Source organism: Xenopus laevis, chromosome 3S, assembly GCF_017654675.1.
Source record: "Xenopus laevis strain J_2021 chromosome 3S, Xenopus_laevis_v10.1, whole genome shotgun sequence".
In the NCBI taxonomy this organism is placed as follows: Eukaryota; Metazoa; Chordata; class Amphibia; order Anura; family Pipidae; genus Xenopus; species Xenopus laevis.
The window spans coordinates 7,257,501-7,375,777 of record NC_054376.1 but is presented as its reverse complement, the minus strand read 5'-3'; the positions used below and the strand labels follow the sequence as shown (position 1 = coordinate 7,375,777).

The 118,277-nt window shown below is 40.8% G+C and overlaps 3 protein-coding genes across 6 annotated transcripts in view; 2 read left to right on the top strand and 1 right to left on the bottom strand.

Annotated features, from left to right (window-relative positions):
- Positions 1–27,409: 27,409 nt before the first annotated feature.
- Positions 27,410–39,983, bottom strand: ikbip.S (IKBKB interacting protein S homeolog). 3 transcript variants are annotated; one of them, NM_001095227.1, is given in 4 exon segments: positions 27,410–28,176; positions 36,586–36,703; positions 39,152–39,384; positions 39,522–39,618. In NM_001095227.1, coding segments are annotated over 3 exon segments (1,074 nt in total). In that variant the 5' UTR covers positions 39,373–39,384; positions 39,522–39,618; the 3' UTR covers positions 27,410–27,441.
- A 125-nt stretch (positions 39,984–40,108) lies between these two features.
- Positions 40,109–92,845, top strand: polr3b.S (polymerase (RNA) III (DNA directed) polypeptide B S homeolog). The gene is made up of 28 exons (XM_018254857.2): positions 40,109–40,316; positions 42,783–42,815; positions 45,038–45,094; positions 47,085–47,149; positions 48,975–49,050; positions 49,809–49,909; positions 51,098–51,189; positions 52,770–52,887; positions 54,118–54,226; positions 57,678–57,800; positions 58,740–58,862; positions 60,585–60,719; positions 61,907–62,068; positions 63,231–63,431; positions 63,714–63,876; positions 67,884–68,037; positions 70,829–70,903; positions 73,671–73,769; positions 74,758–74,885; positions 77,968–78,177; positions 81,844–82,002; positions 83,028–83,145; positions 83,893–84,035; positions 87,076–87,179; positions 89,176–89,342; positions 89,863–89,976; positions 90,615–90,788; positions 92,381–92,845. The coding sequence occupies exons 1-28, from the start codon at positions 40,245–40,247 to the stop codon at positions 92,508–92,510; spliced, it is 3,405 nt and encodes a 1,134-aa protein (XP_018110346.1). The 5' UTR covers positions 40,109–40,244; the 3' UTR covers positions 92,511–92,845.
- Positions 92,846–96,774: 3,929 nt separating this feature from the next.
- rfx4.S (regulatory factor X4 S homeolog) overlaps positions 96,775–118,277 on the top strand; it is a 59,511-nt gene continuing 38,008 nt past the window's right edge. Inside the window, exons 1-4 of one of the 2 annotated variants that reach the window (XM_018254855.2) lie at positions 96,775–98,024; positions 107,030–107,116; positions 108,448–108,508; positions 110,936–111,059. In XM_018254855.2, the coding sequence (XP_018110344.1) occupies positions 97,802–98,024; positions 107,030–107,116; positions 108,448–108,508; positions 110,936–111,059 (495 nt within the window). In that variant the 5' untranslated portion in view covers positions 96,775–97,801. The remainder of the gene's footprint in view (positions 98,025–107,029; positions 107,117–108,447; positions 108,509–110,935; positions 111,060–118,277) is intronic. The other variant, XM_018254854.2, reaches the window with a different exon arrangement.

Below are 118,277 nucleotides of genomic sequence, written 5' to 3'. Positions count from 1 at the left end.
AATGATTATTTTTTTTATAAAAAATGGCTTAGGCGTCTTTCTTTTAATTTGATTGTATTTTGTAATTTACATTTTTTGCATTTTTACCATTTATGCAGATTCCAAAAACATTAGAAATGTTTCTTAAAGGACCAGTAACATCAAAAAATTGGACATTTTTTTTTAAGTATACATAGAAAAAAAAACACCAAGACAAATGAAACTTTAAAATCGCAAAGCCTTTATTAAGAAAAGGCGACGATCCATCATGCGGCGCTTGATTTCTCCTCCCTGGCTATCTCCTATAAGGAAGGCAGGGAGGAGAAATCGAATGCCGCACGATGGATCGCCCGAGGAGCAGAGTTTCGGTAAGTTATTTCTTGATAAAGACTTTTGCGATTTTAAAGTTTAATTTGTCTTGGTGTTTGTTTTTTCTATGTATTCTAACGAATTTTTTTTAAAAATTTTTACTGGTCCTTCAAATGCATTCCTCTAGGGAAAAAAAAAGTCACCTGAAATTGACTTTGGAAAAAACAAAGCCCTGCATATCTTTTCCCACCAGCTATTTACATTTTATCGTGAGCTACTAATCTCCTTGCGTGACAGTATGTAGAACTTGTCTCACCTGATTCTGCTGACTCATTTTTTGTAGTGCAGTAGGTAGTACAGGTGTGGGATCCGTTATCCAGAAACCCGGTATCCAGGAAGCTCCAAATTACAGAAACGCTGGCTCCGACTATAATTAAATAATCCAAATTCTTAAAAATGATTTCCTTTTTCTGTGTAATAATAAAACAGTGCCTTGTACTTGATCCCAACTAAGATATAATTAATCCTTATTGGAAGCAGAACCAGCCTATTGGGTTTATTTAATGTTTACATGATTTTCTAGTAGACTTAGGGGGTTATTTACTAAACTCCGAATGCAAACATCCCGAAAAATTCGTTATTTTTTTTTTTAAATAAAATCTGACTTTTAAAAAAAAATCACAAATTTTTTGGAATTTGTAAACCTTAAGGATGGAAAAGTCAGAATCTGAAAATCCGGCGTCTCAGACCTGTCGAGGTTGCATATAAGTCAATGGGTGAAGTCCCAATGATGTTTTGATGTGCGCTAGGTTTTTGGAAATACCCCGAAGTTTCCTGAGTTTTCAGGTGAAAAATCCCGAAAAAATCTTGAAAATCGGAAGAAAAAAATCATAAAAATCTGATTTCTTTTCACAATTTTTTTGGATTTTTCTTTTTTCCGCAAACAAAATTTTCGGGAATGTGTATTAATAAATAAGCCCAAAAACCCTGTGCGGATTTGGTCAGAATTTTTTTCAGAAAATATTGAGATAAATTCGGATAAATAACCCCCTTTAATGTATGAAGATCCAAATTACAGAAAGATGTGTTATCCGGGAAACCCCAGGTCCTGACCATTCTGGATAACAGGTCCCATATCTGTGTTATCAAACATATTTTTGAAAAAGCGAAATCCTATTCCACAGCACTGTACAACAGAAACAGATAGATAGATATACATTCCCAATAAGAATTATTCCTAGCAGTGCTACAATAGTCATCTCATTGTATATTTTGTCCATTTTTTTCTTGCCATTATTACACTGTATTGAAACTGCTGTTTGAGGTTGTTCGGAGCTAGAATATAATACGATATCTTGGGTGATGATTGTATTGGAAAAATGAAAATAAATTTTAATTTAAGAAAAATACAGTTTCCCCAACCTTAACTTTCCCCAGGATATTCTCCTATTTAATTAAATGTCACAGTCAAATGACTGCACAAATAATTTCCATTAAACAAGCAACTGTTTGAACATGACACACATTCCATGTGTTAGGATTTCATCATTGCTTGGCAAGGTATAATCTTGGCACCAGATATGGGTGCACCAGGGTGAGACAGATGGACACACAGATCTGACTCTGCACTGCCAAACTGTCACCTTGCAATGGCATTGGGAGGGCATTATCTAACAACTGTCAACTTTCCAGAGGTGATGTCATACACCCGGCGCAACTGCTGAGGCCCATCAGGTTCATTTACTGAATATTAAAGTAAATACCTGACTATATTTTTTAATTATTAATCTCCACTTCAACTGGTTGAGAACGTTGCTACTCCATCATGGCTTGCCTAAATGTTGCTGGATTACAACTCCAAGCATACACAAGGATTAAACTATGCTGGTTACAATAGTCCTTCAACATTAAAGATAATTTATTTATAATCTGACTGTAAATGTTATCCCTTCTTTGCGGGACTACAACTTCTAATATTGTCTGGCTGAATCTGGTGGGTCATGCAGGTTTGGCTGGGGCAATACATTTTTAGTTGGTTGCAGGCAGGTGGTGGGTCTGATTTAGGGTTGCCATCTGTCCGGATTTCACCCAGACAGCTTGGTTTTTGGAAGCTGAAGCTGATTGACGTCATCTGCTCTGCCCCTTACATCACTAGTCTGCCCCCGACATCATCTGCCCCCCAATGTCATCCACATGCCCCCGCCCCTTTTCCCCGATTGGAAAAGGTGGCAACCCTAGTCTGACTCTGTCTACTGCCTGCCCCACCCTCAACATCAATGGACCCAGTGTCAGACTGGAATGCCAAGGGCCCACCAGAAAACCTTAGATTGTGGGCCCACCAGAAAACCTCTTAGACCATGGGCCCACCAGAAAACCTTATAACGTGGGCTCAACAGAAAACCTTAGACCATGGGTCCACCAGAAAACCTTAAACCGTGGGTCCACCAGAAAACCTTAGACCATGGGCCCAACAGAACACCTTAGAGACCATGGGCCCACCAGAAAACTTTAGATTGTGGGCCCACCAGAAAACCTTAGACCGTGGTTCCACCAGAAAACCTTAGACCATGGGCCCAACAGAACACCTTAGAGACCATGGGCCCACCAGAAAACCTTAGACCATGGGCCCACTTTCCAAACTATTATTTCTCCTCTCTTCACTCAACCTCTTTATTCTCATGGTCCTTTATATCTACTTACTATATTATTCCATTATTAAGCATTTTTTTCCCATAAAGAAATAGGGAATGACCATGAAATAGGCTATATGGTTAGAAGCAAAAGGGCCCACTGGTATCCTGGTGGGCCAGTCCGACATTGAATGGACTCCCATTCCTCCATCTGCCATTCCTTTTTGATATTCTTGTAGGTTGACGTCAGACAGGGCAGGGCCAGTGTGTATATGTAAGTAAAGGACAGGTTTGGCTTGGGTGCAGGCCAACTTTTTGTGAACCTATTAATGCCTAGAATTTTGTAACATATTATCGAGGGTGAAAGCATGTAGTACATAAAGCATGTAGAACCTGTAGTGAAGCAACCATAAATAATTTGCCCTTGCTTTGCAGCATCCCACTCAAAGAACCTTCCAATGACAATCAGTAATATCATTAAGCCAAACCTACATAGTAATCTTTCTTATGTTTGATCACAGCATGATGGCTGACATTGTTGGAATTCAAAATCTTATTGGACCATCCTGACTTATCTGTAATAAGGGAAAGTATATCCTCCAAGAAGATCAATTTAGTAAAGCACATTGAAGTAGTAGATTTGTATGGAGGGTTTTCCATGTATAATACAATTATTGTTTTTAGTTGTTTTTATCTACATTGTTTAACTACAATCATTCAGCCATTCCCATGTAAAAATGCCACAAATTATAACCTGATTGCTAAATGTCCTCTACACACTATCATTACATCCCAATGTAATGGGATTAATGTGTGCAATCATCATACTAATTACGGGTAGACACAAATTCATTTGGTTGCTCAGTGGTGAGGGAATAGTGAACTAATGCAAACTGCCAGCTTGCACAGCACCTACTGGCATATTCGTTGCTTGACATCACTATCGGCCAATCAGAATGCTTGCTCCCTGCAGAGAGGACAGCAGAAGGATTGTCTGTGAGAGTAGAACTCATGTTGGAGGGATGATGGCATTCCCCACAGGAGAGGTATTACTTCATATATTGGAGAACTGCAGGAGTCATGTGGAGTCTCTGAAGTTGAGCTGAGATATAGTAACCGCTATGATGATTTTCATACATGATTTAAAACACTATGTCTACAGGGACACTCTATAATTAAACGGCTACAGCACACTGAAAGTTAGCCCTTTAAAGGAGAACTAAAGCCTAACTAAAGAAGTAGCTAGAAATGTTGTACATTATGTTTTGTGCTTCTGTACCAGCTCAAGGCAACCACAGTCCTTAAAGGACCAGTAACATCAATTTTTTTTTTTTTTTTTTTTAAAAATCGTTAGCATACTTACGAAAAAAAAAAAACACCAAGACAAATGAAACTTTAAAATCGCACAGCCTTTATTAAGAAATAACTTACCGAAACTCCGCTTCCACTCCTCTTCAGGGAGACTATCAGCTTGCCACGCTTGATTTCTCCTCCCTTGCTATCTCCTATAAGGAAGGCAGGGAGGAGAAATCGAGCACCGCATGATGGATCGCTCGATCGCTTTCTGAAGAGGAGCGCAAGCGGAGTTTCTGTAAGTTATTTTTTAAAGAACCCATAACATAAATTTTTTTTTTTTAAAAAAACATTTTTTCTGCATAACGAAGAAAAAAACACCAAGACACATTTAACTTTAAATTTGCGAAGTCTTTATTAAGAAATAAATTACCAATATTCTGCTTGTGCTCCTCTTCAGAAAAGGCGAAAGGGCAACAATTCATCGTGCGGTTCTCTATTTCTCCTCCCTGGCTATCTCCTATACAAGGCAGGGAGGAGAAATCAAGCGCCGCTTAGGAAAACAATTAGAAACCTTTCTCAAATCTTGCCTAAGCAGAAGAACATCAGAGCAGCCTCTTTCTTTCTCCTGACAACTTCCTTGACTACTTGGTGGTCAGACGGGTCAGAAACTGACCATCAGGTGGTGTGCTGTTAATATGAATGAATTTTGTTCCAACAGCGCCACCTGCTGGTCAGTTTCTGACCAGTCTGACCACCAAGTAGTCAAGGAAGTTGTCAGGGGAAAGAAAGAGGCTGCTCTGATGTTCTTCTGCTTAGGAAAACAATTAGAAACCTTTCTCAAATCTTTCCTAAGCAGAAGAACATCACAACAGCCTCTTTCTTTCTCCTGACAACTTCCTTGACTACTTGGTGGTCAGACTGGTCAGAAACTGACCAGCAGGTGGCGCTGTTGGTAAAAAATTCATTCATATTAACAGCACATGTATCCCTTAATATCTTGGAATAAAAAGAAAATAAATAATGAATGTAAATGACAAAAGGGCTTAGAATAACACTCTCATAAATTTTCCATTCACTTATTTTAAAGGTTTACTTATCCTTTAATAAATCCTGAATTTTTAGAGCTTTTTAGAAATATAGGAAAACCACACATTTTTCGTGATTTGTGGGAAAAAATTGCAATTCGATGGTGAGTAGATGGAGCCCTTCCTGAAGTCCCTTTTTGCTACATGGTTACAAGAGTTACTTCCTACCTGGAATATATAAAGGGGGCTCATGGTTCTCTCTACTGAAAAACAATGACACTGCCCGCAGCCTCGTTCTGCTATATAGTTAGAAAGAATGACTTCCTATTTGTACCTGAAATATATAAATCAGCAACTAGCCTTCCGCATCTGACCTACATTTCCCAGAGCATTGCATTTTATTAGCAGTAGATGAAATGTGCATCTATACATCATAATGTTACTCCATAAAACAAAAGGTGTTAGAGAGTAGTGTTTCCAAAATTGTCAGTTTCTTTCCGCCTTACATGATAAATCCCAAGAAAAATGTGTTGAAAAAAAGGTGTTCTTTTTGTGGTAGCTTTCACCATAAGCTAAAGAAAGGGATTTTGAGTACCTATTGCAATAAAACCCAATGACAGAATTGGCTATAGGCAAATTGGGGGAATGAGTTACGGCAGGTTCTCACCTGGAGCCTCAAAGTGACTGTGTAACCCTTCCACTCTTATACCAGGGATTATAATGTAACTACAGATGCCTAGCGATATCCTTTATTTAGATAACAGTGGCATAACTACAGGTATGAGATCCGTTATCCGGAAACCCATTATCCAGTAAGCTCCAAATTACGGAAAGGCCGTCTCCAGTAGCGATCCTAGAGGGGGCGGGCCCTGATGCGTGACGTGCAGCCGGGCCCGCCCCCCTCCGTTCGGCCACATTTGGCCATATTTGTCAGTGGCGCACGGACTGCCGGGGGGCCCTGAGGGGGTGCGGGCCCTGGCCTGCTCGCACCCCCTGCTCCCCCGGTAGTTCCGCCACTGGCCGTCTCCCATAGACCCATTTTATCCAAATAACCCAAATTTTTAAAAATGATTTTCTTTTTTCTCTGTAATAATAAAACAATAGCTTGTACTTTATCCCAACTAAGATATAATTAATCCTTATTGGAAGCAGAACCAGCCTATTGGGTTTATTTGGAGGCACATTTATCAAGGGTCGAATTTTGAATTCATGCTAGTTTTTTAAAACTCCCATAAATTCTAAATTCGAATGTATTAAAAAAAATCGAATTTTTCACCGTTTGGACTGATTGAATCGACCGGAAAACTCAAATGGAATTCTAAATACTCGATTAGAAAAAAAACTGGAATGTCAGGAAGGCTGCAAACATCACCAATTTGATCCCTGGACCTCTCCCATTGACATATACAGCAATTCCTGCGCTTCTCTTCAAAAACGACAACAGGGCGACGATCCATTGTGCGGCGCTCGATTTCTCCTCAATGCCTTCTATATGAGATAGCCAGGGAGGAGAAATTGAGCGCTGCAGGATGGATTGTCGCCCTGTTGCCGTTTTTGAAGAGGAGCGCAAGCAGAGAATCGGTAAGTAATTTCTTAATAAAAGCTTTGTGAATTAAAAGTGAAAACTGTCTTGGTGTTATTTTTTCGTTAAAAATAATCTTTTTTTAAAGATTTATGTTACTGGTCCTTTAAAGGACCAGCAACATCAAAATTTTTCTTTTAAAAATTTCTTTGTATATAAAATGGCGTGTGGTACAGGTATGAGACCTGTTATACAGAATGCTCAGGACTTGGTGCTTTCCAGATAACGGATCTTTCTGTAATTTGGATCTTCATACCTTAAGTCTACTAGAAAATCATGTAAACATTAAGGGGCAGATTTATTAAAGGACCAGTAACGTCAACATTTTTAAAAAAAAAAAAATTGTCTGTATATAACGGGAAAAAAACTACCAAGACATATTTAACTTTAAAATTGCAAAGTCGTTATTAAAAAATAACTTACCGAAACTCTGCTTGCGCTCCTCTTCAGAAAAGGCGACAGGGCGACGGCCCATCGTGCGGCACTTTATTTCTCCTCCCTGCCTTTTATAGGAGATAGCCAAAGAGGAGAAATCGAGCGCCGCACAATGGATCGTCAACCTATCGCCTTTTCTGAAGAGGAGCGCAAGCGGAGTTTCGGTAAGTTATTTTTTAATACTTTGCGATTTTAAAGTCAAATATGTCTTGGTGGGTTTTTTTTATCGTTATTTACAAACAAATTTAAAGAAAAAAAAAAAAAAAATGTTGGCGTTACTGGTCTCATACCTGTACTACACGCCAGCCAACTAGATAAAGAGTTAAGAAGGGCTCGGCACACATCAGTCTCCACCTCATAGATAGGGTTGCCACCTTTTCTGGAAAAAAATACCGCCCTTCTTATATATTTATCTTTTTTCCCTATGAATAACATTGGGATCAGTCATCATTTTTAACGGCCAGGCCGGTAAAATACCAGCCAGGTAGCAACCCTACTTGTAGCTAGAGTTGCCATCCGGCTGGTATTTTACTGGCCTAGCCGGTAAAACACCTGCCAAGGCCGAGGCCGGTATTACAAATTTACCGGCAATGCAGTTGCCGGTTATTTGTAATACCCTTTAAAAAAAGCCCTTGGCCTGCCCCCAATTCGCACAGAACTTACCTTTTTTCCAGCGCTGTGGACCGCCCCCTTTTTGTGCCCGCCCCCCAGATCTTTTTCAGTAAAGGTGGCAACCCTACTTGTAGCCCACCATTGGCAACTGCCCACCTACTTGCCCTCATGTCCTATCATGCAGCAAACCTCCCAAAATGACCTAGCCACTATTGTAGCCGGGACATAAACATATATGTGGGTTCCATGCAATGCAAAGAGACTCATCAATGGTGAATCTATTTGTACTTTCTGCACTTGCCTCCTGTTAATGGCCCAGGCAGACAGACAGATTGCTCATAATGGCCTCGCACACAGAGGCAAAACTATATCCGTCAAGACTTTTACTTGTATTGTAAATATGTCACAAGAACGAACAAGCTGTTCAGTCAGGCAAAAAGCACCTAATTGCTCCGGTGCCTTGGGCAACATCTCCGTTAAGTCCACAAATATCTGCTAATACAATCGCAAGGTCTTCCTTTCATTCCATGTCACAAAGAAGGGTGGTACGACATTAACATCTGAACAGAAAGCATTCCTCGGGCATTGTAACCCACACGTAAAGTTATCTGTAATGCACCCAGTGTAGAAATGCATCCGTCATCGACAACATACGGAGCTTATTAAGGGACAATGACATTGAAATGATGATGGTTATGGTGTGTTAATTTGTTAGCCACCCTGTTGTGAATACAGTTTTTTTACTTTTTGGGGCAGTGCCCTTCCTCTATGAAAATGCAGGAGCCTGAGATATTTCCCTCTGAATGTCATGGCACCACCTTCATTGCTTTAAAGCATAAGTAAACCATTAAAATCAGTGAATGTAGAATTGATGAGACTGTTACTTTAAGCCCTTTTGTCATTTACATTCATTATTTATTTTCTTTTTATTCCAAGATATTAAGGGATACATGTGCTGTTAATATGAATGAATTTTGTTCCAACAGCGCCACCTGCTGGTCAGTTTCTGACCAGTCTGACCACCAAGTAGTCAGGGAAGTTGTCAGGAGAAAGAAAGAGGCTGCTCTGATGTTCTTCTGCTTAGGAAAATAATTAGAAACCTTTCTCAAATCTTTCCTAAGCAGAAGAACATCAGAGCAGCCTCTTTCTTTCTCCTGACAACTTCCTTGACTACTTGGTGGTCAGACTGATCAGAAACTGACCAGCAGGTGGCGCTGTTGTAACAAAATTCATTTATATGAACAGCACATGTATCCCCTAATATCTTGGAATAAAAAGAAAATAAAAAATGAATGTAAATGACAAAAGTGCTTAGAATAACACTCTCATCAATTTTACATTCACTTATTTTAAAGGTTTACTTATCCTTATATTATTATACGCTAAATGGCAGTGTGTTGGGAGTTTCCTTAAATGAGAAGGATCTTGGGGGTTTTTGGAGATAACAAGTTGTCTATTTCTGGGCAGTGTCATTCTGTGGCTACTAAAGAAAATAAAGTTCTGTCTTGTATAAAAAAGGGCATTAACTCAAGGGATGAAAATATAATTTTGCCTCTTTATAGGGCCCTGGTAGTGATGTGCGGGTCAGCCCGATACCCACGGGACCCGCAGGTCGGGCAGGTTAGGGCCGACCTCGCACCCCCCTTACAATTCCGACTTCCAGGTTCATCTTTTATAGACGCATGCCTGCTAGCCCCGCCCATTTTTTTTACAGCATCGGCGGTGTGGGGCGGTGCAGGTCTATAAAAGGAACCAGGAAGTCGGGCTCAGGGAGGGAGGGAGGGAGGGCAGATATCGGGCGGGTTCTGGAGCAATTTTATAGAATAGGGTAAGAGACTGCATTCACATTCCTAATATATTGTAAGATCTTCCGGTCAGGGACCTCATACCAACTGCATAATAAAATACCTAGGGCTTATTTATAAAGACTGGGCAAATTTGAGCATGGACAGTAATCCCCAGTAACCAGTCAGTAACTGACTTTTTTCCAGCCAGTTACAAGTAGAACAATGAAAGCAAACATTTAATTGGTTGCCAGGGGTGCAAATTTGCCCAGTCTTTATAAATGACCCCAAGTGTTTCTAATAACTGAACTCTGTGTTTACCACTTGTAAAGTACCATACATTTTATTGATGTTACTATATACAGTAGTGATGAGAGAATCTGTCCTGTTTCGCTTAGCTGAAAATTGTACAAAACTGCAGAAAAAATCACGAAACACACTGAAGTCAACGAGCAACAATTTTTTCTCACTTGAAATGCATTAAAATCAATGGCTGTTTTTCTTGCGGATACTTTTTTGTCTCTGCTACTGTTTTGATTCAGCGTCTTTGCATTAAAGTCAATGGGAGCTTTTTCTGCCTGGCGAAAAAAAGTGATTATCAATAATATACAGTAAATAAATACAATACTGTATAATAAATACTGTGGGGAAGGGGGGAAGGGTCTACAAGAAGTAATTAGCCCAATGATTTGGTCACAGTAGCAGAGACAATATACAAAACCATTTATTATCCTCTTCACTTTCCCGTGATAAGGCAGAGACGGCTAAGGAGAGGCAAATTCCTGAAGCTTTAGTGATTAAATCCTACATTTCCTCTTGCTACTCTGAACAAAATGTAGTTAGGGATCATTGGATATAATATTGAGTTGGATGCCCTTCTAGTACTGGTAGGACATACATTCAAGATATTCAAGGGACCTAGCACTATTGGGGCCTGCAGGCACTGGTGGTGTACAGGGCCAGTACTAGGGGTAAGCAGAAGAGGCAGCGTTGGGCAGCTACTTCTAAAATCTACTTCTAAAATTGTCTTTTGCCTACCCCTAGTCTGCACGGAACCCCTCAGTCTTACTCCCTTTCTATCCCTCTGTCACCCACCCCTCCGTTGTTCTCCCTTCCCTCTTGTCACCCTCCCCTCCATCACTCACCCCTCCCTTCCTCCCCTCCGTTGCTCACCCCTCCCTCTCCTCCCCTCCATCGGTCCCCCCTTTGGCGGTCATACCTCCCTCTCCTCCATCAATCACCCCTACCCTCCATCACTCTCCCTCCCTTCCATTGCTCACCCCTCCCTCCCCTCCATCACTCTACCCTCCGTTGCTCTCCCATTCGTCAATCTCCCCTCCGTCCCTCCTCTCCACTCAGTCATTCACCCCTCCCTCCCCTCCGTCGCTCTCCCCTGCCCTTCATTGGTCTCCCCTCCATTGATCACCCCTCCTCGCTCTCCGCTCCCTCCTTTCCCCTCTGTCGCTCTCCCTCCCTCCACTCCCCTGCCCTCCCTCACTCACCCCTCCCTACCTCTCCCTCCTTCCACTCCCCTCCCTCACTCACCCCTTCCTCTCCTCCATCAAAGAAACAGTATGTAGCCTATTTTAGGGTAACTAAAGAAAGAGGAGGAGGAGGAGATGAACTATAGTTATGCCATCAATCGAAGAGATAAAGGCAATTGCAGGGCATACAGGATAGGGGTAATCCTATCCTTTATATAGTGCCGACATGTTACAAGGTGCTAAACAGAAAGGTTCATTGTGAAAATATCACCTGGTGGTTCAGTGGGGGACACCCACCGCATCTGCTTCTTCACGTGTCCAAGCTCAAATGACACCTGCTTGCGACACTTCCGAGTTTGACGCAAACTCTGCATCTTACGTCATCGCTGTTGGTGCGAAATTGAAATATTTAAAGGCGCCATTTACCTTTTCATGTTGACCAATGTAAACTGGGTGCGTTTTCTAAGTTTTGATATCCGGTTTTGATCCTTGCCTGTCCCTGACTTGTCTATCTGCTATCTGAAACTGACCACTGCCTGTTTGACTATTCTTCGGATCCTGATTTGGTTCTGCACTACTGCTCTGTGTGTTAAACATTGGCCTGTGACTCCGACCTTGCTTCTGTTATCTGATTTGGTACCACATTGCCCGTTTGGTTTGACCCGGCCTGTTTCTTGTCTACGCTGACTGCTCCCCTGTCCCTCTTGTACACATTAGGGTCCCGTGCTTGCCCAGAACTCTCTCCTTGGTTCTCCCACATTAAGACCTGGCGGCATCTGAGTAGTGGAGGGCTCTACCCGAAGCCAAAGGTGACTGCTATAGGCAGAAGAGTGTGCCGATGTTGTTCTTCTTCTTAGGAAAGATTTGAGAAAGGTTTCTCATTGTTTTCCTAAGCAGAAGAACATCAGAGCAGCCTCTTTCTTTCTCCTGACAACTTCCTTGACTACTTGGTGGTCAGACTGGTCAGAAACTGACCAGCAGGTGGCGCTGTTGGAACAAAATTCATTCATATTAACAGCACATGTATCCCTTAATATCTTGGAATAAAAAGAAAATAAATAATGAATGTACATCGCAAAAGAGCTTAGAATAGTACTCTCATCAATTGTACATTGACTTATTTTAAAGGTTTACTTATCCTTTGGAAATAGGTGAGAAGCAGTCGAGTGTAGAGTTTCTGGAGGGATAGGCATGCTGTAACACTCACACTTATCTGTTCTCTGCTGGAAATTCTATCTGGAGAAGACAAAGTTAAGGACTCTGAAATTATATTCTCGTTTCCTACACAGAAACACATGGATGTACAGTAAAATATGATACTCTCATTAAGGGATTAGAACTGACATTAGGTAAGAACAGCAAATTAAAGTAGTGGTGGAAGATATGCAATGAAATAGGATTTTAATTACGAGGGATCAGCAGTGGTAAATCTGAAAATTGCTTCCATGTGGGAATAAAAACAATGGTGTGTGTAGAAATGATAAAGTGATAAGTTGTCGCTAACAATCCAGAGAAGCCTCTGTTTCACTGGCACATAATTAAGGGGATCTAAACTAAACCATAAAGCCGTCCATTGGTTCTCTTCAGAAGTTGACAAAAAACATGGCAAACAATTCACCAATTTAACTGAGCAAAACCGTAAATTATACTGATCCCCGGCATTGTATCAGATAACTTGCTCTTATCTTACATAAAGAGATTATTGTGCTATTTTGACATTGTGATATTACATTGGAATCAAACGTTGAGGGAGAACAGACTTGCTCAGTGCTAAGAAAACAGTATTAAAGGCTTCCAACCCCAAATGCAGAAACAAAGAACATGGGGGCAGATTTAGTAAAGGTAGACGTGAAGATTTTCCTTCATTAGGGTTGCCACCCGGCCGGTATTTTACCGGCCTAGCCGGTAAAACACCTGCCATGGCCGGTATTACAAATTTACCGGCAATGTAGCTGCCGGTAAATTTGTAATACCCTTAAAAAGACCCCCTTGGCCAGCCCCAAATCACTTGTAAAACTTACCTTGTCCTTCGGTTCTTGTCCTGGCCGCGCCGTGGCCCGCCCCTTTGCGGCATAACCCCACCCCCTTTGATGTCACACCACGCCCCCTTTTTGTACCCACCCCCACCAGCCGGAATTTTTTTTGGGAAAATGTGGCAACCCTATCCTTCATATCGGAAAAACGATCGTTTGGTACCATCTCCCGACCTGCACTAACCATTCAGATCATATAAAGTACGGTAGTAAAAGAACAGATCAGACAGCAATCGTATGAAAGTTTATGTCCGACAAAAGCTGGTGACAGTCTCCCACTGATATCATCGGCAATACATGCAGAGAAATTATCGGCAGCCGACAGAAATCTTTTAACCTGTCCGATCGACCAAACGACCGATCGTCAAGGCACAGGAAATGTTGGGACTCTCCACACGCGGCCCAAAAATTAAATTTTTGCATCTATGGCCAGCTTCAGGTGGCCATGGATGTAGAGATCCGCTCATTTGGCGATGTCACCAAACGAGCGGATCTCTCCCTGATGTGCCCACATTGAAGTCGGCAATATCGTGGTGATTCGATCATGGGCCCTAGGGCCTCAGACGGCAGCTCCCCAGAAGTTACCAGGTGTGGCAAAAAGCCGATCCTTGTAATTTTAAGAGCCGAATTTCCAGTTATTAAACCGGAAATTCGCAGAGAGTGCAATTTTGCTCTCTGCGCTAGCGAAGCGGCCTCCACTCATCCCCCGTCAGTGATTGTAAGTTAAGTGCGACGGGCGGGGGGGGGGGGGGGGCAGTGTCGGACTGGCCCTTCGGGACATAGGGAAAAAACGCGGTGGCCCCATTTTTTGGGGCGCAACGCCACGTCTGTGCATGCGCACCGAATGATGTTGTTTCCATGTGTGCGTGGCCCAGTCCAGGCACGCACGCCGAGTGCACCTTCGCATCACAGTACAGAGGGGGGCCCTGGACAGCAGTCCCCGTGGGCCCCCTAGTCCCTCCTTGGGGGGGCGGCATTTCGGATGTCGCATCAGGCAGCATAATAACCTGAAATGCCCCTGCCTAGGGCCCAACGATCAGATCATAATGCATCCGATACGGGCGGTCAGATTGCGGGCCGCATACTCACACAGATGCTGCCGTTTTAACCCGCCCGATCAAGAAAGCGATCGGGGAAGCCCGGCGGATGGCCCCACACACGGGCCAATAACCTGCCGACCTGAGGTGAAGTGGCCGTCGCTAACGAAAATTTGCCAGAAATCACATCCGCAGGGACATCACCAATGTACTAACAGGCGTAGAGAACAATTCGCTAGCAAAATAGACCATCACTAGTGCAGTTTTGCACCCTACCACCAGGCGCATTTTGCTCAGGCGAATGATCGTTACTCTGCAAATTCAAGAGTTTTACAAAACGTTACCTCTTTCGCCAGAGTTTACTTCGCCACGTTAGCCCTTCGAATTGATAGGATGAAGTGACATCATTTCCTGTTTGCTGGAAACTCAGAAAAGTTCTAAAAATCGCTGGCGGTTTTTCAAATTTTAAAGCCGGATTGCCTTCAAAAGTTCTAACTATTAAAGATTTATGTGTTAAATATTTTTTTAACCAATTTGAGGGGCATGTCACATTTGTTTTAGGGTGGGCTCATGTCTAGGACATTAGAGGATCTCTTTTGTTTTTATTTTGTTTCCTTGGACATGTGTAATAATAAGTGGCCACTTCAAGCATTTGCACCAACATCTCTAATAAATACATATATATGACCTATATGTACCCGCCCTATTTAAATTGACCTAAGCGTAAGAGTACTAATGAAGTTTTGCTAGGCAGAAACGAACGTTAGCGAAAGTTCCCAATGAAATGCTCGCACAGACGAATTAACGCTAGAAAACTTCGCCATCGTTCAGCTGCTGAGACGCAACTTCGCATTTTAGTGAATTATCGTAGTGGTAGCGAATTTGCGTCTGGCTCAGTGGTGCAAAGTGTGACGATAATTTGCCCTTTAGAGAATTTGCCCAATGGAGTCAGATTTACACAGATCAACTAGGATTCTCATTGGAGGATTATTTTGCACTTTAATGTAGCCATGGGCCCTGAAAAGTTGGGTAAATTATTTCTTGAGCAATATTGTTTTAAAATTGCTGATCTACACCTCCCTTCATGCTTTTTTGTTGTTGTTGATAATATGTTAAAGGATGGAACTGCAGAAAGGATGGAACTGCTTTCTGGCAGGCTGTTGTTTCTCCTACTTAATGTAACCGAATGTGTCGCAGTGGGACCTGGATTTTACTATTGAGTGCTGTTCTTAGATCTACCAGGCAGCTGTTATCTTGTGTTAAGGAGCTGCTATCTGGTTATCTTCCCATTGTTCTGTTATTAGGCTGCTAGGGGGGGAAAGGGAGGGGGTGATATCACTCTAACTTGCAGTACAACAGTAAAGAGTGATTGAAGTTTATCAGAGCACAAGTCACATGACTTGGGGCAGCTGGGAAATTGACAATATGTCTAGCCCCATGTCAGATTTCAAAATTGAATATAAAAAAATCTGTTTGCTCTTTTGAGAAATGGATTTCAGTGCAGAATTCTGCTGGAGCAGCACTATTAACTGATTCATTTTGAAAAAATTTTTTTTTCCCATGACAGTATCCCTTTAACTTTACAAAGACTACAGGTATGGGATCCATTATCTGGAAACCCGATATCCAGAAAGTTCTGAATTAGAAAAAGGCCATTTCCCAAACATTCCATTTTATCCAAATAATCCACTATTTCCCCTTTTCTGTGTAATAATAAAACAGTAGCTTGTACTGGATCCCAACTAAGATATAATTAATCCTTATTGGAAGCAGAACCAGCCTATTGGGTTGATTTAATGTTTATATGATTTTCTAGTAGACTTGAGGTATGATCCAAATTAGAGAAAGATCTGTTAACCAGAAAGCAGGCTCCATACCTCTAACCAGAAAAAAAATTCTCATTCTGCCTTTATAGTTTATACTTTTTTACCAGGGAATTGAGCAGATACAAACGTTTGAAAGACAACAAAACTCGAAGGCCTTTCTCTTGCCTTATCACGTTGGTGCCCTCGGGAGTGGTCTCTCTCTCTCTTCTTGGCCTTTCTCCTAACAATGCCTTGTAGGTGCCAAATGGAAATAAATAAGGTTTGTTCGCTATCTTCTAGTTTCTTCTCTCAAACTTTTCGCATTACCCATCTGTTACTCCGGGCCTTATCAGAGGGACACCTTAAAATGCATCACAAAATTACAATTTAAATGAACTGGAAGACAATGTTCCCTTTCATGTGCAGGGCAGGCTCCATTAACAGCGAGCGTAACAACAGCAGCCATGGTGTCTGCACAAGCAAAGACAGATCTCCTGAGAATTTTAAGCACCAGCATGTTACAATGAAGATGATTGAAAGGCAGAAGATGTTCCTACATACCAAAATAAGTACAGATTTAACTATCCCAGGTATATTATTATGAGATTTCCCTCTTGTGCCTAGAAGGTAAAGTCCAGTGGAGGGAAGGTTACTTACTGTCAGGATCTTTTTGTAATTTAAATGTCATAATTACTGATATCCCATACCAGTCTTCACTTATTTTGCTGAGGTCTCTACATGTAAGGCCAATCATCAGCTAAAATAAACATTATTACTAGTTATTAGATAAAGATGAGCTAATCGTTTCATTAATGGAAGTAATTATAACCCCAGCTGCAGGCCAAGATATATTTGTTAGGTTTTATATGTATTATACAGGGAATAACGTACCTTCTATAGTAAAATATAAGGATCATATAAGTTACTTTCATATATAGGTAGTGATGGGCGAATAAATTTGTGGGAAATTTCAACGTTCAGCCGACGGCGAATTAATTTGCGAAACTGCTATGAAAATTCGCCAGGGGGAAATTCACCAGCGTAAATTAATTTTGTACGCGCATAGGAAGAGTCGCTCACGTCAAAACCGTTGCACGTCAACCGTATTTGGACGCCCATTGACTTTAACACCGGCGTTAAAATTGACGCAGGCGTCAAAATTAGCGTTTCGCTAATTTTTGGCGAAACAAAATAGGAGAAATTCGCCCATTACTATATATAGGTCATGGAACTTCAAAGTACTGGCATCATGTAGTATAATATTATGTAGTAAACGTATAAAATAAGCGAGTGTCAAATTGATGAGAGTGTTACATTCAATTTACATTCATTATTTATTTATTTTTTTAAGATATTAAAGGGATTCTGTTATGAATTTTATGGTGTCGATTTTATTTTTAAATGACGCTGTTTACACTGCAAATAATTCACTCTACAATATTAAATTTAATTCCTGAACCAGCAAGTGTATTTAGTTGTAATATTGGTGTGTAGGTGCATCTCAGGCAGCTGTTATGTTGTGTTAGGGAGCTGCTATCTGGTTATCTTCCCATTGTTCTGTTGTTTGGCTGCTGGGGGGGGGGGAGGGAGGGGGGTGATATCACTCCAAATTGCAGTAGAGCAGTAAAGAGTGACTGAAGTTTATCAGAGCACAAGTCACATGACTGGGGGCAGCTGGGAGACAGACAATAGGTCTAGCCCCATGTAAGATTTCAAAATGAAATATAAAAAAATCTGTGGACATACATAGCATTGTGGGTAAAGGCACACTGGGCAATTCGGGGAGATTTAGTCGCCTGGCGACTAATCGCCTCGTCTTTGCGACGACCAATCTCCCCGAACACCTTCCCTCTGTCTTGCACCAGCTATAATGAAAAGTCGCTTGCGGCAAGGCACATGCGACGCTTCGTATTCCGAAGTTGCCTCACTTGCTTTTTTGCCAAAGGTCAGTGACCAAAGGCATGTGTAAAGACCACTGCAAACTTATTGCTGCACATAGCACTGCACCCAAAATGTCCATCTCTGTTTGCAACAGTTTTTCCTTTAAAATCAGGCATTCTTAATAAAATGGCTATTACCATATACTGAAATGCTGTTAAAGGGGAAGTAAAGTCTAAAATAGAATAAGGCTAGAAATGCTGTATTTTGTATACTAAACGTAAACATGAACCTACTGCACCACAAGTCTAATTAAACAAATGATTTATGCTTTCAAAGTTGGCCACAGGGGGTCACCATCTTGTAACTTTGTTATACATCTTTCAAGACCAAGACTGTGCACATGCTCATTGTGGTCTGGGCTGCTTAGGGATTGTTATAAATTATCAAAACAGCACAAGTCAAATAATATCTGCCAGAAGCCGATACAGCAAGACTGATTAATAATCAGAATATACAGACTGCACTGGGTCCTGTGTTGTCATGTAATCTAATGTGATTGATTTTATAGTTTTTGTATTGTTTAATACAAACATTCTCCAACTCTGCAGAACCATTGGCTGTAGTAAAATAATCCTCCAAATAGACAGTTTATATGTTTAAATCTGGCTCCATGATCTTTGTCCCTGCAGCTGGAGTTGGAAACAGTAAAGGGGATTTAAATGCCAAAATAAAATCCAATACAAATCTCTACACAGTCACCGACTGCTCTACAGGGAAACAAACAAAGCTGCTTGAGTTCTGCGTGGCTGGGAAGTAAGGCGGGGGCTCCCCCTGCTGTTCATAAGTATGATTGTTTCCCTGCAGAGCAGTTAGGGACCGTCTGACAATTCCTATCCACAGCAGTTAATGAACGGAGAATTTCACTGCGTACAGTCAGGTTTCTTATAAAAACGGTACACATTTTTTAATTAAAGTATATTGGAGATAGGTTTCTTTTTCATTAAAGAAAGTAAAAATTTGATTTTATTTTTTTGCCTTTACATGCCCTTTAACTGCGAGTATAAACTATTGGTGACCTTTTCTATACTGTGTCCGTACATGAATTTTTTAAAACACAGTGCGGGAAACTGTTCACACATTGTGTCAACTAAGCCAATTTGGTGGTGTCCTGCCAAACTCCGGAAGATTCTTTGCCTATGACTCTGTGTATGAAATGAATCACACAGGTGTGGCTCAATAAACTGCAGCAATCCGCTCTTCTTTTAACAGTTTCTTACTTTAATTTATTTTAGCAAGGCCGTGCATAGACTACACCAGTTGGGACGCTATCTTTATAATCACATGTTGATGGTTACAGGAACAGTGATATTTAATATGCATTAGGGTTCATTTATAGTCACTAGGTTAAATAGTTAGAACAGGTGCCCCAGGGGTAGGCAGAATAGGCACCTTCCTAAAGAGTCCTGCATCAGGTTGGGTACCCGCAGAATAGCCGGAAAGTGGTCAGGTTTCAGGCAAAAAGTCCCCAATTCCTTGGCTGTGTGGGCAGTCCATAGGTAACCTGGCTGCATACCTAACCCAGTTTGACCACCAAGTAGCCAAGGAAGTTGTCAGGAGAAAGAAAGAGGCTGCTCTGCTGTTCGTCTGCTTAGGAAAGATGCGAGAAAGGTTTCTAATTGTTTTCCTAAGCAGAAGAACATCAGAGCAGCCTCTTTCTTTCCTGACAACTTCCTTGACTACTTGGTGGTCAGAAACTGACCAGCAGGTGGCGCTGTTGGAACAAAATTCATTCATATTAACAGCACAGGGTTCATTTATAGTCACTAGGTTAAATAGTTAAAACAGGTGCTCCAGGGGTAGGCAGAATAGGCACCTTCCTATAGAGTCCTGCATCAGGTTGGGTACCCGCAGAATAGCCGGAAAGTGGTCGGGTTTCAGGCAAAAAGTCCCCGATTCCGCAGGTAACCTGGCTGCATACCTAACCCAGTCTGACCACCAAGTAGTCAAGGAAGTTGTCAGGAGAAAGAAAGAGGCTGCTCTGCTGTTCTTCTGCTTAGGAAAGATGTGAGAAATGTTTCTAATTGTTTTCCTAAGCAGAAGAACATCAGAGCAGCCTCTTTCTTTCTCCCGACAACTTCCTTGACTAATTGGTGGTCAGACTGGTCAGAAACTGACCAGCAGGTGGCGCTGTTGGAACAAAATTCATTCATATTAACAGCACACACTGTATATCCTTTAATATCTTGGGGAAAAAAAGAAAAAATTAATGACAAAAGTGCTTAGAATAGCACTCATCAATTTTACATTCACTTGTTTTAAAGGTTTACTTATCCTTTAAACATAGAATGGAAATAAAAACAAGCCAATAATAAAAGACACATTCTGATTAAATTATTATAGAATCAAACAAAGGTTGCCTCTGGTACTTTTCATTACTATTATTTCCTCTGTTTTGCTGTTGGTGACTGTTCTAATCAGCAGTTGTGCTCTGCTCCATTGTCTCGGTGTTTATTTAAGACAGAGTGGTATGCAAATTCCCTACATGTTATTTACATAGGTCCACCAGTTTGTATGCTATATCATTTTGCACCTGGCAACAGGTTCTTTTTTTTTCTTAGTCTTCCAAATGGTAAAGAGGTTGGACAGGTTTTCTCTGCATCACCGAACTTGCAAACCTTTCATCATTGCACGTTAGTCTTGCAAAAGCCTTAAAATGGTTTACTTGGCTGGATACATTTTATGTGCACCGAATAATGTTGGTTCGTTGATCGGAGAAGCAGGAAAATGTCATCAGCCCATGCACCATATTTGCATCCACAGATAATGAAGTGTTGTTCTGATTTAAGCTGTTGGAATGAAATAATACAAATTTGGCCATACCATGTTTGACCCATTGTACAGCAGCCAATCCTTCAGGTTATATATATTATATGACTGCTTTAACATTGACTTTCACTAAAATCATTATTGCTCTCCCTATGGTAGTATAAAGGATAAGTAAAGGTTTAAAATAAGTGAATGCAAAATCGACGAGGGTGCTATTCTAAGCACTTTTGTCATTTACATTCATTATATATTTTCTTTTGATTCCAAGTTATTAAGATTAAGGGATACATGTGCTGTTAATTTGAATGAATTTTGTTCCAACAGCGCCACCTGCTGGTCAGTTTCTGATCAGTCTGACCACCAAGTAGTCAAGGAAGTTGTCAGGAGAAAGAAAGAGGCTGCTCTGATGTTCTTCTGCTTAGGAAAACAATTAGAAACCTTTCTCAAATCTTTCATAAGCAGAAGAACATCAGAGCAGCCTCTTCCTTGACTACTTGGTGGTCAGACTGGTCAGAAACTGACCAGCAGGTGGCGCTGTTGGAAAAAAATTCATTCATATTAACAGCACATGTATCCCTTAATATCTTGGAATAAAAAGAAAATAAATAATGAATGTAAATGACAAAAGTGTTTGGAATAGCACTCTCATAAATTTTACATACACTTATTAAAAGGTTTACTTATCCTTTAATACTGTTTAGGGCAAGGGCACACGGGCAGATTCGGAGAGATTTAGTCGCCTGGCGACTAATTGCTTCTTCTTTGGGGCGACAATCTCCCCGAACTGCCTTCCCGCTGGCTATAATAGGAAAACCCCAGCGCAATGGCACTCGCGGCGCTTCGATTTCTAAAGTCGTCCGAAGTTGCCTCACGAGGAAACTTTGGGCAACTTCGGAATTCGAAGCCCCGCGAGTGCATTGTCGCAGGCGATTTTTCATTTTTAGCATTTTGGTTTGGGGGGATTGTCGCCACGAAGAAGAGGCGATTAGTCGCCAGGCGACTAAATCTCCCCGAATCTGCCCGTATGCCCTTAAATGAATTTCTAGTAGACATAGTAACAAGTATGATGATCCAAATTACAGAAAGATCCATTATCTGGAAAACCCCCAAGTCCGAGCATTCTGGATAACAGGTCCCATACCTGTATTTTTTTTTTAGTAGCAGCGCCACTTTGATGTACTGAAACACTTCCCAATATATACAGGGAAGGGGTTAATTAAGTGAGCCAGTTTAGTGAAATACAATGAGCTGTGTTGACTTTAGCATAGCTGTGGTTAAAATAAGGTATACACACATAGGCCTTTCTATGGGTGGGATTTAGCAGTAGGCTTTAGAAGAAGGTGATGAAGTGAAAGCTTTTAGCTAGTGAAGGCTTGGAATGGACTTGTCATCTCGTTGCCCCTGAAACAATACAAAGTGCAGCTACTCATTAAAAGTTGGCAGAGCTCACCTGTTTGGCAGAGCCAGGCTCTTTGAGGGGTTATTTCACGGGAGTCCAACATGTCTCTGCAAAACTCTCTTTGCCCTCCTTATAAAGAGATCATTCATGACAAGTCAAGCAACTCCAAAACCTCACGACAGAACAGAACTCGTCCCACGGACAGGCAGGGCATTATTCTACCGCTCAAAAACAAATCCAGACGGAATTATACAGGATGAGTATTAAAACCTCCTTAAGAGGGCAGTGAAAAGATTGTTTAGCAAAAGAACGTCAGGCCTGAATACAGGTAAGAGCCATAGAAGCAGAAACAATTCAAAGCTCGACGTTTGATATCAAGTCTGGCACTTGAAAAATGATCCTATACCGAAGGGGCATCAACTCAACACAACAATACAAAAGATCGGTGCACTGCAGCCTAACAGGTATGGGACCTGTTATCCAGAAAGCTCGGGCCCTTGGTTTTTTCTGGATAAGGGGTCTTTCTGTAATTTGGATCACCATACTTTGTCTGCTATAAATATTTTAAACATTAAATAAACCCAATGGGCTGGTGAAATACAGGTATGGGACCTGTTAGCCAGAATGCTCGGGACCTGGGGATTTCCGGATAACAGATCTTTCTGTAATTTGGATCTTCGTACCTTACATCTACTAGAAAATCATATAAACATTAAATAAACCCAATAGGCTGGATTTGATTCCAATAAGGATTGATTATATCTTAGTTGGGATCAAGTCCAAGCTACTGTTTTATTATAACAGAGTAATGAAATAGAGGTATGGGACCTGTTAGCCAGAATGCTCGGGACCTGGGGATTTCCGGATAACAGATCTTTCCGTAATTTGGATCTTCGTACCTTACATCTACTAGAAAATCATATAAGCATTAAATAAACCCAATAGGCTGGATTTGCTTCCAATAAGGATTAATACCTTCGTTTGGATCAAGTGCAAGCTACTGTTTTATTATTACAGAGAAGAATTTTAAAAAATTTAGATTATTTGGATAAAATGGAGTCTATGGAAGATGGACATTCCGTAATATGGAGCTTTCTGGATAATGGGTTTTTGGATAACGCATCCCATACCTGTAATTTTAAAACAATATGAATTATTTGATTAAAATGGAGATGGCCTGTATGACAGGTTACCCCCTGCACCCCCTATCCTGCACCCGCTTTCACCTTTCCGGGGGGGGGGGTCAAGGATGCTACAGCACTAGAATAGCTGAATGTATGGCTTTTTTTGCCACCCCTGGGAACTGGTGGGGCGCTGCCGCTTAAGGCAAGTTCAACTTGTCCACTGGGGTTTCCAGATGACGGATCCAATACCTGTACATGCTTAAAATAAGGAACAGAGGTGCATCCAGGAAAAAATTACATTATTAAACATTAAATTACTAACAACCTGCACTAAGATTGCAGACATGATGTAATAAAAAATATACAGTAAAAGGCTATAATCTTAATTATAGCCAAATATCAATATTTGAGGACTTGGATAAAATCATTTAAAACAAATGCATATATGTTCCCCCATAAATATATATATATATATATATATATATATATATATATATATATATATATATATATAGCCATGACTAGTGATGTCATCAGTTATAAACAGCAATGATGTAATTTCTGTCACATGACTCACTAAAACTTGTGTATTATAATAAATAAAGTACCCCTTGTTCAAAAATATATTATTATATTATATATTAGAAGTGACCTCAGAGTTCCATAACCTGTATAAAAGCTGCTTAGGAAATATATTAAAATCTTTCCTAAGCAGAAGAACATCAGAGCAGCCTCTTTCTTTCTCCTGACAACTTCCTTGACTACTTGGTGGTCAGACTGATCAGAAACTGACCAGCAGGTGGCGCTGTTGGAACAAAATTCATTCATATTGACAGCACATGTATCCCTTAATATCTTGGAATAAAAAGAAAATAAATAATGAATGTAAATGACAAAAGTGCTTAGAATAGCACCCTCATCAATTTTACATTCACTTATTTTAAAGGTTAACTTATCCTTGCTAGCCCTTGTTTTGTAAAGCAGTGAAACGGAACAAGTTTAGCAAGCACTTTCTTAAGCCCTTCATGTCCTCTTCTCAGCAATCTTCTAACAATTGCAACTGAAGCCGACATGGACCTTGCTTGAACCATACATGATCAGTGTTGTGACTGCCAGAAAGATGACCGGAAGGGGTGCAAGATGGCACCCGCCAACACCGTTCCGCTACACTACTAAGTTTTAGGGTTTGGGAGGAACGAATCTGGACTGGGTCCCAGTGACTCATACGGGCTTCTTTCTCCTTTAATACTTATTTCCAAATGTATATCAGTTTCTTTTTAGTGATGTGCAGGTTGACCTAAAACTTGTGGTGACCGGTGCATTGACCAACATTTGGGCGGGTTAGGTTTGAAATTTGGCCAACTGTTGCAGGTTAGGTGTTGGGTGTGTGTCAGACTGGGGACGTATTGTACATTCCTCCATTACTCTCGAAGTTTTCTTGTCTTGAAACCACAGATGAACACAGAAGTAGCAGGTATGAGTTGTCCCAACATTTTGTGGGTTAGGGTTGGGTGCGGGTTGAGTTTTTCTGACCTGCACATCACATATTCCTCCCTGCAGAATCGTTGCTACCGGCCACAATATAATGGGGGAAATGGTCAGTGACATAAAAGGTGTGGGTTGATGATGTAAGTGGGCAGGGTCCAATAGAGAAAGGGTAAGTTGGCCAAAATGGAAGCAAACTCTACTGTGCTACTTTATAGAACAAAGTAACAAAAATGCCCACATTTATAGGGTTCCTAAATTGTGTGGTCCAGGAGTTCTCTGGAGGAGGACAATTCTAAAGTTCTTTGTATGTCAGACAAGTTATAACTGGAAACTAAATTGAGAACCTCCACCAAATGATGTATTTAAATCTAGAAGGAATGTCAATCAGAGCTGATGGCATGCCTCAGGGTCACACAACAAAACGTAAGGACACGTAAGAAAGAATGGGGGAACTGTAGCATCAGTAATTACAGTACTTACAAGGTATGTCAATTATTATGTCAAGGTATTATCAAACTGAAATAACATTTCAAAATTAGTTACAGCATGTGATATAGCAAATGGCAACGTACAAATAATATCTACAAACCTTGTATGATGCAAAAAGGAGTTTCCAACTTTACAGATTGTCAGGAGAACGTCATCACTCAAGGCCAACGAAAAGCTCATAAAAACTGAGTGTGTTCAGTGTGTTTACCATGTGAAACAATAGAGATATTATGGTTAATCTCTAGTAGGGATGCACCAAATCCAGGATTCGGTGCGGGATTCGGACTTTTTCAGTAAGGTTTCGGATTCAGCCAAATCCTTGTGCCTGGACGAACAGAATTTGCATTAGGGGTGGGTAGGGAAATCATGTGACATTTTGTCACAAAAAAGGATTTTTTTCCCACTTTTTCCATTCCTGCCCCTAATTTGCATATGCAAATTAGGATTTGGTTCAGTATTCGGCTGAATCTTTCACCAAGGATTCGGATGAATCCCTAATCGCTAGTTCATCAAGCACAGAGCTAATCACAATTTCAATATTCATCTAAAATTCAGATCAATTAAAATTTTCGATGGGGGTCATAAAAACGTGACCTTGTAGTTATGCCGTTTTTGGTTCACATATTACAAAGGACTGTGCATGCAATACCTGTGTCTGATGCACTGTCAGGTCAACCAAAATATAACAAAAAAAGGGTAATTTAATGTGAGGCCGCCACTAAAAAAAGAGGCAGGGTAAAGCCCTTTATAGATTTTCACTGAAGCACAAGGTCACTTGCTGTTCCCTGGACTGGTTCTTCATTGTATGATAGGAAATAACAACTCCTAGAAATCCCAGAACTCCTTTTTTTTCATGTAACTATAGAAGGATGACTTTAAGGGGCAGATTTATTTATTTTTTATGGTCAAGACTCTCAAAATCGAATTGTGAATTATCCAAACTCTAGTTTTAATTTAAATTTCACACTCTGGACCTTTAAGAGCGCGAAAGAGACTATTCAACACCTAAAAGCTGGCGTGTCAATGGGAGAGGTCCAGGGACCAATGTTAGTAGCCTTCCTGACATTTGAGGGTTTTTTTCAGGGGAAAAAATTGAATTTGATTCTAATTCGAGTCGGCAAAATTTGTGCGAGTTTGAGATATTCAATTTTTTTTATTAAATTGAATTTCGAGTATATTCACATTTAATAAGAGTTTTAAAAAACTGAATTTGAAATTTGCCCTTTAATAAATGCACCTCTAGAAGTGAAACGCTTGTTGTAAACAAAGGGGCTTTAGTATTAAAGGAGAACTAATTCCTAAAAATGTATGTGGCTAAAAATGGCATATTTTATATAGTGAACTTATTGCACGAGGCTAAAGTTTGAGCTTGTCAATAGCAGCAATGATCCAGGACTTCAAATTTGTCACAGGGGGTCACCATCTTGGAAAGTGTCTGTGACACTCACATGCTCAGTGGGCTCTGATTGGCTGTTGAGAAGCTAAGCTTAGGGCTCGTCACTAATTATCCAGCAGAAAATGAGCTTCCCTGGCTGTAATATAAGCTGATGCTACAGGTTTGCTGATTATTCAATTCTGATGCTAATTGCACTGGTTTCTGTGCTGCCATGTAGTAACTATGTGTATTAATTACTAATCAGCCTGATATTGTGACATTTCTATTCTATGTGTACTGTATATTGTGAGTGGGTCCCTAAGCTCAGTAAGTGACAGCAGCACAGAGCATGTGCAGTGAATCAGCAGAAAAGAAGATGGGGAGCTACTGGGGCATCTTTGGAGACACAGATCTTTACTGCTAAAGGGCTGTGGTTGCCTTTGGCTAGTACAGAAGTATAGTATATCTTGTACAATGTTTCTAGCTACTTCTTTAGTTAGGCTTTAGTTCTCCTTTAATGGGACTAAATGAAGGAGCAGTATCCAAAAAGTCTAAAAAGGCCTATGTCATACTTTGGATGAGATTCAAGTGGAGCAGGGAACGTAGGCCAAATAAAGCATCATGGCCCAAGATTTTTATGGAAAAAACCGAAGTTAAAATGTGAATTTAAGCCCAATCACACTAAGGGCGCAAGTGATCACCTTATGGAGAGCTGGAGCTCCATCTGCAGCAGACAAAATGACATCAACCTTACGAAGGAAAAAAAATAGCTTTTTCAAATGCAGCAATATAAAAATATAGGTTTCGACTTGACCATTGAACTTTGCCCATAATGTTTATTTCCATGTCTATGAATGACCTATTTTATCACTTAAATCTAAAATGTCAGATTTAATCTGAGTTAGGTTGTATAATTTGTCATTTAACAGAGTGATGTCTCTTTCGCGGCTCAATAAATCAGCCGCCAGGCGGCCAATTCTCGAAGACAGTTCGTTAATCATGTTATCTAAATTCTGAAAGTCCTTTCTCAGCGTGAACACTTTTGGTTTTAAATCAGTGGCAAAATTTACAGCTTTCATGACTTTGAGTCGATCACTTTCCAAATTTAAGAGGCGTTCAGAGTTTCCACTGAAATTCTCTCGGAGTTGGGAGAGTTTTTCTTTCATCAGATCTATACGGTCGGAGTTTCTCGAGACGGAGCTCTTCAACGAAGAGATACGGTCTATGCTACCGGCTAACATGCCACCAATGCTCTCCACGGTTTTCTTCTCTACTTTGGCTAGTTTCTCTTCCAGTTCTTGGACTGATTCCATCAATAACTGAACATCGGACTCCAGACCAGATATTCTCCGTACATCCGTCTTAACTGCTCCAATCTTCATGGATACTTCCTTAGAAATGGTGGCAGTGCTGTGTTCTATCTGAGCCACAGCCTCTTGGAGAGTAGTTACATTCCCTTCAAGCTGATGTCTCTTGCCTGAATTAAGGCTGGACCACTTTTCAATGTTTTCAATATCAATTTTTAATTGTTTCACAATTTGAAGGTCTCCCAGATTCTTCACGGTTTCTTCGGTATGTTTCAGCTAGAGAGTGACAAATGAACCATAAATTATTATTAGGAAATACCAGTTGAGTTAGTACCTGAAAACGAGGTAAAGAGTTTGTTAGGTGTCCAGTATAACACTAGGGATAAACAACTGAGATATCTGAGAACTATCCAGAATAAGTCTATATTAGTTCCATAGTTTTGCTGCAATCTAGAAAGTATCCATTGTCGCTGGGCATCAAATTTCTACATTACCCTTATGAAGACCTCACATCCTATTGTGAGGTTTGTAGTATGGACTGCAAGACAAGTACACAAATAGACCACCATTAAATGAATTGCCAAAAAAACGGCATCAGCTTTGCATTGCTTTATATTGTAACGATGGAAATGCGGTTTACCTGCAGAATGGTGTTATAAGGCTTCAGTGGACTGACTCTCCAACTCACAGAGAGTCATGCACTTGATCTTATATTTTGCCACCCTTCCAACCTTACTAAGGGTGGCCATACACGGAGAGATCCGCTCATTTGGCGACATCTCTCCCCGATATACCCACCTTGAGGTGGGTGATATCGCGCTGATATGATCATGGGCCCTAGGGCCCAACGATCAGATCATAATGAAGGGTAACGGGCGGACGGATCATGGGATTGCATCAATGAACAGATGCGGCCGTGATCCAACGGGATTTTTAGTCCTGCCCGATCGACATCTGGCCGACTTTCAGCCAGATATCGAACAGGGAAGCCCGTCAGAGGGCTCGGTCTGTCTGCAGGTTTTATTGGGGTCTGTCCGCAGGTTTTATTGGCCCGTGTTTGGCCACCTTAACAATCCCTTCCCCCTATCTGACCATCACCCACTTTTCACACTTTTACCTGCACTATCACAACCATCTCTCTCCACCCACACAAGCTAATTTGATCCATCATCAGTAGTGGCACAGCCAATCTCTCATTTTAAGAACCTCTTCTGTCCGAATATTGCAGCTTCTCTCAACAACGACCCCCTTTCAACAGCTCGAGTCCCTTGCTCCTTCTTCCACCTGTCACAGTCGACCAGCTAAACCCAAACTCTGGCACACTAGTTTAACTCAGTACCTTAGAAGATGTAGATCAGCTGAACAATGCAATTTAAGTTTATGTTCTCCTGCTACAATCAAGCTCTATCAATAGCTGAAGAGAAGTGCTTCTCTTCTTTAATCTCCTCTCTATCATCTAAACAGAATGACTGTTCACAACATTTAATTCACTACTATGCCCCATCCGCACCCGTGACCCATTAATGTAACTGCCCGAGATCTTGCTCATTTCTAAAAAGAACAACTCAATCTCATTAGACTGAGCATACCATCTAACAACAAACTCCAATTTATTTTGCAGTCAACTCACATCCACTTTGCACTCCTTCACCCCCACAACACTAGGGCAACCTGCTCAAAGCCCCTGAACCCATACCCTCTTACCTCCTTATCCAATCTCTGGTTATGCCATTAATAACATTGGTACAAACCAGTGCTTAACATTCACTCTCTTCTCCCACAGAATGCGCCAGTGAAACAACAACTACAGGGCACCATGAGGAGTTTCTGAGACTTGAGAATGTCAGTTCATTGATCACTGTCCCTGATGCTTTTTGGGTACAAGCATGGTATCCATTATCCAGAAACCCGTTATCCAGAAAGCTGTGAATTATGGAAATGCCATTTCCCATAGACTTAATTTTATCCAAATAATTAAATTTTTTTCAATTTCCCTTTTTCTGTGTAATAATAAAACAGTAGCTTGTACTTGATCCCAACTAAGATATAATTAATCTTAGTAGGAAGCAAAACCAGCCTAATGGGTTCATTTAATGTTAACTTTTCTACTGTACTGATCCAAATTACAGAAAGAAAGAGGCTGCTCTGATGTTCTTCTGCTTAGGAAAGATTTGAGAAAGGTTTCATATTGTTATCCTAAGCAGAAGAACATCAGAGCAGCCTCTTTCTTTCTCCTGACAACTTCCTTGACTACTTGGTGGTCAGACTGGTCAGAAACTGACCAGCAGGTGGCGCTGTTGGAACAAAATTCATTCATATTAACAGCACATGTATCCCTTAATATCTTGGACTAAAAAGAAAATAAATTATGAATGTAAAGGACAAAAGTGCTTAGAATAGCACCCTCATCAATTTTACATTCACTTAATTTAAAGGTTTACTTATCCTTTAAACTTTATTATGAGGACCTGGAGCACTTATTCTTGCCCTGTTTGATGGGAGAACTCAGAAGAGGGAGCTGGAGCTGAGGGTAAGTGACTTGTGTTTGGACTTTGGGTGATGAACAGTAGAGGGTTCAGGGTGGAGATATGTAATTGTGAAGGTAGAGAGAGAGAGAGAGAGAGAGAGAGAGAGAGAGAGAGAGAGAGAGAGAGAGAGAGAGAGGTTCCCAAGTGACATGTATTTAACAAGCAACCTCAGAACAACCATTATAAGTGTCAGATTATGTAGAGAATTTGGAAAGCTGCCATCTTTTATTTGTGTTGTGATTAAAACATCAACATTCTTAGAAAACAAATATCCTCATCAGTCTATAAATATTGATATGTGCCAACTCTTTTGGTTTAAACTCTTTGTGTAGAAGCTACCTGTACGTAAAAATATATGTATTAACAGGAATAATAGGAGTGCACTAAATACATCAATCACCGATGAATATTGGTTTTAAGAGTTCCAAAAAATTAAGTCTGCTTATTGGCCGGCTCCGTTTCTTTTTCTTCTTCTATTAGCAAAGTGTGGTCTGGATCAGAAGGTTCTATGTATGCCTTTTCCTTCAGATGACCTATATCGTTCTGCATTTTCAGAATACTGTTGTCTATCTGAATCCTTTCCAGGGTGTTCTGGATCTCCAGTATTTCAGAGATAGTTTTGAGCAAATTGTCCTCTGTGTTGAAAACCTGGACGGTCAGGTCGTTCGTCTTCTTGTCGAGTTCCACCATCTCGTTGGACACCTTTAGAAGAGTGCGGATTGCCTTCTCAATTGTTGGTAAATTATTAATGCATTCTTCGACTTTGGGTTTGAGCTCAGCTAGGTTCTGCTGAACTTCAAGGTGAACGTCGGTCAAATCACTCTGCTCCTTTTCCAAGCTCTCTATGGCTTTGGTGTTCCAGTCCAGGGTCTCCTCAACACGAACAAACTCATTCTCTTCCTGATTCTTCACAGTACGTGTGTTTCTTAGGGTACTGTCCTCTAAATCTCCCATCCTCTCTTTGAGGAGTTTCAGGGACTGTTCAGCAGAATTGATCTTTGTGTTGATCTGGCTATGGAGTGACTTTGCTTTAGATTTCAACATGCCCGTATCCAGGGTTATTTCGTCCAGGCTTTTCCTCCACGTATCGGTCACGTTCTGGAACCTCGCATTTATGTTCTGCATCTTCGCCGACAAACTTACGTCGTTGTTTTGGATGTCATCTACTTCTCTTTGAAGAGCAGCCATTTGAAGCTGTAAGTGGCTCACTACAGAGGAGGACGATGAGGCCTCAGCAAGGATATCTTCTGTAGACACAAGCTGTATGTTTAACACAAAAAATGCCCATGTACTTAATTAACGGACGAAAGTAAATAAACAAAAACATTTTAGTGCCACACAGATCTCCAAGCGGTTACAATCAAGTGAACCAGTTTCTCAGTCTTTAATTATTGTGGACATTTCTGGCAGCCACACACTAACAATATTATTAATTGTTGAAAACAGTATTAGAATAAGCAAGGTAGGTGATTTTTTGCGAGTGAAAAAAAAATGTAATAGTTCATGCACTGGAGGCAATGGGTAGTGATGACTCGATAGTGGGGAAGTGATGTCACATGGGGCAATGATGTTGGTGAGACTGGGGTAGGGAGCTGTGTGTTTGAAAAGTGGGGATGGAACGTTTCGGGGGTCGAACAGTTCAGGGAAGCAGGCGGTATTAAAAATTTATGGCAAGTACATTTGCCATTAAATTTGTTACCGGGCCCCAGCCCTAATTTGTTATTTACTGGATGGTCTTGTGAAACACTAGTGGCAACCACTGTCCTTACCTTAAAGGGATACTGTCATAGGAAAATGTGTTTTTTTTCAAAATGCATCAGTTAAAGGAGATTGCAATCTTAAAGTAAAAAAAACCCAACCCCCCTATCCTACATAGACCCCCCCCCAAGCCTAGCTGGTATCCCTAAATCTTTACTTACCCCTCGGTGCAGATTCTGTCCAGCAGAGTTCATGGGCAACATCTTCAGCCGCTTCGGTAATCGGGTCTTCACCGGCGCTTCTGCAATTTCCGTGACTTTTGGCGAATGCGCAGTTGTAGTGAAACAGAAAATTGCTCCAACTGCGCATACGCCAATACGGCACTTACTTCCCGAAGATTACTGAAGAGATGAAGATGGCTGCCGTGAACTCCGTTGGACAGAATCTCCCTTCCCCCCCCCTCCAGCAGCCCATTAGCAGAACAATGGGAAGGTAACCAGATAACAGCTCCCTGGTAGATATAGTAACAGCACTCAATAGTAAAAATCCATGTCCCACTGCGACTCCTTCAGTTACATTGAGTAGGAGAAACAACAGCCTGCCAGAAAGCAGTTCCATCCTAAAGTGCTGGCTCTTTCTGAAAGCACATGACCAGGCAAAATGACCTAAGATGCACCTACACACCAATATTACAACTAAAGAAAATACACCTGTTAGGTTAGGAATTAGGAATGAATTATTTGCAGTGTAAACAGTGTAATTAAGAAATAAAAATGACACAATAAAAATCATGACAGAAGCCCTTGTGTGTTATAGGTGCTTCTTTTTGGAAGATTAACTACACTGTGTACCGGGTTGTCCCACACCTTTCCCAAGTGTGCTTTTCAAAAAGCCAATCCTTTTTGGGTTCTCCAATCAGAACCTTGTACCCAAACAGAAACACATGGGAAATGTGACAATGGACAGTGCTGTTTATTGGTAGATTAAAAGAAGAAGAACATTTTGGAGATCATAAAGCTCTAAACATGGCTTTTCGTTCTGTTTATTATAGAATGTGTAATGGACGAAACAGTTAACCCTACTGGTTTCTAAATATTCCCTCGGGTGGTGCGGAGATTCACTGACCTCAGTAGCTGGGACGTCTATTTCATGTATCCTCCATTCTCACGTCATCACACATACCCACACATGCACACACACAATGCCCAAATGCCTTATTATGACGAGTACCCCATAATTAATTCGGTTACACAGCTTTCACAGCGTGGAGATATTTTTAATAACTGTCAAGCAGAAAGAGAAGGAAAAAAAATACAGATATGGTAATTTATTATACTTTGGTCACTCACTGCTTAAATTATTGAATAATATATTGATGTATAGGTATTACAAATAATGGACGTTAAATGGGAACTATAGTGAAAATGTAATATAAGCTTCATTATACTGAAACAAGAAACTTTCTAAATACAATCAATTAAAAATTCTGTACCGTTTCTGAAATAATCAAGTTTATGTTCACTATCCCTCTCTCTCAGCATCTGTTTCTATTGATTCTGTCTTCATTCAGGAGTTGGGTGTCAGATAGTCACTGACAGTTAGATCCAATATATCTTATAGGGGGGCTTCTTTTCCTAGCAGATGAATTAGAGCTCAATTAAATAACGGATTCCAGTACAAACAAAATCTAACAAAATAACTGCCTTTTGCACAAATTCTGCATGTAGAGAGACATGATGTCTGGTGAGTTTAATAGAGTGAGCTCGAATACATCTTCTAGGCAAAAGGAGCCCCCCTATAAGATATATTGGATCTAACTGTCAATCAATATCTGACACCCAACTGCTGCATGAAGAGAGAATAAAGAGAAACAGATGCTGAGAGAGCGATAGTGAAGATAAACTTGATTATTTCATAAAAGATGCAAAATGTTTAATTGATTGTATTTAGAATGTGAATAATAATTACATTAAGTCAGGTCCTGTGCAGATCAGGGACAGGGGAAAGAAAGAGCAAGACACATAAGCAACTAAAGCACATTACAGAAGTACGTGAGAGCACAATGGGGAAAAAAATTATCAGGAGAAAAATGCTGCTCTGATGTTCTTCTGCTTAGGAAAATAATTAGAAACCTTTCTCAAATCTTTCCTAAGCAGAAGAACATCAGAGCAGCCTCTTTCTTTCTCCTGACAACTTCCTTGACTACTTGGTGGTCAGACTGGTCAGAAACTGACCATCAGGTGGCGCTGTTGGAACAAAATCCATTCATATTAACAGCACATGTATCCCTTAATATCTTGGAATAAAAAGAAAATAAATAATGAATGTAAATTACAAACGTGTGTAAAATAGCTCTCTCATCAATTTTACATTTGCTTATTTTAAAAGTTTAATTTTCCTTAAAGAAAAAAATGGAATATCTTAAACTCTGATTAATTTTACGGACCCGAAAACTCATACCGAATTCGACCAAAATGGATTTGAGATTTTTCAACGAAAAAAACTCGAATGTCAGGAAGGCTACAAAAATCTTCTAATTGGTCACTGGACCTCTGCCACTGACTTATGCATTATTTCGGCAGGTTTTAGGTGGTGAATAGTCAAATTTAAAGGGCCAGAGTATGATAGATCTCGAAATTCTAATTCTAATTTTTTTAAAAAAAACTCAAATCGAGTTTGGATAATTCCCTAGTCAAATTTGAAAGTTTTTAACCATAAAAAAAAATTCAAAAATTTGACTTTGAATTTTCAATTCAACCCTCAATATATCTACCCCTTAGCATTAATAATAGAATTCAGAAGAAATAGAGTGGCCTAAGAGTGCTCTCTACTGACCAAAAAGTGAATTATTCATAGAACTGTAAGGAGCTGTGGAAGATCTGTTACAGAGTTTATGATATCTCTACCAGGACCCAGTTACAGTTGTCTAAAGTTTTGTGTCAAACAAAGTGCGTCAGCGGGAGAAACTAAAGGAGGTCAATCTTTTACCACTAAGAAATCATCAGTTCTCGTTCATAGTTTAGTTATTTTCATGCTTTAAAGGAACGGTTCAGTGTAAAAATAAAAACTGGGTAAATAGATAGGCTGTGCAAAATAGTAAGTGATTACTCACCACGAAAAAGAAGAGGCCCCGGGGACCGGAAAAACAAAAATTCTTTGGAGCAGGCACTCAATAAAGGCAAATCTTCCACCAGGCAATTGGTTCAGAGTGAAAAAATAGTTTATTGTGTCCACAGCCTTAAGCGTTTCGTGTTATGATTAGCTATGATTTAGTGTTTGTAACACAAAACGCGTAAGGACACAATAAACTATTGCCCACTCCAAAGAATTTTCAGTTAGCCAAAAATGTAATGTATAAAGGCTGGAGTGACTAGATGTGTAACAGATCAGAACAGAACACTACTTCCTGCTTTTTAGGGCATCTATTGCCCCAGTTTCCCCCCCAGGTGCAAACCACAGTTCAGGCATACTGGGTCACATATCTCAAAGGGATCTGTGCTGGCTGAGAATGGTAACTATACCCCAAAATGAATACTTGAGCAACAGATAGTTTTTATCAAATTAAGTGGCATATTAAGGAATCTTACCAAACTGTTATATATATTTAAGTAAATATTGCCCTTTTACATCTCTTGCCTTGAACCACCATTTTGTGATGGTCTGTGTGCTGCCTCAGAGATCACCTGACCATAAATACTGCAGCTCTAACTGTAACAGGAGGAGATCACCTGACCAGAAACAATGCAGCTTTAACTGTTACAGGAGGAGATCACCTGACCAGAAATACTGCAGCTTTAACTAACAGGAAGAGATCACCTGACCAGAAACACTTCAGTTCTAAATGTAACAGGAGGAGATCACCTGACCAGAAATACTGCAGCTCTAACTGTAACAGGAAGAGATCACTTGACCAGAAATACTGCAGCTCTAACTGTAACAGGAAGAGATCACCTGACCAGAAATACTGCAGCTCTAACTGTAACAGGAAGAGATCACCTGACCAGAAATACTGCAGCTCTAAATGTAACAGGAGGAGATCACCTGACCAGAAATACTGCAGCTCTAACTGGAAGAGATCACCTGACCAGAAATACAGCAGCTTTAACTGTAACAGGAAGAAGTGTAAAAATAAAACACAGAACTCGGTCTGTTAATTGGCTCATGTGACCTAACAAGTATAGATTGTTTGTGTGCAAAGTGAATCGTATGATCCCAGGGGGTTGCCCTTATCTTTTAAAATGGCAGTTTTTAGGATTTCCCAATGGCACATACTACTAAAAAAGTATATTATTATGAAAATGTTTTATTTACATGAAGCAGCATTTTACATATGAGCTGTTTTATGCAATATCTTTTTATAGAGACCTACATTGTTTGAGGGGGCATAGTTTTCCTTTAAGCAAGTAGTTGCCGGAAACATTAACAAGCATGAATTTTTTGGGGAAAATTATATAAATACCTTTCCAAACATGGCGTTGACTTGGCCTTCTAACTCTGACACAACTTCTGATTTTTTCTCAAGAATCTGATATTTTTCTTCCATCACTGCAAACTTCTGGGACTGCTGAAATACAAGCCTGGAACAAACACAAAGCATCATGTTAAGCAACGCTGTATAGTTATGTAGCACTTTAATGGGGAGTCAGAGACTTGTTACACTCATAGTACTCCTTCCCAGCATGACTGTGGCCTAGACTATACAAGGCTCTTCACATTTATTCTTCCACTCTTCTACAGTGAGTACTTGGATGGAACTTACCGCTACCCACCCTTTTATAACATCATGAATTATCCGGCTTGCTAGTACTTACTGGGTTCTATTCCCACAGGACATTAATGCCTTTCCTGAAGGATCTTAGCCCAGAGAAACCAATAGGGACCATTCAGGATAAATCATATGGAACATAGGGATTTGGTTAACCACTGCCCCTCTCCACTCCACTCACAGTTTCTGAAAAATAATCCATCACCTGACTTGAGTACAGTGGCCCAGGTAATTATAATTCAGATCAATCACATGATGTCCAAATGCCTTTATGTAAGACAACAGGGGTAATTAACAGAGGCACTTGTGAACCTACGAAAAGCTACACTCTTTTCCTAGAAAAATCCAGCATAAAGGAACAGTAACACCAAAAAAATAAGGTGTATTAAAGAACTTAAAATATAATGTACTGTTGTCCCACACAGGTAAAAGTTTCCTTTAGAAAGACTACTATAATTTATATGATTAGTCTGCTTTGTACTCATGGGGGCAGCCATTTAAGCTTAAAAAAAGAGAAAGGGCACACGCTACTTAGAAGATAACAGAGAAGCTCTGTAAAGGAATACAATTTTATACAACAGAGTGCATCTTTTATCTAGTTTGTATTCTATGCCTTTTCTCATTTTTTTAAATTGAATGGCTGCCCCCATGGCTACACAGCAGCTTGTTTATATAAACTATAGTAGTACTTATCTGTTATCTACTGTGTATCCTGTGCTTGAATGGCTGCCCCCATGGCTACACAGCAGCTTGTTTATATAAACTATAGTAGTACTTATCTGTTATCTACTGTGTATCCTGTGCTTGAATGGCTGCCCCCATGGCTACACAGCAGCTTGTTTATATAAACTATAGTAGTACATATCTGTTATCTACTGTGTATCCTGTGCTTGAATGGCTGCCCCATGGCTACACAGCAGCTTGTTTATATAAACTATAGTAGTACTTATCTGTTATCTACTGTGTATCCTGTGCTTGAATGGCTGCCCCCATGGCTACACAGCAGCTTGTTTATATAAACTATAGTAGTACTTATCTGTTATCTACTGTGTATCCTGTGCTTGAATGGCTGCCCCATGGCTACACAGCAGCTTGTTTATAAAAACTATAGTAGTACTTATCTGTTATCTACTGTGTATCCTGTGCTTGAATGGCTGCCCCATGGCTACACAGCAGCTTGTTTATAAAAACTATAGTAGTACTTATCTGTTATCTACTGTGTATCCTGTGCTTGAATGGCTGCCCCCATGGCTACACAGCAGCTTGCTTATATAAACTATAGTAGTACGTATCTGTTATCTACTGTGTATCCTGTGCTTGAATGGCTGCCCCCATGGCTACACAGCAGCTTGTTTATATAAACTATAGTAGTACTTATCTGTTATCTACTGTGTATCCTGTGCTTGAATGGCTGCCCCCATGGCTACACAGCAGCTTGTTTATATAAACTATAGTAGTACTTATCTGTTATCTACTGTGTATCCTGTGCTTGAATGGCTGCCCCATGGCTACACAGCAGCTTGTTTATAAAAACTATAGTAGTACTTATCTGTTATCTACTGTGTATCCTGTGCTTGAATGGCTGCCCCCATGGCTACACAACAGCTTGTTTATATAAACTATAGTAGTACTTATCTGTTATCTACTGTGTATCCTGTGCTTGAATGGCTGCCCCCATGGCTACACAGCAGCTTGCTTATATAAACTATAGTAGTACGTATCTGTTATCTACTGTGTATCCTGTGCTTGAATGGCTGCCCCCATGGCTACACAGCAGCTTGTTTATATAAACTATAGTAGTACTTATCTGTTATCTACTGTGTATCCTGTGCTAGAATGGCTGCCCCCATGGCTACACAGCAGCTTGTTTATATAAACTATAGTAGTACTTATCTATACAAACTATATCTATAGGAACTATAGTAGTACTATGATGTTCTTTTCCTTATTGAAATCACATGTGCAGGGAATTGTGGGGTTTGGAGGATGCAGGCTGAGGACAGATGGCTGTTGATACAAAGTAACAGTAGTCAGACAGCTCAGCAAAGTAGTCAGACAGATCAGCAGGAGAGCAGGGGGCTAGGCTTAGGGAACTGTCAGAAACCAATAAAAATCATGAAAAGTCTGCATCTTTTTTAATTGATGTATATTGCAAAGTTGCTTGAAATTATGTTTACTTTTCAAAAAGCTTAAGTTATGTTTGTGTGGAGTCCCCCTTTAAAAAAAGTGAAGAAGAAAACAAAATACAGTTTTATATTACCATGAAAGGGAGGCGCAGATGGCTAAGCAGAGTAAACACAGCACCGTCCTGGGCTCCGGGCACAGAGATCCGCGTCCAGCCTCCACCAGTGGCCCAGCCTTGACTTTCCCTTTAAGCTCATCCTGCTGCAACTGGTGTCCTGATGTCTGGCTACAGCCCGGAGAACTTCTCAGCTCCTTAGACGAGGCGCCTTTCTTCCGCTGCTTCACTTCATTAGACATTGTGACATTAACCTGTTAAGAAAGAAATAAAGAGCCTAAGTTGTTACATCTTATACATCTCAGTACATTATTAGTCTCATGCAATTAATAAGATATAAAGCCAAGCTGTTGGTTAGTGAAGTTTTTTTTTTTTTTTTAGCAGAGATTACCTGAACTTCCAACTATTCTAAAGCAAAACCCCCAGGAGCCCTGTCTCATTGAAAGCCTCTCCCTGTGTATGTGGCAACAGCTTCGAATTGAACATCCAATCAGCATCAGCAGCTGGGGGAACTAGGAAAGACCCTGCCTACGGGAGCCTGAAGGGACAAACTAAATCCTTCTCACACTGCCCACACACGACTTTACAAACGTAATATTTGTTTTTTTCCAACCAATAAACGTAATAAACTAATTGGGCTCCTCACCACAATTGACTCTGTAGTTATTGCTGAACTTTTGGTGTATAGTTACTACAGACTCGCGTCCTTGGGGAGCTGGCATAAGGTAACATTTCTAATTATTTACAAAAACAAAAAAAACAACGCGGTCCAGGTCTCTCTGCGTAACATCATTGGCTATTAATACAGAGATTTCTAGAATCTATTCTATTGGAAGAAAAGACGACTTAAAATACTTTGCCCACATCCACGATGGCCGCCGCACCGTCATATTTTCATGGACACGTGCGTAAAGGCATCGGCGATTGAATAAGGATTACGAAATTGCACGTCACCCACTTCAAAGATGGCCGCCGCGTCCTCACGTTTCAAGGGCTCATGCGCTGAGGTGCCAAAGTAAACGGAACGCTTGCGCGTAAGGGGTTTTTTTCCCCAGCCGGACGGATTTCAATGCTGCACTCTTTTACATGCGTGCTGGTGGGTTATTAGAGAGGCATGGATGTGTTAGCTGAGGAGTTTGGGCACCTGAGCCAGGAGGAACTCATTTCCCCCGTGGATACAGTGCAGGTGAGACTGGCAAGGGACTTCTTTTGCTTCTATTCAGCCCTTTCTTCATTGTGATCCATTTGAGTTTCCTCATTATCATTATAATCTAAACACCCTGCCAAATGAACATATTGGTGACCTGGTAACATAATCTTATATTAAAAAGGGAAGTCTGTTTTTGTTTTTTTTAAACTCTCTGCACTGCTGGTTCTGACTCCTGAAACAAAGTAGCAGAGACCAGCTGGAGGAGGAGCTACTTTGTTTCAGGAGTCAGAAGCAGGAGTGCATCAAAGAGCAGACACATCCAGCTGTTAACGTCAGTTCCATTTGCAGTATTTTTTTGGGAGGACTCTCTCAGCGATTCCATGTTTCAGATACAAAGATTGACCCTTGGAGTCAGGGTGGTCAGGTGTAATTTTCAAAGTCAGCTACAAAACTAGCCAAGAGGCACTTCAGAAGTAGCCCAAACACAGCACAATATGTGCAGTTATAAAAAAGTCTAAAAAATAAACGAATATATGTGAAAATGTCACTTTCGCAAATTTTTCCATGAAGCAAAATGGGACAGATTCGTCAGTCGCCAGGGACGTAACTACAGAGCGGGGCCCAGGCGGTATAGGGGCCCCATCAGGCTCTAATTCATATACAATTGCAATAAATATTGGTAAAATAGTTCAATTTTGGTGGCCAGCAGATTTGTGCCCTAAAACTGTCTGAAATTGAGGAAAGTCCCCGGAAAATGAGAGAATGCTTTTGGTACGGAACAGAGCCCAAAGTCTGGTAACTCCCGACTTCTACACAAGTCAGTCCCATTGCATGCTGGGTACTGTGTCTTACATTAAACTTGGCAGTTGGTAAATTGTTTTAGGAGAAGGAAACCCTTTCGGCGCAATAGAAAGAAAGATGAGGAATAAAAAGTTGCCATAACTATACATTTGCCGCCTTACAGAGCATTTTTTGTTTTAGACGGGGGTCAGTGTCTGGAAAGAGTCAGAAGAAGAAGGCAAATAATTCAATAAACATTTACCAGCCAAAGTATTCCCTTGCCCTAATGTGCCAAGTCTGTGTCACCCAATGAATGTTGGGTAATGAAGTGTTTGTTTAAAGTAGAAGGAAACACTTTCGGCGCAAACCCCCCCCCCCCACGGGCAAATGCTTCTAAGTTGCTACTTACCCCTCGGCGCAGGTCCTCTCCCGTGGAGTTCGCAGACGGCATCTTCTCCAGTGTGGTCTTCTTCTTGGATTCCCCGGCGTTTGAGAGCTGGACCGGCAAATGCATGCGCCCCCCAAACGCCGGGGAATCCAGGAAGAAGACCGCACGGGAGAAGATGCCGTCTGCAAACTCCACGGTCTGACACTTTAACTCTTCTAAACTGATACATTTAGTTGATACATTTGTTATCTTGGTCCCTGCTGAGCAGAATCCCCGAGTTTCATTAAAGGCAACTGTTAAAATTGATGCAATAGTTGCTAATGTTCCACAGATACTGCTGATAAATGTATCAACTAATTGAATCAACTCAATGTAGCAAATAGTAACAGTTCAGAATCTGCTCCTGGATCACTGAGGTGCCAGACTGAAACGCTACAGAACATTAAACTTTAAACTTCAATTTTGGGAAAATTAAAAAGTAAAATATGGAAAGTAAATTGGAAAAACAACTGAACTGAAAAAAAGTGTTTGGAAGGTGAACAACCCCTTTAAATAACTCGAAAATCAAAAGTAATAAGAAATGAAAACTATTGAGACCATTGTCTCAGAATGTCACTCTCTACATCATACTAAAAGCTCATTTAAAGGATAAGTAAATCTTTAAAACAAGTGAATGTAAAATTGATGAGAGTGCTATTCTAAGCACTTTTGTCATTTACATTCATTATTTATTTTCTTTTAATTCCAAGATATTAAGGGATACATGTGCTGTTAATGTGGTCAGAAACTGGTCAGTTTCTGACCAGTCTGACCACCAAGTAGTCAAGGAAGTTGTCAGGAGAAAGAAAGAGGCTGCTCTGATGTTCTTCTACTTAGGAAAGATTTGAGAAAGGTTTCTAATTGTTTTCCTAAACAGAAGAACATCAGAGCAGCCTCTTTCTTTCTCCTGACAACTTCCTTGACTACTTGGTGGTCAGACTGGTCAGAAACTGACCAGCAGGTGGTGCTGTTGGAACAAAATTCATTCATATTAACAGCACATGTATCCCTTAATATCTTAGAATAAAAAGAAAATAAATAATGAATGTAAATGACAAAAGAGCTTACAATAGCACTCTCATCAATTTTACATTCACTTATTTTAAAGGTTTACTTATCCTTTAAAGGTGAACAACCACTTTAAATGCTGTCAACTGACCACATGCTTTGCTAGCCGGCAAAAGTGTTAAATATACATTTATACAACAATACAGAGCAGAAGTTATAAATGGACACAAATGATCTTTAGTGCAGATCAATTTTAAATTAACCCTAAAAATGTATTTGTTTTGCAGGAAAAATGGAAACTGCTTCCAGCCTTCCTAAAGGTATGCTTCAAGTATTTCTTTATATTTTCATAACCAATTCATAGAACGGAAGGAAAAGGAAAGGTGAAGAATCGCTAAACTCAGCGTAAAGGGCTTTTCTTCACTAAGAAACACAGTGACCCAGTATATTATTCTAATGACCCGTGCTGTGTGTGTGAGTAGTAGTAGGGCAAGTTTGCTTTTACTTCACTGCACATGTGCAGAGCCCTGGGCAGCCACAAAATAACCCTGGGATTGGAGGTAAAATAGTGGAGCTCTCTAGAACAGTATCCTGAACCTGGATCTGAGATTAGCACGAGGGCTGCCTAACCAGGTGCATGAGAACCTTGCCTCATGAGACACTTCCCCAGAGGTTACCATGGATGTCAAAAAGCTGCGCCTGGAAACTTTAATGGAGAACTAAACCCTAAAAATAAACATAGCTAAAAATGCCATTTTTTATAATGAACTTATTGCACGAGGCTAAAGTTTGAGCTTGTCAATAGCAGCAATGATCCAGGACTTCAAACTTGTCACAGGGGGTCACCATCTTGGAAAGTGTCTGTGACACTCACATGCTCAGTGGGCTCTGATTGGCTGTTGAGAAGCTAAGCTTAGGGCTCGTCACTAATTATCCAGCAGAAAATGAGCTTCCCTGGCTGTAATATAAGCTGATGCTACAGGTTTGCTGATTATTAAATTCTGATGCTAATTGCACTGGTTTCTGTGCTGCCATGTAGTAATTATGTGTATTAATTACTAATCAGCCTTATATTGTGACATTTCTATTCTATGTGTACTGTATATTGTGAGTGGGTCCCTAAGCTCAGTAAGTGACAGCAGCACAGAGCATGTGCAGTGAATCAGCAGAAAAGAAGATGGGGAGCTACTGGGGCATCTTTGGAGACACAGATCTTTACTGCTAAAGGGCTGTGGTTGCCTTGGGCTGGTACAGAAGCACAAAACATCATGTACAACATTTCTAACTACTTCTTTAGTTAGGCTTTAGTTCTCTTTAAGAGCTGGATTTCTAGTTATTAAACCATAAATTTGGCTTTTCTGGCGCAGAAAGCGAAATTTGCTCTCTGCACCCCCCTGGACCCCCGTTGGTGATGTAAAGGTAAACGCGAACGACAGCTTCCTAGATTCCTAGCCAGTGGCTCATGAGTAACATGTTGCTCCCCTACCCCTTGGATGTTGCTCCAAGTGGCCTCAGAACAGGTGTTTATTTTTGAATTCCAGGCTTGGAGGCAAGTTTTAGTTGCATAAAAACCAGGTGTACTGTCAAACAGAGTCTCCTGCAGGCTGTGTAACAATGTACCATGGTGGTCTAGTGGGAGGGGGTCGGCGGGGACGCCCGCCGCAAGCTGTGTCATCTTCTTCCTGAATTGTGAACACTAAGGACACACGCGGCGCGCAATGGCGCGAAGTTTGAAAATATTTAAAGGGCTATTATACAGTTTCTCACTGCCTGTTATAGGATCTGTTCCTCGTGACTTTCCTGGTGCTTCTGTGATCTGATATCTGTTGTGACCCCTGCCTGTTTTTGGACAATTCTGACTTTTGTAATCCTGACCCTGCCTCGTAACCGACTCTTCTATTCCTTATCCCTCCTGATTGATCTCCTGGTTTGACCTTTGGCTGTCTGACTCCGCTTGTACTCTGCCAGTCCTGACCCGGCCTGTTTTGACTTTGCTTTCTGTCCAGGCCTTATACTGCGACCTTCTGCCCAAAAGACTTCTGCTTTACCTACGAGCCCCGTTGCTCGTTCAGAACCCTTCCATTGGCTCCTCTCTTAATAAGACCTGGCGGCATCTGATTAGCCGAGGACTCCTCCCGAAGTGAAAGGCGGCTGTTAAAAGCGGAAGCAAGAGCCGAGAACAGGGTGCTTAGCATTGGTTCTGAATTTAGGGTGCCGACCATGACAGGCTGCCAGTCCACATAGGAGCTCCCAATAGCCAATCACAGCCCATAATTGGTATCCCCATGAACTTTTTTCACGCTTGTGTTGCTTCCCAACTTTTTTTTTATACATTTTGAATGTGGCTCATGGGTTAAAAAAAAAAAAAGGTTGGGAATCCCTGCCCTAAGTCATGACTGCATGTCTGACAAAAAGGAGGTAAACTTCTTTGTGTAGTTGAAAAAAGGGATGAAGACCAAATCATTACTGCAATCACAGAATGTATTTTTTTTGTAACCTGTTTCTGAAGAGTATGGCTTATTATCTTCTGTTCTTCTTTCAGGTGAAAGGCCTTGTAAAGCAGCACATCGACTCCTTCAACTATTTCATCAACGATGAAGTAAGTACTTTTGTTTTGGGCATATTTGTCATTTATGTGCAATCAGACGGCTTTCAGCATGTTAACAATAGCCAACGGACGTGTGATATTGTCCCCAGTCAAGAAATTAACCTATGGGAGATGTCTGCAACTTGAGTTTTTTTTTTATTTATTTATTTATTTTTTTGAATGAAACGCCCAGTCTGTACAGTTGTACTTATAAGACAGAGATAGTGTTAGTTTCAGCCAAGTTCAGTGAGCTATGTAGGTCTCCAGTTGGGACATTTACAGGTTTGTTGAAATAATATCTTGGGTTTAAAGGGATACTGCATTGGAAAAACATGTTTTTTTTCAAAATGCATCAGTTAATAGTGCTGCTCCAGCAGACTTCTGCACTGTAATCCGTTTTTCAAAAGAGCAAACAGATTTTTTTATATTTAATTTTGAAATCTGACATGGAGCTAGACATATTGTCAGTTTCACAGTTGCCCTCAGTCATGTTACTTGTGCTCTGATAAACTTCAGTCACTCTTTACTGCTGTACTGCAAGTTGGAGTGATATCACCCCTCCCTTCCCTCCCAGCAGCCCATCAGCAGCACAATGGGAAAGTAACCAGATAACAACTGCCTGGTAGATCTAAGAACATCACTCCATAATAACAATCCATTTCCCACTGCGACTCCTTCAGTTACATTGAGTAGGAGAAACAACAGCCTGCCAAAAAGCAGTTCCATCCTAAAGTGCTGGCTGTTTCTGAAAGCACATGACCAGGCAAAATGACCTGAGATGCACCTACACACCAATATTATAATTAAAAAATAAATTTGTCGGCTTAGGAATGAAATGTTACATGGTAGAGTGAATTATTTGCAGTGTAAACAGTTCTATTTAGAAATAAAAACTACATCATAAAAATCATGACAGAATCCCTTTAATGTAAGAGGCAGACGGGTGAGGAATATTTCAGTGTCTCTTGCAATTTGCTAAGCTTGAGATCTGTAGCCACCTATAGTACCAGACATTTTTGGAATCTAGACGAGGCAGAAACACTCAACTGCTTCTAGAAAGATTTAGAACTTAAAGGGATACTGTCATGGGAAAAAAATTTTTTTCAAAATGAATCAGTTAATAGTGCTGCTCCAGCAGAATTCTGCACTGAATCCATTTCTCAAAAGAGCAAACAGATTTTTTTTATATTCAATTTTGAAATCTGACATGGGGCTAGACATATTGTCAATTTCCCAGCTGCCCCAAGTCATGTGACTTGTGCTCGGATAAACTTCAATCACTCTTTACTGCTGTACTGCAAGTTGGAGTGATATCACCCCCTCCCTTTTCCCCCCCAGCAGCCAAACAAAAGAACAATGGGAAGGTAACCAGATAGCAGCTCCCTAACACAAGATAACAGCTGCCTGGTAGATCTAAGAACAACACTCAATAGTAAAAACCCATGTCTCACTGAGACACATTCAGTTACATTGAAAAGGAAAAACAGCAGCCTGCCAGAAAGCATTTCTCTCCTAAAGTGCAGGCACAAGTCACATGACTGGGGGCAACTGGGAAATTGACAAAATGTCTAGCCCCATGTCAGATTTCAAAATTGAATATAAAAAAATCTGTTTGCTCTTTTGAGAAATGGATTTCAGTGCAGAATTCTGCTGGAGTAGCACTATTAACTGATGCGATTTGAAAAAAAACATGTTTTCCCATGACCATATCCCTTTAAGTATATTCTCATCTTTCGGACACATTGAGATGCATGACCGTGACAATAAGTTCAGTTTGCCTGCGGTATCAGAAATATCCTTCCTCACATATTTAATGTTTAACCTTTTAATGAACATCCTACTAAAGAATGTGTAGTTTCCAAACAACAACATTTTCTCATGTCAGACAGATATACTTCGTACAACCTTTACATTTTGCCTGTTTTCACGATGGTTTGTTCTCATATAGTCAGGGCCTGATGATGTATTCTGCTTTTAACCGCCTTTCGTTTTGTCTCTCCAGATTAAGAAAATAATGAAAGCGAATGAAAAAGTAACGAGTGATGCCGACCCAATGTGGTACCTGAAGTAAGTTCTTTTTCTGGGTTTAAAACTAAAAGGAAAAAAACGGCAAACAAAATGAAAAATTGGTTTTCTTGTTCCAAGTCTGCATATTTACAATGGATATACCTGCCTGTTTCTTTATGTTCATCTATATTACAGGTTTCCCAAATTGTCGGGTTTTCAAATGGCAATGGTTTTTCACCCTCTAATGGATTACGTTTGCCTTTGAGGTCCAACCTTTGGTCTTAGACCTTATGGCTCACAGCAGCTATGAAACCATTGGTGTATTCGTTATTCAGCCGCACTTTCAAGAATATCCAGGACAGAAAAGGGGTTCGCCCCAGATATCGCTTTAAATGCCTCCTAAAGGTGGCCATACACGGGCCGATAAAAGCTGCCGACAGACCGAGTCGGCAGCTTATTGGCCCGTGTATGGGGGCCCCCGACGGGCTTCCCCGATCGAGATCTGGCCGAAAGTCGGCCAGATCTCGATCGGATGGGACTAAAAATCCCGTCAGATCGCGGCCGCATCTGTTCGTTGATGTGGTCCCGCGATCCGCCCGTTCACGTTCGCTAGGATCCGATCGTTGGGCCCTAGGGCCCACGATCGGATCAGCCTGATATTGCCCACCTCAAGGTGGGCATATCGGAGGGAGATCCGCTCGTTTGGCGACATCGCCAAATGAGCGGATCTCTCCATGTATGGGCACCTTTAGTTGGGTTTCTAGGAATGTCTAGTTATTCTCTCCTGCACCTTACTGATCTCAGAGCTCAATCTTGCTGGCATTTAAAGGGGTGGTTCACCTTTCACGGCAACCTGTTGGATAAAAATGTTATCCCCAACCAAAGGTGCGGGCTAACAGAACCTGCATTCTGATTGGAGATAACGGTATTTTTCTTTTTAAAAAAAATGCCCCCTGCCAGCGCTAGGCTACCCGTACCGGGCGAGCAGCCATGTCTGGTCACTCACATCTATAAATGAAAAGCTGCCCCAAATTGCTCATTATGCACATGTGAGTGACACAACATGGCTGAGCTCCCTCCCGGTGCGGGTAACCTAGCGCTGGCGGGGGGGCATTTTTCTTTACAGAAAAATACGGTTATCCCCAACCGGAATGTGGGCTCCATTAGCTTGCACCTTTGGTTGGGGATAACATTTTTACCCAACAGGTGCCCCTTAAGGTACCTTTTATTATGTTAGAGAATGACCAATTCTAAGCAATGTTTCAATTAGCCTTCATTATTTCCTTTTTTTATAGTTTTTGAATTATTTGCCGCCTTCTGACTCTTTCCAGCTTTCAAATGGCGGCCACTGTTAAAAACAAATGCTCTGTAAGGCTACAAATGTATTGTTATTGCTACTTTTTATTACTGATCTTTCTATTCAGACCTTTCCTATTCATATTCCAGTCTCTCTCAGTGCATTTAAGTGTAATGAAACGTGTAGCTGTGTGTGATCTTTGGGTAATCCAGTCGCAACTAGGGTTGCCACCTGACCGGTATTTTAGCGGCTTGGCCGGTAAAAATGATGGCTGACCCCAATGTTGTTAATAGGGAAAAAAGATAAATATACAGGAAGGCCGATACTTTTTTCCAGAAAAGGTGGCAACCCTAGTCGCAAGTGACACTTTTGCAAAGCGCTATGTATATTATTGACCAAAGCCCTTGGGAGCCATGGCTTTCCGGACCGGGTAGAAAAAAAAAAATAATTGAAAGCCACAAAAACCTGCCCCTTTACAAAGGCAAACACTTGGGAGACCCAAAGAATTGGTAAAATTCAGTTCTCCTATTTAGAAAGTAATTGTTGGACGGTAATAGTTCACACCAAATTTTCCTTTTATATATTCAGGTACCTCAATATTTATGTGGGTCTTCCTGATGTTGAAGAAAGTTTTAATGTGACACGTCCTGTGTCTCCTCATGAGGTAACCATAATCCTGTTTTGTTTTTGTTTTCATTAATGTGTGGGGATTTATGTGCTGGGAGGGAAGCGACTGACCCATTGAGAGTCTCCTTAAAGGAGAACTAAGCCCTAAAAATGAATGTGGCTAAAAATGCCATATTTTATATAGTGAACTTATTGCACGAGGCTAAAGTTTGAGCTTGTCAATAGCAGCAATGATCCAGGACTTCAAACTTGTCACAGGGGGTCACCATCTTGGAAAGTGTCTGTGACACTCACATGCTCAGTGGGCTCTGATTGGCTGTTGAGAAGCTAAGTTTAGGGCTCGTCACTAATTATCCAGCAGAAAATGAGCTTCCCTGGCTGTAATATAAGCTGATGCTACAGGTTTGCTGATTATTCAATTCTGATGCTAATTGCACTGGTTTCTGTGCTGCCATGTAGTAATTATGTGTATTAATTACTAATCAGCCTTATATTGTGACATTTCTATTCTATGTGTACTGTATATTGTGAGTGGGTCCCTAAGCTCAGTAAGTGACAGCAGCACAGAGCATGTGCAGTGAATCAGCAGAAAAGAAGATGGGGAGCTACTGGGGCATCTTTGGTGACACAGATCTTTACTGCTAAAGGGCTGTGGTTGCCTTGGGCTGGTACAGAAGCACAAAACATCATGTACAACATTTCAGCTACTTTAGTTAAGCTTTAGTTCTCCTATAAGACAATCTATGTGACTTTGTGTGCCTCTGCTCTTAGATTGGTCTATGTTTTTCCATTTAGTGCCGACTCAGAGATATGACCTACTCAGCACCAATTACAGTTGACATAGAGTACACAAGAGGCAGCCAAAGAATCATTCGAAATGCATTACCTATTGGCAGGTAAAATGACCCTCCTTTGTGCAGTATTTGCATTTGTCCATCTGATGTGGGCCTGTCCAAACTGTAGCCTTCCTTTCTGTTATCTCAGCTATATTGCCATGTACTCCTTCAGGTCTGATTCTTAAAGGAACAATAACACCAAACAATGAAAGTGTGTTAAAGGAATGACAATATAATGTACTATTGGCCTGCACTGGTAACTCTGGTGTGTTTACTTCTGAAATACAAATATACTTTATATATACAAGCTGCTGTGTAGCCATGGGGGAAGCCATTCAAGCACAGGATACACAGTAGATAACAGAGAAGTACTACTATAGTTTATATAAACAAGCTGCTGTGTAGCCATGGGGGCAGCCATTCAAGCACAGGATACACAGTAGATAACAGAGAAGTACTACTATAGTTTATATAAACAAGCTGCTTTGTAGCCATGGGGCAGTCATTCAAGCACAGGATACACAGTAGATAACTGAGAAGTACTACTATAGTTTATATAAACAAGCTGCTGTGTAGCCATGGGGGCAGCAATTCAAGCACAGGATACAGAGTAGATAACAGATAAGTACTACTATAGTTTATATAAACAAGCTGCTGTGTAGCCATGGGGGCAGCCATTCAAGCACAGGGTACACAGTAGATAACAGATAAGTACTACTATAGTTTATATAAACAAGCTGCTGTGTAGCCATGGGGGCAGCCATTCAAGCACAGGATACACAGTAGATAACAGGTTCTGAAGAATCCCATTGTAAACTTCAGAGCTTATCTGTTATCTGCTTTGTGTCCTGTGCCTTTTCAGTCTTGAATGCCTGCCCCCATGGTTACACACTTTTGTATTTGGGAATCCTTCATATAGTCTCCTTTTCATATATATATTTATATATATATATATATATATATATATATATATATATATATATATATATATATATATATATATATATATATATATATATATATATATATATATATATATATATATATATTTTATTTATATATATATATATATATATATATATATATATATATATATATATATATATATATATATATATATATATATATATATATATATATATATATATATATATATATATGGTCTAAAGTTGAAGAAAACAACCTGTAAATAAGGGTCTTGTGGGAAGAATACTGATTTACTGCTTTTTACTCCCCCTCTCCTGGCAGAATGCCTATCATGCTGCGTAGCTCGAACTGTGTCCTTACTGGAAAGACCCCGGCTGAGTTTGCAAAGCTAAACGAATGTCCGCTTGATCCAGGTAAGCATGGAATATCTTTATACAGGCGCCTTCTCTTGAATCTCACTACTGAATTTTCCAGGACATGTCTAGTACACAACTTAGCTTTTTGTGAGCTATAGGACTGGCCTGAAAGTGAGATCTTTGAAGGCTGTGAAACTCATTGTATGCACAGGACTTTCACTTCTGCTTGTTATAACTTTGCTATAAAGGTGGTCATACATAGGCCAAGCAGTGCAGTACATTGTCTGATCATCCCATGGGTTCAGCGGACAGATACTGTATGATTGTCCTTTGTACTTTATGTTCCTTCTGTTAAATCTGATTCAGTTGTGAAGAAAAGCTGTAATTAGACAGGTCATCCTCTCTATTCACCAGGATCACAGAACTATCTGTCAGAAGCCCCCTCCCCCCAACTGCCTTCACTAGAATCCTGTGCGAAACCAATTTTTGAAACCCAGAACCCAAATTCTTACCTGCTTGTACCCTCTACCCCACCCGCAAGTACATTATCCGCAACCCCACCCGCTGACCATAAAATAACAGGAAGTGCTGTCACTGTTAACCGGAAGTGACATCATCATTAGAAGTGGGCGTAATTAGAACATACGTAAAAGAGTAAAACTCTCTTATTGAGAAGACCTGCAACCCAGCCCACAAACCTGCAGAACCGCCGACCTGCGTCTATCCCCACACCTGAAAGTTTTTCCTGCAGGTTACCCGATTTTTTTTGCAGATAACCTGCGGGTACCCAACCAGCTGCAAGACTCTAGCTTGCACACCCAAATAGCCAGGCAGTATGGGTAAAGGATAAGTACACCTTTAAAATAAGTGAATGTAAAATTGATGAGAGTGCTATTCTAAGCACTTTTGTCTTTTACTTTCATTATTTATTTTCTTTTTATTCCGAGATATTAAGGGATACATGTGCTGTTAATATGACTGAATTTTGTTCCGACAGCGCCACCTGCTGGTCAGTTTCTGACCAGTCTGACCACCAAGTAGTCAAGGAAGTTGTCAGGAGAAAGAAAGAGGCTGCTCTGATGTTCTTCTGCTTAGGAAAGGTTTGAGAGAGGTTTCGAATTGTTTTCCTAAGGAGAAGAACATCAGAGCAGCCTCTTTCTTTCTCCTGACAACTTCCTTGACTACTTGGTGGTCAGACTGGTCAGAAACTGACCAGCAGGTGACGCTGTTGGAACAAAATTCATTTATATTAACAGCACATGTATCCTTTAATATCTCGAAATAAAAAGAAAATAAAAAATGAATGTAAATGGCAAAAGAGCTTAGAATAACACATTCATTTTACATTCACTTATTTCTGAGGTTTACTTATCCTTTAAAGGGGACGTTCACCCTACATTTAACTTTCAGATATTGCATAATTTGCCTCCTGCTTGGGTCTTACCTCTTGCATTTAATTGTTTGCAAAATGCTAAAATGTAATCATAATGTGAAACACCAAGCTGTTTGTCAGCTTCTGATATGTTTTGATCATTTGCTATAAAATAAAGTGATAAGATCTCCCCTCATATACAGCAAGGGTATATTAACAACCTATAAGAAAAAATTACTAGTTTGTTTCCTGCTATTTTCTATAGGTGGTTACTTCATTGTTAAAGGACAAGAGAAGGTAATTCTCATTCAGGAGCAGCTTTCCAAAAACAGGATCATTGTGGAAGCAGACAGAAAAGGAACTGTTGGGGCTTCTGTTACCAGGTAAACACACACACACACACACACACACACACACACACACTGCAGAACAATTCACAACTCGGTGATAAAATTATTGCATTGCAATGTCAATATAATTATATTAATGTGGGATTGTATCACATATCGTTGGTGCTCTCCAGTTTACAAGATTGATTTCATTTAACACCAAATCCAACCTCCTTTTGATTCTTAGGGGGAGTAGGTGTAGGTATGTAGTCTGATTCACCCTCCCAATTAAAGGAACAGTAACATCAAAAAATTAAAGTGTCCTAAAGTAACAAAAATATAATGTACTGTTGTGCTGCACTGGTAAAACTGCTTCAGAAACGCAACTATAGTTTATATAAACAAGCTGCTGTGTAGCCATGGGGGCAGCCATTCAAGCACAGGATACACAGTAGATAACAGATAAGTACTACTATAGTTTATATAAACAAGCTGCTGTGTAGCCATGGGGGCAGCCATTCAAGCACAGGATACACAGTAGATAACAGATAAGTACTACTATAGTTTATATAAACAAGCTGCTGTGTAGCCATGGGGGCAGCCATTCAAGCACAGGATACACAGTAGATAAGATACATACTACTATAGTTTATATAAACAAGCTGCTGTGTAGCCATGGGGCAGCCATTCAAGCACAGGATACACAGTAGATAACAGATAAGTACTACTATAGTTTATATAAACAAGCTGCTGTGTAGCCATGGGGGCAGCCATTCAAGCACAGGATACACAGTAGATAACATATAAGTACTACTATAGTTTATATAAACAAGCTGCTGTGTAGCCATGGGGGCAGCCATTCAAGCACAGGATACACAGTAGATAACAGATAAGTACTACTATAGTTGATATAAACAAGCTGCTATGTAGCCATGGGGGCAGCCATTCAAAGCTGAAAAAGGAGAAAAGGCACAGGCTACACAGCAGATAACAGAAAAGCTCTGTAGTATACAATGGGAATTTCTGTTATCTACTGTGTATCCTGTGCTTGAATGGCTGCCCCCATGGCTACACAGCAGCTTGTCTTCCTGCATGAAGATGGGGAGGGGGCAATGATAAAATAATGATCCACTAGCACTTTACAATACAAATATAGATTATAACATAAGTCTCTTTGGGCAGAGCATATTTTCAGTACAAGGCCAGTTAAATTGGCTCATGTTCATTGCAGGTGTTTCTTGTGATGCTCGTCTCTACTCTACAGAAAATGTTTTTGTCTTACAGCTCTACCCACGAGAAGAAAAGTCGAACTAACCTGGTTGTAAAGCAGGGAAGGTTTTACCTGAAGCATAATACCTTAACAGAAGATATCCCGATAGCCATCATTTTTAAGGTTCGTTATGTGAAAAGGCAGGCAGAAGCAGCCAGTAAGAAATAAAGAGCATTTCACTACACAGAACTGTTAAATTAAACTATAAATTAAACCAAGTTCAGCTTAAAGGAGAAGGAAAGGTCTTTTTAGGTGGGGGTGCACCCCCAAGTGATCTCATGTACTTACCTGAAACCCCGGGCCGGTGCTGCTATCAGAAGAAAACTGCACCGGCCCAGGATTCTTTCAGCAAGCACCACGGAGCAATTTTATTTTTGCTTCTTCTTATTTTCTTGCGGCTGCGCAGTAATGCAAACAGGCAAACTTTAATGAAAAAGTTGGCTATTTCGTTCTTCTGTGCATGCGTCTGCCCCGGGAAATTTGAAGATAGAAGAAGCCTGAAGACGATCGCACTGTGGTGCTCGCTTTAAGAATCCTGGCCCGGTGCAGTTTTCTTCTGATAGGAGCACCAGGGTTTCAGTACATGTGATCACTTGGGGGTGCCTAACTTTTGGCACTCTTAATTAAAAGACCTTTCCTTCTCTTTCAATTCTACAGCAATCAGAAATTTTTTAGGTCAATTGACAATTTGTTGCTCCAATTGGTTTTAGACCTACTCAAATTTTTAACTGTTTGGTTTGGGTCGTGTGGGTGTGGTTTAGAGACCATTTGCTCTATTCAATTCCTCTGGTTCTTCAATACTTAATTTCTAATTTTGTTCCAACAGCGCCACCTGCTGGTCAGTTTCTGACCAGTCTGACCACCAAGTAGTCAAGGAAGTTGTCAGGAGAAAGAAAGAGGCTGCTCTGATGTTCTTCTGCTTTGGAAAACAATTAGAAACCTTTCTCAAATCTTTCCTAAGCAGAAGAACATCAGAGCAGCCTCTTTCTTTCTCCTGACAACTTCCTTGACTACTTGGTGGCCAGACTGGTCAGAAACTGACCAGCAGGTGGCGCTGTTGGAACAAAATTCATTCATATTAACAGCACATGTATTCCTTAATATCTTGGAACAAAAAGAAAAGAAATAATGAATGTAAATGACAAAAGTGCTTAGAATAGCCCTCTCATCAATTTTACATTCACTTATTTTAAAGGTTTCCTTACCCTTTAACTATTCTATGAATTTGAGCACATTGGTTAAATAATTTATCCTAATCATCGGTCACATAATAGAAAATCTTAGTTAATAAATTGTATTCACAATTTTTTTTTTAGTAGTTTATTGATATTTATTGTACTGCACTTTAATCTTGTTACTATTCAAGCCAGTATGAATTTTGAATGAATTTATATTAGGGATGCACCGAATCGGTTTCGGTTTCGGATTCGGTTCGGGATTCGGCCTTTTTCAGCAGGATTCTGCTGAATCCTTCTGTCCAGCCAATCTGAATCCTATTTTGCTTATGAAAATTAGGGGCAGGGAGGAAAATCGTGTGACCTTTTTGTCACAAAACAAGGAAGTAAAAAATGTTTCCCCTTCCCATCCCTAATTTGCATATGCAAATGAGGATTCAGATTGGGTTCGGTATTCGGTCGAATCTTTCGCAAAGGATTCAGGGGTTCGGCCAATTCCAAATTAGTGGATTCGGTGCATCCCTAATTTATATAGAAGACTATTGTATCCTAATTAATTAATCACGTTCTAAACAATTGATCGATCCTTTTAGTTAATTAAATTATTGACCGGATTAATTGCGCTGCACTTTAGGCTGATACTCTGATTCGTGAGATTTTTTTTTTAAAAGTCTTTTGGTATATAGATAAGTTGTACACTTTGTCAAGCACTGAGTGGTGAGAAACTATTTTCTAAGTGACCTTTGTTACCTGATATGTTGGCTACAACCGGGGTTCTTTTTGCTTAAAAAACATTTTCAATTATTTTGGTAATGTTTATTGTGCCACTAGATGGCAGCAGAAGCTGACTGTATATTAGAGCAGGAGCTATAGCAGTGATCCTTAACCAGGGGCTCCTGAGCATCGTTGCTCAACAAATCATTAGAAGCTGCTCCCAGTGGAGATTATTTTTGATTTCCAGGCGAGTTTGTAGTTCATATAAATCAGATGTACTGCCAAACAGAGCCCCCCATGGGCTGCCAGCTCACATAGGGATCAATCCCAGCCCTTATTTGGCACCCCAAGGACTGGTTTATGCTTGTGTTGCTCCTCAACTCTCTTTACATTTGAATGAGGCTCAGGGTTAAAAAGATTGGGGACCCCTAAGCTAGAGTTTGTAGACCTGCAATATCCTCATGCTTAGCCTTTAGCTGCAGCAGCTTTCTCTCTACAAACAGAACCATATGTTTGTGTGTATTTAAAGGGATCCTGTCATCGGAAAATATGTTTTTTTCAAAACGCATCAGTTAATAGTGCTACTCCAGCAGAATTCTGCACTGAAATCCATTTCTCAAAAGAGTCAACAGATTTTTTTATATTCAATTTTGAAATCTGACATGGGGCTAGACATTTTGTCAATTTCCCAGCTGCCCCTGGTCATGTGACTGATCATTCAGCCGCCGATCAGAAGGAATACCAGTGATTTCACTGCAGCCTTTATTTCTTTCTTTGTACGTGCTCCCTGCACCTCATACATTCCTTTTCCAATTAGTATTGCTGCTCATTGTTATGAACTGTTAGGTACTCGACAGAGAGGGGAAAAAAATCCACTAAAATGTGCCCTTGATCTGGGTATGGCAGCTTCTTGTGATGAAAAGTTATCATTGAGCCCATATGCTAGCACTTACTGTTTTGTCGTGTGTTTAGTTTAGAGGGAGTGAGGTTTTTATTCAAATATTTTTTATTGACCTGTAACTTTGTCTTGTCAGTTACTCAAAAACACCAACATATAAATTATAATGTATTCGTTTTGATAAATAACAAGGATTTTAGAAGTCACTGAAGGGTTCTGTGACCATATAAAGGCACAAGGCTGCAGGCTGAGTTATACAGGGAACTCTGAGTATCACTCATGTATTATAAGGGATAATGTACCCCCTACTGTAAATGATAAGGATATTAGAAGTCACTGAGGGGTTCTGTGACCATATAAAGGCACAAGGCTGCAGGCTGAGTTATACAGGGAACTCTGAGTATCACTCATGTATTATAAGGGATAATGTACCCCCTACTGTAAATGATAAGGATATTAGAAGTCACTGAGGGGTTGTTCTGTGACCATATAAAGGCACAAGGCTGCAGGCTGAGTTATACAGGGAACTCTGAGTATCACTCGTATTATAAGGGATAATGTAACAAACGGGAGGGGGGGTGGGGGGTTTGCGCCGACTAGGTTTCCTTCCCCTTTAAGCCTATAAACTTGAAAAAGCAGAGTTTTTTTTCACAATTGTATTAGATGGATTTTTTTACATTCGGATTTAGTCATAATTAAGCAAAGATAAAGATAGTTTCTTAAAGATCTGTCCGTTTGTGAACTGAAAAGAGTCCTAATGTCCTATCTTTCCTTTCTTTCCTTATAGGCAATGGGTGTAGAGAGCGACCAGGAGATTGTGCAGATGATAGGTACAGAGGAACATGTGATCGCTGTGTTTGCACCCAGCTTGGAGGAGTGTCAGAAGGCTCAGATATTCTCACAGATGCAGGTGTGTCTGGGTAATATTAACAATACATCCAATAATGCCTCTATTATACACGGCTTGGATTGTGCCCAAAATCATGACTTATATTTATCAGGAGGCGAATCCTTGGGGAGAAAAACAGTTATAGTGCTTTTTATATTGAGCCTGACACAGAATAAAGTTTATACTGCAATTTTTGTCTTTCTTGCCTCGTTTGAAGTGATAGAGCTTCACAGAACCTGACTGGCTGAATATTACATGTGGTTTAACGGGCCGATAAAAGCTTCTAACAGACAGTCAGCAGCTCATTGGACCGTGTATGGGGCCCTCAGACGGGCTTCCCCGATTGACATCTGGCAGAAAGTCGACCAGATGTTGATTGGACAGGACTAAAAATCCTGTTGGATCGCGGCTGCATCTGTTCGCTGATGCGGTCCCGCGATCCGACCGCCCGTTACCCTTCGTTATTATCCGATCGTTGAACCCTAGGGCCACAATCGGATCAGCCCGATATCGCCCGCCATATCGGGGAAAGATCCGCTCGTTTGGCAACATCACTAAACGAGCGGATCTCTCCGTGTTTGGCCACCTTTAGTCAAAGCTTTACAAGCCTGATCCTAATTTTTCTGTTGTGTGTATTACAGCATATCAGTTTGAAAATTCACATTGTAAAGGAAAACTAGAACTAAACACAGACTTATTTATGATAAAAGCATAACAAAAGCACAGCCCAGTATTAAATACACTGAGCTGCGTGTGCTTAACTGGTCACCCTGACTCCATAGTGGTCTGTGCACTTGTACAATGTATATTTCGTCTGGCTTCTCTTCTATGTTTTAAACAGAACAGCATCTAGGATTTCTTTTTATATAGGATAGGGTCCAATTCTAATCCAAATAGGCATACTGGTATAGCAAATGAAAGGGCGATTTCATTTGATGTGATTCTTCCCAATCTGTGCAGGCATTAAAGTTTATTGGCAATAAAGTGCGCAGGCAGCGCATGTGGGGTAGCAGCGGCCCTAAGAAATCCAAAGTCGATGAAGCTCGAGAGCTGTTGGCGTCCACCATCTTGACTCATGTCCCAGTAAGTAGTTTGTGTGTATAGATAGATAGATAGATAGATAGATAGATAGATAGATAGATAGATATTTGTGGTAGAATGACCAAAGAAATGTGTAAAAAGGTGAGATTTGCCTTTAATTTCTCCTCAATAATAGATGAACACTACAGGGGAGATGTTATTAACAGAGAATAGTCTCTCTACTTAAAGGAGAAGGAAAGTCGTCTTGCACTTAGGGCTTCCAAATGTTAGGCACCCCCAAGTGATTGTATTGACTTACCTGATACCCCGGGACGGTGCTCCTATCAGCAGAAAACTGCACCGGCCTGGGGTTATACCAGTCAGCACCACGGAGCCATCCTCTTCCGTCTAACATTTGGTACCCACAAGTGCAAGAAGACTTTCCTTCTCCTTTAAAAGATATTTCTGTCTGGCCCTGGAAGCTGTAGTGTTCTGGAAGCAACTGACAATCCATTCCAGTGGTCCAGTTCGCATGTTGGAGCTTATTTTATACAGGAAGGCTGTCCTGTGGAAAAGGATTTAATCACAGTTAAAGGAACCGTAACACCAAAAATGAAAGTGTTTTAAAGTAATAAAAATAACATGAATATTCCAGAGTGTGGAAACCAACCTGTATGGTAATAAACCCAGTGTGGGGAAAAAGTCTTTGTTCATCAGTGTTTTAACAGCACACATTCAGTGTTCCTGTATTGCAGTGACTTTATGTTGGAATCGTTTTCCTAAATAAACTAGGGATGCACCGAATCCACTATTAGGGATTCGGCCGATACCTTGGTGAAAGATTAGGTCGAATAAGAACCAAATAGTAATCCTAATTTGCATATACAAATTAGGGTCAGGAAAGGAAAAAAGTGGAAAAGTGATGAAAAGACGTGATTTCCCTACTGCCCCTCATTTACATATGCAAATTAGTATTCCGGTTCGGCAAGGCACAGTCCTGGCTGAATCCTGGATTCGGTGCATCCCTAAAATAAACCTGTGTTTTTGCCTGAAGACGCTGTGTCCCTGGATTTTTTTGAGATTTCTGCATTAAGTGTCTCCAGATAGGGAATCCCATACATTTTGCAGCACTTACGTGTGTTTTTCCATCTTGTTCCTTCTCTTGTTACTTGTCCTTTGATGGCAGCTGCACCCTCCTAAGGGCAGAGACACACGTGGAGATTCGGGGATATTTAGTTGCCTGGCGACAAAAAGCCTCTTCTTCGGGGCAACTAATCTCCCTGAACTGCCTTCCCGCCGGCTAGAATCGAAATCGATGGCGGGATGGCACTCTGATCGCTTTGTTTTCCGAAGTTGCCTCACAAGGAAACTTCGGGCGACTTAGGAAAACGAAGCACTCAGAATGCCATCTCACCGCCGATTTTGATTCTAGCTGGCTGGAAGCATTGCGGGGAGATTCGTTTTCCCCAGAAGATGAGGCGATTTCTCGCTGGGCGACTAATATCCCCGAATCGCAGCATGCGTCTGTCCTAAAGCAGCATTCCCAGGAGACGTTATATGGCCACATCACTTCTCAATGACTTTTAGTGTCCTTATAATAAACAGAAGGGTGACTGGGTCCATTGGTTTAAACAAATTATAATACAGGATTGAATTCCTGTAGGGAGTGGGGGTGTCTGTATCCCAAATACTTATTTCCCAATAATTTATTTACAGATCTGTAGACCTGAAAAGTTTAATTTGCAGAAGCTTGTAAATCACCCATGCGTATATCTATAATTATAGGTGAAAGAATTCCACTTCCGGGCAAAGTGTTTCTACACTGCTGTAATGGTGCGGCGGGTGATACTCGCTCAAGGGGCAAACAAAGTAGATGACAGAGATTACTATGGAAACAAAAGACTGGAACTGGCAGGACAGGTAGGTGATTTGTATTCATACAGAGTTATACATGCAGGGTGAATAGGGTCACAGTACACAAAGGGGTTATTTATTAAAGACCGAATGCCAAAAACTCTTAATGATTCAAATCTTTTTTTATACTATAAAATCTGAATTTTTAATGGGAAATTTTTTTTAATTATTTGAGATTTATTATGCACCGAGGATGCAAAAAGTCAGTCCGAAAAGACTCCATCTTCAACCTGTCGAGGTTCTGTAGAAATCAATATCAATATAAATATACAGAGAAGGAATGTTCTGGGCACACAATAAGCTATACCCTCATACTGTACTGTCTAAGGGAATCAATATGGCACCTCCTCCTCCCATATGTATAAATACAAATATACAGAGAAGGAATGTTCTGGGCACACAATAAGCTATACCCTCATACTGTACTGTCTAAGGGAATCTATATGGCACCTCCTCCTCCCATATGTATAAATACAAATATACAGAGAAGGAATGTTCTGGGCACACAATAAGCTATACCCTCATACTGTACTGTCTAAGGGAAACAATATGGCATCTCCCTCCTCCCATATGTATAAATACAAATATACAGAGAAGGAATGTTCTGGGCACACAATAAGCTATACACTCATTATGCATTATATAAGGATAACCACAATGCACCACAAAATATGGATTTCTTGCACTATTACGTACAGGTATGGGATCTGTTATCCAGAATGCTCGGACCTGGGGTTTTCCAGATAAGTGATCTTTCTGTAATTTGAATCACCATGCCTTGTGTACAAAAAATAAGTTGGATATTAAAGGGGTTGTTCACCTTTGAGATAACTTTTAGTATGATGTAGAGAGGGATATTCTGAGACAATTTGCAATTGGTTTTTATTTTTTATTATTTCTGTTTTTTGAGTTATTTAGCTTTTTATTCAGCAGCTCTCCAATTTGCATCTTAAGCATTCTGGTTGTTTTGCCTCCAGTAAGGACTAGTTTTATCATAGTTGGGATAAAGTACAAGGTACTGTTTTATTATAGAGAAAATGGAAATCATTTTTAAATGATTATTATAGAGTTTATGGGAGATGGCTTTCCTGTAATTCGGAGCTGGATAACTGGCTTCCGGATAACAGATCAGACATGTAATGTATATGTAATGTAAAATAACCACTTAATAATTCAATGCTTTATCTTTTTAGCTGCTTTCCTTGCTTTTTGAGGATTTATTCAAGAAGTTTAACTCTGAGATGAAAAAGATTGCAGACCAAGTCATCCCCAAGCAGAGGGCAGCGCAGTTTGATGTGGTGAAACACATGCGCCAAGACCAGATAACCAACGGCATGGTAAATGCCATCTCATCGGTAAGTAACTTGATTCAGTTGGGACAAGGGATGTAGTGTATAACAGTTATGCTATTCTGACCAGTCTGACCACCAAGTAGTCAAGGAAGTTGTCAGGAGAAAGAAAGAGGCTGCTCTGATGTTCTTCTGCTTAGGAAAGATTTGAGAAAGGTTTCTAATTGTTTTCCTAAGCAGAAGAACATCAGAGCAGCCTCTTTCTTTCTCCTGACAACTTCCTTGACTACTTGCTGGTCAGACTGGTCAGAAACTGACCAGCAGGTGGCGCTGTTGGAACAAAATTCATTCATATTAACAGCACATGTATCCCTTAAAGGGATACTGTCATGGGAAATTTTTTTTTTTTTTCAAAACTCATCAGTTAATTGTGCTACTCCAGCAGAATTCTGCACTGAAATCCATTTCTCAAAAGAGCAAACAGATTTTTTTATATTCAATTTTGAAATCTGACATGGGGCTAGACATATTGTCAATTTCCCGGCTGCCCCCCAGTCATGTGACTTGTGCCTGCACTTTAGGAGAGAAATGCTTTCTGGCAGGCTGCTGTTTTTCCTTCTCAATGTAACTGAATGTGTCTCAGTGGGACATGGGTATTGAATGTTGTTCTTAGATCTACCAGGCAGCTGTTATCTTGTGTTAGGGAGCTGCTATCTGGTTACCTTCCCATTGTTCTTTTGTTTGGCTGCTGGGGGAAAAAAGGGAGCGGGGTGATATCACTCTAACTTGCAGTAAAGAGTGATTGAAGTTCATCAGAACACAAGTCACATGACTTGGGGCAGCTGGGAAATTGACAATATGTCTCGCTCCATGTCAGATTTCAAAATTGAATATAAAAAAAATCTGTTCGCTCTTTTGAGAAATGGATTTCAGTGCAGAATTCTGCTGGAGCAGCACTATTAACTGATTCGTTTTGAAAAAAAAAATTTCCCACGACAGTATCCCTTTAATATCTTGGAATAAAAAGAAAATAAATAATGAATGTAAATGACAAAAGTGCTTAGACTAACACTCTCATCAATTTTACATTCACTTGTTTTAAAGATTTACCTTTAAATTCTTTTATAAAGCTGTTATGGGTGAAACAATTTTTGGATGTGGTGGTTTTTATAACGGGGGAAATCGGCTCCGTGTTATTAAACGTGTGTCTATTTTTGGTTTTCTTCAGGGCAACTGGTCGCTAAAAAGGTTCAAAATGGACCGCCAAGGTGTGACGCAAGTGCTGTCGCGCTTATCGTACATTGCTGCGCTGGGCATGATGACCAGGATTTCCTCTCAATTTGAAAAAACGAGAAAAGTGAGCGGCCCCCGATCTTTGCAGCCGTCCCAGTGGGGTATGCTATGCCCTTCTGATACTCCTGAAGGAGAGGTGAGTAATGGATATAGTGGTAGTCGGTAGATAAAGTGCGTGCCGTACACTGTGAGATTCAATCTCGTATGGTTTGAACGCACTGATCCAGGACTGCATCATGGTGCAAATGCAACAGTTTTTTTGGCCAGTTGATTTGGCATGTCCTCGCGAGGTCCCCATACTCAGGCCAATAGGCTGCCAGTCCAAAAAGGGCCAATTCATTTTTTTGTCATGAAATTTGGGAGGGTTCTGTCTAATAAATGCATAGAGAAACCTTGTGTGCTACTCTCTGTGTCGCAGGCCTGTGGTTTGGTGAAGAATCTGGCACTGATGACTCACATCACCACTGATATGGAGGATGGCCCTATTATCAAACTGGCTGCTAATCTTGGGGTGGAGGATGTGAACCTGCTTTGTGGAGAGGAACTGTCCTATCCCAATGTCTTTATGGTCTTCCTAAATGGTGAGCTGCCTTCATTTGAACCAAGCCTTTCATATGTATACACATTCATGATACACCTATGTTTAAATAGTGAACAAGTTACTGTTAAAAATAAGGATAAACCGAGGAGTTCCTTGACCATATAAAGGCACGAGCCGGCCCGGACTGGCAATCTGTGGGTTCTGGCAAATGCCAGAGGGGCTGCTGCATGGTTCCATAGAAAGTTACCATAGAGTGGGCTGGTAGGAGGCTGTTGGGGCTGGTAGGGGGCACGAGGCCGAAGACTTTTGTGCAGGTCATGGAACTCCAAGGTTACTTCTAATAGCCTCATATTTTCCAACAAGAGGTACTTTCTTTATTATAATACACAGGTTTTAGTGGGTCATGTGACAGAAATGACATCTAAGATCCGTTTATCACTAAGAGCCATTCATAAGGATGTGATTTACAGGATATTCATGGCGTTAAAGGATAAGTAAACCTTTAAGATAAGTGTAAAATTGATGAGGCTGTTTTTTTTGGTGCTGTTGGAACAAATTAACAGCACATGTATCCCTTAATATCTTGGAATAAAAAGAAAATAAATAACGAATGTAAATGACAAAAGGGCTTAGAACAGCACTCTCATCAATTTTACATTCACTTATTTTAAAGGTTTACTTATCCTTTAATGTGTATTATAAGCATATAACGTGTCACCAAGCTGTCCCGTTGCCATAAAAAAGGCACAAGGCTGCAGGCTGAGTTATACAGGGAACTCTGAGTATCACTCATGTATTGTAAGGGATAATGTACCCCCTACTGTAAATGATAAGGATATTAGAAGTCACTGAGGGGTTGTTCTGTGACCATATAAAGGCACAAGGCTGCAGGCTGAGTTATACAGGGAACTCTGAGTACCACTCATGTATTATAAGGGATAATGTACCCCCTACTGTAAATAAGGATATTAGAAGTCACTGAGGGGTTCTGTGACCATATAAAGGCACAAGGCTGCAGGCTGAGTTATACAGGGAACTCTGAGTATCACTCATGTATTATAAGGGATAATGTACCCCCTACTGTAAATGATAAGGATATTAGAAGTCACTGAGGGGTTGTTCTGTGACCATATAAAGGCACAAGGCTGCAGGCTGAGTTATACAGGGAACTCTGAGTATCACTCATGTATTATAAGGGATAATGTACCCCCTACTGTAAATGATAAGGATATTAGAAGTCACTGAGGGGTTGTTCTGTGACCATATAAAGGCACAAGGCTGCAGGCTGAGTTATACAGGGAACTCAGAGTATCACTCATGTATTAAAAGGGATAATGTACCCCCTACTGTAAATGATAAGGATATTAGAAGTCACTGAGGGGTTCTGTGACCATATAAAGGCACAAGGCTGCAGGCTGAGTTATACAGGGAACTCTGAGTATCACTCATGTATTATAAGGGATAATGTACCCCCTACTGTAAATGATAAGGATATTAGAAGTCACTGAGGGGTTGTTCTGTGACCATATAAAGGCACAAGGCTGCAGGCTGAGTTATACAGGGAACTCTGAGTATCACTCATGTATTATAAGGGATAATGTACCCCCTACTGTAAATGATAAGGATATTAGAAGTCACTGAGGGGTTGTTCTGTGACCATATAAAGGCACAAGGCTGCAGGCTGAGTTATACAGGGAACTCAGAGTATCACTCATGTATTAAAAGGGATAATGTACCCCCTACTGTAAATAATAAGGATATTAGAAGTCACTGAGGGGTTGTTCTGTGACCATATAAAGGCACAAGGCTGCAGGCTGAGTTATACAGGGAACTCAGAGTATCACTCATGTATTAAAAGGGATAATGTACCCCCTACTGTAAATGATAAGGATATTAGAAGTCACTGAGGGGTTCTGTGACCATATAAAGGCACAAATATATGTAAGGGATCTCTCAAAGCTGCAACTAAAAGTTGCTTCTGGGCTTGACTCCCCCCCCCCCAATCATATCTGTATTATAACTATAATTTAAAAAGTCATAAAATTATCATATTTATAGGGTACATTATCAGCAGTAAAAACACACTAATAATACAGCTGCGAAATCAGAATGACCTAATTAACGGTCATAACCACTGTGATCTTGTATTCTAAAGCTAATCGCAAAAGGTCAGATTGCTCACTGATAGAAGCACACAGAACTCTCTGTAGCCGCAAGCCTTCTCTGTAGCCGCAAGCCTTCTCTGTAGCCGCAAGCCTTCTCTGTAGCCGCAAGCCTTCCCTGTAGCCGCAAGCCTTCCCTGTAGCCGCAAGCCTTCCCTGTAGCCGCAAGCCTTCCCTGTAGCCGCAAGCCTTCCCTGTAGCCGCAAGCCTTCCCTGTAGCCGCAAGCCTTCCCTGTAGCCGCAAGCCTTCCCTGTAGCCGCAAGCCTTCCCTGTAGCCGCAAGCCTTCCCTGTAGCCGCAAGCCTTCCCTGTAGCCGCAAGCCTTCCCTGTAGCCGCAAGCCTTCCTGTAGCCGCAAGCCTTCCCTGTAGCCGCAAGCCTTCCCTGTAGCCGCAAGCCTTCCCTGTAGCCGCAAGCCTTCCCTGTAGCCGCAAGCCTTCCCTGTAGCCGCAAGCCTTCCCTGTAGCCGCAAGCCTTCCCTGTAGCCGCAAGCCTTCCCTGTAGCCGCAAGCCTTCCCCTGTAGCCGCAAGCCTTCCCCTGTAGCCGCAAGCCTTCCCCTGTAGCCGCAAGCCTTCCCCTGTAGCCGCAAGCCTTCCCCTGTAGCCGCAAGCCTTCCCCTGTAGCCGCAAGCCTTCCCCTGTAGCCGCAAGCCTTCCCTGTAGCCGCAAGCCTTCCCCTGTAGCCGCAAGCCTTCCCCTGTAGCCGCAAGCCTTCCCCTGTAGCCGCAAGCCTTCCCCTGTAGCCGCAAGCCTTCCCCTGTAGCGCAAGCCTTCCCCTGTAGCCGCAAGCCTTCCCCTGTAGCCGCAAGCCTTCCCCTGTAGCCGCAAGCCTTCTCCATACCAGCAAGTGATAGCATTACTGAGCTTCCCCAGCAGGGGATGTCATTCACTAGCTGTGGCAGAAAGCACTTGCAAAGGCAAATGACCAATACTGTGATTGGAGTTAATTATGAGTTAAGCCGTTAAGTTATAGAATGAGAGAAAAGGTTGTTGACTAAGAGTTCAGCAGAGGAAAAGTGAAAGGGTTAATGAGACCATAGCTTTTTAATTTAAAGGGATACTGTCATGGGAAAATTTTTTTTCAAAATGAATCAGTTAATAGTGCTGCTCCGGCAGAATTCTGCACTGAAATCCATTTCTCAAAAGAGCAAACAGATTTTTTTATTTTCAATTTTGAAATCTGACATGGGGCTAGACATATTGTCAATTTCCCAGCTGCCCCAAGTCATGTGACTTGTGCTCTGATAAACATCAGTAACTCTTTACTAGTGTACTGCAAGTTGGAGTGATATCACCCCCTCCCTTTTTCCCCCCAGCAGCCAAACAACAGAACAATGGGAAGGTAACCAGATAGCAGCTCCCTAACACAAGATAACAGCTGCCTGGTAGATCTAAGAACAACACTCAATAGTAAAAACCCATGTCCCACTGAGACACATTCAGTTACATTGAGTAGGAGAAACAGCAGCCTGCCAGAAAGCATTTCTCTCCTAAAGTGCAGGCACAAGTCACATGACCAGGGGCAGCTGGGAAATTGACAAAATGTCTAGCCCCATGTCAGATTTCAAAATTGAATATAAAAAAATCTGTTTGCTCTTTTGAGAAATGGATTCCAGTGCAGAATTCTGCTGGAGCAGCACTATTAACTGATGCGTTTTGAAAAAAAATATGTTTTCCGATGACAGGATCCCTTTAAATATCTTCTATGTAGTTGGCTGTGCTTTATGCTCATGTCCTTAATGACTAATGTAGAGCAACACAGCAGGGGGGCATAAATCACAGACAGGGAGGGAAATAGGGAAAAGAGAACTCTGTGATCCAGTAATATTTTTTACCCTCCATATTTACCTCAATTATTACTTATTACTATTATTCACCAATTCAAGGTAACATTCTCGGCGTCATCCGTGACCATCAGAAGCTGGTGAAAACCTTCCGGTTAATGCGAAGAGCCGGCTACATTAACGAATTTGTTTCTATTTCCACCAACATCACCGACCGCTGCGTCTACATCTCCTCTGACGGGGGCAGACTGTGCAGGTAATTAGTAACTTCCCCTTTCTTTTCAGCAGGATTTTCATTATCTGATTGTTGGTGAGCCAATAATGGAGAGATTAATTGGTCTAATGGAATAAAAAAAGAAGAAACCGTTCAACAAAGCCGGTCAAGACGTGTGCTGGGAGGCGGCTGCACTTCACAGGCAGCGGCAACTTCTTGTTGCTCCTTCCAAGGCCACTTGAGCGGCTAAATGCCACATGCCATCCTTTGTCACCAGGTTTCCTCTTGGAGGTGACAGTCAGGCAGTCGCTCAACTTGCTGGGAGAGATGAGTTTAATTGACTGCAGAGCTTTCTGCTTTGTACTCCTTTCATATCAGGCTTTTGTCTGCTTCTTTTGACTCTCTGGGCTCTGTTGTTTGATTATTTGCATGCCTGAGATTTCAACTCTTTCCGTCGCACCAATTAAAAATAAATAAACAATGTTCTATATCTCAGCCACTCTGCTAAGGGGCTTAAGGGAACATTGACACCCAAAATCACTAGGGAGGTGGCAATCCGTTAGCCCCCCCCATCCAGTGATTTTAATGCTTCCCATGTCGGCACTGCACCTCCATCTAGGGTTGCCACCTTTTCTGGGAAAAAATACCGGCCTACCTATATATATTTAGGTCCCTATTAAAGGATAAGCAAACCTTTAAAATAAGCGAATGTAAAATTGATGAGAGTGCTATTCTAAGCTTTTTTGTCATTTACATTCATTATTTATTTTCTTTTTATTCCAAGATATTAAGAGATACATCTGCTGTCAATATAAATGAATTTTGTTCCAACATCGCCACCTGCTGGTCAGTTTCTGACCAGTCTGACCACCAAGTAGTCAAGGAAGTTGTCAGGAGAAAGAAAGAGGCTGCTCTGATGTTCTTCTGCTTAGGAAAGATTTGAGAAAGGTTTCTAATTGTTTTCCTAAGCAGAAGAACATCAGAGCAGCCTCTTTCTTTCTCCTGACAACTTCCTTGACTACTTGGTGGTCAGACTGATCAGAAACTGACAAGCAGGTGGCGCTGTTGGAACAAAATTCATTCATATTAACAGCACGTGTATCCCTTAATATCTTGGAATAAAAATAAAATAAATAATGAATGTAAATGACAACAGGGCTTAGAATAGCACTCTCATCAGTTTTACATTCACTTATTTTAAAAGTTTACTTATCCTTTCATAACATTGGGATCAACCATCATTTTTACCGGCCAGGCCAGTAAAATACCGGCAGGTGGCAACCCTACCTCCATCTTTGTTCATTTTTCAATGATCAAAAACCAAGAGAATATCCCATAACTCTTTTAATATCTTAAAAAGTTCTTTTATTCAAAAATCATTAATATATGATATGATTTTTTTAATAAAATATCTTAAGATGTTAAGAGTTATGGGATATTCTCTTGGTTTTTGATATATGTGCCCATGGAACTGGGGGGCTATATCCCAGGAACTTTGGCTCTGGTTGACAGGCCTCCTCAACTTTAGCAGCCAAGTATTATTTTTTCATGAATTTTTCAATGATGCCATGTGCCCGTACATAGCACTTTCCCATGATCCCTTGTACCCGTCCAGGACCAGTGCATGTGCAGTACAGTCAAAACAATGACTTCACTATAGTGCACATGTGGCTACCCTGGCTACCATGGGAAATAGGATGACTATAGCACAGTGTTGCTCCCACGTTTAGCAGTTACATTCACTGGGGGGTTGCCTAACAAATTGACACCCAAACCCACATTTCATAGTCTCTTGCCCAAGCATCAAAACACCCATAATTGCCAGTAGTAACTTCCCAGGGGAAATGCCAGCACTAGTAACTGTCCGTGATATTCTCTCCTGCAAATATGTCCGTTTGTGTATTTTTTGGGGGAACAAACCATAGTATCATTATAAGTTAGCTTGAAAAAAAGACACACGTCCCTCAAGTTCAACCATTTAACTATTTTAACCTGCCTATCTGCCAGTTGATCCAGAGGAAGGCAAAAAAAACCATTTGAAGTCTCTCCAATTTGCCTCTGAGGGGAAAAAAATTCCTTCCTGACTCCAAAATGACAATGGGACCAGTCCCTGGATCAACTTGTACTATGAGCTATCTTCCATAACCCTGTATTCCCTCATTTGCTAAACACCATCCAACCACTTCTCAAAGCTATCCAGGGTCGGACTGGGCCATTGGGACACCGGAAAAATAACCTGGTGGGCCTCCGGCTCTTGTTGGCCCCGCCGGCCCAGATCCGCGACCTCTACCTGCAGTGTCTTCCTGCCGCGACCTCCCTTTGTCGGACGGTCGCGGCAAAAACATAGCATGCATGCACACACGCGCAGCACGCATACGCACACATGTAGCCCAGCACGCCGATGCAGAAGGGGGGGCAGAAGGAGCCCTGGGAAAGCAGCCCTAGTGGGCCCTGGGCCCCCCAGACTGACCCGGAAGCTATCTAATACATCAGCCTGTACCACTTATTCAGGGAGACAATTCCACATCTTCACAGCTCTCACTGTAACAAACCCCTTCCCAATATTTAGATGGAACCTCTTTTCTTCTAATCGGAATGGGTGACCTTGTGTCATCTGGAAAGACCTACTGGTAAATAAAGCATTAGAGAGATTATTATATGATCTCCTTATATATTTATACATAGTTATCATATCACCCCTTAAGCGCCTCTTCTCCAGAGTGAACATCCCCAATTTGGCCAGTCTTTCCTCATAGCTAAGATTTTCCCTTTACCAGCTTAGTTGCCCTTCTCTGTACCCTCTCTAATACAATAATGTCCTGTTTCCCATCAGGCCTTATATTATTGTGAAAAACCAAAGGTCTGCTGTGACAAATAAGCACATCCAGGAGCTTTCTCAGGGATACAGGTAAAGTGCTCACTAACCTCTTTTCTATACCTTGTGTGTTAATGAATGGACAATCTGTGTACCTTTTATAGAAGACAAGGAATGGCCTTCCCCTTTAGATTATAAGCTCTTTTGCACAGGTCCCTCCTCACCTTTTGTATTGGTTGTTATGTATGTAACTCTGTATGTTATACAGGTATGGGACCTGTTATCCAGAATGCTCAGGACCTGGGATTTTCCAGATAACAGATCTTTCTGTAATTTGGATCTTCGTACCTTAAGTATACTAGAAAATCATATAAACCCAATAGGCTGGTTCTGCTTCCATTAAGGATTCATTATATCTTAGTTGGGATCAAGTACAAGCGACTGTTTTATTATTACACAGAAAACGGAAATTATTATAAATTTGGATTATTTGGTTAAAATGGAGTCTGGCAGAAGGCCTTTCCTTAATTCGGAGCTTTCTGGATAATGGGTTTCCGGATAACGGATCCCATACCCAATCATGTGATTTCTTTGTATAAGCACATTTATTTTACACAATATGTTGGTGCTTTAAAAATACATGTTAATAATAATACAAATAATAATAGTATACCCTTATTTTTAATATGTGCTCAATGGATAGGGCTTGTGCTGACCATACAAATTTGCCTATTATTCTTATTAAACTAGAAATTGAAACCACTATCTCATTTGGGTCCCTTCAAAGGCACCCGATCAAAATTTACGGCCTGGGCGATCGATATCGGCCGGCTCTTCTCATGCCATACGTGCACTGAATATCGTACGAAAATTTGTTTCCTATGATAATATCGGAGTATCAATGGCCACCTTTATGGGCACATTTATCAAAAGGTTTTAAAAACACCCAGGAACTCGAAATTAGACCAATCGAAATTTATTTTAAAAAAAACAAAAAACTCGTATGAATCTAATTTGATTTGCGTATTTGTCAGGAAGGCAGCAAACAACTCCATATTGATCCCAGGACGTCTTCCGTTGACTAAAACAGCAATTCAGCAGGTTTTAGGTGGCGAATAATCAAATTTGATTTGTTAAAGGGCCAGTGTATGATAAATCTTGAAAATCCAATTTGAGTTTAAAAAAAAAAAAAAAACTCGAATTGAATTTTAACAATTCCCTAGTTGTATTTGAACGTTTTGCCCATAAAAAAAAAAAAAAAAAAAAAGAAAATTTAAAATTTCCACTTCGACCCGTTAAACCTGCCCTTAGTGTTTGAATTTCAGTAAGTGGTAACACAAATAATTATTTCAAAGATAAAACCTTATCTCAAAGCCTATGTTGCCAGGGGCGATCCTGGCCCCTCCGCTGCCTGAGGCAGCAGCACTTGCTGCTGCCCCCCCCTCCCCCGGAAATTCGCTCCCCCGGAAGTTCATTTTTGCTGCCCCTGGTACCTAGTGGGGCGCTGCCGCCTGAGGCGACAGCCTCAACTTGCCTCATTGGCGAAGCACCCCTGTATGTTGCCCCCCCAACCACTCCATTTTGAAGCCATAATCACCTGACCTGCAATGGCACCAGCAATTACATGCGAAAAGCAATGAAATTTTCTTAGTGGAGTGTGTGTGTGTGTTTTTTTTTTTTTTTTAAACCAATATTATGGCTGTCTATCTATTTAGATGTTGAACTATATCCTGTACAGGCCTATAACATATTCCGTTTGGCTACCAGAAAAACAAACATAGTAACCCCTAACATGCATACATATGAGCAATGTCCGTACTCTCAGGTCTTTGAAAGTGAAAAAGTTATTTATAAGGGTAGAGGCAAACAAAGCTACTGGGGGAGATTAGTCGCCCAGCGACAAATCGCTTCTTCTTTGGGCGACTAATCTCCCCGAACTGCCTTCCCGCTGGCTAGATTCTAAATTGCCGGCTGGATGGCATTCGTATCGCTTCGTTTTCTCATGAGGCAACTTTGGAAAATGAAGCGTTCAGAGAGCCATCCAGCCGGATTTAGATTCTAGCCAGGAGGGAGGCAGTTCGGGGAAATTAGTCGCCACAAGAAGAAGCGACTTGACGCTGGGCGACTAATCTCCCCCAGTCGCTTTGTATGCCCCTGCCCTCATAAATAACTGATGTTTCTGCTAGCACTCTAGCCTTAATCAAAACTTTTCGGCTATAGTCTTTTTAAAGGGCATGTAAAGTCTAAAATAGAATAAGGCTAGAAATGCTGTATTTTGTATACTAAACAAAAACATGAACTTACTGCACCACAAGCCTAATCAAATAAATAATTTATGCTTTCAAAGTTGGCCACAGGGGGTCACCATCTTGTAACTTTGTTATACATCTTTGCAAGACCAAGACTGTGCACATGCTCAGTGTGATCTGGGCTGCTTAGGGATCGTCATAAACAAAGCTGCACGGCTGGGAAGTAAGGCGGGGGCTCCCCCTGCTGTTCATAAGTATGATTGTTTCCCTGCAGAGCAGTTAGGGACCATCTGACAATTCCTATCCAAAACAGTAAAAGAAGGGAGAATTTCACTGCAAATAGTCAGGTTTCTTATAAAAACGGTAGACATTTTTTAATTGAAGTATATTGGAGATAGGTTTCTTTTTCATTAAAGAAAGTAAAAATGGGATTTTATTTTTTTGCCTTTACATGCCCTTTAATAACTTTTTCACTTTCTAAACCCGAGAGTGCGGACATTGCTGTTCGATTATTCTACATTTTATGACTGCCCCCAGGCGTTCAGCTATTTTTGTAACGCGAGTGCCGGCTAATCTCGATGCTGTAACTATTCTTTTTATATATTTTTCAGGAGCTTTGAGGATTTCCTTCATGAAAGTCTTGTCGAGTATTTAGACGTGAATGAAGAAAACGACTGTAACATAGCTCTTTATGAGCACACTGTAACCAAGTAAGTCGAAAGCAGGATGTTTATTTATACTTTCTCCCTGTTACTGTTATCAGAAAACCGCGTAGAAACAAATGCACCAGCCGCTTTAGACTTGGGTGGGGTCATTTATAAACACTGGGCAAATTTGCCCATGGGCAGTAACCCACGGTTACCAATCAAATTGCTGCATTTGCTGTTCTACTTGCTTTAAAAAGCTAATCAGTGATTGGTTGCTACAGGTAACTGCCCAAGGGCAAATTTGCCCAGTGTTGATAAATGAGCCCCAGGTTGTCCTGTAACCCCTCCCTTATGATGTTCCATTGTCGAGTGGTGGATTCTAGAACTCGATGTCCCTCTCTTCTCAGAGAATCTCTTGAGCACCCCCACTATGGAAAGCATAGGGACTTTAAGTCCAAAATCCATCCCTTTATTATAGGAGAGAGGTTGCATAGCCGTAATAAACTGCTTGTGGTTGCTGGTCTGCCCCAGATAAAGATAAATAGTAAGGCAAACCTCTAAAAACACATGAAATGACCAGACTTCTTATTCTGACATTGTGACATATAGATGTTCTCTGCTGCATTCTGTGGTTTTCTTTGGTCTCCCTAAGGTTTTAGGGGTTCACAACGAAAATGAACTACAGGCATCTGTTATCCAGAATGCACAGGATCTGAGGTTTTCCGGATAACGGATCTTGCCGTGATTTGGATCTTCATACCTTAACTCGACTAGTAAATCATGTAAACATTAAATAAACCCAATAAGGATTAATTATATCTTAGTTGGGATCAAGTACAAGCGACTGTTTTATTATTACAGAGAAAAGGGAAATCATTTTTAAAAATTTGGATTATTTGGAGTCTATGGGAGATGGGATGGGCCTTCTGTAATTCACAGCTTTCTGGATAACGGGTTTCCTTATAACAGATCCCATACCTGTATAATGTTTATTGCTTGTGTGATTGTATCAAAACGCCAGTATAACCGATGCCTTTGCTTTGTTTTGTAGACACACCACACACTTGGAAATTGAGCCATTCACGTTGCTCGGCGTTTGTGCTGGTCTCATTCCTTACCCGCACCACAATCAGTCCCCAAGAAACACCTACCAGTGTGCTATGGGGAAACAAGCTATGGGTACGATTTTGTTTTGTCCCAACACACACTGCTCTCCTTATGTGTAGTGGATTGTGATCACCCCTTGTTTATATGCTAAAGGACTAATACAGACAAGCATTTGTACCTGTGTTTGCCATGTGTTGCATTTTTGTGTGTTCTACCACATGACAACCCTGGAGTCAATGGAGTACAAACACGCGTGTGTATTGGCCCTTAAAGCAGAAGGAAAGTCGTCTTGCACTTGGGGGTGCCAAAAGTTATGCACCCCTAAGTTATTGTATTGACTTACCTGAAACCCCAGGCGTGTGCTCCTATCAGCAGAAAACTGCACCAGCCTGGGGTTATACCAGTGAGCACCACGGAGCGATCCTCTTCCTTCTTCCTCTTTCTTCGTGCGGCTGCACATGGGCAGTTAAACAAAAAGTCAAACTTTAACTAAAGGTCGGCTATTTCGTTCAACTGCGCATGCGTCTGCCCCGGGAAATTTGAAGAAAAGAAGCCAGAAGAGGATCTCTCCGTGGGGCTCACTGGTATAACCCGGTCGGTGCCGTTTTCTGCCAATAGGAGCACCGGCCCAGGGTTTTAAAAGTGTGTATTATTTATAATTCAATGATCTATGTACCCTTTGCCTGCTGGGTCATTCTACATAACTTTTTCCATCCTTCATTCCTGAACGGGGGGGTCCCTAATCAATTGTAAGTCAGAGGGTACCGAGGAGAATTACTCGAAGCAGCGGCAAGTTCTTTTAAACCGTTAATTCAGAATATGGAAACATTTCACCCAAGAAACCGTTCCATTGCTTCCCTTAAAGGAATACTGTCATTCAAAATGCATCAGTTAATAGTGCTGCTCCAGCAGAATGTTGTACTGAAATCCATTTCTCAAAAGAGCAAATAGATTTTTTTTATATTCCATTTTGAAATCTGACATGGGGCTAGACATTTTGTCAATTTCCCAGCTGCCCCTGGTCATGTGACTTGTGCCTGCACTTTAGGAGAGAAATGCTTTCTGGCAGGCTGCTGTTTTTCCTTCTCAATGTAACTGAATGTGTCTCAGTGAGACATGGGTTTTTACTATTGAGTGTTGTTCTTAGATCTACCAGGCAGCTGTTATCTTGTGTTAGGGAGCTGTTATCTGGTTACCTTCCCATTGTTCTTTTGTTTGGCTGCTGGGGGGGAAAAGGGAGGGGGGTGATATCACTCCGACTTGCAGTACAGCAGTAAAGAGTGATTGAAGTTTATCAGAGCACAAGTCACATGACTTGGGGCAGCTGGGAAATTGACAATATGTCTAGCCCCATGTCAGATTTCAAAATCGAATATAAAAAAAATCTGTTTGCTCTTTTGAGAAATGGATTTCAGTGCAGAATTCTGCTGGAGCAGCACTATTAATTGATTCATTTTGAAAAAAAATTTTTTCCCATGACAGTATCCCTTTAAAGACAAATGTTATTCTTGCCAGTTAATAAGTCACTAGAAAGCGCAATAAAAATGCGGCCTGTCCCATTCGCTAGGGGCAAAGATTATGTTTAATATATTCTCAATGTAATAACAGATTTTAGTTTTGTGCCAGTCGGCTTTTTAAGTGTTTAGTTATTTGCCACACGCAGTCAGACGGGGATCAGTTTGTACAGAAAGTCCTTTTGTTGTATCCTGGGTGAATGGCTTCTCCCTCTCACTCGGTTTTGTTGCGAGTGTCATTTGCAATTCATTGTCTGTTTTCTGAGCTTGGTGTATTCAGCTGTTGTGACCCCGGGTCCCACACATTTAGCTCCTTGGATACAATCCGCTGACGTTACTGCCGATGCTTCGAACAAAGCCGGCTGGATATTTTAGGCAATAAAAAAAAAGACCTTTGTTTTACTGGGATACAACAAAGTCACCTGACTAAATGACTAAGCGGAAAGATTGCAACCCTCCTCAAAGGTGGATAGCGCATTCAAATGTGCATTTAAATTGTATTAATATCACAATAGGAAAACCAGACCAAATGGTCTAAAAAAAGACAGAGTTCACTGATGTATTTGAAAGTTTTTCTCTTACTTGAAAACTGTTCTCTGATTCTGACTCTTGAAAGAATGTATCCAAAGACTGTTTCACCTGTGGGTTTGTCAAAGCATAAGTAAACCTTTAAAATAAGTGAATAAAATTGACGAGAGTGCTATTCTAAGCACTTTTGTCATTTACATTCATTATTTATTTTCTTTTTATTCCAAGATATTAAGGGATACATGTGCTGTTAATATGAATGAATTTTGTTCCAACAGCGCCACCTGCTGGTCAGTTTCAGACCAGTCTGACCACCAAGTAGTCAAGGAAGTTGTCAGGAGAAAGAAAGAGGCTGCTCTGATGTTCTTCTGCTTAGGAAAGATTTGAGAGAGGTTTCTAATTGTTTTATGCGCCCATCACTAGTTGACTTGACTCAGTAAAGAAAACTATACCCCCAAAATTAACATTTAAGCAACAGATAGTTTACATCACATTAAGTGGCATATGAAAGAATCTTATCAAACTGGTATATATATTTAAGTAAATATTGCCCTTTCACACCTCTTGCCTTGAGCCATCATTTTGTGATGGTCTGTGTGCTGCCTCAGAGATCACCTGACCAGAAATACTGCAGCTCTAATGGTAACAGGAAGAGATCAGCTGACCAGAAATACTGCAGCTCTAACTGTAACAGGAAGAAGTGCGGAAGCAAAAGACACAACTCTGTCTGTTAATTGGCTCATGTGACCTAACCTGTATGGTTTGTTTGGTATGTTTGTGTGTGCCGTGAATCCTACAATCCCAGGGGGTGGCCCTTATTTTTTAAAATGGCATTTTTCTATTTATGATTACCCAATGGCACATACTATTAATAAAGTATATTATTATGAAAATGGTTTATTTACATGAAGCAGGATTTTACATATGAGCTGTTTTATGCAATATCTTTTTATAGAGACCTACATTGGTTTCCTTTAAGGTTTCTTGTGCATCCTTTGTTTTCAGTGCAGATATTGCCCCATAAATAAATAATGCGCCAACAGTGTTGCAGTAGTTTGTCCCTTGATATAATATACGTTTATATTTTGTATTTTACATTTTTCCCACTGCAGGGACAATTGGGTATAACCAAAGGAACAGGATCGACACACTGATGTACCTGCTGGCCTATCCGCAAAAGCCGATGGTTAAAACGAAAACCATTGAACTTATTGAATTCGAGAAACTCCCGGCAGGACAGAATGCGACGGTCGCTGTTATGAGCTATAGTGGCTATGATATTGAGGATGCCCTTATATTAAACAAAGCTTCGCTGGACAGAGGTAACAAAGAGAAGTCTGATTCACTTATAGTTTCTGTATCTCTCCATTTTCTTTATTATGAATTATTAATGCATTTATTTGATGTTTATTATTTATAATATACCTATTATGTATGCTGAAAATAATCAAAGTTATTTATATGGTGTTAACTCGGCATCGCAGAAAAATCAGCGAAACTGAGCACAAATTCGCAAAACAGCGAAAAATCAGGCAAACACATTGAAGTCAATGGGCCTCAATAAAAACTTACGCACGCGACAATTTTTCTTGCTCCAAATGCATTAATTTAATGGGCATTTTTTCTCTTATTCAAATCAATGCATGGTTGCTAGGGTAATTTGAACCCAAGCAACCACATGCTGAAATTGCAAACTGGAGAGCTGCTGAATTAACAAAAAAAGTAATAAATTAAGACCAATTGCAAGTTGTCTCAGCATATCACTTTCTACATCATATTAAAAATTAATTTAAAGGAGAGCAACCCCTTAGCCCAGCCACAATGTGGTTGGAATCCCTTTAATGGGAACACCTGACTCGTGAAACATTCCCTCCTTTTATATCACTGCACCCAGACCTTATCATTGATTGGATGGACGTCCTAACCAAGTCATTTCATTGGTCCTGAGCTTATTGTCTGAGTGATAAATAAACTAATTACATTTTTTAGAGGGGTGTATAGTAATTAGAGACCACAAACAAACCACTTGCAAGAAAACTGTTAACTCTTCATCCTTTTTATGCGATGCCCCAGACACAATGCACAAAGTTTGCATTAGCCAAGATAGCCAGTGTTGGTTGCCAAGCAGCGGTAATTGTAGCCTCAGACATGTATCTTTGACATTAATGTCTGCTGTTCCCCATTTACATTTTTTCGGCTGTGCCAATAGAACGGGGGGGCTAAATAGAGGTTTGTTTGGTTTTTTTCCTCCCTTTCTAAAAGCCAAGTGTGTATAGACAAATAGAAAGCTTGACTCCATTGTTGGAGTAGACTTATCGGTAGTGATGGGCGAATTTATTCGCCAGGCGCGAATTCGCGGCGAATTTGCGCGATTCGCGCCGAGCGAATAAATTCGCGAAACGCCCGCGAAAATTCGCGGTAAAAATTCGCCGGCGTCAAAAATTTTTTTTTTTGAAAAACGGACGCCGGCGCCAAAAACGGGCGCTGGCGTCGGAGAAACGGGCGCCGGCGTCAAAAACGGGCGCCGGCGTCGAAAACGAGACGCCGGCGCCGTTTCGCGAATTTTTCGCCGTTTCGCGAATTTCGCGCAAAATTCGCGAATTTTTCGGCGAAGCGAAACGGCGCAAATTCGCCCATCACTACTTATCGGTCCTGTTTTATGGTTTTTTTTTTTCCATACTGCCAATTTCTTTAGTGGCACTCTATGGGCCAAGCATCTCTGTTTTGACACGTCCCATACAAAAACCCGTTTTGTCGGGACACAATTTTTTAATATCGTGCGCCAGTGTCCTGGTCCTTTTTATGGAACAGTTCATTAAGCAGAGAAGTGTTGAGACAGGAGCCTTCCTTTATTCTCATTCTTGGACCCTGCGCTTTATATGGACCCCCTTCTATCTGTCGGGAAGCTCATCCCATGGTGCTTTGTAACACATTATAAGAAGGGTTACTTATTCATATTCTAATTTTATATCCCTTTATCTCTTATAGTATAAAGGGATATCTTAAGGGTTTCCAAAAGGGAAATTGCAGTTAGCTCGAATTAGCAATGTACACATTTTTACTTCTGAATCATTTTACATAGCACTGTCGCTTATGTCATTTTGGCTCTGTGTTTAGGCTACCAAAGCATTATTTCCACTGTTACTATAGACACCATCTCTCCCTACTATACCTGCTATCCCACAGTCACACTCCCTTCCCAGAGACTATTATCCACTGTTACTATAGGCACCATCTCTCCCTACTATACCTGCTATCCCACAGTCACACTCCCTTCCCAGAGACTATTATCCACTGTTACTATAGGCACCATCTCTCCTACTATACTGCTATCCCACAGTCACACTCCCTTCCCAGAGACTATTATCCACTGTTACTATAGCACCATCTCTCCCTACTATACCTGCTATCCCACAGTCACACTCCCTTCCCAGAGACTATTATCCACTGTTACTATAGGCACCATCTCTTCCCTACTATACCTGCTATCCCACAGTCACACTCCCTTCCCAGAGACTATTATCCACTGTTACTATAGACACCATCTCTCCCTACTATACCTGCTATCCACAGTCACACTCCCTTCCCAGAGACTATTATCCACTGTTACTATAGGCACCATCTCTCCCTACTATACCTGCTATCCCACAGTCACACTCCCTTCCCAGAGACTATTATCCACTGTTACTATAGGCACCATCTCTCCCTACTATACCTGCTATCCCACAGTCACACTCCCTTCCCAGAGACTATTATCCACTGTTACTATAGGCACCATCTCTCCCTACTTATACCTGCTATCCCACAGTCACACTCCCTTCCCAGAGACTATTATCCACTGTTACTATAGACACCATCTCTCCCTACTATATCTGCTATCCCACAGTCACACTCCCTTCCCAGAGACTATTATCTCACTGTTACTATAGGCACCATCTCTCCCTACTATACCTGCTATCCACAGTCACACTCCCTTCCCAGAGACTATTATCCACTGTTACTATAGGCACCATCTCTTCCTACTATACCTGCTATCCCACAGTCACACTCCCTTCCCAGAGACTATTATCCACTGTTACTATAGGCACCACCTCTCCCTACTATACCTGCTATCCCACAGTCACAGTCCCTTCCCAGAGACTATTATCCACTGTTACTATAGGCACCATCTCTCCCTACTATACCTGCTATCCCACAGTCACACTCCTTTGCCAGAGACTATTATCCCACTGTTACTATAGATGTTATCTCCCTTTACTGCACCTACTATAGACTACCCTGAAAAACATGGCAGGCAACATACTGTTGTACCTAGATGAGTTGTAAACTGTGCAAGGGGAGCAACACAAGCATGAAAAAAGTTCCTTGGGCGTCAAATAAGGGCTGAGCATGGCTATTTAGTAGCCCCTATGTTGACTGACAGTTCACAGGAAGCTCTATTTGCCGTTGCACTTGGTTTTTATGCAAATAAAATCTAACTCCTAGCTAGAGGATTGGCACCTGCTTTGAGGCCACTGAGAGCTACATCCAAGGAGTTGGTGAGCGATATGTTGCTCCTGAGCCACTTGTTGGGGATCACAGCCTTAGAGCAATAGTTTTGTGGTTGCTGAGGTCAGTGACCCCCATCTGAAAGCTGACGAGAGTCCGAAGACAAGTCTTTATATATCATACTGAAAGTTAACTTATAATTGATCCACCCTCAATTAAAATTTAGCTACCACTCAAGGGTCATAGGTTTAGTGGTTCTACACTTTTACTTTGATAAAGGATCTTTGTCCTCTTGGTCAACTCTCCCTACACATTTTCTGGGCACCAATGTTTGGCTTAGGTCTATTCACAGGCCAAAACACAAGTCATCCGATGGCCAATGTAGGGCTGTCCAGTTGAGGGTCATCAATCTACATCAATGACCATTGTTGGCCTTTAGAAAACAGCTATTGAAAGTGACTTGGAAACTATTAACCTGGGCTGTTTATAATGATTCCTAGGGTTTGGCCGCTGCTTGGTGTACAAGAATGCCAAATGTACCCTGAAACGCTATAGCAACCAGACGTTTGACAAGGTGATGGGGCCAATGTTGGATGCGAATACCCGAAAGCAAATCTGGAGGCATGAAATCCTAGATGCTGATGGGATCTGCTCTCCAGGTAACATTATATTTTATTGATTTTAGGACCTTCTATCCAGAATGCTCGGTACCGGATTACTGATCTTTCCATAATTTGGATCTTCATACCTTAAGGATACTACAATATGAGGATAGAATTCTAGAAAATCATATAAACATTAAATAAACCCAATAGGCTGGTTTTGCTTCCAATAAGGATTAATTATATCTTAGTTGGGATCAAGTACAAGCTACTGTTTTATTATTACAGGTGTGGGACCTGGAGCTTTCTGGGTAATAGATCTTTCCTTAATTTGGATCTTCATACCTTAAGTCTACTAGAAAATCATATAAACATTAAATAAACCCAATAGGCTGGTTTTGCTTCCAATAAGGATCAATTCTATCTTAGTTGGGATCAAGTACAAGTTACTGTTTTATTATTACAGAGAAAAAGGAAATCGTCTTTGAAAATGTGGATCATTTGATTGTAATTTGGATCTTTCAGGATCATGTGTAACGGATAACTGATCCCATACCTGTATATACATTTATTCCTGTTAAATTATAATAGTCTTCCAGTTCAAAGCTGTGTACTGGAATAGAAGGTATTTATGTTAATATAAAGTAACATTTTACTAAGAGCCCTGGAGCTACAGCTCCCTCCACCCCATATTAATCCAACCACTGATGCTGGATATTTAGGTATTCATTTAGTGCAGAGCCACACGTGGAGATTCGGGGAGATTAGTCGCCCGGCGACAAATCGCCTCTTCTTCAGGCGAATAATCTCCCCGAACTGCCTTCCTGCCAGCTAGAATTGAAATCGCCAGCGGGATGGCACTCGGAACGCTTTGTTTTCCGAAGTTGGGGTCTTTGGAAAACGAAGGGATCCGAGGGCGATTGATTCTTGCCGGCGGGAAGGCAGTTAGGGGAGATTAGTTGCCCGAAGAAGAGGTGATTTTCCAATACACATCCCTCTTAAATTGGCCTTTTCCAGTTCACTGCTGTAAGCATGCTAATGTCCAATCCATCACTTGACACCATTGTCTTTTATCTTTTCAGGGGAAAAAGTGGAGAACAAACAAGTTCTTGTCAACAAGTACATGCCGACTGTCACACAGACCCCTCTAGACGGGAGCACCGCGTCGCAGCAGCCACAGTTCAAAGATGTGCCGATAACGTAAGTGTCACCCGACTCCTACAACACTATTAAAGGAACAGTAACACCAAACAATGAAAGTGTTTTAAAGGAATGACAATATAATGTAGAGTTTCCCTGCACTGGTAACTCTGATGTGTTTGCTTCAGAATCTCTACTATAGTTTATATAAACAAGCTGCTGTGTAGCCATGGGGGCAGCCATTCAAGCACAGGATACACAGTAGATAACAGATAAGTACTACTATAGTTTATATAAACAAGCTGCTGTGTAGCCATGGGGGCAGCCATTCAAGCACAGGATACACAGTAGATAACAGATACATACTACTATAGTTTATATAAACAAGCTGCTGTGTAAGCCATGGGGGCAGCCATTCAAGCACAGGATACACAGTAGATAACAGATACATACTACTATAGTTTATATAAACAAGCTGCTGTGTAGCCATGGGGGCAGCCATTCAAGCACAGGATACACAGTAGATAACAGATACATACTACTATAGTTTATATAAACAAGCTGCTGTGTAGCCATGGGGGCAGCCATTCAAGCACAGGATACACAGTAGATAACAGATAAGTACTACTATAGTTTATATAAACAAGCTGCTGTGTAGCCATGGGGGCAGCCATTCAAGCACAGAACTACATCTTTATGGAAAGAGGTGGGATGTGTGATGTAATATATTGATCATTGGAAAGTTGCCTAGAACTGCGTTTTCTCTCATTAGTTCATATCTATTTGACCTCTTTATATGGTTTTCAGTTACAAAGGGCCCACCGACTCCTATATTGAAAAAGTCATGATTTCTTCAAATGCGGAAGACGCATTTCTCATTAAAATTCTGCTCAGACAAACCAGACGGCCAGAGATTGGGGATAAATTCAGCAGTCGGCACGGACAAAAAGGTACCGTTTAATCCATGTGTAAACTTCTGCTACAGTAAATGTTTATATTGTTAGACTGTGCCCACCGCAATGGACTTCTGTGACCCTTGTTAACACAAACCTCTTCCATTCTGAGAGCAAAAGAATCATTATCTCTTGTTGTGGTCTGGAGAAAACCAATCCCTGAAGCACAGGTCAGGGAATATCATTAGTTGAGTATCACTCATGTATTATAAGGGATAATGTACCCCCTCTTGTAAATGATAAGGATATTAGAAGTCACTGAGGGGTTGTTCTGTGACCATATAAAGGCACAAGGCTGCAGGCTGAGTTATACAGGGAACTCTGAGTATCACTCATGTATTATAAGGGATAATGTACCCCCTACTGTAAATGATAAGGATATTAGAAGTCACTGAGGGGTTGTTCTGTGACCATATAAAGGCACAAGGCTGCAGGCTGAGTTATACAGGGAACTCTGAGTATCACTCATGTATTATAAGGGATAATGTACCCCCTACTGTAAATGATAAGGATATTAGAAGTCACTGAGGGGTTGTTCTGTGACCATATAAAGGCACAAGGCTGCAGGCTGAGTTACACAGGGAACTCTGAGTATCACTCATGTATTATAAGGGATAATGTACCCCCTACTGTAAATGATAAGGATATTAGAAGTCACTGAGGGGTTGTTCTGTGACCATATAAAGGTTTTTTAGAGAATTTGTTTTATTTAAATTAACGTTTATTTTAGGGAATTTGCATGTTATAAATTTTCATTTTGTAATTCAGTTTGCTTTATTAGGGAATTTGTAATTTATTAAATTTGTTTAGTGAGTTCGGATTTTATCAGTGAATTTTTTTTTTAATAATATGGTTTATGTGCATTGAACATTTCAAGCAGCTTAAAGCCGTAAATCATCATTTCTCTATTTAGCAGCGTGGCGTATTCATTAGTTCCAAAACTATAGGCAACTTTCTCCTAAGCTCATTAAGCTCCCATTGTGTTATCTTGTATTAAAATCTGTCGGCTATGACTGGTCCTGTAGGCAGAGCCAGCGGAGCAGAATAAGTGAATTATTTACTTGTGTCACTAGTTCTCTTCATTTAATGAAATCCACAGCTGTGTGAGTTGTGCGCTTGGATTTGTCCGTCCCATTGTCGCACAAGTCGGCCGAGGGTAGAAGCCGCTGTGATGGAGAGTCCTCCCTTCTTTCTGCTCTTCTGCCTTTCTGTGTCGATTTCATGGAGCTTTTGTCATTCGCTTTCACACAAAACAAACAACACAGGGGCTGTCTGCTATGGGGACCGGCTGGGCACAGAAAAGGGGGTTCTCAGGGGAGCCTGGCACATTCAAAAGTTCAAAACTTTGATTGAAAAGCTTCTAACTTTGATTCTAATTGTAAAACCGTTCTTCAGACAGACAGAACTTATTGTGGCCCCTAAATATATAGCTGTAAAAGTGTGTGTTCGTGGATTGATGGAAGAATTTGAACTACTTTGGTTTTTTTTAATAGGGTGGGGAGATCATTTTCCTTACACCTCTTACTTCCTGTGAGTCGGACACCGAAAATTAATTTTCCCTAGCCAATTTGTACTAGTTTTTTTTTTTTTTTTTAATATACGGTGGGGAGATTGTTTTCCTTACACCTACTACTTCCTGTGAATCCTACACCGAATATTAATATTCCCTAGACATTTAGTACTTTTTTTTTTTTTCAAATTTTTCTTATTTATTTTTTTAAATAGTGTGGTGGGATCACTTTCTTTGTATCTCTTACTTCCTGTGAGTAGGACACTGAAAATACATTTTCCCCAGCCAGTTTGTACTTTTTTTTTTAATAGGGTGGGCAGATCATTTTCCTTACACCTCTTACTTACTTTGAGTCGGACACCGAAAATGAATTTTCCCTAGCCAATTTGTACTAGTTTTTTTTTTTAAATAGGGTGGGGAGATCATATTTCTTACACCCACTACTTCCTGTGAATCGGACACCAAAAATGATTTCCTAGCCATTTTGTACTTTTTTTTTTTTTTTTTAAATAGGGTGGGGGGATCACTTTCCTTGTACCTCTTACTTCCTGTGAGTTGGACACTGAAAATTAATTTTCCCTAGCCAATTTGTACTTCTTTTTTTTTTTTAATAGGGTGGGGGGATCACTTTCCTTGTACCTCTTACTTCCTGTGAGTCAGACACTGATAATTAATTTTCCCTAGCCATTTTGTACTTTTTTTTAATAGGGTGGGGAGGTCATTTTCCTTGCACCTCTTACTTCCTGTGAGTCGGACACCGATTATTAATTTTCCCTAGCCAATTTGTACTTTTTTTTTTTAATAGGGTGGGGAGGTCATTTTCCTTGCACCTCTTACTTCCTGTGAGTCGGACACCGATTATTAATTTTCCCTAGCCAATTTGTACTTTTTTTTTTTAATAGGGTGGGGAGGTCATTTTCCTTACTTCCTATGAGTCGGACACTGAAAATGAAATTTCCCTGGCCACTTTGTACTTTTTTTTAAAACTAAGTTGGGGAGATAATTTTCCTTGCACCTCTTACTTCCTGTGAGACCATGGAATATCTAAAAAAGATAATGCTAGAATTTGTTGTTTTTTTTCTTTTAGTAGAGTTGAGTTGATTTTTAATTGTTTCAGACTTCATCTTTCTAGTGAAAAAAAAAGTGGTTGCTTAAAACTTTGTTCTATTATAGTGCTAGTGTTAGTGTTCTGCACTTGTGAGTCAAAACTTTACCTTTTTTATGGTGTCTGCCACCACTTCCTTTTTGGTAAAAGAACAGCAGTCCTGTGCTGCTTTATGGCAGGTTTTCTAGTCATACACTCTGAATCCGAGACCATTGCTTCATTTTAAAAGCCAATTTATGTTTATTACATTTCTGCTTAAATACAAACCCATGGCCGTTTTAGCCAGAGCTGAGCCAGGGAGGTTTAACACTGATGTGCAGGCTTCCCCCACACCATTTCCCATTTCTAGGTGAGTTATTGGTGGACTCCGATGAAGACGCCATGGGAAAATTAAGCAAATAAATATCTTTTTGCCTCCACAGGTGTTTGCGGTTTGATTGTCCCTCAAGAGGATATGCCATTTTGTGAAACTGGCATCTGCCCAGACATTATCATGAATCCTCATGGCTACCCATCCCGTATGACGGTGAGGTCCAGCTTACACCAAAATATCTCCTAACCTCTTGTGTTTTTGCTTTTTATTGACTGAAACAAATGGTGCTCTGCAACTGGCCAACGCCTTCCCCAGAGGAAGAGGAGGCTTCACCAGACTGGGCTTCCCTGTCTTGGGCTCGGTTAGTTTGAAGTTGCATGATTATCATAGTCCCATGTCCTCACCTGGTAAAAAATGCACTCTCCCTTTGTACAACATGTTTTGATTACCAGGTGAGGACATGGACGATGATAATCATGTGACTCCAAACTAACCGAGCCCAAGACAGGGAAGCCCAGTCTAGTGAAGCCTCCTCTTCCTCTGGGGAAGGTGCTGGCCAGTTGCAGAGCACCATTTGTTTGTCAATAAAAAACAAAAACATTTTTAAAAAATGCACTCTCCCTTTGAACAACAGGTTTTGATTAAGTTAATGCTCTTCAAAAAATATTATATCTGTTATCTTGCTGTGCCTGGGAGTTTTTTTTTTTTCCGCCATTAAATAGAACTAATGTTACCCAGTCATTTCATTAAAATGAATTATGCTTGGCATAATAAACCTTTATCTTATTTAATGGTAGCTAATAAAAACAGAGAGCTCCATCCTACAGTGTAAGAAAGTTTAGCTCTAATCCAAGGCAATTTAATTTGTCATGTTTTAAAGCACTGCGTATCTTGTCGGCGCTATATAAATAAATGATGATGATGATGCTTTAGGTTTGGTGGTCTCCAGCCATCAGCCATTATTATAGGATACCTTGTCCATGGCTCAACCTCATGTGTCTGATAAATGCTGCAATTATTCTGCTTATATATAGGGAGGGGGCAGGGTATGGGGTTCCCTACACTTCCGATGCATCAGCTACATCTTCTCTAATTATTATTGGTCGGTCCCCTTGGGAAATCTTAGCTCTACTATGGATTTTATCAAGTGTATAGAGCAGGAAGGCATCAACAAAGCAGGTGAAGATCCTTCATGTAGATTACAGTATCTCCTGCCTGCAATATTTATTTCAAAATTAGCCACGTGATTGAGCATTGAGATTGGTTGGATTCATGCAGACAGTAACCTTTAATTATTGCATTAAGAGTCCTTGTAAGGCTTGTATTTCTGAACGAAGTCTTAAAACATTGGGGGATGCCAATATATTGCGCACACCCTCATCCAGCAAATCACTAACCCTGTCGACCCAGCTGGTACCCATCTTTCTTAAAACGTGGCCTGGCCCAGGCTACTTTCTTGAAGGCCTCTGCACTACCCTGTCTGATCTAGAGTCCTACAGCGAGTCGGGTTAAAAAGCGGGCGCCTTGCGGAACGTGGGGAGGATTTTCATTTGCGGGTATATCTGCAGGTCGGGCTGCGGGTCTCATCTAAATTTCCTATCTCATGTAATATTGTCTATATTTGACTCCTTTTAAAGTTTTACAAAACTTGTTTCTGTCCCGCCCACTTTTGATGACGTTGCTTCCGGTTTGCAGGACCATCACTTCCTGTTTGATGGTGGTCGGCGGGTTGAGGGTCAGGTTGCGGATAAGGCAGTTGCGGGTCCCGGTCGGGTAGCGGATCAAAGTGGGTATATATGCGGGTTGCAGTTCGGGTCGTAGGCTGCGAGTTGGGGTCCGGGTCTTAGAAATTGATTCCACGCAGGACTCTAGTCTGATCCATGTCTTAAAAGATAAGTAAACCTTTAAAATATGTGAATGTATAATTGATGAGAGTGCTATTCTCAGCACATTCATTATTTATTTTCTTTTTATTCCAAGATATTAAGGGATACAGGTGCTGTTAATATGAATGAATTTTGTTCCAACAGCGCCACCTGCTGGTCAGTTTCTGACCAGTCTGACCACCAAGTAGTCAAGGAAGTTGTCAGGAGAAAGAAAGAGGCTGCTCTGATGTTCCTCTGCTTAGGAAAGATTTTAGAAAGGGTTCTTTAGGTATCTCCTGCACCAGTAGAAGTGCAATAAAGTCACCAAATCTTTGCACTCACAGGTTGGAAAGTTGATCGAACTGTTGGCAGGGAAAGCCGGGGTCCTAGACGGCAGATTCCATTATGGAACGGCCTTCGGAGGCAGTAAAGTGAAGGACGTGTGCGAAGATTTAATTCGATATGGCTACAACTATTTGGGAAAGGACTACGTAACATCTGGAATCACAGGGTAACAGTCTGCTAAATCTTTAACCTCTTATTGAAATTATACTAGGAGGATTAAGTTTAAAACAGTCTCTACCCCCTTGGGTGTAAGATCTAAGTGGAACCTTGTGGAGATCCTTCTGTGGCTTTTTGGAGAAGGTTAAGTGAGTAGACACACTGGCTTCAGTAGCAGATCAAGTGCACTGACAGATGTAGGACCTTCACAATCAGTTAGCCTTTGCTTTTTCAGTAGGACGTACTATTTTTCTTCATTTTGGGTTTCTTGTATAAGTTTTGTCCAACCTCAGGTTTTCTTGGTTAGATTTGGAAGACGATAGGCCTTCTTCTACTCGGCTAGTTTTCAGCCCCTAAAAGTGACTCTGATCCAAGCAGTGGTATTGCCACAAGTAAAAACCCTAAAACACCCTTTATATGTGACCATACCCTACATATGTTTAACCAAGCTGTCTCTGTGTCTGTTTAAAATATGAAGACGCTACATTTCCCATTAAGGTTATTGATCCCTGGTTTTCCATTTCCTGCAGGGAACCTCTAGAAGCCTATATTTATTTTGGGCCAGTGTATTATCAGAAACTGAAGCACATGGTGCTGGATAAGATGCACGCACGAGCAAGGGGACCCAGGGCAGTGCTAACAAGGTATGTGTAGAAATCTGTAATTGCCTTTGAGTATTGATTTCCATAAGGGGACCCTTATTCAGAGATGAGCACCCCATTCCACTCTTAGAAGGAAAAGCACTTCGTATGGCCTTATTTTTCCCTACATAGGACAATTCCCCATTCCCTGGGGTTTAGTAGTTTTTTGGGGAAAATAACTAATTACCCTCTGGGGTGGTACCTTATCTCTTTGCTTTGGATGGGGAGCCTTGGGGTAAAGTTATGTCCTGATTGCCTGCTGGTGAGGCATTGCCCCTTTACCTTAGGATAAATTGGGTTGAGAGCCTTCTCTGTTGCCATGGGTAAGGTGATGCCCACATTTCCAATAACAGCCACCCTTGTTTCCTTTAGGATGATAATGCCCCCCCCATTGCCCTTTTGTTAAACAGCGCCCAATGTTACCTTTGCAAAAAGTGGTGCCCTGTTTCTTGTTGCTTCTAGTAAGTCAGTGCCCTCCATTACTTTTGGCTAAACAAGTGTCCTTGGGCAAGCTGGTGCCCTGTTTCCCATTGCCCTTGGGTACATTAATACCCTGTAATACCTTGCCATTAGTGTATCTGAGTAGGAAAGAATGTACATACAATGTAGATGTAGCTGACAGTTACTCATTGTTGTACCAGACAACCCACTGAAGGCCGATCCCGAGATGGTGGCCTGCGTCTCGGAGAAATGGAACGCGACTGCCTGATCGGCTATGGGGCCAGCATGCTGTTACTGGAGAGGCTCATGATTTCTAGTGATGCCTTTGAAGTGGACGTGTGTGGCCAGTGCGGGCTACTGGGATACTCCGGCTGGTGAGTCAAGCCTATCCGTGTCCCTTATAGACATAACACATGATACATAACCTGCGTATAACTTTCTTTCTGAACACCAGTCCTATATTGTTGTGTCTGAGATGCGATGTATTCAGTGGAATTATTATGCTCATTTTCATGACAATTTTGACCACCAGAGGCCGCTGTGTTCACTGGAGCTGCAGTGATTTAACTGGTTGCTTTGAGACCCAGTATGACGACTCCTCGTATTGTGTTCAGAATAATAACAGTTTGTCAAAAAAAACAAAAGTGAATAAAGCTCAAAATAGGTTTTATTTCCATAATGCAAAACATAAAAAAATCAAGAAAAAGGACCGAATTTTTGTTCTACCTTTACAGAAAGTGAAGAAAAGGGAATATTCGGCTGTTCCAAAAAATAGCAGTCCCTGCATTCTTCTTTTCAAACTTATTCGCTGTATAAACTTAAAACGTGTTTCAAGCTGTTGTTTTTTCTTTGAAAGACTGAACTAATATTGAGTTCATTATTTATTTATCTTTTTATTCCAAGATATTAAGGGAAACATGTGCTGTTAATATGAATGAATTTTGTTCCAACAGCGCCACCTGCTGGTCAGTTTCTGACCAGTCTGACCACCAAGTAGTCAAGGAAGTTGTCAGCAGAAAGAAAGAGGCTGCTCTGATGTTCTTCTGCTTAGGAAAACAATCAGAAACCTTTCTCAAATCTTTCCTAAGCAGAAGAACATCAGAGCAGCCTCTTTCTTTCTCCTGACAACTTCCTTGACTACTTGGTGGTCAGACTGGTCAGAAACTGACCAGCAGGTGGCGCTGTTGGAACAAAATTCATTTATATTAACAGCACATGTATCCCTTAATATCTTGTCATAAAAAGAAAATAAATAATGAATGTAAATCACAAAAGTGCTTAGAATAAATGTTTACTTATCCTTTAATAGACACCATTAGCAGCATGAAAAGAGTGGCTCAGCCAAGGCAAGCAATATGGCAGCTCCTTTCTACAAACATTTTTATAAAAATAATGACTGCCCTTTGCAATATGGCCACTCCCACACCTACAAACAATACATTATTATGTTCTATTGGTTAGATACAACCACTAACCACTGGTTTGCCACTTTACCAATATTGGAATTTTAAAATAAAACCTATTGGCAACTGCTGTCCGAGCAACGTCTGTTTCTTTTGTTATTAGCCGACCAATGAGACACTATACAGACTAAGTGGATTTAAAAAGGTGAAGTAAAATCGAAACAATTGCTATGGCTAAAAACTTTGTACATACTGAAGTCACTGTACCAGCCCTGAGCTTTAACGTGCCTTATAATATCAATGGTTCAGTCCTGCAATGTTGCCCAGTAGGGGTTCACCAAGCAGTGAGAGTCAGTGGCACTGCACATGCTCAGTGTGCTCTGAGCTGCTGTTGAGAAGCCAAGTCTGTCCTAGAAGCTGAAGCATCGTGGCTGATTATTAATCAGTTCAAATGCAGACTGTATTACAAATCATTTATTTATATTGTGTGTGTATATACACAGTATATTATTGCTTTAGTTCTCCTTTACGGAAAGCTTATGTCTGTCTGTTCTTGTGTCTAGGTGCCATTTCTGCAAGTCTTCTTGCCACGTCTCCTCGCTGAGGATCCCTTACGCCTGCAAGTTGCTCTTCCAAGAGCTCCAGTCTATGAACATTATCCCCAGGCTCAAACTGGCCAAATACAATGAATAAACCTGCCATGTGGATCCCACACAATGTAAATAATACAAATTTATTTAACCCCCTTCATGTACAAGGCCCTGCGGGTTGTCTCCATGTTCCTTTATAATGTTTAGTGATGTACCGAATCCAGGACATGACTTTTCATCACAAAACAAAGAAGTAAAACATTTTCCTCCAATTTTTCCTATCCCACCCCTAATTTGCATATGCAAATGAATAAAGAATTTGGGGATCCGGTCGAATCCCAAATAGTGGATTTGGTGCATCCCTAATAATGGATAAGTAAACATTTAAAACAAGTGAAAGTAAAATTGACGAGAGTGCTATTCTAAGTAATTTTGTAACTTACATTCATTATTTATTTTCTTTCTATTCCAAGATATTAAGTGATACATGTGCTGTTAATATGAATGAATTTTGTTCCAACAGCGCCACCTGCTGGTCAGTTTCTGACCAGTCTGACCACCAAGTAGTCAAGGAAGTTGTCAGGAGAAAGAAAGAGGCTGCTCTGATGTTTTTCTGCTTAGGAAAGATTTGAGAGGTTTCTAATTGTTTTCCTAAGCAGTTTCTGACCAGTCTGACCACCAAGTAGTCAAGGAAGTTGTCAGGAGAAAGAAAGAGGCTGCTCTGATGTTCTTCTGCTTAGGAAAACAATTGAAAACCTTTCTCAAATCTTTCCTAAGCAGAAGAACATCAGAGCAGCTTCTTTCTTTCTCCTGACAACTTCCTTGACTACTTGGTGGTCAGACTAGTCAGAAACTGACCAGCAGGTGGCGCTGTTGGAACAAAATTCATTCATATTAACAGCACATGTATCCCTTAATATCCTGGAATAAAAAGAAAATAAATAATGAATGTAAATGACAAAAGAGCTTAGAATAGCACTCTCATCAATTTTACATTCACTTATTTTAAAGGTTTACTTATCGGAAGCATTGCTCTTTTTTGCAAGAAGAAGCCATTTTTTGTGTTGGAACAATATCAGCGCTCATTTTCTGTTATTTACAAAGTTTTGGCAACTTTTTTGTTTTTTTCAGTTTAAAAGAAATTAAAATCGTATTTCTGACTGATGTGTTACTGGTCTATGTTCCAAGTTTTCGGTAACGGAACTTGTACACATTTTACTTGTCCCTGGGCCTCAAAGGGGTTGTTCACCTTTAAATTAACTGCTAGTATGATGTAGAGAGGGATATTCTGAGACAATTTGCAATTGGCTTTCATTTTTTATTTGTGGTTTTTGAGTTATTTAGCTTTTTATTCAGCAGCTCCTCCAGTTTGCAATTTCAGCTGTCTGGTTGCTAGGGTCCAAATTCCCTAAAGACACTGGAATATGAATAGGAGAGGCCTGAATAGAAAGATGAGTAATAAAAAGTAGCAATAACAATACATGTGTTGCCTTACAGAGCATTTGTTTTTTAGATGGGGTCAGTGACCCACATTTGAAAGCTGAAAAGAATCTGAAAAAGAAGGTAAATAATGCAAAAACCATAAAAATAAATAATGAAGACCAATTGAAAAGTTGCTTAGAATTAGCCATTCTATAACATACTAAAGGTGAACCACCCCTTTAAAGTGGAAATATGGGGGGGGGGGTGGAATGGTTCATTACTGTCCCACTTGTCCGCCCTGTGTGGGTTGCAGTGACCCCTCCATAGAAAGAATCCAATGAGAAGAAACAGCTGTGCAAACTTTACTTTGTCTTGCCGGTGAGTGAATAGAGTGCAACCAATAGAGAAACCCCCTGCCCTGAACATCTCTGGGGCCCCATAGCTGTCTGACCCCCTGCTGCTGCTGCTGAACTGGAAAACTGCTGAATGATTTTGCTGCCTCTTACAGCACTTGATCTCTCCAAATGGAAACCTAAAATGGGTAAAAATGCTGTATTTTATATACTGAGCTTGCTGTACCAGCCCAGAGGTTCAGCAGCCCTTTATAGGTTAAGTAATCCTTTAAAATAAGTAAAATGTAAAATTGATGAGTCATGTGCTGAGGGATACATGTGCTGTTAATATGAATGAATTTTGTCCCAACAGCGCCGCCTGCTGGTCAGTTTCTGACCAGTCTGACCACCAAGTAGTCAAGGAAGTTGTCAGGAGAAAGAAAGAGGCTGCTCTGATGTTCTTCTGCTTAGGAAAACAATTAGAAACCTTTCTCAAATCTTTCCTAATCAGAAGAGCATCAGAGCAGCCTCTTTCTCATGCTCCTCTCTCCCTAGGGCCCACAATCGGATCAGCCCGATATCGCCCATATCAAGGCAGGACCGGAACTAGGTGTGGGCAGAAGAGGCACCTGGCTAGGGTGGAGCGAAAGGGCGGTGCTGGGCAGGTACCTGTCTTCTGCCTACCCCTAGTCCATGTTCGCTGCTCTCCTCTCCAGCGCTTCCCCTCCGGCGTTCTCCCCTCCTCTCCGCCACTCTGTGCATGTGTGCACGCACTGCGTTCAGGGGCGTTCGCCAGCTGGGTCGTCTAGGGCGCCCGACCAGCTTGGTCCGGCACTGCCTCAAGCTGGGCATATTGGGGAGAGATCCGCTGCTAGGCAACATCACCAATCAAGCGGATCTCTGTGTATGGCCACCTTTAGTCGTATCTCTATTCCCATTGCTTCCAGCAAGCTCCAGCACTTTATATCTGACCACAGGACTTGTATTTGGCTACAGAATAACTGTCCCCAGCTGGAGGCACTGTCCCCGGCTCCATTACATTGTCCATGGTAAGTTTTATAAAGTTCAATAACCGGTTCTGAGTCTCATAATCCCCAAGGCCGATTTATTTTCCCAGGGCTGGAGCACAGTTAGTAAAATACAGCCCCTGAGCTCCATATATTGACCTATGAATTGCCTGTGGGAGTAAATCAGGAGGCCCACGAATAGACATGGTGATGGATTTCGGAGAGATTGTTGCAATATTGTGACAGCTTGATCTGACCCTATAACCCTGTGTTTATCCAGCAGATCAGTTAAGAGATCTCATTTCCCTTCTACTTACCAGTCTCGCCCTGACCCTTTCCCACTAGGGCTTTGTTATCATCCCATGATGTAATCAGCCTGCCATTGCTTCCCTCACTGCGGCTAGAGAAGCTTCAATAATTCATCTGCAAGTTCTAATTACATGGGGAGAGGAAACCCGGGGAACTGACTGGCATCAAAACACAAGTTCATTTTTGGATAAAAAGAAAAAAAAAAAAAATATATATATATATATATATATATATATATATATCTTTTTTTAAGGTTTTTTTTTTTTTTTTTTTAAATAAAATGTCTCAATAATACACCAATTAATAGTATATATCAAATACTTATTTTTAAAATAAGGAGAAAAATTTGTTTTAATGAATACTCTCCCCTAAATATCACAATATAAGGCTGATTAGAAATTAATACTAGGGATGCACCGAATCCACTATTTTTGGATTCGGCCGAAACCCCCGCATCCTTCTCGAAAGATTTCGCCGAATCCTGAACGGAATCCAAATCCTAATTTGCATATGCAAATTAGGGGTGGGAAGGGGAAAACATTTTTCATTTCCTTGTTTTGTAACAAAAAGCACGCAATTTCCCTCCCGCCCCTAATTTGCATATGCAAATTAGGATTCAGATTTGGTTCGGCCGAATCCAAATCCTGCTGAAAAAGCCAGAATCCTGGATTCGATGCATCCCTAATTAATACAGATAATAACTGCATGGCAGCACAGAAACCAGTGCAATTAGCATCAGAATTTATGCCATCAGGGGGGGACCCAGGCCCGGTTCCTGTTAAAGGAAAAGTAAACCTTTAAAATAAGTGAGTGTAAAATTGATGAGAGTGCTATTGTAAGCACTTTTGTCATTTACATTCATTATTTATTTTCTTTTTATTCCAAGATATTAAGGGATACATGTGCTGTTAATATGAATGAATTTTGTTCCAACAGCGCCACCTGCTGGTCAGTTTCTGATCAGTCTGACCACCAAGTAGTCAAGGAAGTTGTCAGGAGAAAGAAAGAGGCTGCCCTGATGTCCCGATTTTCTCTGCACTGAACTAACTTAATTGGCTTTTGGCAGAGAGCCCAGAACAGCCACAGCTGTAGATAAGTTACTTTTGTAACAATTTTGAGATAAGCAAATAAGTAATTGTAACAATTTAGATAAGGAGGTCCCGTTGGGAGAAGTTAGACTCACCACTTAAAGGGCAATTCACCTTCATTAGCAAAACTGTAATAACTGAAAAAAAATCACACATTTACATAACCTGCCAAATTTAGTAAAATGAGCATGGGGGTGTGGCCACAAAAAAAGGGCATGGTCAAAAAATGTCGCAGCCACGTTCTCGAAATGTTGGGGGGTGTGATAAAAGGAGAGTGTAATAAATGAGACACACACCCAAAAATCTATCGCTGTCAATCACGCAGTATATCCCTATGATATACATCTTTCTCTGTAAATATATATTCACTGTACAAGTGCATCAGAGGGACGTCAAGTGAGAAATCCCCGACCTCCTCTGCAGATTATTGTGGCTGTTTCTTGCCTCTATCCCTGGTCAAAGAAATTCAGCTGTAATCCCCTTTCTCTGACTCTGCTGGAGACCCATTCATATTCTAATCACAGAACCTTTTCCTTCCCCTAAAATACAGCCACTTTTTTTTTTTTTTTTTTTTATATAGTCCAAAGCTCCGCTCCTTCCCCTCACACGTTTATCCCCTAACCTCAATCTTGCAAATAAAAAAAACAACCAAATTAAAATTTAAATTCCACTTCTTTGTAAAACTGTTCCCTGCACAAAGTTTGTATTTCCGACATTAAAAAGAAAAAAAAAAAAAATCCAAAAAAAAAGTGGATTTAAACTTTGTAAAGAGTGCGTGTTCTGCATTTGTAATTGGCCCCTCGGAATTTTTGATTTGAGTCTGCAGAAATTAGATTTTGTTGTTTTTTTTTTGTTTGTTTTTTTTGAAAATTCCCATCCAGTCGCAGGTTATAAATTATAGATATGTATAGATTCCAGGAAAAAAACTAAAAAAAAAAAATTAAAATAAAAATGTCTAAATTAATTTGTTCAGTTTGGGGTGATGGTTTCTGCATGCGAATCCGTTTTTCAGTAATAATGAGCACAGGGGGACGTAGGACTCCTCTTTTTTGAAAGTTTAAATAATAAGAAAAAAGGTTTTTATTATATGAAAAGGGGTGTCAAAGTGCCGGGATTGCGTAGATATAAACCCCCCCCCTTTCAGACGAGACCTTTTCTTATTCAAAGCAGCATCACAATGGGCTTCACATTGAGTCTCGCCACATCCCAATGTAACCAGCAGCCATTCATCAGTCAATGACATGTGTCCCATCAGGGCTCCTACAAAATCATGGTTTTTCCCATGAAACATCCGCAAACATTGTGACCGGTCTGGATTACTGTGTCCGTTTTTTATTCCGTCTTTCTCCATTCACTGTTGAGATTAGTGTCCCATCCTCAGGATTGTGCCGTTCCTATACTGCTTATGGGAAGAGCATGAATTGCGACTTACTGGAGCAGCCGGACATGGATTCTACAGGTTAGTCCTTTTGCTTTTAATTCTTATGCTGCTCCTTTAAGTGCTTGTACCCCAAGACTCCAATCCTTTATCTAATGATCCTCAACTTCTATAAATTCAAAATTGTATGTTTCTATTTTTTTTTTATTCCTTCTAAAACCACGTTCCTGATAGATTTGAGAAGTTTATATGTTAAGGGCTCTTACATGCTGTTGTTTTTTCCTGCGATCCCCTGCGTTGCGCTTTCTTGCGTTCAGCCGCAGGTTATCGCAGGAGTAGACGCAGTCAATAATTGTGAAGAGAGCTGTACTCACACAGACGCATGTATGCGCCAAACGCAGGTGAAATGCAACATGCAGCGTCCCACCTGCTTTTGGCACTTACATGCGTTCTTGTGAGTACAGCTCTCTTCACAATTATTGACTGCGTCTACTCCTGCGATAACCTGCGGCTGAACGGAAGAAGGCGAAACGCAGGGGAGCGCAGAAAAAGACGGCCGCATGTAAGAGCCCTAAATATGTTAAAAGTAAAGCCTCATGGTGGGAAAAGAGTGAGATCAGCGAAAGATCAGTTCTCCTGGGAGAAGAAGGCAGCAGGTGGACTTAGGGGGTTATTTACTAAACTCCGAATGCAAAAATAGTATAAAATCGGACTTTTAAAAAATCGCAAATTTTCCGAAATGTATTATACCCCGAGGATAGAAAAAATCGCAATCAGAAAATCCAGCATCTCTGAGCTTTCGAGGTTGTATATAAGCCAGTGGGGAAAGTCCCAATGATTATTTGATGCACGTTGTGTTGCGCTCAGTACCCCGAAGATTTCAGAGTTTTCGGGGAAAAAAGCATACAAAATCCGAAAAAATCGTGAGATCCCGCAAACCACATTTTTGGGAAAATCTAATAATAAATAAGTGGGGAAAAAAACCGTTGCGGATGTAATCCGAGCTTTTGGCAGAACTCGTTGAGATAAATTCAGAGTTTGATCAATAACCCCCTTGATGATACTAATTCAATGAACACGTCTATCTAGGGATCAAGAAATCACTTCCATTCATAGTAAAAATTCACTGATATACTAAATATTTAACATTAGAGGTATGGGACCTGTTATCCAGATCACTTGGGACCTGGGTTTTTCCGGATAACGAATCTTTCTATAATTTGGATCTTCATACCTTAAGGGCAGAGACACACAAGAAGATTCGGGGAGATTAATCTCCCAGCGACAAATCGTCTCTTCTTTGAGCAACTAATCTCCCTGAACTGCCTCCCCCCCCCCCCCGATTAGAATTTAAATCACCGGAGGGATGGTACTCAGAGCGCTTCGTTTTCCGAAGTTTCCTCATGAGGCAAACTTCAGGGAGATTAGTCGCCCGAAGAAAAGGCAATTTGTCGCCAGGCGATTAATCTCCCCGAATCTTCGCATGTGTCTCTACCCTAAGTCTACTAGAAGTTTATATGTTAAATCTGTTAAAAGTAAAGCCTCGTTGTGGGAAAAGAATGAGTTCAACGAGAGATCAGTTCTCCTGGGAGAAGAAGGCAGCAGGTGGACTTTGGGTTATTTATTAAACTCCCAATGCAAAAATCCCGAAAAAATCTTAAAAAAAAAAAGCATACAAAATCCTAGTTTTCAGGTGGAAAATCCGAAAAAAATCTTAAAATTCTAATCTTTTCCACATTTTCGGGAAAATCTAATAAATAAGCGAAAAAAACCCTTGCGGATGTAATCCTGAAAAATTTGTAATTTTTTTTTTAAGTATAAAATCAGACTTTTAAAAAAAAAATCACACATTTTTCAGAATTTATTAAACCCCGAGGATGGAAAAAGTTCGAATCAGAAAATCCGGCATCTCAGACCTGTCAAGGTTGCATATAAGTCAATGGGAGAAGTCCCAATGATTTTTTGACACCCAGGAGTTTTCAGGAAAAAAGCATACAAAATCAGAATTTCCGGGTGGAGATTCCAAAAAAAATCGTGGAATTAGGATTTTTTCACTGCAAACCGCATTTACGGGAAAATCTAATAATAAATAAGCGGAAAAAACCCTTGCGGATGTAATCCTGAAAAATTTGTTTTTTTTGTTTTGTTTTTTTAGTATAAAATCGGACTTTTAAAAAATCACGATTTTTTCGGAATTTATTATACCCCGAGGATGGGAAAAAATCAGAATCAGATAATCCGGCATCTCAGACTTGTTGAGGTTGTATATACGTAAGTCAATGGGAGAAGTCCCACTGATTTTTTGATGTTTCGTGCAATACCCAGGAGTTTTCGGGGAAAAAAGCATACAAAGTTTTTGGGTGGAAAATCTGAAAAAATAGTGGAATTAGGATTTTTTCCCTGCAAACCAAATTTATGGGAAAATCTAATAATAAATAAGGGGGGAAAAAACCCGTTGCGGATGAAATCTGCGTTTTTGGCAGAACATGTGGAGATAAATTTGGACTTTGATAAATAACCCCCTTATGTAATAAGGGGAATGTAATAAAAGTACCAAAGAGCATAACAATTTGCACAAATAAGAATAAAAATTAGCATTTTTTACAATGTAATACTCTCCCTTAAACTGTTATTGCATTGCGAATTTTAATTGCGCGTTGCCCACTTATAAGAAGTGATTGAAGGTGTCGTACGTAATCTTTTTGGAGCAAACGTAACAACTTTTTCAGTGAGGAGTTTTATTACATTCACTGGCGCAAAGTATAAAATTCTCAAACCTTCTTCCCCTGTCGGAAGTGGTCGCTAAACAGTTTCCGGGTTTTGTTGGCATTGAGAATATTTTTCCCGTTACCGACTTTTATTTCATTCCCCCTTTAGTGTTTTAATTAATAAACGACCCATGGGATGAAATTAGTCCAATTAACAGCGCAGCATTATCAAAGGCTGGGGATTTATATCAGCCACCTACCCCCAAAATCTCTTTGCATCCAATGAAGGGCTTCAGAAGCATTTTAGTAAGGTTATAAATAATGGTTACATTTTGGGACATTCTGACGCCTGAAGAAGGGCAGGTATTGGTATAATCAGACGTGTCACACGTGGGCTGCTTCGAAAATGATACGAATTCAATGAACACTTCTGTCTAGGGATCAAGGAATCACTTCCATTCATAGTAAAAATTCACTGATAAACTAAATATTTAATATTACAGGTATGGGACCTGTTATTGCCTGGGACTTGGGGTTTTCTGGATAACTGATCTTTTTATAATTTGGATCTTCATACCTTAAGTCTACTAGAAAATCATGTAAACATTAAATAAACCCATTTTTATATAGATTAGATTATCTCTCTATCATCATCTATCTATCTAACTCTCTATCTCTTTATCTATCTCTATCTATCTCTCTCTCTATCTATCTGTCCTTCTATCTGTCCATATATCTATCTACTTATTTATCTCTTTCTCCCTCTTTCTCTCTCTCTATCCTTCTATCTGTCCATCTTTCTATATATATATCTATCTATCTCTCTCCCTCTCTCTCTCTATCTTTTTATATCTAACTATCTCGCTCTCTATCTCTTTTTCTCTCTATCTATCCTTCTAGCTATCTGTCCATCTATATCTCTCTCTCTATCATATATCAATCTACTTATTTATCTCTCTCTCCCCTTCTATCTATTTATCTATCTATCTTTCTCTCATTTTATATCAATCTATCTCTCTTTTTCTCTCTATCTACCTCTCTCTCTCTCTCTCTCTCTCTCTCTCTCTCTCTCTCTCCTTTCTTTCTACCTATCTCTTTCTCTATCTCTCTATCTCGCTCTCTATCTCTCTTTTTCTCTCTATCTATCTGTCCATCTATCTATATCTCTCTCTATCTACATATTTATCTCTCTCTCTATTTATCTCTCTTTCTATATCAATTTCTCTCTCTCTCTGTCTCTCTCTCTGTCTCTCTCTTTCTCTCTATCTCTCTCCTGTCTATCTGTCCGTCTATCTATATCTCTATCTATCTCTCTCTCTCTTTTGATATCTATCTATTTCTCTATCTCACTCTGTCTCTCTTTTTCTCTCTATCTATCTCTCTCTCATCAATCTATCTCGCTCTCTCTCTTTTTCTGTCTATATATCCTCTCTATCTGACCATCTATTTATCTCTCTCTCTATCCTGTCTATGTGTTGTCTCTCTACTTTCTTTCTACCTATTTATCTCTTTCTCTATCTCTATCTCGCTCTCTATCTCTCTTTTTCTCTCTATCTATCCTTCTATCTATCTGTCCATCTATCTATATCTCTATCTACATATTTATCTCTCTTTCTATATCAATTTCTCTCTCTCTCTCTCTCTCTCTCTCTCTCTCTCTCTCTCTCTCTCTCTCTCTCTCTCTCTCTCTCTCTCCCTTCTATCTATATATATATCTTTCTATCTATATCTCTCTCTCTCTCTCTCATTTATTTATCTGTTTCTGATTTATCCAGCTATCATAGTCTAATAAGAAAGTGTAATTGCAATTTATGAAGGCAACAAGTATCTGGGGTTTCTGGTTGACTAGGTCCCAGCAGGTTGGATAATCATCTGGATAATCTTTCCTGAAGGTCCCTTTAATATATTTCTTTGTATAATTAATCCCTGCTTGTAACTAATGGTAATTCATTGTGATTTCACATTTGCTCAAATAGTACCAGGCATGTAACAAAAGGGAAAGAAATACATTCCAAATGTAATTAAGTTTTTTTGTTCTTTTTTTGAAAAAAGGTTTTTTTTTTTCAAAATCCTAAAAATTAACAAAAACAATCTTCATCCTTATTACATCTAAAAGAGGTTAAGGCAGTATATATACCTTGGAATATACTGTATATATATATATTTTTTTTAAACACATTTAAGACGCAAAATAAATGTATTACAGGTATGGGACCTTTTATCCAGAATGCTTGGGACCTGGGGTTTTCTGGATAAGGGATCTTTCCGTAATTTGGATCTTCATACCATAAGTCTACTAGAATGTCATGTAAACATTAAATAAACCCAATAGGCTGGTTTTGCTTCCAATAAGGATTAATTATATCTTAGTTGGGATCAAGTACAAGGGACAATTTTAATATTGCAGAGAAAAAAAAAAAGTCCCATTGTTGAAAAAAAGATGTGTGCTGAAGAGCTTACAATTTGCCAAAGAACAGGTTGACTGGTCTAAAGAGAAATGGCACAACATTTTGTGGACTGATGAAAGCAAAATTGTTCTTTTTGGGTCTAGGGGTCACAGACAGTTTGTCAGACGCCCAAACCCTGAATTAAAGTCACAGTACAGAGTGAAGCCGGGGGCACAAGCATCATGATATGGGGGTGTTTCTCATACTGTGGTGTTGGGCCTATTTATCACATAAGTGGCCTTGAAAGGGGAGTTTCAACAAGACAACGACCCCAAACAATCTAGTAAACCAGCAACATCTTGGTTCCACACCAACAAGACGTTATGGAGGGGCCCAATTCCCGCACCTTAATCCAAAAGAAAACTTGTGGGGTGACATGGGGTGTTTGTACGGTAAAAGCAAGAAATGCATTTGGAATTGTGGAAGAGGTTGTTGGAAGTTGGTGGAGTCCATACAACACAGATGTGCAGCACAAACACTGTTATACAACTCAATATTAGTTCAGTCATTCAAAGGAAAACAACAGCTTGGAACATCTTTCACTTTATACAGTGTATGAGTCTGGAAAGAAGAATGCAGGGACTGATATTTTTTTGGAACAGCCTAATATTCCCTTTTCTTTGCTTTCTGTAAAGGGATAACACAAATTTTATACATTTTTCTTTGTTTTGATTTGGAACAGAATGTGCAGTGTTCCCAATGCATTTTGGAAATTAAAGTTATTATAAGGACTTTGAGCTTTATGCACATTTTAAACACACTGCTATTAGTCTGAACACAACTGTAAGCTTAGTGGCAGCCAATAAAAATATAGCAGCATAGGTATTCCCCTGTACTAAGCGCAATTCAGCAGGAACAGTGAGTGTGTTAGTGGATTTAAAGGGGACAGTGAGGACAAAAGCAAACTCAGGTCAGCCATTCACATGCACTAGACTTACTGCTGCTTAGTTGTGGAGTCCTGCACCTTTCTACAGAGTTTAGTATCTGGAGTTAATTCCCAACACCCCCCCCCCGTGCTCTCCACCCCTCTCTCGCCCCTTATTCTCTCTTTTTATTCATCCCGACCTCGCAATTGGCAGTTCATCGCCTCCTCCATTCCCGCCCCTTACTGGTTTCATTGTTAGATTTTAATGGTTCAAATTCCACTAATTCCTGAGCTCTGGTTCGGCACATTTTATGTTCATTCCATGAGCCCTGGGATTGTTACTTTGTAGTTTAGTTTCTGTCAAGGTCTGTCTTTAGTGATGGTGAGGCCCAGGGTGAAACTGACTTTCCAGTCAACCTTATTGTATGACGTAGGAAGCACAAGTTGTGGTCCTTTATCTGTTGCTGAATAGTCTGACGTCAGCGGTAGGAAATCTTTTCGAAGGGGTATTAAGGGATAAGATACTTGACTTCATTGCATATCGTAATACTATGAGTTTGTGCCAGCGTGGTTTTATGTGTAATAGATCTTGTAAGACAAATTGAATTGCCTTTTATGAGAAGCTGAGCAGGGACTTTGACTTTGCGATGGCAGTGGATGTGATTTAGAACTCTGCTCATGCCATTTTGCCCAACTGTTACCAGATTTAACAATGTTGCAAACTGTTACCATCTCAACTTGGTTTCATCTTGCCCTTCTCTAGCTATTTTGCCCTTCTCTTGCCACCTTGCCTACTGTCACCAAACCTACTTTATTTTGTTATCTCATCTTGGCCAACTCTTGCCATCTTTTCATACTGTGACTATCTGGCCCTACTGTCACCATGGTGCCCTACTTTCCCTCTATTGCCCTGTTAGCAATCTGTTGCTCATCTTACCTTGCTGTCTCCTTCTTGACTTACAGTTGCCATCTTTTCACACCAATTGTCTATGCTTCCCTTCCCTGCTGCATCATCTCTAATAACCCAAAGCAGCAGCAAACCTGCCTATTCTTCTTTTGGATTGGTTGCTCTAGTTGCTAGAACTGGAACACTTAGCCCTGGTCATTGCATTAATCAAGGGGTCAGTGATAACATTCCAACCAGACTATCCAGCTAAAGCTTGTAGGGTCTTTCATAATTTGCCAATTGTATCTATATCCCTCTTTACATTTATATGTTTAGATGACAGCTGCCATATTGCTTCTTATGGTTGAGGCTGAGCAAAATATCAACAGTGACCAGTCTACGGGTAATACCTTTGCTGATATAAACAATATGGTAGCTCCCAATGAAATGTATAAATATTTAGATGATTGATTTGAAGGAATGTTAATTTACAGTATACAGACCTGCTGTTGTCCCAACTCTAAAAGCTCATCTAGTGCCCAGGTTTTTGGCTTCATTCATTCTGTACTTGACTGGGACATGTCAGAAGATCCAGGCAACATTCCCTGGTTCCACTTATTCCCTTCTCTCTTCATATTCTCAAATTGCACTTGATGGCCCACCTTCCCTTTCTGTAGGCTTCTTCACTCAAACCAGTCTCTCCTCCGCCACTTACTGTTTATTGTACAGGCTTTTATAGGGGCAATCGCTCAGTCCAGACTCTGTGGGGCAAATTCACTAAAGCGCAAAGCGCCGAACGCTAGCGTTAATTCGCTAGCGTTGGCCATTTTCGCTACTGTGCAAATTCACTAACGAACGCTGGCGTAGTTTCGCTAGTGTTACTTCGCAACCTTATGCCAGGCGAATCTTCGCTAGCGACGAAACTACGCAAATTCACTAACTTGCGCAGTGTAGCGAACGCTACCTTTTACGCTAGACTTCCTTCGCCACCTCAGACCTGGCGAAGCGCAATAGAGTAGATAGAAAAAATTTTGACTTTTTTTGAAACAATCCCTAAGTCCCAAAAAACGCTGGCGTGTTTTCTACATGATGGCTGATAGGCTGAAAAAGATCGAAAAATTTTTGTTGCTCCCCTTCCTCCCCCCTACATTTCCTGACTCATGGCAACTTACCTAGACAGTGGGCACATGTGTAGGGCAAAATAAAATTTTTATTGGCTGATTTGAAGGTTTTCTAGGCATTTGTAGTGCAGATACGTGTTCCTCCATTGAAATTTGAATTTCGCGCCGTATGCAAATTAGCCTTCGCTAGCGCAACTTCGCTTTATATAGCGAAACAACGCTAGCGCAACTCCGCAACCTTTCGCTACCCCTGTGTGCAACTTCGCATTTTAGTGAATTTGCGTAGCGCTGGCGAAAATTCGCCTGGCGAAGTGCGGCGAAGAGCGGTGAAGTTGCGCCTGGCGCAACTTCGATTCTTAGTGAATTTGCCCCTGTGTTTCTTGTCCCCCTCACTGCTCAGTCCAGTACGACTAAAGGGTCTTTCCTGTGTTGGCTTGGAGGGTTTCTCACCTAAATGTTTCTGATTTAACCCTTTACAATCTATTAATTAATTAATTGCTGGTCAATAATACACTGTAATCAAACCTCAAAGAGCAGACAAACTTCTTTACAGGGCTAAAAATGTTATATTTTATATAGTGAACTTATTGCACGAGGCTAACGTTTCAGCTTGTCAATAGCAGCAATGATCCAGGACTTCAAACTTGTCACAGGGGGTCACCATCTTGGAAAGTGTCTGTGACACTCACATGCTCAGTGGGCTCTGATTGGCTGTTGAGAAGCTAAGCTTAGGGCTCGTCACTAATTATCCAGCAGAAAATGAGCTTCCCTGGCTGTAATATAAGCTGATGCTACAGGTTTGCTGATTATTCAATTCTGATGCTAATTGCACTGGTTTCTGTGCTGCCATGTAGTAATTATGTGTATTAATGACTAATCAGCCTTATATTGTGACATTTCTATTCTATGTGTACTGTATATTGTGAGTGGCTCCCTAAGCTCAGTAAGTGAAAGCAGCACAGAGCATGTGCAGTGAATCAGCAGAAAAGAAGATGGGGAGCTACTGGGGCATCTTTGGAGACACAGAAATGTAGAAATGACCGTTGGTTTCTCTTGCAGAAAGTTGGATCGAGCGGTGCCTCTGTGAAAGTGAAAACAAGCGTTACTCCAGTCACACGTCTCTCGGAAACATTTCTAATGATGAAAGTAAGTATAGGATCCTATTTTGTTTCCATGTAGCACTTATGTCTAGGGCTTTAATAATACCCACTATTGGGGAGTCAGAAACTCTACGCTATGCAATTGTTTGCCCTGCCTGGCTGCTCATTAGCGCAAAGGTCATTGCCCATAAAAATTAACCAAAATATGCTTTCTTTATCTGAGCTGCAAAATCATTGCTTGTTGGCCACTATAGGTAATAGCAGTGGTGCAATTTAAAGGAACAGTAACACAAAAAAATTAAAGTATATTAATGTAATGAAAGTAAAATTACACGATTGCCCTGCACTGGGACAACTGGTGTGTTTGCTTTAAAAATTGTACTATAGTTTATATAAACAAGCTGCTGTGTAGCCATGGGGGCAGCCATTCAAGCACAGGATACACAGTAGATAACAGATAAGTACTACTATAGTTTATATAAACACGCTGCTGTGTAGACATGGGGGCAGCCATTCAAGCACAGAATACACAGTAGATAACAGATAAGTACTACTATAGTTTATATAAACACGCTGCTGTGTAGCCATGGGGGCAGCCATTCAAGCACAGGATACACAGTAGATAACAGATAAGTACTACTATAGTTTATATAAACAAGCTGCTGTGTAGCCATGGGGGCAGCCATTCAAGCACAGGATACACAGTAGATAACAGATAAGTACTACTATAGTTTATATAAACACGCTGCTGTGTAGCCATGGGGGCAGCCATTCAACTCTATAGTAGAGTTTTTGAAGCAAACACACCAGTTTTATCAGTGCAGGGCAACAGCACATTTTTTAAAAACCCAATTTTTTTGGGCTTTACCGTTCCTTTAACTTCTATATGTGTTATAGCACCCTAGTGTATTCCTAGTACAGTCTTGTAAAACTATAAGGCCTATAAGGCTAAGGCCACACTAGGCGATAGCGCCGCGATTTGACTCGCAGCGACTTTTCGCCGCGACTTTTCGTTGCGACTTTTAAGCAATCGCTGGGGAAACTTTTGCACTGGCGTCTATGGGGAATCGCGTAAAATCGCCAGCGTAAAAACACACGCGGCGATCTTTTCTCTACTGTCGCTCGAAATTGCCTCGCTAGGCGATTTCGAGCGACAATAGAAAAAAGATCGCCGCGTGTGTTTTTACGCTGTCGATTTAACGCGATTCCCCATAGACACCAGCGCAAAAGTTTCCCCAGCGATTGCGGCTTAAAAGTCGCGGCGAAAAGTCGCCGCGAGTCAAATCGCGGCGCTATCGCCTAGTGTGGCCTTAGCCTAAGACATGGTGTCATTCTTTGGAAAGTTAACTTCCATTCCTTCTATTACATATCTTCCAGCTGATGAAGAAAAGGAAAATCGAGCATCAAAGCCTCATTCTACTCCGGCAACTTTGCAATGGTAAATATCCTTATAGACTGGGATTGTCCCACTGTGCATTTAGGAGGGGGGGGGTGTTACATATTATTTATTGACTGGCATAGAATTCTGCGTATAGGCTGTTACACTATCATGGAACTTGTTGTTATGAGGGGACGTCCAGATGTTGATGGATAATAAGTAATTAAGGTCTGGCTGCATTTTGTGAGCCAATGAACGCGCATTTTGAAGTTATTGGCACATCAGTCTGTTCTGTAAGCTCATGCTCATCTAAAAACCAACCTATTGGGTGTATTTAATGTTTACATGATTTTCTAGTAGACTTAAGGTATGAAGATCGGTTATCCAGAAAGCCCCAGGTCTCAAGCATTCTGCTGTGCAGTTGCCACCAAACTCAGTTGGCCAACGGCAACCCTATGGATTCCATCAGGGCCTCCAAGGGATGCTCAGTCCTCATTATTCCAGATGCGGATGGCAGCAGCTTTGTTATTTCTCATATGGCTACCTTGGCTACTTCTTAATAAGACCTCTGGTTGGTCAAGGGCATTCAGATTAAAGAGGACCTGCAAGTGGCAGAGCAACTCGTTTGACACCAGCCTTTGAGAGCTGTATCATCTCTAATAAATCAAATGGAAGCTTTAGGCAAGCCTAATATTGCAGGGAGAGGCAGTAATTATACCTTCATAGAATAAAGAAAGAAAATATAAATTATTGTTATTAAAAAAAATTGTAAATAGTAAATATTTGTCAGCTTTCAATATTCACATTCAGAAATGATACAAAAAACTAAAGGTCTATTGATATTTGTATTAGAAAAGGGGCTGTGTATATGAAACATCAACGATTTACCATTGTCTTTCTGTTCTTGATCTGTGAAATATCTACTGTTCAGATCAAACCAATTATATCTGCATTGCCAAACTGCTGAGCAGTCAGTGCCCTGGCAACTAAAGAACCAGAAAAAAAAAAAGATCCATTGGACGTTTGGCTCAATTAAAATTCCACCCGTTGCAGAATAAATGGAGCCAGAGCTGCCGCATAGATCGCATGTTATATTTGGTATCAGAATTGTCTTGAAATGGACAAAGCAATGAAAGGAGAGTGGGTGGGCCTTGGATCATTAGGGCCTTCAGGTATAATAGTGTTTTTGTGAACTGTCGTGGCTAATGACGACTTCTGAAAGAAAAGAGCAAGGCAAATAAAGTCATTATTATCGACAAGCAGCGAATAATTAGCAGCTGCCATGATAGGAGAAAGGTGCCACCTAATTGGGAGAGTTCAGCTTCTCTCCCTCTTCTGACTTATGAAAGCCAAGGAATTTACCCTGGGAAGTGGCAACATTTCTACACAACACTGGAAATGATTAGGCCTGGAGCAACATGGAAGTAATTAAAGGGGAAGTGTTCCAATGGGTACTGTATTTAAGGGCCCCAAGATATTCAAGAGGACTAGGCTTGTAGAGGTGGAGTTTTGGCAGATAATAGGCTGGGTCTTGGCACAATGGGATGTGGCCATGGTTGATCAGGGGCATGTCCATGCCATCAAATATTAGTCTGTCATTCATCTTTTCCCCCCAGGGTAGTGGGACCCCATACTGGACAGGCCAAATACCTTGGGTGAGGGGTGGAGGTGAATCACAGGCAAATGTTTGCGGCTCCCTGGAGGAAGGGCCCTGCTAAACGTAGTAGTATGGATTCCCTTATTACTGATGAGGACTTTGCTAATGAGTGGAACATGGCTGGAACTAGGGGAAGGCAGAAGAACTATGATCCTAGGCAGTAGTGATGTGGGGAGCACTAGGGGCCTAACTCGTCTTTCCCTAGTTCTAGCTTTTTTGTAGGTCCAACTATTCGTGCATCAGTGAGCAGGCATGCTGGGTCTTGTAGTGCCAATGGTGAAGGGAGGTTGGTGTTGCAGATGGATGCCATGACTGAGGGGCAACTGAGGTGGCACGGGGCTTGCATTGTGTCCCTTTACCTTTTAGCTTGGCACTGGAGAGAAAACTGAAATACTGTTTGCTGTGGAAATGTCCATGAACGTTGACCTTAGGCCAAGTTGTACCAGGTGACCATGTGATGTTGTCCACTTATCAATACCCACCAGAAAACCTGATATTTAAGGTCCTTCTGTGGGAAGAACACCTTCCTCCCAACACTTTCTTGTAGACCGTGCCAAATGATGTGTGTATTATAAAAGGGCTATCCTAGGCTGAGGCCCATTGAGAGATCCACTGATATTGTGGCAGGTCAATTCAACCTTATATAAGATAAATGCACGCCGGGAGCTATAGTTCAACACCAGTACAGAATAATTAAGAGGGCACTGGCCCTGCACAGCTGGGGGGAAAGCCCTGATGTTGTTGCCCTTGAGCTCCCAGCAAACTGTGATGTTCTTGCCTTTACTATACTAATAAAGTCCATTAAACTAAATCTGAATGTTCATTTCAAGGCTGGAGGAGAACTATGAGATTGCAGAAGGAGTGTGTATTCCAAGAAGTGCCCTTTATATGCATTACTTGGATTTCTGCGAGAAGAATGATACGCACCCAGTGAACGCCGCCAGCTTTGGGAAGGTAGGTTCATTATATTGACCATACAGGAGGCACGTGTGATGTAAGATCTGCTTCTCATTGGCTGTGACAGGGATGCAGTTAAGGCCAAATCTGATTGGTGGCTTTGCAAATAGTGGTAATGATACATAGTCCCAAATCTAGAGAATACCATATTATTTATAGTTGAGGCTGTAAAAGGTTTTTGTCATGATTTTTATGATGTAGTTTTTGAAACTATTTACACTTTACAAATAATTCACTCTAGCATATACAATTTAATTCCTAACCCAAAAAGTGTATTTTTTTTTTTTAATTGTAATATTGGTGTGTAGGTGCATCTCCGGTCATTTTGCCTGGTCATGTGCTTTCAGAAAGAGCCAGCACTGTAGGATGGAACTGCTTTCTGGCAGGCTGTTGTTTCTCCTACTCAATGTAACTGAAGGTGTTGCAGTGGGACATGGATTTTACTATTGAGGGTTGTTCTTATATCTATCGGGGAGCGGTTATCTGTTACCTTCCCATTGCTCTGTTGTGAGGCTGCTAGGGTAAGGGAGGGGGGTGAAACCACTCCAAATTGCAGTACAGCAGTAAAGAGTGACTGACGTTTATCAGAGTCACATGACTGGGGGCAGCTGGGAAACTGACAATATATCTAGCCTGTATCCGATTTCAAAATTAAATATAAAAAAATCTGTTTGCTCTTTTGAAAAACGGATTTCAGTGCAGAATTCTGCTGGAGCAGCACTATTACCTTATACATTTTGTTAAAAAAAACATGAGACAGAATGCAAAGACTAGTTGGCTTGGTTGATATTTCTGATAGTTCATTCTGATTGCTCAACCTTTTCAACTCATCTGTGATCCAAAGACTTCCTTCCAATGATATAAGAGGGGCAGCCTGTACACTCATTGCAATAGATGGATCTAATATGATGAACCCGAACAATAAAAATAACATTTGGAGATAAAAAAAAAATTGGTTTATTCAGTTGTTTCGTGGCAGAAGGACATGGTCGAATGCTTTCTTGTTTACCCCTCAATAACCATCATTCTAAGGCAATCAATGGCACTAATAGATTCTGTTTAGTTTCCCCCGGGCAGAGAGTTCATTTATTTAGGTGAGGGGCTGGTCTTGTTACTTTAAGATCCATGGATCGGCCTTGTTTTAAATGATTGTGTTCGTGTTGACTGAAGTGCAGGGCAAAGTGAGAACCTTGTCTCAGGCGGTAGCCAGCGGCCAGTCAGGGTTGGAATGGGGGCCCACTGGGGTCACTAGGTGAAGGTGAAGATCATAAAAGTTTACTTTATAGAACCCTGGTAAGAACAGTAATTTGTTTAATTCTAAAAGAAGCTAAAACAAATAATAAACGTGTTGATTAGAAGCTCTAATTGTCACAGAAATGCAACATATCTGTAATTAGTTCATACAGTTCAGCTCAGCCTGGTAAAATGAACTGTTAGTTTTGATCCTGGACTTTAGTAAGCTTGGGGCAGAATAATTATTCCTATCACCATAGGAAGCTTCCCAATCCCAACACCAAACCCCAATCCACCCCAACCCCACCCCTGATCTGTCCTTCCACTCCCTGGCCATGGAATTAAGGGCTAAAAACAGCCGCCCAGATTTATGTAAATGCTCCTCAGTCGACACATTAATCTCCCTAAAAGCCAAGGTTTCACAACCCAGATGAATAAATTCAATTTGGGCCTCTAAACTTCCTGCATTATCTCAGGGATGTATATTTTAAAGTCCTTGTATAGAGTATAAGTAGCTCAGTAGGGTTCACTGTAGATGAACAATCCCCCCTTTGGAATGAGCCCGGCCCCTCTTGTTAGGGTGGCCATTCACGGAGAGATCCGCTCGTTTGGCAATGGCACCAAACAAGCGGATCTCTTCCTAATATGTGGGCAATATCGAGCTGATCCGATCGTGGGGCCTAACGATCTGATCCTAACGATGGCTACCAGGCGGTCAGATCGCAGGACCGCATCAACGAACAGATGCGGCCGCGATCCAACGGGATTTTTAGTCCCGTCCGATCGACATCTGGCTGACTTTCGGATTGGGGGAAGCCCGTCGGAGGGCCCCGCACACAGGCCAATAAGCTGCCGACTCGGTCTGTCGGCAGCTTTTATCGGCCTGTGTATGGCCACCTTTACTCTCACGTACCCACCATTGACGTCAATAGATAATTCCCTGCCTTTGCTAGGGAATTATGACCAATATCAATGAATCAAAACCAGCTTGTGGCCAGCTTCGAAACTGGGGGGGTGGGGGCTTGGGGCCCACCAGGGCTGCTGCCTCAGAGCCTCCCGCTTCAAGGCCCCCTTTTTCCCCATGTTTTAGGGTTAGTATTTACATCCTTTCTACTGTGTTTAAGGGTTACTGTTTGTTGTTTCTGCTATGGATTTTAGGGTGGGTGTCTAGGGCTATAGACCAAGAAAAGGGCTTTAGTGGTTAATGTTGCATCTGAACTGTTTTAGGTCTTCTAAAGAGCTTATTTACGGACGAAAGCGAAGTGCAATTTTGGACACAACTTGCCTGGTTTTTTTTTTACCCATAATGCAGCATTTTCCCTATAATTGTGGCCACACTCCAAGTCGTGTCCCTTGCAGTTGGGGTAAATTTCCTCCAAATTACTTCCAGCTAAGGCAAGCTTCCAACCCCCCTCCTGCTGCTCACTCTCGGCCTTTTGGCTAAGATTAAGTGCCGTATCTTCTCCGAGGTGTTTGGGGTGCATCTAGCTAAGGGTGCATCCACCTGAATCCATCCACTGAGGGGGAGAGAGACACTTGGTTCTCTGGCCAAAGACCGGCATATTTTAGTAGCTCGAGCTATTCGTCCCAGGCCTTGCAAACATGGGGTGCCCAAAACCACTGGGCTGCAGTTCACCCATGGCACCGGCACTTTAATACACTCTTGTACTTTATAGGCACTTGCTCTTTTGCCCTGAGCCTTTTGGCTAGGAGCTAAGGCAATTCATATAATCCGGCCGATAGGCTGGGGCAGCACACTGCCTAATTTATTAATTTCCCCCACACCTATTTCTTTTTTAAAGCACTTTTAGCTAGGTATGCACCGAATCCACTATTTTGGATTCGGCCGAACCCCCGAATCCTTTGTGAAAGATTTGAACGAATACCGAACCTAACCCTAATTTGCATATGCAAATTAGGGGTGGGGAAACCATTTTTCACTTCCTTGTTTTGTGACAAAAAGTCACGCGATTTCCTTCCCCACCTCTAATTTGCATATGCAAATTAGGATTCAGATTCGGCCGGGCAGAAGGATTTGCCCGAATCCGAATCCTGCTTAAAAAAGGCCGAATCCCGAACCGAATCCTGGATTCGGTGCATCCCTACTTTTAGCACTTTTTAGCATTTTTTATTGGATGGGTGCAATACTTCCAGGTTTGTACTTGGCTAGGGGGGAGATGTGTGGCCAATTTGTTCCTTCTCCCCCTGAACTCTGGCTCATGATCGTCTCAAACGGACCTCAATAGTTCCTTTCTCTTCAGGGATCAGAGAAAGGGGCCCCCCTAGCCTTGCAGAGAAGTGGGCCTGAAGACCCTTGCCCCCTGTCTGTGCCACTTTCAATTGCATCACCAGACTCGCAGGCACTGGCCCATCTGGCAAGTAAAGGCAGGAGTGGGTGAGTTCACGGGAGGTGATGGTGGGGCCTTAGCTGCTCCCACCCATCAGGTGGTTCTGTACCTATCGGCACTTCTTAACACAGGCCCCTCTCTGTTCATAACCTTCACCTGTGGATGTTATAGGTGGGGCATTGGTGCAAATGACAGTAAACATGGCAGCTCATGTCTGATTTTTTGCATTTTGTAACCTGGCCAGTCAATGAGAAACGACACATCCGGAGTCCCAAACAGGCTGTTTTGGGAATCAAGGGGTTAAGAGGAATTTGGCCGGCGCTGTAGTGGAATGTTAGATCAGTAGCCGAATCAGCATGGGGTGTATTTAGGACAGGCTTCATTGAGTCTCTATAAAAAAAATGAAAGCCCCGCTCCTTGCTCATTTATCAAACATTGTGGAAAGGTTTTCACAGGCCTTCAGGAGTCCAATGTACCCCACTTCTTAATGAGCAAGGGACCCCGTATTCCACAACTTGGTGCCCCGGCCCCAGAGAATTATCAGACTAATGTTAATGGAGTTTATCTGTAATCCAAATAAAGCCAATGCCCAATACTTACCCAAGTCTCTTATCCAAAATAAACCACTTTGGACCAGAGGGTATGTACAGTAAATAATCTTGGAAACTTATCAAAAACCTGCCCAATGCCTTAAAAGGGAAGCGATGGTGTAACTAGATGTTACTGGGCCCCACAGCAAATTCATTTTAGGGTCTGCAACATATCCAGAGGTTGCCCTGTTTTACCAATAAATATTGCAATTGCTCATTATTTGGGACCTCCTGGGATCCCCTATACCTCCTGAGCCCCCTGCAGCCGCAGGGTTTTCTTCCTCTGTAGTTACGCCCCTGAAGGGACATTGTATCCAGGTGTTTTCCTATTTCAGTTAAAAACACTGCCTGGTTGCTAGGGTATATTATACCCGTAGCAACTGGATAGCTGATGAAATTCTAAACTGGAGAGCTGCTGAAAAAAAACTTACATTATTAAAAAACCACAAAAAATAGAAAACGAAGACCAGCTGCAAAGTGTCTCAGAATATCACGGTCTACATCATAATAAGGGGCAGATTTATCAAGGGTCGAATTGAAAATTAGAATTTCGAATTCTAATTTTCGTTTTTTTATGGCCAAAACTGTCAAATTCGACTAGGGAATTATTTTTTTAAAAATTCTAATTCGATTTTCAAGATTTATCATACATTGGCCCTCAAATTTGACTATTCGCCATGTAAAACCTGCCGAAATTGCTGTTTTAGTCAATGGGCGACGTCCTGGGATCAATTTGGAGTTGTTTGCAGCCTTCCTGACATTCAAGTTTTTTTTCATAGAAAATCCAGTATTCACCCGATTTTAGGAAATTCGATTTTTTTTAATACATTTCGGTCAAATTTCGAGTTCATGGGAGTTTTTAAAAACTCTCATGAATTCTAAATTCGACCAATGATAAATGTGCCTCTAAGTGACTTTTTCACAGGTCACAGATATTTGGCCCTGGAATTGAACCCACTTTTCTCTTCCTCAAAGTCTTTCCTTGGCCCAAGTCACTGCTTTTCATATGTAAAACAGACATGGCAGGCTATTGCTATCTGACAGTCGGGGATATTCCTTTTTATGGAAAATTCCAATTAATCACCTGGTTCAAAGGAAAACCTAAAGTTGTGAAAACTTAATATAGTGCTAATATTTCTAAATAATATATTTTATAACACTTGATGTTTTCTTCTGTTTCCTCATCATAAGACCCCAAAAAACAATTTTTCTAAGCAATTTTACATACATTGATTTATAATTCCAGTGGTTTTAAATCTATTTGTACTTGCTATTGTAAGGACTATCTGCCTGGCGGTTTATATTCTGTCCAAATGCTGGTTCTGACTCCTGAAGCAATGTAGCAGAAGGCAGTTGATCAGCAGACCTGGAGGGGAACGGACATCGACTACATTGTTTCAAGAGGCAGAACCAGAGAACAGAAACGGACCAATAAAATACGGCTTTTCTTAAAGGATAAGTAAACCTTTAGAATAAGTGAATGTAAAATTGACGAGAGTGCTATTCTAAGCACTTTTTTCATTTACATTCATTATTTATTTTCTTGTTATTCCAAGATATTAAGGGATACATGTGCTGTTAATATGAATGAATTTTGTTCCAACAGCTCCACCTGCTGGTCAGTTTCTGATCAGTCTGACCACCAAGTAGTCAAGGAAGTTGTCAGGAGAAAGAAAGAGGCTGCTCTGATGTTCTTCTGCTTAGGAAAACAATTAGAAACCTTTCTCAAATCTTTCCTAAGCAGAAGAACATCAGAGCAGCCTCTTTCTTTCTCCTGACAACTTCCTTGACTACTTGGTGGTCAGACTGGTCAGAAACTGACCAGCAGGTGGCGCTGTTGGAACAAAATTCATTCATATTAACAGCACGTGTATCCCTTAATATCTTGGAATAAAAAGAAAATAAATAATGAATGTAATATACAAAAGAGCTTAGAATAGCACTCTCATCAATTTTACATTCTTATTTTAAAGGTTTAGTTCTCCTTTAAATGACTATCTATTAAAATAAAGTCACTTTGGAGATTAGTTTTATTGCTTACAGATGAGATAGTTCCACCCCATGAACCCCGTATAGTAATATTGCAACAGAAGCACTGGCAAACGACTGAATTATTTTGAAATATATAATTATATATGTGCGTGTGCAATAGTCGTACACACACACGCCATTTTTGTTATTTTCAGCGTCTTTTCAGCATAAGTCCGTTTTATAAAAATGAGCATAAATGCACCAATGAACCCAAATTTGCACGATAATAATGTGTATGTTTTAGCCTCTAGTTTTCTTTTCCCAACACACATTTCTATTTTTTCTTGTTCCCCACAATTTTGCTTCTGTTTTTTATTAAAGTTTTGTGATAAAAAGCAATTTACATGCAAAGCTTGGCCAGACTGATCGCCAATACGTAACGTCGGAAATACGTATATGCACAATCCATCTTGCCAGAGTTTGACCGCCGTATTGAAAATATGCGGCATATTTCAGCAAAGCGTATTCCAAATCTGCGGATCCCATAGAGTTCAATAATACGGTTTTTCCATGGCGTATTCTGCTGAAAAAAACTAAAAAACTGGCGTCTTGTGGCGGATATTTGCTCGGAAACGACCAGTGGGAATTTCTATATTGCGTATTCCATTATTTTTAGTTGGGCTTCATTTACACTCGGTCTCTCATTAAAACGCCCCGTGGGACCTCGCCTGAAATACAGAATATGATATACATCAGCTAGTGATGGGCGAATTTGTCGTGAAACGCATTGAAGTCAAAATTATTTTGACGTGCGTCAATTTTGATGTACGCCGCAACAATTTTTTTATACGTGCGCCTATTTTGTCCAAATGTATTAAAGTCAAGGGGACAACTTTTAGGCACGTGACTATTCTGACGCGTGGCCAAATTTTTTTGACGTGGTGGATTTTTTTCCCGGCGAATTTTCGCCGCAGTTTCGCAGATTTGTTCACTGGTGCCAAAACGCAGAAATTCCCCGCAAATTCACGCCTACTAAATTTATTCATGTATTACCATCTTGAAAAAGGTCCTAG

What these genes read in the sequence shown, in the direction of transcription:
- ikbip.S (XM_018254389.2), bottom strand. Translation starts at nt 39,372, where the DNA reads ATGTCTAATGAAGTGAAGCAGCGGAAGAAAGGCGCCTCGTCTAAGGAG. An exon ending in ATCTGCGCCTCCCTTTCATG is followed by an intron (nt 36,704 to 39,151) that starts GTAATATAAAAC and finishes TGTTTGTTCCAG; the next exon opens with GCTTGTATTTCAGCAGTCCC. An exon ending in TCAACGCCATGTTTGGAAAG is followed by an intron (nt 31,689 to 36,585) that starts GTATTTATATAA and finishes TTAAACATACAG; the next exon opens with CTTGTGTCTACAGAAGATAT.
- polr3b.S (XM_018254857.2), top strand. Translation starts at nt 40,245, where the DNA reads ATGGATGTGTTAGCTGAGGAGTTTGGGCACCTGAGCCAGGAGGAACTC. An exon ending in AATGCATTACCTATTGGCAG is followed by an intron (nt 49,910 to 51,097) that starts GTAAAATGACCC and finishes CTCTCCTGGCAG; the next exon opens with AATGCCTATCATGCTGCGTA. An exon ending in TGGTAAATGCCATCTCATCG is followed by an intron (nt 62,069 to 63,230) that starts GTAAGTAACTTG and finishes GGTTTTCTTCAG; the next exon opens with GGCAACTGGTCGCTAAAAAG.